Source organism: Selaginella moellendorffii, unplaced genomic scaffold (genome assembly GCF_000143415.4).
Source record: "Selaginella moellendorffii unplaced genomic scaffold, v1.0 SELMOscaffold_70, whole genome shotgun sequence".
Classification (NCBI taxonomy): domain Eukaryota; kingdom Viridiplantae; phylum Streptophyta; class Lycopodiopsida; order Selaginellales; family Selaginellaceae; genus Selaginella; species Selaginella moellendorffii.
Window position 1 is genome coordinate 12,162 of NW_003314331.1, and position 130,589 is coordinate 142,750.

At 46.3% G+C, this 130,589-nt stretch overlaps 26 protein-coding genes and 1 pseudogene across 31 annotated transcripts; 15 read left to right on the plus strand and 12 right to left on the minus strand.

Moving 5' to 3' along the window:
• Window positions 1-6,815: 6,815 nt before the first annotated feature.
• Window positions 6,816-7,857, minus strand: LOC9640129 (60S ribosomal protein L18-2). The gene is made up of 5 exons (XM_002985842.2): window positions 7,778-7,857; window positions 7,630-7,719; window positions 7,419-7,547; window positions 7,174-7,356; window positions 6,816-7,111 (listed from the first exon to the last, which is right to left on the minus strand). Exons 1-5 carry the CDS (start codon window positions 7,778-7,780, stop codon window positions 6,953-6,955), a joined length of 564 nt encoding a protein of 187 aa, XP_002985888.1. The 5' UTR covers window positions 7,781-7,857; the 3' UTR covers window positions 6,816-6,952.
• A 3,754-nt stretch (window positions 7,858-11,611) lies between these two features.
• On the plus strand, window positions 11,612-13,964 carry LOC9640544 (L-ascorbate oxidase). The gene is made up of 5 exons (XM_002985728.2): window positions 11,612-11,974; window positions 12,067-12,159; window positions 12,235-12,453; window positions 12,577-12,783; window positions 12,933-13,964. Exons 1-5 carry the CDS (start codon window positions 11,708-11,710, stop codon window positions 13,893-13,895), a joined length of 1,749 nt encoding a protein of 582 aa, XP_002985774.1. The 5' UTR covers window positions 11,612-11,707; the 3' UTR covers window positions 13,896-13,964.
• A 1,575-nt stretch (window positions 13,965-15,539) lies between these two features.
• On the plus strand, window positions 15,540-17,938 carry LOC9640130 (annotated as a pseudogene).
• A 10,545-nt stretch (window positions 17,939-28,483) lies between these two features.
• LOC9640132 (probable leucine-rich repeat receptor-like protein kinase IMK3) lies at window positions 28,484-32,560 on the plus strand. Its single transcript, XM_002985731.2, has 3 exons — window positions 28,484-28,855; window positions 28,925-30,595; window positions 31,575-32,560. Exons 2-3 carry the CDS (start codon window positions 28,930-28,932, stop codon window positions 32,270-32,272), a joined length of 2,364 nt encoding a protein of 787 aa, XP_002985777.2. The 5' UTR covers window positions 28,484-28,855; window positions 28,925-28,929; the 3' UTR covers window positions 32,273-32,560.
• A 53-nt stretch (window positions 32,561-32,613) lies between these two features.
• Window positions 32,614-36,083, plus strand: LOC9640133 (tubulin--tyrosine ligase-like protein 12). Its single transcript, XM_002985732.2, has 16 exons — window positions 32,614-32,868; window positions 32,924-33,151; window positions 33,215-33,342; window positions 33,402-33,600; window positions 33,656-33,781; window positions 33,827-34,083; window positions 34,149-34,256; window positions 34,314-34,455; window positions 34,506-34,662; window positions 34,726-34,883; window positions 34,938-35,261; window positions 35,314-35,388; window positions 35,448-35,517; window positions 35,572-35,729; window positions 35,781-35,932; window positions 35,983-36,083. The coding sequence occupies exons 1-15, from the start codon at window positions 32,614-32,616 to the stop codon at window positions 35,928-35,930; spliced, it is 2,535 nt and encodes an 844-aa protein (XP_002985778.1). The 3' UTR covers window positions 35,931-35,932; window positions 35,983-36,083.
• Window positions 35,999-37,846, plus strand: LOC112340771 (pentatricopeptide repeat-containing protein At1g11290, chloroplastic-like). Its single transcript, XM_024659747.1, has one exon. The coding sequence runs from the start codon at window positions 35,999-36,001 to the stop codon at window positions 37,844-37,846; it is 1,848 nt and encodes a 615-aa protein (XP_024515515.1).
• Window positions 37,847-37,880: 34 nt separating this feature from the next.
• Window positions 37,881-39,147, plus strand: LOC9640134 (mitochondrial carnitine/acylcarnitine carrier-like protein). The gene has a single exon (XM_002985733.2). It carries the CDS (start codon window positions 38,146-38,148, stop codon window positions 39,040-39,042), a length of 897 nt encoding a protein of 298 aa, XP_002985779.1. The 5' UTR covers window positions 37,881-38,145; the 3' UTR covers window positions 39,043-39,147.
• A 66-nt stretch (window positions 39,148-39,213) lies between these two features.
• Window positions 39,214-45,054, minus strand: LOC112340750 (eukaryotic translation initiation factor 4G-like). Its single transcript, XM_024659672.1, has 14 exons — window positions 44,568-45,054; window positions 44,420-44,496; window positions 44,274-44,366; window positions 44,128-44,207; window positions 44,014-44,070; window positions 40,854-43,948; window positions 40,595-40,789; window positions 40,184-40,535; window positions 40,043-40,120; window positions 39,882-39,983; window positions 39,726-39,816; window positions 39,570-39,658; window positions 39,440-39,508; window positions 39,214-39,384 (listed from the first exon to the last, which is right to left on the minus strand). The coding sequence occupies exons 1-14, from the start codon at window positions 44,762-44,764 to the stop codon at window positions 39,322-39,324; spliced, it is 4,638 nt and encodes a 1,545-aa protein (XP_024515440.1). The 5' UTR covers window positions 44,765-45,054; the 3' UTR covers window positions 39,214-39,321.
• A 149-nt stretch (window positions 45,055-45,203) lies between these two features.
• On the plus strand, window positions 45,204-46,633 carry LOC9640545. 2 transcript variants are annotated; one of them, XM_002985734.2, is made up of 4 exons: window positions 45,204-45,417; window positions 45,491-45,934; window positions 46,151-46,257; window positions 46,340-46,633. In XM_002985734.2, exons 1-4 carry the CDS (start codon window positions 45,220-45,222, stop codon window positions 46,377-46,379), a joined length of 789 nt encoding a protein of 262 aa, XP_002985780.2. In that variant the 5' UTR covers window positions 45,204-45,219; the 3' UTR covers window positions 46,380-46,633. The 2 variants fall into 2 exon arrangements, with proteins under 2 accessions (XP_002985780.2, XP_024515446.1); XM_024659678.1 differs by having other exon boundaries at window positions 46,151-46,252.
• An 83-nt stretch (window positions 46,634-46,716) lies between these two features.
• LOC112340772 lies at window positions 46,717-47,954 on the plus strand. Its single transcript, XM_024659748.1, has 4 exons — window positions 46,717-46,782; window positions 46,844-46,951; window positions 47,148-47,555; window positions 47,781-47,954. The coding sequence occupies exons 1-4, from the start codon at window positions 46,717-46,719 to the stop codon at window positions 47,952-47,954; spliced, it is 756 nt and encodes a 251-aa protein (XP_024515516.1).
• LOC9640136 (chlorophyll a-b binding protein 7, chloroplastic) lies at window positions 47,907-49,227 on the minus strand. The gene is made up of 5 exons (XM_002985844.2): window positions 49,078-49,227; window positions 48,849-49,015; window positions 48,646-48,792; window positions 48,353-48,578; window positions 47,907-48,288 (listed from the first exon to the last, which is right to left on the minus strand). The coding sequence occupies exons 1-5, from the start codon at window positions 49,198-49,200 to the stop codon at window positions 47,989-47,991; spliced, it is 963 nt and encodes a 320-aa protein (XP_002985890.1). The 5' UTR covers window positions 49,201-49,227; the 3' UTR covers window positions 47,907-47,988.
• A 63-nt stretch (window positions 49,228-49,290) lies between these two features.
• Window positions 49,291-49,629, plus strand: LOC112340754 (protein bcn92-like). The gene has a single exon (XM_024659679.1). It carries the CDS (start codon window positions 49,330-49,332, stop codon window positions 49,585-49,587), a length of 258 nt encoding a protein of 85 aa, XP_024515447.1. The 5' UTR covers window positions 49,291-49,329; the 3' UTR covers window positions 49,588-49,629.
• Window positions 49,630-49,700: 71 nt separating this feature from the next.
• On the minus strand, window positions 49,701-50,297 carry LOC9640546 (probable DEAD-box ATP-dependent RNA helicase 48). Its single transcript, XM_002985845.2, has one exon. The coding sequence runs from the start codon at window positions 50,295-50,297 to the stop codon at window positions 49,701-49,703; it is 597 nt and encodes a 198-aa protein (XP_002985891.2).
• Window positions 50,298-62,718: 12,421 nt separating this feature from the next.
• LOC9640547 (protein DOWNY MILDEW RESISTANCE 6) lies at window positions 62,719-64,062 on the plus strand. Its single transcript, XM_002985735.2, has 5 exons — window positions 62,719-62,925; window positions 62,977-63,119; window positions 63,173-63,295; window positions 63,346-63,664; window positions 63,719-64,062. Exons 1-5 carry the CDS (start codon window positions 62,758-62,760, stop codon window positions 63,974-63,976), a joined length of 1,011 nt encoding a protein of 336 aa, XP_002985781.1. The 5' UTR covers window positions 62,719-62,757; the 3' UTR covers window positions 63,977-64,062.
• Window positions 64,063-68,124: 4,062 nt separating this feature from the next.
• Window positions 68,125-71,810, minus strand: LOC112340773 (probable LRR receptor-like serine/threonine-protein kinase At1g67720). Its single transcript, XM_024659749.1, has 13 exons — window positions 71,783-71,810; window positions 70,733-71,282; window positions 69,981-70,673; window positions 69,850-69,921; window positions 69,730-69,798; window positions 69,616-69,672; window positions 69,379-69,566; window positions 69,130-69,326; window positions 68,954-69,080; window positions 68,826-68,888; window positions 68,591-68,780; window positions 68,410-68,542; window positions 68,125-68,355 (listed from the first exon to the last, which is right to left on the minus strand). The coding sequence occupies exons 1-13, from the start codon at window positions 71,808-71,810 to the stop codon at window positions 68,125-68,127; spliced, it is 2,598 nt and encodes an 865-aa protein (XP_024515517.1).
• A 1,638-nt stretch (window positions 71,811-73,448) lies between these two features.
• LOC9640138 (tRNA pseudouridine(38/39) synthase) lies at window positions 73,449-75,491 on the plus strand. The gene is made up of 15 exons (XM_024659676.1): window positions 73,449-73,523; window positions 73,570-73,617; window positions 73,664-73,736; window positions 73,790-73,841; window positions 73,912-73,957; window positions 74,007-74,117; window positions 74,167-74,299; window positions 74,347-74,446; window positions 74,497-74,557; window positions 74,603-74,733; window positions 74,790-74,907; window positions 74,963-75,086; window positions 75,139-75,240; window positions 75,288-75,347; window positions 75,397-75,491. Exons 1-15 carry the CDS (start codon window positions 73,461-73,463, stop codon window positions 75,447-75,449), a joined length of 1,275 nt encoding a protein of 424 aa, XP_024515444.1. The 5' UTR covers window positions 73,449-73,460; the 3' UTR covers window positions 75,450-75,491.
• LOC112340751 (probable LRR receptor-like serine/threonine-protein kinase PAM74) lies at window positions 75,378-78,924 on the minus strand. The gene is made up of 14 exons (XM_024659673.1): window positions 78,750-78,924; window positions 78,138-78,687; window positions 77,581-78,086; window positions 77,394-77,526; window positions 77,272-77,343; window positions 77,152-77,220; window positions 77,039-77,095; window positions 76,780-76,982; window positions 76,527-76,729; window positions 76,338-76,464; window positions 76,220-76,282; window positions 75,982-76,171; window positions 75,777-75,909; window positions 75,378-75,719 (listed from the first exon to the last, which is right to left on the minus strand). The coding sequence occupies exons 1-14, from the start codon at window positions 78,880-78,882 to the stop codon at window positions 75,483-75,485; spliced, it is 2,676 nt and encodes an 891-aa protein (XP_024515441.1). The 5' UTR covers window positions 78,883-78,924; the 3' UTR covers window positions 75,378-75,482.
• Window positions 78,925-85,998: 7,074 nt separating this feature from the next.
• LOC9640549 (GTPase LSG1-1) lies at window positions 85,999-88,649 on the plus strand. 2 transcript variants are annotated; one of them, XM_024659674.1, is made up of 8 exons: window positions 85,999-86,234; window positions 86,306-86,389; window positions 86,450-86,536; window positions 86,592-86,685; window positions 86,740-86,796; window positions 86,865-86,944; window positions 87,001-87,929; window positions 87,976-88,284. In XM_024659674.1, the coding sequence occupies exons 1-8, from the start codon at window positions 86,020-86,022 to the stop codon at window positions 87,987-87,989; spliced, it is 1,560 nt and encodes a 519-aa protein (XP_024515442.1). In that variant the 5' UTR covers window positions 85,999-86,019; the 3' UTR covers window positions 87,990-88,284. The 2 variants fall into 2 exon arrangements, with proteins under 2 accessions (XP_024515442.1, XP_002985785.2); XM_002985739.2 differs by having other exon boundaries at window positions 87,001-88,649.
• On the minus strand, window positions 88,321-89,703 carry LOC112340774 (pentatricopeptide repeat-containing protein At4g02750-like). The gene is made up of 2 exons (XM_024659750.1): window positions 89,050-89,703; window positions 88,321-88,920 (listed from the first exon to the last, which is right to left on the minus strand). The coding sequence occupies exons 1-2, from the start codon at window positions 89,701-89,703 to the stop codon at window positions 88,321-88,323; spliced, it is 1,254 nt and encodes a 417-aa protein (XP_024515518.1).
• A 74-nt stretch (window positions 89,704-89,777) lies between these two features.
• Window positions 89,778-91,941, plus strand: LOC112340753 (pentatricopeptide repeat-containing protein At2g13600-like). Its single transcript, XM_024659675.1, has 2 exons — window positions 89,778-91,655; window positions 91,716-91,941. The coding sequence occupies exon 1, from the start codon at window positions 89,799-89,801 to the stop codon at window positions 91,575-91,577; it is 1,779 nt and encodes a 592-aa protein (XP_024515443.1). The 5' UTR covers window positions 89,778-89,798; the 3' UTR covers window positions 91,578-91,655; window positions 91,716-91,941.
• Window positions 91,942-92,683: 742 nt separating this feature from the next.
• LOC112340775 (LRR receptor-like serine/threonine-protein kinase IOS1) lies at window positions 92,684-98,492 on the minus strand. Its single transcript, XM_024659751.1, has 10 exons — window positions 98,381-98,492; window positions 95,884-96,028; window positions 95,277-95,792; window positions 94,725-95,230; window positions 93,684-93,886; window positions 93,499-93,631; window positions 93,390-93,449; window positions 93,152-93,341; window positions 92,945-93,077; window positions 92,684-92,890 (listed from the first exon to the last, which is right to left on the minus strand). Exons 1-10 carry the CDS (start codon window positions 98,490-98,492, stop codon window positions 92,684-92,686), a joined length of 2,205 nt encoding a protein of 734 aa, XP_024515519.1.
• A 249-nt stretch (window positions 98,493-98,741) lies between these two features.
• On the minus strand, window positions 98,742-99,354 carry LOC9640142 (copper transporter 5.1). Its single transcript, XM_002985848.2, has one exon. It carries the CDS (start codon window positions 99,319-99,321, stop codon window positions 98,866-98,868), a length of 456 nt encoding a protein of 151 aa, XP_002985894.1. The 5' UTR covers window positions 99,322-99,354; the 3' UTR covers window positions 98,742-98,865.
• Window positions 99,355-100,474: 1,120 nt separating this feature from the next.
• On the minus strand, window positions 100,475-101,671 carry LOC9640143 (U-box domain-containing protein 26). The gene has a single exon (XM_002985849.2). It carries the CDS (start codon window positions 101,669-101,671, stop codon window positions 100,475-100,477), a length of 1,197 nt encoding a protein of 398 aa, XP_002985895.2.
• A 5,442-nt stretch (window positions 101,672-107,113) lies between these two features.
• On the minus strand, window positions 107,114-109,274 carry LOC9640144 (protein decapping 5). The gene is made up of 8 exons (XM_002985850.2): window positions 109,086-109,274; window positions 108,910-109,010; window positions 108,755-108,832; window positions 108,040-108,693; window positions 107,863-107,988; window positions 107,640-107,804; window positions 107,473-107,583; window positions 107,114-107,416 (listed from the first exon to the last, which is right to left on the minus strand). Exons 1-8 carry the CDS (start codon window positions 109,252-109,254, stop codon window positions 107,306-107,308), a joined length of 1,515 nt encoding a protein of 504 aa, XP_002985896.1. The 5' UTR covers window positions 109,255-109,274; the 3' UTR covers window positions 107,114-107,305.
• Window positions 109,275-109,336: 62 nt separating this feature from the next.
• Window positions 109,337-111,636, minus strand: LOC9640552 (importin subunit alpha-9). Its single transcript, XM_002985851.2, has 11 exons — window positions 111,566-111,636; window positions 111,302-111,515; window positions 111,092-111,245; window positions 110,928-111,030; window positions 110,684-110,868; window positions 110,552-110,631; window positions 110,354-110,498; window positions 110,221-110,302; window positions 110,109-110,167; window positions 109,750-110,061; window positions 109,337-109,686 (listed from the first exon to the last, which is right to left on the minus strand). Exons 1-11 carry the CDS (start codon window positions 111,609-111,611, stop codon window positions 109,516-109,518), a joined length of 1,551 nt encoding a protein of 516 aa, XP_002985897.2. The 5' UTR covers window positions 111,612-111,636; the 3' UTR covers window positions 109,337-109,515.
• A 450-nt stretch (window positions 111,637-112,086) lies between these two features.
• On the plus strand, window positions 112,087-114,253 carry LOC9640553 (protein translation factor SUI1 homolog 2). Its single transcript, XM_002985743.2, has 9 exons — window positions 112,087-112,193; window positions 112,265-112,339; window positions 112,395-112,660; window positions 112,712-112,894; window positions 113,137-113,238; window positions 113,297-113,454; window positions 113,534-113,581; window positions 113,677-113,730; window positions 113,823-114,253. Exons 5-9 carry the CDS (start codon window positions 113,202-113,204, stop codon window positions 113,865-113,867), a joined length of 342 nt encoding a protein of 113 aa, XP_002985789.1. The 5' UTR covers window positions 112,087-112,193; window positions 112,265-112,339; window positions 112,395-112,660; window positions 112,712-112,894; window positions 113,137-113,201; the 3' UTR covers window positions 113,868-114,253.
• A 610-nt stretch (window positions 114,254-114,863) lies between these two features.
• LOC9640145 (rho GTPase-activating protein 5) lies at window positions 114,864-117,767 on the plus strand. Of its 4 annotated transcripts, none has more exons than XM_024659680.1 (7): window positions 114,864-115,180; window positions 115,345-115,484; window positions 115,766-116,457; window positions 116,530-116,650; window positions 116,706-116,825; window positions 116,881-117,111; window positions 117,184-117,767. In XM_024659680.1, exons 3-7 carry the CDS (start codon window positions 115,784-115,786, stop codon window positions 117,592-117,594), a joined length of 1,557 nt encoding a protein of 518 aa, XP_024515448.1. In that variant the 5' UTR covers window positions 114,864-115,180; window positions 115,345-115,484; window positions 115,766-115,783; the 3' UTR covers window positions 117,595-117,767. The 4 variants fall into 4 exon arrangements, with proteins under 4 accessions (XP_024515448.1, XP_024515449.1, XP_002985790.2 ...); XM_024659681.1 differs by having other exon boundaries at window positions 114,864-115,121; XM_002985744.2 differs by lacking the exon at window positions 115,345-115,484 and having other exon boundaries at window positions 114,864-115,121.
• Window positions 117,768-130,589: the final 12,822 nt, after the last annotated feature.

Consider the following 130,589-nt stretch of genomic DNA (forward strand, 5'->3'; position numbering starts at 1 on the left):
ATAAACTCCTCGTCAGCATCCACACTGGCATTACACGTAACAAGTGGTAAGTGACGCGTTTGTCCGCGTAAGCTTGTTAAGAGTAACTGCTAATGGTTAAAGGTTGCTAAAAGCTACAGACTTGCAACAAAAAGACAAAGCTTCCGCATCTTCGCGGGACATGAAAGTCCCTGAACAACGCGCTGCTTTGCTACATCCAGCTCCGAATCTTATCACGACATAGCTCGGCTAGTGAGAAGTCCTCGGCAGCCGGCGGGAAAAGGCCATCCTTGCTGCGCTTCGTCTTTGTCTCCAGGCCAAGCCTGCGTGTGATTTCTTTGTGGATGTCCCACAGCACCGGTGGCTCGTACCCCTCCATCGTGGGAAGGACTACCCTGCTATGCCCGACATATTGTGTATAAGCTCGCCACATCGTTGTGTCTGGTGGCTAGCTACATCGTAATCTTCTGGCCGCATGTGCATAACCATCTCACCCTTGATTTCTTCCCTGCGTTTCAACACCAACACTTTATAAATGGAGTCTTTGAATCAGATATACTCTTTACCACATAATGTCCTGGGTTTGGGTCCTGAGCGTGTGCTCGATCACGGAAGGGGTGCGCTCCTTGCAGAAGGCATCCAGCAAAACCTTGCAAGAAAAGCATGGCAATCAGCTCACCAACAAGTTCGTAACACAATCCGATATACCTCCTCCTCCTCCTCCTCTGCAGCATCTAGCGTACCGAGCCGGCCATCTAAACAAGCTCCAATATGTCAAGAAAGAGAAAAGAAAGCTCGATCGAGGCACAGGAACTTACACGTCAAGTTGTGGTCGTAATAGATCCGGAGGTCGTGACGCGCGAGCCAGATGCGAGCGTGCTGCTTGCAGTTCCAGATGGCGTGGTGGTGTGGCAGCACGGACAGCGGTGGCCTCTCGGTGACGAGCGATCGCAGCAGCTTGTTGTTCTCGATCCCCTGGAGCAGCAGGACGAGCTCCTTGACCCGCAGAGGTGCGGAGTCCATCTCGTATGGAAACACACGCATGGGAGGTGGGTCAAGCGGATGTCGTGTAAGCTGCGAGTAAGCCCGTCTTACTCCATCTCGGTTGCTGCTATGTTTGCACGACAGCATGTTCCACCCCTTTCGAGAGCAAACTGTCGAATGAATGGTAAGCTGATCACGTATGCAAGTACCAGCCTCTCCACTGGGAGCGTTAGAAAAAAGTCGGCTTTAAGAATCTTGGATACCAAGCCAAAGAGCTTCGGGACAGCTGCCACCCCATACAAACGGGAACTCTCTTTGCTCTCCGTGTTTGTCAGCTTGTCTCCTTGGCAAAGCCATCTGAATTCCCCATTAGAAGGCTTGCGGTAGGGTGGTGAAGCCCAATAGTCCATAGCGATAGTGTTGCGTGCTGGCATCTCGGAGGTCACTGGGACAAGAGAAACGAAGAAAAAGAGTTGCTGTGACACGAACAGCACTTGAAATAAACCTCGGATGTTCCTCTCGTTGCAAAACTTGGCCCACAGAATCTCCAGGTGCTCGCTCACTTCCTCGTCTTGCTTCGATGAGTCCGACGAGCCAAGGCTTCGAAGTCCAGCGGATCCAGTTGAGAGCAGCTCCTGGCGAGAAAAGTCTACCATGCAATCCAGCTGCTCACGAGCGCCATCCCAGCCCAGCGTCGCAGCACACGCGCTCCTCTCCGCACCGGAGAGGCGAGCAATGTAGCAGACGGCCAGCACCAGGAACAACGTCTCGTCCGTCTCGGGGGAATCCCAGTATTGGAGCAAGTATTCCATGGACGCAGCTTCGTGCATGTCTAGTGCCGCTGCCTCCTCCTCGTGCGGGTGGGCAGCCATTGAGACAAACTTGGACACTGTACGGAGCTTTGCAGCGCTCTTACACTGAGTGAGAGCCCGATGCAAGAGCCCTTCTTCTTGTTCCTGGCGCTTGGGAAGATGGATGGGAGCAGCGATTGTAGCCCAAGGGATAGGGCCATTTGGCATCATAAGAGGGCATACTGGGCGGACACCTAGCTGGCTGGCCAGCCGGACGTTCCGTCTTAGAGCGCCACTCATCCTTGTTAACAAAACCGTAATTTGAAGCATATTCTTTTTGTCGCAACTTAAATTAATAATTTACTGTCTTTTTCAATATTCAAGTATGATCATCATAAGTTATTTTTTAATATTAACATAATCTAAAAGTATTTGGAGGCATCAAAATAAAAATTATAAGTGGTGAGGTCCAAATGTACATATATTAATATTAATGTAGTGGGAATTTAATAGCCATTGGATTGATTCCAATTTAGACCATTTGCTCCTATATATAAGCTAGAGTTTTTAGGGTAATTGATATACATATTTTTATATTCCTTTTCCATATTCTATACACTTACAAAGTGATTTAATGAGAGACCAATTAAAATCACTACTTAATCTCCAACTTGTTGACAATCAAAATGACAAAAGAGTAAATTATAATACTAAAGTTATTTCTTATCATGTGAAGCCTTGAGTTTTAGCTTAACCAATCTTTGTCTTATGATGTGTGGCTCCTTGATTGATATTGCCTTTTTAAATATTATAGGTAATTAGAATTTAAGAATGTTTTAAATTATATATAAAAATATAAATTAATATGTTTTAAAAAATTATTTTTAAACTCAAATATTTTAAATTACTTTAATATTATAACAATATAAACTATTTTCTATCACTAGATTAGTGTTGTGTATGTAAAATAATATTTTGAATATAAATATGGTAAATAATTCAGGAGCTTACACTTGGTCATTATAGGTTGAAAAATGTGTAATACATAAGAGAAAAAAACCTTTCATGAACACAAATATAGTTTTGTCATCATATGACTAAAATGGTTAACGAATATGAATATGAACATGATTTTGTCATCATTTGAGTAAAGTGGTTAACAAGTTTAGGCAATTGGTTGAGGGTAGTTAAGCGTACTCAAGCTTAACATGCTAAAGTAGATGGAATTTTTTACTATAATAGCCATATATATTTATCATAGGTGGATGTATTGCTTTATCAAAATTTATTTCACTATTATGATCATCCTAAGCTTAATCATTTAAGCTGGAAGAAAACATATAAACTGATTAAGTACAATTTTTATTAAAGGAATATAAAGGATAGTATCCTCAAGTATTGTAAATCATATGAGCTCTGTCAATAGGTAAAGGTCCCATGGGAAAAGCTAAGGGGACTTTTGTAACTAATGTAATATCTTTATAAACTTCATCATTTATTTGCTATGAACGTTGAGGCAAAAGGAATAAGTATTAGTTATAGTAAATCAATTGACAAAGTATATGTGTTGTTGGCTCTTTGGAAAACTGTCACTACCTTAAACTTAGATGCAGTATATAAAAAGTCTTTCCCTATTTTGGTTTGCCAAAAGACATTGTCAATGATCAAAACTTAAAGTTCATTAATGGATTTTAGAAAAACTTTGTGAAAGTTATATAAATAACTTTGAAACTCTCAAATGGAGATCATCCTCAAATGAATGGGCAGACCAAAAGAAAACTCTCACTTAATAAGAGAAAAAAAAACTCTCACTTAGATATCACATATCCTAATCACAAGAGAAAGAAAACTCTCACTTAAAAATGTGCACAAGAGAAAGAAAACTCTTACTTACATCATGTGTCCTAGTGTGAGAAAAAAAAACTCACTTAGATATCATATATTTTAGTGTATGACGTTAAGGCTTGAGTGTTGTGCTAAGTCATTATATATTGAATCCTAAATACAACCTTCTAGATTGAGATTTGCTAGGAGGGTGTTGGATGTAGAGAGAGAAAGATTGCTTTTAATTTTTATTCCATATTTTTTCCATGCTTACTAAAACCTTTTTATGTAGGTGAATATAGATAATATAGAACATTGTTATGCAATTCAGAAGCTAAATAGGCCTTTCTATTGACTAAAGATTTAATATAATATTATTCAGTATGCATTTGATGCTAAAACCTGTACTCACCCTTAGGTTAGAGTTAATTATAATTTCCCGTTTGTTTGAGTTTATAGTGTGATTTAATGGGGTTTTTTCCACAATTAACTAATGGAAATGAATATTATATTCAACTATTTAACTTGTTGGTTAGAAATTGGTGCTTTTGTTAGGGCATCTACAATTATTTTTACATATTTACTCCTTAATTGAGTGGTATTTCAATATTCTTGTCTGAAATAAATTCTCTTAAATGATTATTATAGTTGAGGTATTATTTTGATGTAGCCATTGGATTGGTTTCAATACAAACTATTTGCTGTTGTATATATTCCTATTATATATATTAAATAATAAATAAATATATTTTTATTTAAAATTTCTAGAAAAACATAGTTTATGGATCTTCTTAAATATGTAATATTGTTCATAATTTTATCCAATTTTCTTACAAAAACACCTTATTTACTTTGAATATAAGAAAATTTTTCACATGAATATTGGCAATACTATGACAAATTTACTTAGCATGTTTATAATTTAAATGAATATATCGGTAAAATATATTAAAATATCCAAAAAATTACCATAGACCAAACTATAATAAGATCCCTATATTCTGTTTAATCAGAAAACCAAATAAAAGAACATCTTTGAACCACTCTAAATCTTATTCCTCAATTCATCCCAGGATTTAATACAGTGCATAAAAGAAAAGGAAAACTCTAGCTTTATACATATGCTACTCAGCCACGTGTCCCAGTGTATGTCTGTGGAGCTGCAAAGCTGCTATGTGCCAGATTTTCAGTTCAGAGGGCAGATTAAAAGCCGAGAAACCGAGGAGAGAAATCTACGCCCAGGTTCATGTCTGGCGCCTTCAGTGAGTGAGCCTCCACAATTTACTAACTATTCATTCCATGCAGCTGAAGCAAATGTTGATGACCAAGGTGCGGGGTCCATGTTCGCATGCAGCAGAGGAATGGACGCAAGAGCTTGACCAGGGCCTGAAGAAAGAATTTTCTTTTCCTCTTTCCTTTTTGAGTCCTCACTTTGTTTTACTCTTTCAACTTGTGGACGATAGCCTGTTTTTTGCTTGTGTGTGCACTGAGAAGAAGTCGTACGATTGATCTCCTGACCAGCGAAAAATGTCTCCCGCTTCCTGGTACAGGTCTGTCTAGCATAGCTGCCTTTTGCTGAAAGTAATAAACTTTGTGCTGCAGAGAGTTGCCTAAATCAAGATACATGGTGGACGTACGATTATTTTTGCCTGAAGAAAGAGTTCAACAATAAGAGACTCAAAGACGTCAAGCGAGTGAGCCCTTCTTTGCCTCTTTCGTTTTCGAGTCATCTACTTAAGAGCCTTCAAGTGAACTGGTTCTACTGTTTCAGGAATCTTGCTGTAACGGGACAGTTGTGGACGACCCAGAGCTAGGACAAGTTTGTTTTTTTGCTTGTGTGTGGTTGCTGTTGCACGGATCTGGCGCTGAGAAGAAGTCGTTCGTACAATTGTTTTTTCTTTCTGCTTGTTTTGCAGGTGATTCAGCTCCACGGCGACCAGCGAAAAAATGTCTCCAGTTCCTGGTACAGGTCTGTCTAGTTTCCTGTTGTGAAAGTGCCCCGTCGCCCACGACTTGTTGGAGCCGGGTGATCAGCGTGCTAGTAACTACATCATCCCAAGAAGAAGAAAGGCGCCACGCCTCGCTTCATCGGCAACCTGGTGAAGCGGTCCAAGAGGCATACATGGACGAGCAAGAGGAGGCTGGCGATGGAAGTGGATGCCGTTCCTGAGACAAGTTTTAAAGTTACATTTCTTTCAAAAACCCGAACGTTTACTTGCCTGCATGAGATCATTTGCCATCCAAGCGATTTCAAAGGCCCAATCACACTTTCGTCTTGGAGGACCCGACAAAGGTTTCTTAGCAGCAGACTCCGCGACGGCCTAGGAAGGAGTAAATGGAGTTAATCCGAATTATCTTCTACTCGTACATTACTCGGTAGAGTCCCTCTCTGTAACACCTGCTTGATCGGCTCGTTAAATTCGCTGTTTCGTTCGAGTCTTGACACCAGCAACTCTGTCAAGATCCCGTGCTTTTGAGATGAATATTATGAAAAGTTTTCTCTCCTTGGGAGTCACGTGGTAAACCCTTGGAGAGGTGGTAATAAAACTACCGATAAAGTAGATGGCAAAGAACTTAAGTCACCGTATTCAAAGTCAAGCCAAGTGGATTACCTCCCTGTTACACTCTAATGTATAAAGAGAGAACCAAAAAAAACCGAGAAACTGCAGCTCTTTATCAACCTGACAGTCAAACATGTGAAAAGGAAAACAACATAGTAACGAAAAAACGAAGAAAAACAAAGAAAACGAAAGGAGCAAAATTCCTGAGTTCTCCTACAAGCCTTTCAAGTTTCCGCAGCAGCACACGTATGCTCTCGTTCAATCCTTCCGCTGCATTGGCTCCAGTACCCATGGAAAAATCGCTAACTCGACTTCTCGCCCTCGCCCAATCAATCCAGCCCCGCGCCTCTTCTCGCAATCCTGAAAATGTGACGAAGCGACAGAGAAGCTAATCCGCCCCGCCGAGCAATAGTGCCAGTGATAGAAGTAAGTTCCTTGCTGGCAAGCGATCAGGAAAACTCAATCACTTTGCCTGCATGTAGATGACACTTATTTCTCGCTTCCTATCCATCTAGACGTGGACAAGAGCTATGGAGGAAGATCGGCTGTGCCCCTTTTCTAGAAGGAAGCTGATTATTGACAACGATGAGCTTTTGGTTGAGTGGGCGAAAGGTGGCGAGGAGACATCTTCAAGGAACAAGACAACGGAGTCGAATATCTATTGCGAATGGTGTTCTTCACATGAAAAGGAGATCAAATTTAACGAAAACTACAATGTTTGAACCAAGAGCACTGAGGTTGGAAGACTCATATAGTTTTCTGAAGCTCAACATCACAAAAAAGACGGCTTTAGAGAAATACAGGAGCAGTAGCCTAGACTCTGAATCCTCGGCTGTTACGTCGCCCGCGAGCCTTCTCAAACTTGCGCCCCTTGGAGCGCACGTACGGCTTGGTGTGGCTGTGTGGCACACCAGGAGCCGGCCCAAAGTGCTTCACGGCCTCCCGAGCGGACTTGCGACCCCTCAAAAGTACCTTGGCAAAGCAACAAGAAAACTAAGAAACAGGGAGGGACTTTACGACTGATCGCTGCTTACCGTGTTGCATCCAGTGGGTGCCAGGAGCGCGAGCTCGTCAAAGGTGAGGCATTTCCCTCCGGCGTTGGTGATCCTGGCGCGGGCAGTCCGGGTGAAGCGCAGAGCCACCACTGTCATTGCGGGAACCGCCGCGAGTCTAGGATCGTCGGTGACCGTTCCAACGAGGACAGCGATCTTTCCCGACTGTGTCAGAAGGAAAAAAGAAAAACCAATCAAGAAGTGATGCGAGCAATCGGAAACCTCACCTTCTTTTCCATGCTAGCGGAGAGGCGGGAGAGGGACACTGGCGGCTGGTTGGTTTTGCTCATGAAGAGCCGCTTGAGGATCACAGCGTTGAATTTGCTGTTGGTCCTTCTGACCAAGAACCGGTAGAGCTGCGAGAGAGGAAATGGAAAAGAAAATGCGTGAGAAATCGCGCAACCGCTCTAGATCCAATGCCAAATCCCACGCACTCACCTTGACGAGCAGCTTGAGGTAGACATTGTCACTCTTGGGGGCTGTCCGCTTGGTCTTCTTGTTGCGCCCGCCGGCTTCGATGTCGATACCCTGCAGCAAAGCGAGCGCCGTGAGACGAGGCCATCCATCGCAGCAGGGATCCACCTACCATGGCGCTGCTCCTCCTCCTCCCTGGCGGCTGAAAAGCCCTAGTCCCCACAAAACCCTAAATCTAGCCCCAGTCCGGTGTTCGATTCCATTGGACAACGTTAAAAGGAATATTCTTTTTCTGCCAAGGTTTCAAATCCAGCCAGGAACCTTGTGGTCATGGGTTCGAACCCTTTCCATCGACATTTTATTATTTAGGGTAGTAAGTCTTGGAATATGCTTTCAAACTAAAAGAAAAGCTATCGTTGCTTGCCAAGAAGGAGACTTGCATCAAGCACAATGCAGAGAGAGCGCTGCAAAGCTCCTCACGGTGTCCGAGTTTGTTGCAAAGTCTAGGCCCCGGCACTGGAGCTCGGTGCATGGAATACATGGGACTCCGCCGAGGTGGACGAGACGCTGTTCCTGGAGCTCGCAGTTTGCTACATTGCTTGCCTCTGCGCCTCAAGTGCCGAGAGGAGTGCAACGCAGCTGGATTGTATGGTTGATTTCGCCTGCCAGAAGCTGCTCTCGTCGGTTGGAATCCATAGACTTTCGTCGCTGGACGCAGCTAAGCAAGATGAGAGCGAGCACTTGGAGCTACTTTGGGCAAAGTTTTGCGAAAACAAGGTTTGTGTTTGTCTCATGTTCTTTCCTTTCTTTTTCACGTTTCCTTGGTTCGAATGGCCGAAAAACCAGCACGCAACGAAACCGATATGGATCTCCCGTACCAAAGATCCGCTCCACTCCCGTACCGGATGCCTTCGAACCGGAAATTCAGATGAAATAAACCATCTGTTGCTTCAGTTCTCTCATCAAATAATGTTTGCAGGGTGCTGCCAAGGCAAAAAGATGACGAGTAAACCAGGCACAAGGAATACACAAATACCATCTGGTTATGGTGCACTCGAGCCACCGTGAAATGCCCTCTATGTCTCTGCTGGTCAAGGAACTCGTCCTGCTGCTCCAAGGGATCGAGAACAACAAGTTGCTGCGATCACTCGTCATGGAGACGCCACCCCTGTCCGTGCTGCCGCACCACCAACGCCTTGCATCTGGCTTGGACGCTACGACCTCCGAATCTATCACAACCACAACTTAACGTGTAAGTTGTTGCCTCTCAAGAGTTTATCTTTTTAAAAGCTTGTGTTCGGTACACAGGATGCTCCAAAGCAGGAGGAGAAAAAGGATAGTTTTTTTCTTTTATATGATCAGAAGTGTGAGCTTATATCTTCGTGTTTGCACCACACAGGTGTTGCGGGATGGCTTTCACAAGGAGCGCACCCCCATCTCTGATCGAACAGACCTGCGACGTGACACTCATGACAGCTTCTGGTACATGATCCGATTCTAAAGCTACTTGACTTACTTCGTGCGTCGTTTTCATCTCCTTTTCGTAAGCGTCCACGATTGCGATCCCAAAGGCCGCCTTGGCGTGCCTCTAGGAAGTATGTTGGGCATTGCAGGGAAGTTCCAACACCCCGTGAGTCTGTGCTCAACGATGTCCATAGAACATTCACAAAGACTCTCGGGTTGGAGAAGAAGTCGAGACCCACCAGGGATGGCAGTTCTGTAGGTAGAAGCTCGAGAGTTGGATGTAGAAAAGAAAGATTGGTCCAAAATTGAGCTTAATTTACGGGACATTTATGGACTGTTATTGACTATGTTCATTTGGCATTGACTCTGCCAGACTAGCTTTCGACGACGTTCTTTTGAGGCGAGCTCGTCTGCTCGTACGGCCGTGGTACAGGATAATCAGATCTTGGAGAAAGACTAGGGCATTCGCGAAGCCTCGGACTTCTTGGAGAGAGGAAGGAGATTCTTGTAAGCTCTTAGATAGAACTCATTCTTATTTCCATCTCTTGGATTCCCACGTCTCGGCCAATGCCACTGCTTGCTCGAGCGTCTGGGGATTGTGATCATCCACGCCCATCCGGACGCTACACTTGAGGCCGTGCACGTAGTACGCCACCTTGTCCTCATCGCTCAATCCGGGCAGCCGCGACACGAGCTTGCAAAACCGTGAGCTATACTCCCTCACCGACTTGAGCTGCCGGAGATCCATGAGCGCGAACTTGGCCTCGCGCTGGTAATTCGCGGGCATGAAGAACTTGAGGAACGCGTCCCGGAAATCCTCCCAGCTGCCCACCATGGCGGAGCTGGAGCTGGAGTTCTTCCACCAGAAGTAGGCCGCGTCCTTGAGATGGTAAGTCGCGATCAGCACTTTCTCGTCCGGGGTAGCCTGGCCGATTCGAAAGTAGCTCTCCACCTTGTGGAGCCACTCCCAGATCGTCTCGGCGTCGCGCTCGCCGCGGTAGATCGGGATCCTTGGCGGCTGGTGGTGCTCCTGATGGATGCGCGAATCGAAGGAGCCATTGGAGCTTTGATCCGAGGGGCTGCTGCCGCCCTTCTCCTGGTCGTGGAAGCTGTAGCTCTCGATGGTCTCCTCTTGCAAATCTGGGTATGGAGGAGGAGGAGGTGGAGAAGGAGCCACATTGGATTCTCTGTGCTTGGCCATGGTGTCGAGATTGGAGACGAACACCTTGGTGGTGTGCTCAAAGAGATTGGAGCTAGAAGTACCTCGCGGGATTGGAGAGAGCGACGAGGATGGCTGCTTGCTCCTCGCGGTGGCACCGGCGGCGACCTTGAGGCTCAGCACCTCCGCCGAGAGCCGCGCCAGGAACACATTGAGCTCCGCCATGACGCCCTCGAGCGATTCCAGCCGCCGCTCCAGCTCCTCCTGCCGATCCTCGCTGGTGGGTTTCATCACGGGATCCACCCAAGCTGCGCGGATCGAGACGATTCGGAGATGAGCGATGATGATCCACGCACAAAAGCCCCAAATGTGCTATTTGAAAATGGATAGTACTGTCGGTGCGGTGATGGCGATGAATCGCCAGCCCGCCAGCGCGATCTGATTCAAATACTTTCCCCATAATCACCGCGCTATGTATTCCAACGCGCGGTACAGCGCGGTAACTGCAGCCGTACCGCACGGTACCGCGCGGTACAGTGCGGTAGCACGCGCTAACTTAACTTCCAGGTTTGGTCGGCCAATCCACATCAGTCGCCAGATCTCTGCACGTTGCTGGTTTGATTTTTGTTTCCTCGATCAGTACACACGTGATTGCTGCTGCTAGATCACTCGATCACCACTGCATCACTGGAAAAAAAAAACAAAGAAAGAAACGATAAAACAGAGTAAAGCCACATTTGTTTTGCTTGTGTTCTTGTCTGGATCACAGAGCACAAACAAAAAGCTCTCAGACGCAAGCAAAGCGCGAGACTTCTCTCTCTTTCGCGATCGATCTCGCTTTCCAAAACTCTCCTTTCCCAAACTCTAGCCAAAAATTCCGCGGGAGAGACAGGCATTGAAGACACGACATGAACAGTCATGGGATCCATCAACCGTAGCGTCATACGTATGCTCTACCCAGGAGAGTCTTGATCCATCCAATTCTATAATAGAAGTTCCAAGCTAAGAGTCCGAGAATGAGAGGGAAAAGATAAAAGCGCTGGTGTAGATAGATGTGATTGAAGCGTTTTGGAAAGGAATCCTCATTGTTTGTGAGTGCGCTCGCATGAGAGTTACTCGTCTTGTTGCTTTGTGTGGAATAGTATGTATGGTCGCAATACAAAGCTTCTTCCACGGGCTCTCAAAGTCAAGCCTCCAGACTCGATCAAGATCGCTCTAAACGCGGAGTTGATCGAATCGTTTTACAGTTCCTCTTCTTCTTTTTAAGGTCCTTGATTCCCATCCCAATCGTTGTCACTCCTTCCTCCTGCACGATCCGATCGATCCTTAGCTGGAGAGCATTCTCCAGAGGAAGTCTCTTTTCTCCTTCCAAACTCCCCAATATCTGCAGGAAAAACCGTCCTTTTGATCGACGAGATCCTCCCTCTTCGTCTCTAGCTCGCGGTGATTCGAACGAGCGAGAGAAAGGAGCAAGAGGAAATGGAGAAGATCGCGGCCCTGGTGCTAGCGACTGCGGTGGTGATAGCCTGGATCGCCCCGGCCGCGCGAGGCGAGGTGAGGAGCTTCCAGTGGAAGGTGGAGTACATCTACTGGGCTCCGGATTGCGTGGAGACGGTGGTGATCGGGATCAATGGGCAGTACCCGGGGCCGACGATCCGCGCCACCGCGGGCGACACCATCCGCGTGGAGCTGGAGAATGGAATGAGCACCGAGGGCCTCGCCATCCACTGGCATGGAATTCGCCAGGTTAGAGCAAAGAGTTTCCTCTCGATTGGATCATCGATTTCCAGAGAGAAGAGAGCGGTCCTCTAAAGATGATGATGATGATGATCTCGCAGATTGGAACTCCCTTCTACGATGGCGTCCCATTCGCATCCCAATGCCCGATCAATCCCGGCGAGACATTCACATACGAGTTCGTGGTGGACAGAGTGAGTGAGTGATTGATTGAGCTCGAAGATCAAGCACTGATTTTTCTATCCATTTTTTCCTCTGATCGCTGGCAGCCAGGAACTTACTTCTATCACGGGCACTATGGCTTGCAGCGCTCGGCCGGGCTGTACGGATCGCTCATCGTCGACCCCGTGCCGAGCGACGCCGTACCATTCACTTACGATGGCGAGCTCAGCATCGTCCTCAACGACTGGTGGCACCGATCGATCTACAGCCAGGAGACGGGCCTGTCGCAGCTGGGCAGCGCGTTTCGATTCGTGGGCGAGCCCCAGGTAAGAAGAAAACGCAAACGTCGCGATCGCGACAGGGGGATGGATCGTTTATCAGTCGATTGATCTCTCGATCGATGCGAAAAGTTTCGAGCTAAAACGAATCACACTGTTTTGCTGGCGCAGTCGCTGCTGATCGAGGGTCGCGGTCGCTACAACTGCTCATTGATTCCCGCGGCGCCGTCGTCTCCACCCCTGTCGGGCGATGTAATGTCGTGTAACAGCTCCCGGCCGCAGTGCGCGATGCATGCCCTCGCCGTACGGCCGGGTCTGACGTACCGACTGCGCATCGCCAGCGTCGCCTCATTGTCATCGCTCAACTTTCTCCTCGAGGTACGGTACCCCATCTTCCATAGCCCCGTACTCTCATCCGTACACACCTTTCGCCATTTCGTCTCAACTCCCTTTTCGTACACTTTGCCGTACTCTCTCTCTCTGTGGATTGAGCTTGACATGGATGAATTTTTGTGCTGCGCGATCAGGGTCACAACATGACGCTGGTGGAAGCCGACGGCCACTACGTTACACCCGTGGAGATCTCCAACCTCGACATCTACTCGGGCGAGACATACTCGGTGCTCGTCACCGCCAACCAAGATCCATCGCGCAGCTACTGGGCGGCGGTGAATGTGCGCGGGAGGAGGCCGGCCACTCCTACAGGCCTCGCAATCCTGAGCTATGGCGATGGAAGCTCGAGCTCGGCGCCACCGAGCACTCCCGCGCCGCAGAGCCCCGCCTGGGACGACTTCGCCTACAGCGTTGCCCAGGCCAGGCGGGTGGTCTCGCGGCCGGGCTTCCAGATCCCTCTCCCGGAGCGAGCAAACGTTAGACTGATGCTCCTCTCGACCCAGAACCGGATCGATGGCAAGATCAAGTGGGCGATCAACAACGTCTCCTACGTCCCGCGCGCCACGCCCGTGATCGCGGCCTTCCAGTTCAACCTCACCACCGCCTACGATCTCGCCGCCTCCCCGCCCCGCGATTTCTCCAGGGGCTACAAGATCCGGAACGCGCCCCCGAATCCCAGCGCCATCCAGGGCAGCGGCGTCTACACCTTCCGCCACAACGACGTGGTGGACGTGGTGCTCCAAAACTCCAACACGCTCGTCCCAAACAACAGCGAGATCCATCCCTGGCACTTGCACGGCCACGATTTCTGGGTTCTTGGGTATGGCAGCGGGATCTACCGTTCGCACCGCCACGGCAGCACGCTCAACTTCGTCAACCCGCCAATGCGCAACACGGTCGCGGTGTTCCCGTACGGGTGGACGTACCTCCGTTTCCGCGCGGACAACCCCGGGGTGTGGGCGTTCCATTGCCACATTGAATCACATTTCCATATGGGAATGGGGGTCATGTTTGCCGAGGGCGTTGACCGCCTCCCTCGAATCCCGGCACAAGCTCTGGGCTGTGGCTACACCAAGGCGCTCTTCACAGCGCCCTAATTCGAAGTTTAGATTCTGCCAACTTGGTTTCTATGCCAAAATGAAGTGCTTAGTAAATTGATTGAACTGGTCCAGGGAGGAGGAGTCTGTGGTGCTGCTAGATGAGGACCTTTCATCTCTGCTGTAACTACTTGCTTCAATGTGGATATACTACCAACCTAATTCACTTCTAATATGATTTCTTTAATGCATCCCAAGATACATGCTTCCTGAAATCTATTTTACTAGTGAGACTTCCAGTTATGAGATATTCCAAAATAGACGCTCAACTGGAGGCATGAGCCCACGTTTCAGTTGAACTTTTGCAGTTAGCCTTCAATATGCAATATATTGTAAGTAAATTTTAGATTTATTGTAATTAATATATAATATAAAGTCTTAGGAATTTATTTTATTTAAAAAAAATTATAATTTTTATAAAACATTTCTAAACTCAAAATTTTTATAATATATTTTTTTAAAATAATATTAATTTTTTATTGAAAAACTAATAATTTGCTGCATGAATTATATTGAGATTTATTTAGGATAATATGTCTCATTATAAGAACAAAGAGTTGTAAGGATTTAAAATATAATAAACACTAGGATCAATGTGTGTAAGATTATTAATAGCCACTTTTCCACATCTTGATACAACTTTTAAGCACTGAGCAATTCTAGGTCACTATATATATCTGGCAATAACAGCATATTCCATATCAATTTCTCTGCTTTGAGCAACTATATTTAACAAAACTATCAATTATGTTCTCTTAACATGTTTTAAATCACTGTCATAGATCTCCCAAACTTGATGAATCTAGCTGATGTTACTATAGGTGATATAACGAGCAAGAACAATCGCAAGCTCAATCGCTCCTATCCAAAAACAAAGTTTTTAGCAGCTACAAAGCAAGAAAATAAACAGCAAGAACAATTGTGAGCTCAATCACTCCTATCCAAGAACAAAGTTTTAGCAACTACAAAGGAAATAAAAGAACGACCAAGAACAATCGCGAGCTCAATCGCTCCTATCTGAGACATCATATGTGCTGCTCGCAAACATATTTGAGTCGTCTTTAAAACAGATGATCACTAGAGCTCGGCTATTTTTTATAAGCATTGGAGTTAACTACGTTCGACGGATGTATAGCATTTGACCCGTGGTCTATGTGACGTCTGATTTTACTGATATCATTTCTTCCAGGTAAGAACTGGGAGGATTTCACGATGCAACTGATCTACTATATCGGACCTTTGATGGTTGCATTTCTAGTACGTGAATTTTCTCTTCGAAAACGTTTTTCTTTATCTTTTTCTTCAGGTTTATGTAATCGATGGCGAGCATGGAAGAACATGGTTCCATTTTTCCTGAGAGATTCTACTAAAATATCCACACTTCGAGAATGTCGATCAAAGAGTTGTGACTGACACACTTCTTTTCAGCTCCATTATCACTGATCTTTTCCCTTTCAGCTGTATTTGTAGAAGATCAATCCACCAGTCTTGTTGCTTGGACGCACTGGAATTAATTTCGTTCGTAATGAAAGTTTTGGTTAATCTCGTGAGTTGGAATTTTAATGGAGGGATCCACAGGACCATCCTTTTAAAAAGAGATCAAGCTAGGAGTTGAATGGAGAAAACTTCTATGCCGTGGAAGCCATGGCGTTTGCAGCGTCGGCTTCAGCAGCGTCATCGAGAGGGCAATACAACCAAGGCCTTGATTCTGCTTGCTGCAAAGTTCAATCCAGGATATCATTTCTCAAGCTTCGCCGGGTGAATGCTATAGCTCTGGAAGCAGCAGTGAAAGAAGATCCGGAGCAGTTGTCCCCATTGATAACACCAGTAAGTCTCTTGGATTCACATTGAGCTCTCATTGTCTTTGTCTTTGCAGAAACGAACTACAGACTTTCAAACACTCTTTCGGAGACTTTGCAAAGTTGCTCAACCTTACTGGCTCGACTCCAAGGAGGGTAACCAGGCAATTATCCGATTAGTGTTTTTGCTCTTACGCTTGCTTCCACGGGGACGAGCGTGGCATTTAGCTACCTTGGAAGGAGTTTTGACAACGCCTTGACAAGTAAGTGTTTCCAGATGTGTCAGATTTCCTTAAATTTTTCTCCAGGTAAGAATCGAGAGGAGTTTGTCAAGCAACTGATCTATTATTTGGGGCTCCTGGTCGCAGCACTTCCAGTAAGTCGTTTGTATGTTTGTGTCTTTTTCAGCGTGTAATTAACTCGACTATCTTCGAGGTTTATGTTATCCGCGGATACGCACAAGATACTGTTGCTCTTCGATGGCGAGCTTGGATGACGAAACGCTACATGGCTCAGTATTTTTCTCAGAGATCCTATTACAACATCCAATCTCTAGCACTCATCGACAATCCGGATCAGAGAGTTGTGGATGATATTGACTCGTTCACTGGCACGGCGCTTAGATTTAGCATGACGCTGTTCCATTCCATCACCGATCTGGCGTCCTTTAGCGGAATTCTATACCGAATTTATCCACCACTGTTTGGTGTCTTGCTGGTTTACTCCATTGGTGGCTCTTGCATTACTTTCCTACTTGGAAAGGTATGGTTTTATCTTGTTGCTTTCAGCGAGTTTGTGATGTTTTTCTTGCAGGATCTCATGAACTTGAATTTCATCCAAGAAAAGAGCGAAGCAGATTTTCGATATGGATTGGTGCGAATTCGAGAAAATGCAGAGTCCATCGCGTTTTATGGGGGAGAAAAGGATGAACTTCAGTTGCTGCTGGAACGTTTTAAGCAAGCTTTATCCAACTACAGTGTAAGTTTTGCTGGTTTTTCCATTGTGATTCTTTCGACAATGTAAGTTACTGCATTGTCTTTGCAGAAACTACTCATAGCTTCGCGAAACTTAAGATTTTTCCAAATTTTCTACAACAACTTGATCCAAATCCTGCCCGCCGCCGTGGTGGCTCCGTTCTACTTTGCTGGAAAAGTCGACTTTGGGATCGCCAGTCAGTCTTTCCATGCTTTCAGCTCCGTTCTCGACGACCTCTCCTTGGTCGTGGATGAGTTTCAATCGCTTAGTTCCTTCTCCGCGGTCGTCGATCGCCTTGGTACACTTTCCTTCGTTTCCTTGGTTCTCTTCGAGCTACCTTTACATTCACAGGTGAATTCAGTGACATATTGGATCAACAAGGCGTAGTGAATGCTTCGGAGCCAAGCACCATCAAATCGATCGAGACCACGGAAAGCGAGGTTCTTATAGAAGTTTCGACCTTGACACTGTTGTCTCCTCAACAGACACTGACTCTTGTCGAGGGGCTCTCTTTCAGGATGGTCGCTGGACAAAATCTTCTGGTCTGTGAATTTCTCAAAGTTTCTTCGTTGCTATCAGATGAATAACTCGGGTTTAAGACCAGATAACTGGCCCCAGTGGAAGTGGCAAGACATCGTTCTTGCAGGACTATGGAAATCCGGGCAAGGAACCATAGCAAGAAACGCTGCCATGGATGTATTCTTCGTGCCGCAAAAGCCATACATGACTCTTGGAACACTCCGGCAACAATTGCTATATCCAACTTGGAGCACAGACGGGGAGAAAAAACACGATCATGGTAGCGAGAATTTTGGTCTTTTACTGCACGTGAATCTATCGGAAGTGTGCTCTCATGATCCAGAATCCAAGCACAGCGATGCCGACTTGATGGAAGTCTTGCGTAGAGTGAAGCTTGAACAGCTCCTGGAACGCTCGATTCACTTGGACGCGAATGCCGACTGGTCCAGTGTCTTGTCACTGGGAGAGCAACAGCGCCTGGCTTTTGCTCGATTGCTTCTATCAAAACCAAAGCTTGCGCTCCTGGATGAAGCAACCAGTGCCATAGACGAAGCAACTGAGGTAAAAGCTTGTCTCTTTGGTTCTCTTCTAAGATCTAGTCACTCTACGCAGGCTTACTTGTATCGACTTCTCCTAGAATCCGGAACTTGTGTGATGAGCGTTGGGCATCGCAGCACGCTTCGCGAATTCCACACGCACTTGCTCTTCTTTTCCCCGCGAATCTCCGGAACGAGCTTCGCCACACTATAGCAAGGCTGCAAAGCGCTTGCTTGCTCGCATTCCCAAAAGCCAGTCTTCCACTTATCCACTGCAATGGACGAAGAACTACTGCTACTCAAAGCTGGTTCTTTGAGGAAGGTCTTGTAATGACCACTCCGAGATACTCCAGCAGCTCCATGCAACGATCTGTCGCAAGTTTGGAGCTGTGGAGGAAGCGGCTGCGGTGTTTGATAGCATCCAGCGTCCAAACGTCTTCTCGTGGAACAACACCGTCACGGTGTATGCACAGCGACGCCATGTCCGAGAGGAACTCCGTGTCCTGGAACACAATGGTGACGGGCTATGCCCAGACTGGGTATCTCACACAGGCTGCTCGAGAGAATGCCACAGCATGGAGTGGTTTCGGTCAGTGCTTTGGTCGTGGGCTTTTCACCATACCAAGCTCGGGCATATCATCAAACAAATCTCGGAACTCTCGCATATGCCCATTCACGGCATAGGCAGCCAACATAGCCGTCCAAGACACAGCATTGAGCTCTGGAAACCGATCAAAAAGCGTCCTTGCGTTCTCGAGCTGACCCATCTGACCCAGCGAGTCGATCATAGCAGTCCATGAGACAACGTTCCACGCTGGCATTCTCTCAATCCAAGTTATGAGGTTGGACGATTCTCTCAAAAGTAGCCTCTCAAAAAATAGTCGAGTATTTTCCTCTGCTTGCTCGGTTTGGCCGGGATTTGGGATGAGTTTGCAAGCATACGTAAATCGTGGAACCTTGTAGTCCATTGTCATGCCACAAATGGAGATTTGGTAGTTCCTCGCAGGGATTCCATGGAAGATATCCAATCCTTCCAGGCTTCCATGGTTCCTAGCAAAGTCCTAGAACATTTTGTAACCATTTTTCAGCTCATTATATTCCTTCCTCCTTATAAGAAGTCTTTGCCCTCAAAGATAGCATCACAACCAAACTTGCCAAGTTTGATTCACAAACTTGTAGGGATTTGTTGGAGCAAATACTTACATCCTTTTACTTCTTTTATGAACTATTTTTGTTTCAAACTTCTAAAGAAGAATTCCCTACCTATCAGCCTTAGCACCTTGTAAGGCTTTTTATTTTTCTACTCATACAATCTTTGAGGAGCCTCCCATATAATAATCTTTTAAGAGAGATTCCAACAAGTAGCATGCCTTTTAGAGCTGAGAAGGCATGCTACTCTATATATTGCAGGTAAATTGGAGTCAATTCTTATGGAATGATTGTTTCTTTATGGATCAAGTTACACTAGTTATAGTAGCAAGGTAGTTCAAAGGAAGCTGGGGTTGAGTATCTTGGCCTTGTACTTGGGTGTCACACCAGTCTCACTAAGAGTTGATAAGAAATTTGTGAGAGATTTCAAAGCACTATTATTTTTCTTCTCTTATGTTCTTGTTTTTTTCTTTTCCCTTTAAATAGCCATACCTAGCCATGTAAGTTGAGTCCAAAATAAAGTTCGAAATGAAGTTTAAGATGGAATGCATAAAGGAGTCTAACATGGAATTTGAAATGGAGTCCAAAAAAGAGTCCAATATGGAATTCAAAATGAAGTTTAAAATGGAGCTTAAAGTCGAGTCTAAAATGGAGATTGAGACCAGGTCCAAAATTGAGAACAAAACCAAGATTGAAACTAAGACTGAAACCAAATTTAAATCCAAGTTTGAGTCTAAGGGTGAAAGCCTAAAGCTATTGTCTCCCAAACCCTAAGGGGTTTGGGGAGCTCCAAAAGGATAATAAAGAGAGGACTTTAATAAAATTAGTTTTGCGAGGAAAAGTTAGTGTGACCAAGGATATTTATATAGTGGATGATGATATAACTATTGAGGAGTCTAAAGTTAAAGTGAACATAGATGAATAAATAGAGCAACTTAATGAAGTGTTCAAGAATTAACTCTAGCTTCCTTGGGAGATCAATGCTCGATACTCCCAATTTAAATATGGGGTAGCACTACCTACTTGGATAGCTAGTGTGGTTTAATGGAACCTTACTCCAACCACATGGCTAGAGCACCAAGAGGTGGAAGGTGGGAAGAGTACTCACAAATTTCATGTTTGGCTATGGTAATTTGAAATGTTGTCCTAAAGTTTTAAATTGTAGAAATGAAGAAGAGCAATCCTCTTGTGTAGTAACCAAGAATACAGTCACGTGGCAAGGAAGTCCCAAGACTTAGTGGTCAAACCTTTGAGCTTTGACCCAATGGCAATGTTAACGAGCACGACTGTATACAAAAAGAGATTTAATGGGGACCAAAAAAAAGATATTGGGGAAGGATGTTCCTTATGTCTTTGATAGAGAAGGGTGTTCCCCATGTCTTTAAGCATCCTAAGGATGATATATTATGGTATAAGATAACCACTCATGGACGAAGATGAGACTTTGGGAGATGAAATTATGGTATGGGTGGTCTTGAACTACTCACGAGACAAAGGTGAATGGATATAGCATTAGTGTAATTGACTAATATATTAGTGGTACCTTTGGGTGTTTGTCATGAGATTGGACACATGGAGCATTTAGACCAAATGCAAAGGCTAAATAGTATAGATGTCATTCATAAAACTAATATATCCCCTAATAGAATGGAAAATTTAATTGCTTACAGAGTGTTATACTAAACAACTAGGGACTAGCTTATTTGCCACTTATAGCAAACTTAAAGGAGGTTTATTTTTACCTATAGTAATATAGAACAACTCATAGTAACCATTGATAGACTAACATTAATCTTGTTAACTTGAAGTGTAACTTTGAGTTGTTAATGTGCCTCACTCACGAGCCCAAGCACAAACTCATACAAATGATACATCTCAATCCATCTTATATGCCCAAGCGCAAGCTCATATAATATGGTATGGTGATCAAAGTGGGTCATGGTGTTCACACTTTGTGAGAAATTATTATAAATGTGACTATAAATATTAAAAGTTTCTGATCAGCAAGTCTTTTTGGATATTCTTCTTTTACTGCCATGATGGCAGGAGGTCAGTATTGCTCCCCATTTTACATTCCATAGATATGCCTAACTCACCAATCTAGACACTTTCTATAAATAGTCATTGGGACCGAACATATGAAGCATGATAGCAAAGGTGTTTGGCAAATACGGTAAGCTATCTTATAACAATATTAATGGACTAGACTCAATATACAAGGGTTCTTGTCAAGTTAGTGCAAGATAGAGCAAAAGAAAACTAAGAGTCGAGCCAAGTATACTCAGCAAGAAACATATAAAAGTTCTTACCTTGGCTAAGTACAGATGTTAAGCTCAATTTACTAAAAGGAACCAACAATACTGACCTCCTGCCATTATAGCAGTAAGGAAAGAATATCCAAAAGGACTTACTGACAAGTAATTTCTAATACCTGCAGTCACATTTGCAACATGCTTGATGAACAAGCATGGAGCAATCTAAAAGGCAATCTAAAAAAAGACACAAAAAGAATTGATATATGGTAAGTGTTATGATACATAGAAGTGTTGAGACCGAGTCCGAAATCAAGTCTGAGATGGAGGCTAAAGCCAAGCCCAAGATGGAGGTTGAGACAAAGATTGAAATGGAGTTCAAATTTGAGTTTGAGATTGAGTTCAAGTTCGAGTTCGAGATTGAGACTGAGTCTAAGTCCAAGTCCAAGTCTGAGGGTGAAAGCCCAAAACAATTGTCTCCCAAACTTTAGGGGGTTTAATAAATCCCTACAGGATAAAAGGGGTGGAAGACTTCAGTGGAACTAGTAAGGCTAGTGTGACTATCAAAACTAAAGTGAATATAAATGGATAAGTAGGGTGATTTAGTGAAGTGTTCAAGAGTTAACTTGAGCTCCCCCGAGAGATCAAATAGTAAATATTCCCAATCCAAATATAAATGGCACTATTTATTTGGATACCTTGTGTGGTTTATCAAAACTTCACTCTAACCATATGGGTGGGGCACTCTAGTGGTAGAACTTTCACACATTATTTAAAAATTCCCTTTGATGGCAATACATATTAGCAATACATGCCAGCAATACAAGTGGACCACCTAGTCATGGCAAGCCATCAGGGACAGCACTAGGCCCTAGAGGTCCCAATCACAAAGAAGCTCAGTGTCAAGTGAGACCATTCATCATTGATGTAAGGTTTCATATTCTCTCTCTTTTTCCCAACAGCACTACATATGATTGATGCCTAGTGAGTAAGAAGCTCCTTGTCTTGATGCTTGATCGATAAGAGGAAGTGCTGTAATAGCCATTGCAAATAGGAATTCATGACTGATACATATCCTGTAGGCTATGTGCCTCTCCTTCAACACAAGCTCTAGCTTCCAAATGGCTAAGAGAAGCAAAAAGAGTTAGTTGAATTCAACATTATGCATCCTGCCACCTTTTTGCCACTCTATCAACACAAGCTCTAACTTCCCGGATTCCAGCCAAGAGAGATCATAATCTTGAAGAAAGAGTTGGGCAAATTTGACATCATGCAAGATGAGTGCTTATATAATCCTTCCTTCTTGTTTGTTCTTTCTTTGTCTACCTGGACTATGCAACAAATGATGCTGGAATGTACTTGTCTTGGTAATCTAGAGACAAGATCTCAACACTATAATGGGTTCTCACACACTTTTTTTATACATTTTGATTTGTTCCAGTGGACTAACATATCCAATGGGAGTGTGTACCATCCAAACTCTAGAAACAGTTTAATCTATGTAAGGAGAGGAGATCCACTAAGATATTCCTCTCAATTTAGTGGTTTGAAGCTCTATATAAAGATTAAATATATAATATTTTTATAATGAGAAATTAACTCTTGCATACCTCTGAATTCCAGGATAAAGTCTGTGCTGCCTTCTACATTGTGCTCCTTAGACTCATTATGTTCTGGAATGGAATCTATAATATAAAGAAAGAGAAAAGTGGTACACCACCTATCATGGTTAGAGATGTTGTTTTGTTTTACAAGTCATTGAGGCTGTTATGTCCATATATATATATATATCTATATGATTATATATCTATATAATCATCTGTAGTCAAATATAAAATTAAAACCTTTAGGAGCAATCATTAAAATTCAAACATATGAATGAACTGCTTGGTAGCTCACACTATCATCCTCAGTCTCTTCTCTTTTGCATGCTCTTCAAAGTCAACTCAAAATCAGTCAATTTCACTAGGAATGTGGATTTGTCATCAAAAAAGACTCACTGGATAAGTGAGTATGGTTGGGTGACTAGCTGGTTATAAAGCTGAGACATGCATGCAAAAGCAAAAGAAGAGTTCCACTTGTTAGGCCTTGTGCCTTGTACTGTTGCAATGAAAGCATTCATGTTGCTTTGAACCTAGATCGCTCCCATGCCTCTTGACAGGAGTGGTGCAAACAAACACCATTAACCCAAACAGTGTTCACCAAACATATGGTATGATAACTATGGCTGTAGCTACTGAAACCAGCTCGTGGCTCCTGAAGACCTCATGTATAAAGGACATGCAACCATGGTGAGCAATGGGAGACTTGCTTGAAGAAAACGTGGTGGCTTGAGTAACGGTCTTGGCTCTTTCCAGCTATCGATCTCAAGGTTTTTAGCACCTCTATCCTACACTTGAAACTGTCAACAAAAAGCCTCACCTTATAGCAATGGTTGCTATTTTCGGCCACCACATCCAAAACATCTTTATTGTCTTCCATTAGTGTATCCTCCAGCTGCATTTCCAGATACTGGACACAGACTGGCAATCCTTTCAAGGGTCTAGTAGCTCTCCATGTCATTCACAATCTGGAGCTCTTCTTTCGCTATTTAGATCTTTCTTTATCTTCACGCATCGCACTGGTTCACAGCATTGTTCTTTAGTTGACGAACAAACGCCATGAAGCAACCCATACCTCAACCTTAGTCAAATAGTTTTCTGTGGGTACCATGCAGTCTTCACATTGAACATGTCCTCCCTTCTCCACCAACGGCCGCTAATTCTCAATCATCTTTGAAACCATTTCTTGGTGCTTCAAAGCACGAACATAGAGCAACTCTGGCCTGGATGGAGAGCCATTTATCACATACGTTGCAAACGAAACCCAATCTATCTTTGCCTTCCTCTTGCTCTAACACCAAACCTAAAAAGAATGGCCAGCTACACTCTCTATATGTGATTGGGAATCTCGTCTCTAGCTTCAACTAAACATGGCCTCTTGAAAGAAATATTTCCCCAGCTAAAACTAACCAAACCCCAAAGCTTCTTAAAACTAGGATAGTCTGTTTTTAGTGTGACATTTCAATCCTTCAGAATCCACTGGAAAAATGTGACATCATCACTTGCCAAGTGGGGTTGATCCATTTTAATTCCTTTCAGCTACACTTCTGTGCTATAACAGAGATCCTCTTATAGATCTGGAAATGCTAAGTGGGAAAAGAATAAAGCATGAGGGTTTGGGTGTTTGGGAGTGTTTTTTGTTTGCAATGGCATCTAGCAAGAAGAAAACTAGGAATTCGTGGAATGGAATGGGCTGTCACACAAGGATCTTGCGAGAACCCTAATACATCACAAACAGAACATATGTTTTTCTTATTCAAGCTTTCCGAGCGACATAGCTTCGCGGTTGAAGCAATCAGCAGCTAGGTATGTCAGCAGGATGGAGCCGAGCCTTCTCCAGAGGTAAACAGACTGTTTCGAAAGTTAGATGAGAAGATGAGGACCCGACTGAGTGAACATCTCCATCTTAAATGCAGATGAACTTACTGGTGCAAGTTGTCACAAAGTTCTTCAGCTTGGAATCCAACTAGACGAACTTTGTGGCAACTTGCAAGGCGGAAGACGAGAAAGGGCCTGATAGGCAAGTTTCAATCCAGTGAGAGGTACACCGTCCAAATGCCGCCTGCAACCAAGCCTTAAGGGATCCAAGATCACTGTTGGTTCGCATTCTTTGGATGTCAAACATGATCTACAGAGCAGTGCTTGTGAGATCTGGTAGGCTTCTACAGCAGTTTATGATCTCGAGAAGAATTGTTTGTGTTTGCTCTTTGTAGGACCTGGATGAGATTCAAGGCTATATTCTTCTCGTGAGTCTTATGGAAAATAGCCGTCACTGCGACGATCCATTACTGCCTGGTCACTGCGTAAGTTTTCTCCCTTTTTATTTCTTCCGGTCCATTCAAGTATTAATGCGGAAGTTTTCCAGGTTGCCATAACTTACTTTGTGGATAGACAACGGCCTCCTTCGACAATGCAATGCATGTCTCGAAAGGTCCAGGGTCTGGGAAAACAGGTGCTTGCAAACTTGAACCACGTAGTCACTTCTACTCTCTCAGCGTTGGAACATTTATTATAGAAATCATATCCAATTATAATTATAAACTATTTTATTGATAGCTGGTAAGCTTTAGAATTGTATGAAATAGCATCTTGGGTGCAATTCCTATGCAAATGTGGCATGCTTCATAGTAATATTATAATTGACACAATCATGTTATCATGTGCAATTGAAAACAAAAGAATATGTCCAAATAAATAGATTCGGATATTATATTTAGAAATTATAAACATGTTCCCACAATTGTGTTTTGAACTAGAATGGAAAATATATAGTGATCATAACAATAGTCGATTGCACTAGAAAAATGTCTGGGTTTCATCTCTTTACTCCTTAGCAACACCTCCAAGTTTGATAACCTTCTCTCAGTTGTGATCCTTGCTTGGACCCGGTGGTGTTGTTAGAGTATTCTTGGGAAGCTTTTGGAAAACTTGGCCTTCCAGCAACATCTTCCTGTTGCCCGTCGAATTGATCGCCACTTCACTGTTATTCATTCCAATCCTGAATAAAGATCCACTCACTCCACCATGGCACTCGCAAAGACACGGAGAGAACATCACCATCATCACGAGGAAGACAGCCAGCGCCTGAGTAAATCTCGCCATTCCCAAAGAGCCTAGAACGGATCCGGTCCCTCTAGACGATGATTCTTAGCACTGTGATCGCGTTGTCAAAATCTCCAAAACCGGTGATATGAATCGTCGAGAACGTACCTTGAAAACTCTACTATGATCGCCCGAGTGGAAAAATTCGATGCGTATGCTTGGACATGCCCTACCTATTATTTGTTTTTTTCACGCGAGTCCAGGAACTGCCGCGCTACCGCGTAATGAAATCTCTGAGTGTGAAGATTTGCCGTACTCGTGAGTTGCTTCGAGTGCTCTTGCTTCGTCTGAAACTAAGGCACGAGCTCTTGGCAGAGGTTTGCGGACTGGGAACTTGTCTCCCGATAATTTGTAAGTTTCCTGGAACACCTTTTCTATCTCAGAAACTCGTTTGTCGCCGTTTCTTTTCCTTGATTGTTTACAACATCACAGGTCCCATTCCTGAAAACATTGGAAACTGCACAAGCTACGAGATCCTGTGAGTATTTCTTTGTCGTGTGTTCACTTATTGATTTCTTTCCGTACTTGATTGCAGTAGAGATCTCTCGTATAACCAGCTGGGGGAGATTCCTTTGAACATCGGCTTTCTTCAAACTAGCTTTGTTGATCTCTTGACTTAGAAACTCATGGAGCAGTATTGCTTTGTCTCTTCCAGGGAACAAACTTGTTGACAACATTCCAGACGTGATCGGCCTTATGCAGGCTCTGGCAGTTTTGTAAGTAATTTTATCTTTGATGTGTTTTAGTTCTCACTTGGTTTTTACAGGGATTTAATAACAATGACCTTGAAGGACCGATTCCTGCTAGCGGCTTTGGCACCGCACCCTGGTAAAGTCAACGATTGTCTTCGTTCTGACCTGGTGCTGAGCGTACGTGGACCGGTTGCATTCTACGCAAGAAAGAAACTGGGGAATAAGCCACAGTTTTGCTGTGAAACGGGTACTCATTTTCAAGTTTGTGTTCTCTAGGTGATGTGGTTGCCTGCGAAACTATCAGAAAACATTCCTGTTCTCTGCAGAATCGAATGCGAACCTGGCTTCCTCCATCCGGATGAACCTTAGGCAAAATAAACTATATTGAGATGTAGAGAGTATAAAAAACAATCGTCTATGCATGCATACAATCAAGCCTATATCCCCTACAGGCCGCGTTCTTCACGAGTTAAATCTGCAAGGAAATTTACTGCATACGAGCAACCGTCACGGCCGTCAGAATTCTTCTTTGCAACCGAATGTCAAGTATTCTGGAACCTGCGATCGCTCTCTTCGCTGTTGTTGTAAATTTCTTTGCCCATACGTCAAACTCCTTTCTCAGAGTCTTACCAGATGAAAAAAAGCGCCAGATTCTTTCTCGTATATATAAATTTTCCCTTGTATATATACATGTGTATGCTTTCAATACATGTTGATGGTGGCTTTAGTAAGCATGGATCTTCTTCCCAAAAGGCCTATATATCTATCTATCTATATGCTGTTTTGATAGTCTCGTGGTGCCCAACTTGCAGCATGAGGATGGATCAAAATGCAAGGATTTGGTATATGATCTAGTTGCCAAGACCGAAGTCGACCACCAATCCTACCTCTAAAATGTAGTCGTGCAGCAAGAATCCGTCCAGATGTCTTTTCTTTCTTCTTGGTGGCAATGCTGACTCTCCTATTAAATTGTCATGTGTGGGTTTCATGTAGCTTTCCTCTTGACCAGTCTGATCTATCCAGTTCTTAAGCGGCGAGAATTGCATGCTCCAATGATCGTTTCAAAGCTCTCATGGTTTGGGGGTTCACGGTTTGGAGGTTCACGGTTTGGTTTCTAAAACTTTTCTTAAGATCAGTGAGTTCCGGCCATGGCCCATGCCCTCCAGGCCCTCGCCTGTCCAAATGGCAAACACATTTGCATCTGAGGCGCAGACTGAAAAGTACGTATCATCAAACATCATCGTCAACAAAAGATATATGTAGGTGGAGGGCATTCAAGGCCCCCAAAAAGGACCCCTCTCCTTTGTGATTCCCAACGTTCGCTTGGGGAGCAATCGTTGGATCAGCAAAAGTGGCTCCAAAAAGGACTGGATGGATGGATCCATAAAACCAAAAGTTTCGATCAAGGAAAAGGAGCACTATGCCACTACATGCGTGAGATTATATCACAAAAGCAATTTTCGCTATTAATCTGGATTATATACTTTGATTCATGCAACTATTATCGCTATTAATCTGGATTCCAAGCTCTGTTGTACTTTGATTCGTTCTTTCTGGCAGTATATAGTTTATGAGGACGAGAAAATTTGTTGCGAGGAAAGCAACAGTTTGTAGGGCAGTGCAGGCTGACCAGCACATCCGCCCAGGACCAGCGCGATCTTAATACACATAAATGGAACAGTTAAGCTCCACACAAAGTGGGGATTTTATGGTAACACATCTCGAGCAAAACAAAGCAACCAAGCAAAGAAATGCCAAAAGAGTTTTACCAGAGGAGTGGACCAGTAAATGACAGTGAAAGGGGATGAAAGGGATCGGGAGAGATGCCAGGGGATATTCGCCGCCTCCGGCATGGATAGCCGTTGGAAAGCCAAGGATGGCGATTTAGCCGTTGGTCTCGTGGCGATAAAAGAAAAGAGATTAGCAAGTTAATCGATGCTAATCGCTCGAAATGCTGGGGCAACTCCACAAACGCGAAGTTGATGGAGGGATGGATGGTAGATATGGCATGGTAAAAACTTTTGCCCGGGGGGTTTTTACTTCTAGGGCTCTTGTTTTAGGTGGCTCTTTAGCTTAGGACGGAGGTGGAGAAATGGTGGTTTGTGTGGAAGCAAAGCCGCCAAGGATTCTCGCAAAGCAAAGCAAGCAAAGACTGGTACACAGTTAAGTAGGAGCTTTCTCTCTCGCGTGTGTGAGAGGATTTCGTGAGGAGCGGGCATAGATTCCACCAAGCGAGCAAAGGGTTTTAGCCAATCTCCCCAGCTTTGGAGGAGATCGAGAGCTTCCAATCCATCCGGCGAGCCAGCGGGCGAGCGCGGCGCGAGGAATCGAGCGGGTTTGTATTGGTTTGATTGATCTCCTCCTTCTCGATTGTCTGGAATGATCGTCGATCGTTGTGGTGTAGGAGCGATGACGAGGAGGAGAGGTTTTAGATTCTTCCTCCTGGCGGCAATGTGGGTCTTCTTCTTCTTCTCGCCGGCGCCCAATATCGCCCAGGACGATGGCGATGGCGGAGGAGGAGGATTGGGAGCCGAGGATGGGATGATTGTCACGGAGGAGAACCTGGCGGCGCTGCTGGCGATCAAGCACGCCTTCATGGACGCGCAGGGCGCATTGATCAGCTGGAACGAGACGGGCGTTGGGGCGTGCTCGGGGAGCTGGGCGGGGATCAAATGCGCGAGGGGCCAAGTGATCGCGGTCCAGCTCCCGGGCAAGGGCCTGGGCGGTAGCCTCTCCCCGCGATTCGGCGAGCTCACGGAGCTCCGCAAGCTCAATCTCCACAGCAACAGGCTCGAGGGCTCCATCCCATCATCGATCACGGGCCTGGCAAATCTTCGCAGCGTCTATCTCTTCCAGAACAGGCTCACGGGGACGATCCCGGCTGGCCTGGGCCGGTCCCCGCTAATGCAGGCCGTCGATCTCAGCGGTAATAGGCTCCAAGGGGACATTCCGGCATCGCTTGGCTCTTCCGGCAGAATGTTCCTGCTCAACCTGGCGGGGAATAATCTAAGCGGTGGGATCCCACCCGAGATCGCGGCGTCGGCGTCGTTGATCACGCTGATTCTGGCGCGGAATGGCCTGGATGGGGAGATTCCCACCACCTGGCCCGATTCCGGAAAGCTGCGGACTTTGGATCTCTCGCGGAATAATCTCAGCGGCGAGATCCCGCCGTCCATCGCGAGGCTCCGGAATCTCACCATCCTCGACGTGGCCTCCAATGAGCTCTCGGGCGGGATCCCTGGCGAGCTGGGCGGGATCGCGGCGCTCCAGCTGCTCGATCTCTCGGGCAACCGCTTGAATGGCAGCATCCCGGCGAGCATCGGGCAGCTGGGCAATCTCACCAGCGCGAATTTCTCCGACAACAATCTCTCCGGGCGAGTGCCGCGCTTCGTCCATGGATTCAACAGCTCGGCGTTTGCGGGGAATGCCGGGCTGTGCGGGCTGGCGGGGCTGGTGGCGTGCCAATCTCCCGTGCCATCGCGATCGCCCCAGCAATCCACCCCCGCCGAGAGGCGGCGATCCAGGAGCCGGCTGAGCAAGCTGAGCTTGATCTGCATCATCGTGGGCGGAGTGCTCGCGCTGGGCGCCGCGATTTGCATGCTCATGCTCATCGCGTGGAGGTTCCGCGAGCAGCGGGCGGCGGGCGCGCACGAGAGGGCGAGCAAGGGCAAGGCGGAGTCGAGCGTGGATCCCAGCGGCGGGAGTAGCGGTGGTGGCGGCGGCGGTGTTGGCGGAGGGAATGGAAATGGCGGGAATGGGAAGCTCGTCCACTTTGATGGGCCGTTCTCTTTCACCGCGGACGATCTTCTGTGCGCGACCGCGGAGGTGATGGGCAAGAGCACGTATGGGACGGTGTACAAGGCGACGCTGGAGAATGGGAACACGGTGGTGGTGAAGAGGCTGCGCGAGGGGATCGTGAGGAGCCAGCGCGAGTTTGAGGCGGAGGTGAGCGCGCTGGGGAGGATCCGGCACACGAATCTGGTGGCGCTGCGGGCTTACTACTGGGGGCCCAAGGATGAGAAGCTGCTCGTGTTTGATTTCATGCATGGTGGGAGTTTGGCCGCGTTTCTACACGGTGAGTTCTTCTTCCTTGTTCTCTTTCTTTTGTTCTTCCTCTCTTCTTTTCTTCTTGGTTTCGTGGATGGTGTTTGCGAAGCTTTGCTCGAGCTCGTTTGGTTTGATTCTTTCGTCTAGATTGGTTTTTCGACGTTCTTGCTTGATCGATTTGGCGAGTTTTTCATGAACGGTGTCCTCCTCCTTCGTTCTCTTGCTTCGCTCGTTCTCTCTTTCTTTGTTCTTCTGTCTCGTTTTTCTTCTTTGTTCTTCCTCGTTCTCATTGTTCTCTTCTTTTCTTCTTGGTTTCGTGGATGGTGTTTGCGAAGCTTTCTCTTTTGATCGTGAGCTCGTTTGCTCCCTTTTCTCCGTGATGCGTCTAGATTGTCTTTGCTTTGTTTTTTCATGTTCTTGCTTGGTCGAGTTTTTCCCTCCCTTTTCTAGATCTTTGATTTGGTTGGCGATCGACATTTTCGATTGTTCGCGTGGGGTCTTTGATGGTGGACGTTTGGCTGGTTTGATTGTGTGCGTGATCCGATTGTCCTTGAATTCTTCCGACCTACACGCGTGTTGCGAGATTTTCTTTGTTCTCTTCGTTTCTTCTTGCTTTCGTAGATGGTGCTTGCGAAAATTTCTTCTTTGATTGCGAGAATAAGCTCGTTTCTCCGTGGTCCTTTCGTCTAGATTGTCTTTGCTTTGGTTTTTCCATTCTGCATTGAATGGTAGCGAGCGTCGACTGTTTGCGTGTGGTCTTTGATAGTGGTCGTTTGGCTGGTTTGATTGAAGTGTGCTCGATCCGATCATCCTCGAATTCCTCCCACGTACACTCGTGTGTGCTTCACTTGAGAGATTTCTGTTCTTCATTCGTGCATGGAATCTTAGGATCCATTTGACGCAAAGTTCTTTTTCTCTTGTGGCATTTAAGTTCTTCATTCGATCGTGCATGGAAGTCTTACGTTCCATTGACTCAAAGTTGGTCTTTTTTCTGTGTGTTCTTGCAGCTCGGGGACCCGAGACGCCGCTGGGATGGTCGACGCGCATGAAGATCGCGCTGGGCACGGCCAAAGGCCTCGCCTACCTCCACGACGCGGAGAAGATGGTCCACGGCAACCTCACCTCGAGCAACATCCTCCTCGACTCCCACCTCAACGCGGTCATCTCGGACTATGGCCTCTCGCGGCTCATGACCTCCTCGGCGGGCTCCAACGTTCTGGCCACCGCCGGCTCGCAGGGATACCGGGCACCCGAGGTGAGCAAGCTCAAGAAGGCCACCACCAAGTCGGACGTCTACAGCTTCGGCATCGTGCTGCTGGAGCTGCTCACCGGCAAGGCCCCCGGTGACGCGGTGAGCACCGCCGACGGTGGCGCGCTGGATCTGCCCGAGTGGGTGTCGAGCGTTGTCAAGGAGGAGTGGACGTCCGAGGTGTTCGATGTGGAGCTGCTCAAGGGGACCGCTCCATCTGAGGATGATATGCTCAACACGCTCCAGCTCGCGATGAACTGCGTCTCGGCGTCGCCCAGCTCCAGGCCGGATATGAACGAGGTGCTGAGACAGGTGGAGAGCGTGGCTGGTGGCGGCGGTGGTAGCGCTGGCGGCGGTGGTGATCCTACCAGGTATTCTCCGGGGTCTGGAGCGGCTTCTTCGACGCAAGGAGCTGTGACACCACCACCTCCGCCAGCGCCATCGTCGTCGTCGTGAAAGTTTGTGTAAGTTAGATTGGTTTCGATCGATCGATGGTCATTGTTTGACAGGAGAATTGATATGGAAAAGCATCGAAAGAGTTCCAAGGATCTTGGAGGGAAGCTCCAATGATCTTGGAGGGGAGAAGAAGCCAGAGAGGAAGAAGAAGCTGCATTTTGCGGGGGGGAGAAGTTCGTTTGTGCTGTTTCTGTTTTGGGGAGGATTTTTTTTCCATCATACAAGCCCAAAGCTTGCAAAGTTTTAACAGGCCTTTTAAAATTTAATTTACATTTTAACTTACTTTAACATTAATTAAACTAGATTTAAAACTTCGCGATAAACCCTAAAGGTTTTTGGCGATGGAGTACCGAGAATTCGTGGAGACGCACGGCATTCTCCTGGCGGCGGCTGGATTGCCGGGCGATCTGTATGGTAAGCTCCACCACAAGCTCGTCAACGATGTCCTGGATGGCGGGAGTGTGTTTGAGATCGAGGAGTGCGAGAATGGGAGGCAGCGGCGGCTCCTTCTCGCCGGCGATGGGATCGGCAAGGAATCGGATGTGTTCCTTGTTGATCATGCCTGGTCATTCCGGCTCCCCGATGCTCGCAAGCAGGTAATCCATCCCATCCAGGATTTTTCTTCACAATATTTTGCTTCTTCTTCCACAGCTTGAAACGATTCCAGGGCTAGCGGAGAGAATGGCGGAGCTTATGTGCGTCGCTGGCGATCAGGACGATCAAGAGAATGAGATTGATGCAGATGAATCTCACGAAGACAAGGAAGAAGAGCTTGCAAAGAAATTAGGTGGCGATGAAGAGCCTTTGTGGCTGGAGCTCGATGAACTGGGAATCGACGATGAGAAGCTGGAGTCTCTAGATCTTGCGACTGCATGTCCGGTGAGAAACTGTTGTTTCCTCCCTTTTGCTTTCTTTCGACTTTTAACGTTTCTCGTTTTCTAGAATTTAATCGCTCTCAGTCTTTGGGGGAACGGACTCGAATGCGCGGACGTGCTACTTAATGTGCTCTCTGGTTTACGCTCTTTGCGAGGGCTCTGGTTGAATGAAAATCCCGTAGCTTCAAGCGAAGTGTAAGTTTCGGTTTCAAAGATTTCTTCGATAGATCTGATTGACAGTGGTGCTGACACAGGATACTGAAAGATTTACCGGACGCTTGTCCAAGCTTGGAGATTTACAACTCCAAGCTTCTTGGAGATTTTGGCTGGTGGTCGATTGGGTTTTGCTGCGGATTGATTGATTCAGAGAATCCACTTGGAAGCGAAGGTTTGCTGGAAGATGTGGAGAATATTGACCTTTCTAATCGTGGTATCAGAAAGCTTCCAACGAAGGTAAGATTTTATCGCTTTTTTGTTTGCGTGATTTGTAAACTTTCGACTGCTTCAGGGATTTAATCACGTAGTATTGCCAAAGCTTACGAGTCTTAATTTGCGGGGTAATTCTTTTGAGGACGTATCAAGCGGTGACCTCTTGCAAGCTCTGAAGTCGTTTCCTTTGTTGAAATCTTTAGAGGTAAACTTGTCTTTGGTTGGAATCTCTTCTTTATCTTTTTTGTAGATTGATATTCCCGGTGCACTTGGTAATAGTGCATTGAAACTCAGTAATGATCTGCCTAAGCTGCTAGAGATAAATGGCGTGGCTGTAGTGAAAATTCTGGAAGAAGAGAAGGATTTTGTGGATACTCGCCTCAAACAACATTTTCCTCTCTGGAGTCCAGAGGAGCCACTTTCAGAACGTGTTCTTCGAGCGATGTGGAGATATATAATGACATACAGATTAGCTGACGAAGTGAAGCTGGATGAGATGCCAGTGTGGTAAGATGTGAAGTCTTTGTCTTTTTTTTTTCTACTCTTGATTTTTTTCGAACTTGTATTGATAGGTATGTTATGGATGAACTTGGGTCTGCTGTGAGACATAGTGATGAGCCAAACGTGAAATTTGCTCCATTCATGTTCCTTCCTGATGGGTCAATGAACTCAGCTGTGAGGTAGAACTTATTCTCTATTCCTTTTTTCGTTTTTTAATTTCTCTTGTGTTCAAGCAGCTATACTTTAATGTGGCCTACCAAAAACATTACAAAAGGTGAAGAATGCACCAGAGACTATCTTTTAGGATTTGATGAGAAAAAACAGCGATCGGCACGTCTAACTGCATGGTTTCATACTCCAGAAGCATACTTTGAACAGGTAGTTCTCGCTTATATTACTTCTATATTCAAAACCTCATATTTGCGCAGGCATACAAAGACCATCACCAAAAAATTCATCCTTCAAAGAAGCCGACTGATATTATTTCTACATCACAGCATTCAAATGGAAACAAGAGGCATTTCACTGTTTATAGTGATATACCTCAAGTCATGGACTTTCTGAATCGTCCTGAATTTACTCTAAGTAAGATCATCTATACTCATTTCTGGATCTGACTGTAATTGATTGGGAATTTTGTTTCTGCAGTTGACGATCCAAGCAAGGCCGATATCATCTGGGCAAGCTGGCAACTTGACGAAGATGCTTGTAAAGCGTTTGGTCTGAACCAAGACCAGTTTACTAATCAGTTTCCTTTCGAAGCCTGCATTGTTATGAAGCACAACCTTGCAGAAACCATGCGATTGGTAAATTTTAGTCCTCCCTTTACAGGATTTTTTCTGACTTTGAAGAGCTTGCAGGCGTATGGAAACCCGGAATGGCTTCCCACTACTTACAACTTGGAATCCCATTTAGCCGCTCTCATTGGGGACTATAATGCCAGAGAGAAGCGTGGCGACGATAATCTGTGGATTCTCAAACCATGGAATATGGCTCGTACAATTGACACGACGGTGACAAGGTCCCTGCCAGCGATAATACGACACATGGAAACCGGGCCAAAGATTTGTCAAAAGTACATCGAAACTCCTGCTCTTTTTCGTGGCAAGAAGTTTGATCTACGCTACGTTGTCTTGTTGCGTTGTTTGCAACCCCTGCAGCTGTTCTTGTGCAATGTCTTCTGGGTAAGTTTCTTGCAAGCACTTTCTGTGAGTTAATCAAATCTTTTCTTTGCAGATTCGACTGGCTTTGAATGACTACACTTTGGACGAGAGCAGTTTGTCCGATTACGAAACTCATTTTACTGTCATGGTAAAGGCCGAACTTTTTTCTTTTCTGCCAACAGCATGGTTCATTGTTCTCGCTTGCAGAATTATAGAAACAAGCTGAATCACGTCAACACCCACGATTTTGTTCCGGAGTTTGAAAAGGAGCACAACGGTACTCAAACCTTTACTCGTTGGTTTCTCTTCAAACTAAGTTCTTGACGTGCAGTGAACTGGCGTGACATACACGAGCGTGTCAGGGAGATGTTGCGAGCTGTTTTCGAAGCAGCATCGACTATCCACCCGGAAATGCACAGCCCCAAGTCCAGAGCAATTTATGGTGTGGATGTTATGCTGGATACTAACTTTCATCCCAAACTGCTGGAGGTAAACGAGCTCAAAGTTAACAATCTCAACAATTTCGGCTTCTAAATGCAGGTTACTTACTGCCCAGATTGCACGAGAGCGTGCAAATACGACGTGAAGAAAGTTGTGGGCGATAACACCGTGATGAAGGGTGCTGATTTCTTTAACAACGTTTTTGGTTGCCTCTTCCTCAACGAAGCTCAAGACATGACTCCACTTTAAACGTAAGTCATACATACAGAGCCAGGGACCTAACTTTTTCTTTTCTTTGTAGGGCGGCATGAGCAGGAATGAAGTGTCGAGCTATTCTATCGACTTGTTTCCAACGATGGGTGATCTCGATTTACAGACAAAGCTCAAGGTACAATGAGAAAACGGAGTCCAGCGCGTCTGCGTCTATAGGTGTTCTTCTCGCTGCATCGAAGGCCTGTCTTGTTACAAGGGACTTGCAAGCTGGGAAGAAAGTCCACTCCGATGCCTCTTACGCCGGGCATGCGTCGGACGTCTTCATCGCGACCACTTTGATCAACATGTACGCGAAGTGTGGCAGCACGGTTGATGCTCGGGCAGTTTTCGACAGCATGCCTCAAGACGTGGTCTCGACAACTGCTATGATCCTGGGACACGTAGAAAACGGGGAGAACGTCCGGGCTTTGGAGCTCTTTTCCGGGATAGTTTTTCGGCCGGACGCTCGAGCTTTTGTTGCTGCTCTTCGGGCTTGTGCTGGATTAGCAGCCGGCGAGGACGGGCAAACCATTGGAGGGAAGATGGTTAAGCGGGATTCACTAGAGAAAGGAATGGCAGTACACCATCAAGCTACGGAGGCCGGGGACGACACCCATATCTTCGTAGCAACGACGCTCATCGACATGTACTCCAAGTGTGGGAGCCTGCTGGATGCACGAAGAGTTTTCGACAAGATGGCTACGTACGACGTGGTCGCCTGGAACAGTCTGCTGATGGGATGCGTAGAGAACAGGGAAAGCGAGCTAGCTCTGGTGTTACTCTCGAGCATGGAGGATCTTTCTCTAGCTCCCGACGCTCGGACCTTCGTCGCATCACTCGGGGCCTGCGCGATCTTGGCCGAGTGCGAAGCAGCGAGTGAAGTTCATGGCCAGCTCCTCAAGGTGGCGAGCCTGGAAAGGGGCGATGCTCTACACTCCCGAGCAGTGGACTGTGGCCTAGACTTGGACATCTTCGTCGCCAACACGCTCGTTGACATGTACGCCAAGTGCGGGAGCATGGCGAGAGCTCGCAGCGTCTTTGACAAACTTTGGCACCGAGACGTCGTCTCGTGGACCGCTCTCATCCTGGGCTACGCCGAGAACGGCGATGCGGAGGTGGCTCTCGAGTTGTATTCGCGGATGAGACGCGATGGCTGCGAGCCCGACTCGAAAACACTGGTGGCGGCTCTGGTGGCGTGTGGGAACTTGGTGGCGCTGGATGCTGGGAGAAGGATCCACGACGACGCAAGGAGGCTCGAGCTACACAGCAACGTACTCGTTGGCAACGCTCTGGTGGATTTCTACGCGAAGTGTGGAAGCATGGAAGCGGCCGAGGAAGCTTTCAGCTCGATCACCAGGAAGGATACTATATCCTGGAACTCGCTCGTCACAGGTTACAGCAAGCAGGGTGACGCCGAGAAGGTCTTGAGTTTGTTCCAGCGGATGCAAGAAGGTGGCGGCGAGAGGATCAAGCCAAACTCCATTACTTTTCTCTCGGTTCTCTCGGCGTGTGGCCACTGCGGACTCGTCGACAAAGGAAGAGAGATCTTCCAGGCCATGGCGAAGCAGCACGGTGTAGAGCCCGGGATGGAGCACTTCCACTGCGTGATCGACATGCTGGGACGCGGTGGTCACCTGGAACAAGCGTTGGAGACGATCGAGGCCATGCCTTGGGCAGCCGACGCCACGACTTGGACGATCGTTCTATCCTCGTGCCGAAAGTGGAAGAACGCGAGGATTGGAAGGGTGGCGTTTGATCGATTGATGGAGCTGGATGGAGGCAAGGAGTCGTCGACTTACTTGCTCATGGCGGGGATTTACGCGAGCGCTGGAATGCGGGCGGAGAAAGAAGAAGTGCTCCAGCTGGCACGCCACGTGTCTAGTGACGTGGACGTTATTACTGACACGACATAAAATATAATCACGACCAGTTACTACTTGGCTACATGGCGGACACGTTGACAGCAATGGGTGACGCACATTTCCCTGAAATTGGGAGCACACATTTTGGGTTGTCTCTTTCCCCTAGTGCGCTTGTCTCCGTACGATCATCCACGTGTCACTCATCGAGGCGATCCCGTTTGGGTTGTGTATGTTGATCCATTAGCTCGCGCGCTAGGGATTCGCATTCTCGCCTGGATCGATCGCTCGATCGGTCCGACGCGCATTGCGATCTCCCTCGCGGCGGCGAATTGGGCTGCGAATTGCGCGCAATGGATGTGGCCAAGGATCTAACGTCGGGGACGCTGGCGGGCGTGGCGCAGCTCCTCGTCGGCCACCCCTTTGACACGATCAAGGTGAAGCTCCAGAGCCAGCCCGCCCCCCGCCCAGGTGAGCCGCCAATCTACGCTGGCGCCATAGACGCCGTCAAGAAGACCCTGGCGGCGGAGGGATCCCGGGGCCTCTACAAGGGCATGGGCGCGCCGCTGGCCACCGTCGCGGTCTTCAACGCTGTGCTCTTCGCGTCGCGCGGCCAGATGGAGAGCATATTCCGCGAGCGCCCCGGGCAGATCCTGACCGTCCAGCAACAGATGCTCTGCGGCGCTGGCGCCGGCGTGGCCGTCAGCCTCGTCGCCTGCCCCACGGAGCTCGTCAAGTGCCGGCTCCAGGCCCAGTCAGCCCTAGCGGCGAGCGGCGCCGCCGGCGTCGCCACCGTGTCGTACGCCGGCCCCATGGACGTCGCCCGGCACGTCGCCCGGAACGAAGGCGGCGCCGTCGTGGGGCTCTACAAGGGGCTCTTCCCGACGCTCTTGCGCGAAGTCCCCGGCAATGCCGCCATGTTTGGGAGCTACGAGGCGATCAAGCAGGCCTTGGCGGGCGGGAAGGCGACGAGCACACTCGGGCAGGGGTCGCTGCTAGCGGCAGGCGGAGCGGCGGGAGCGATGTACTGGCTGGCGGTGTATCCCGCCGACGTCGTCAAGAGTATGATCCAAGTTGACGACCACAGCAACCCAAAGTTCCGGGGGACGCTGGACGCCTTCCAAAAGGTGTACCGCAGCGAGGGGATCAAGGGGCTGTACCGGGGATTCGGCCCGGCCATGGCTCGCAGCGTGCCTGCCAATGCCGCCTGCTTCCTCACCTATGAGCTCGTGAGATCCAGCTTGAAGTGAGATCTCGCTCAAACATACATAGAGACCGAAAAAACCAAGACGGGAAAAGGACTACCTCATCGCATTCTTTCTTCTTGCAAAGAAAAGGTTGTGTGTTTCATCATCTTTTTTCTTTGTGCTCGCTTCTTCTTCGTCTTCTCCCTCTTCAAAACAAGACAGGGCTGCCATTAGTTCTCCGGATAAATTGTACCTATTGGCCTCTTTCGAATCTGTACAAAGTCCCGCAACATGGGAAGTCCTCCTAATTAGGAAACGCCAGCGCTTGTTTGATGGTGCGAGCTAGTTGTCTTCTTCCGGGGCCTCGTGAAGCCAGCAAAGCCACTTGCCAACTTCGCGAATCGCCTATATACAAAGCTATTAGATAACGAAGGAGACGTGCTTTTATAGTCGAGAGTACCTGTTCTCTTCCAGGGGTCGGGTCTTTGACGTCGTCCTGCCACTTGAAAAAAGCATTCTCCGAGATAACCTGCACACTCACGATGTAAGTTTCTTTCGCTTGCCTTGTAAGGTAGGGAGGAAACACTCACCTCGTCCGTGTAAAAACTGTTGAACAAAGCTGTCATTAAGCCGCTAGGATGGCCATGATGATGAGCAAATTGTTGCACGGCTACTATGTCTGCAAAAGCATGAAACCAGCCCGTCAGTCGACCGACTATAGAGCACTCGAACTCAAAAGATACAACATTGTCCTTGACTTGCGCCGGCAGCTTTGGCATTTGCAGCAGTGACTCTTTTCAAAAGGTCCGAGTACTTCCGTGTGCGTTTGAGAGAAGCCTGCACAGGAAAAAAGAAAGAAGAGATTTTTTCGAAATAAATCCGCCGTAAAATCTCAAGTATACCTCGTAGTCTTCAGAGGGCACAGGATGGACCGTCTGGTTTAAAACCTCAGTCATCAACATGCGTAGAAACCCAGCATTTGTAAACAAAGAGGAAGCGTTTGTCTGTGCATTTGCATTTACCAGTTGAGTAAAGTGAGACCAACTCTGAAAGAATTACGTACCTCCAGCCATTTCAAAACTTCGGGAACGGACACATTGTTTGCGAATGCATCCTTCAAATAACCCTCGACAGGGAGAACCTGTATGGTCGTAAAATATGTCAGCAGAAAACCAATAACATACAAATGGAGCTTGACACTTACAGGGTCCAGACAGAGAAGATTCTTTTTTCTCAAAAACGCCTCGACTTGTCCAGGTCTAGGATTTAGGACAAAATCTTGAATGTTAACTCCGGCAGCCTTGTACAATCGTAGCATTTCTTCCTCGTTCTTCTCCTTGCGAATAGTGTCCAAGACAGCACCAAAAATCTCCAATGCGTCGGTACTCAGCAGTAAACTATCCTTCTCCGCCCCACCCTCTTTTACCAGTTTTTCGACTTGAATTAATGGAAACACATCCTCCGCAACAAGCTTCCCGACAACGCTTCCTAGGTAGTCAGCGGCTTTCGGAACGTCCACCACTGTGTCTTCAAACACAGAAAGAACAGACGCTATCCTGTTGATAGATAACAAACTTTAGGAAAAGGAACCTTAAATCTTAAAACATTTGCATACCCTTCTCTCATTTGATCGTAAGTAAGTAGCGCAGGGCTCTGCGATCGTAGATGCTTGATGAGCGTCGCCATTAGGTCCCGTTCAACGTCCTTTCTCTCGAAAGATTCCAATATCCACTGCGAAACCATTTTCGCGTGATAGTCAGGCCTTCCGAGTTCCTCAACGCACTGAACTGCTTCCTTCACATCCCTTATGCTGCACATACATTGGCACTGCATTAGAAACAAAAAATGCACTGGATAGAAAACCAATACTGAACCTGTAGTACTCTTCAATGGCCAGAGTACTTTTCTTTCTCAGCTGCTCTTCTGTCAGTGCTGGGGGCTGAGAGACTTGTGGTGCAGGTGTAGGCGGAGTCGATGGCCTTTCTATCGTGGAATAAGCTGCCAGCCGATCACTCGAAGATCGTTCCAAACCACGATACTCCTTCACACCCGGGGCAGCTGACATAGGCCTCTCCAATATAGGCCTTTCGCCAGCCCCAAAACCAGTACCACCCCTCGAGAACTCATCCCTGCTTATGTAAGGTTCCCTGTTCATACTTGGTGCAGTACCAGGACGTCGAAAATCCACTTGCATCTTAGGTGGCACGTCGCCTAAAGCACTCCGTGCAGAGGGCCCGGGAGCACCACGCATTGGACCCCTTCCAAGTCCTCCTTGAGGAACAAACGTAAACTCCTCTGACCTCTGCGGCATCGGCATCGGCATTGGCCTGCTATCCATAAAAAACTGATCTTCTTTTCGAACATCCTGCATGTAACGACCTGGCATTCCTCCTCGACCCATCGGTGACATAGCTCCGGGAGATGGTGGTACACGCCTGTTCATACTCATACCGCGAGAAAATCTGTCTCGGCTAGTGTGGGCAAGCCGCTCCTGTTGAGCGTCCCTGTGCACCTCCTCAATCTTCTTGGGACCCTCAACCTTTCTTCGCTGCTGCCAGTCATTGTTTCTAAGGTCGATAACGTCCTTCAAACCAAATCTCAGTCTAGACGGAAGCTTCGGGTTGTTGGAGAGGTCCAAAATCCTCTCGAAGTAAGCATCTATATGAGCCTTTGCCTTGCTGTGATCGATAAGCGAACCGATGGTTGTCATGAGCTTGCAGAGTGCTTCTATATTCTCCTCGTCAGGACTCTGGTATTCTCCCAAGAGCGACGTGATGCACTGATGCATGATCCGCTCCGTTAGCATGCTCTCCTTGTACAGCTCGCCGATAAAACGGATGTTTCCCAGCATTCGTCTGCGGGCCTTCACGCGCTTGATCTCACGTTCTTCCGGGGTGATGGCGATACCATCTTCCTCAGTCTTGCCAGCTTCTTCCTCTTCTCTCTTACCACGCTCAAACTCTTCCTGGCACTTGTTCAGAAGAACCCGCTTGAAAGTAACTTTCTCCCCATCCTCAGTAAACTCGGGCAAGGCAACCGACAACTGGACACAAAAACGTGCGTACGTCTCACAAAACGTTGGCTCCATGATGGCTTTGTCGAAAATCTGAGATATCACGCCATTAAGCGTAGCTGCGGTCTCAATCCCCAGGTCCTGAACTTGAGCAAACAGCTTCTCGAAGTTTTGAGGCGTGAGCTTATTGAGGATGCCCTTCACCTGCCTTTGCTTGGCGTCTTCTTCGTCAGAAACTTTACCAATCTCATAACGCTTCTCTGCCTTGTGCATTGCAGGCAAAGGCGTAGGAGATGGAATGAGACCTTTCTGAGGATGAATCCAGCTGAGAGAATCAACACCACGTCCCGGAACAATGTGAGGCGGCATGTTGGGAAGCATTGGTGGCGGAAACCTCATCCCTGCTGAAGTGTTACCCGGTCTGAATCCATCAACTCGAATGTCCTGTGCCCGTCCCGATGGAGTTATAGGCTGCTTGATCCACCTGTCCTCGTCTGCTGGTCGTCGCGGAACTCCCCGGAGTCCCATATCTACTGGCGGGACTAAAATAACCTCTATATCCGGCCTAACTTCAAAATCTGGTGGCAAGCTCACATTGTGTTCCCTTTGCGTCAGCAGAAAGTCCCTACTGTATCTCTTCTGTGTCGAAAGCTGAGTATTGTCGTCCGGCTTGGGTGCCGGAGTCGGCAAGTCGGCAGCATCTTCCCAATCATCCAACTCTTTCGGAGGCTCCACTTCTACTGAAGGCTTCTTTTCAGCTTTGACTTCCACTTCCTGTTGCTCTGCCGGTACCACGAGCTCATCCTTCTTCTCGTCGGGAGCCTTGTAAGCGTTGTACAGGTCGGCATTTGATCCCGCAGCGTCAGCTTTAGCAAGAATCTTTTTCTTGTTTTTCTTCTTACTTCCTTGTTTCACTTCGACGACCACCTCAGTAGAATGTGAAGCGGACTCCGATACCAACTTGGGAACAGCTTCCGCAGGTGGTTCCACTTCCAACGCAACCGGGGGAGTTTCAGCATGCTTCTCAACCTCCATCGGCTTTTCGTCATTATCGCCATCCTTTTGAGAACCAGCTGCAGCTGCATCGACACTTCCAACCGACTGCTCTATCTCCTGCACTGTGCTATTTTCCGGCGTTGGAGGTGCACCAACCTCTACGCTACCTTCAGAAACTGTTGCCCCGGACTCAACGATTTGGTCGGCACTTTCCTGTGGAACATCCACTGCTACGGTTGTGGTGGCAGTAGTCTCTTCTATGAGCGTCTCTGTAACCGCAGTACTGTCGACAACAGCCTCCGTACCAGCCTCCGCCCGTGCACTATCTAAAAGCTCAGATGGTGTAACTGTAGTGTCGACATGAGAATCTGTGGGTGGCATTGCCGGAGTCGCAACTTGCGTGCCACGGGGGATAAAAGATGCTCCAGGAGGACCATAACTCCTCTGAGAATCCCCCATATTCTGAGGGAAAAACGGCGGGCCTGTCGTTGATAGTGGCGTCGAGTAGTGATTCATACCCACCGACGGCGACGGCCCGGTAAAGTTCATTGGTCTGATTGGCGGCCCCCTTGGTAAAACTGACGCAGGCAACACCTCTTCTTGCGTTTCCGGATTGACAATCTTCAACGCCCTGCTAGCCCGCTGCACAAACGGAAATGACTGACCATGATGTCCCATCATTTGCTGAGGCACGATTGAGGTTCCAACTTGAGAGCCCATCACTGGAGATGGTTGAAACTTAGCTCCGGGTGTGAAGGCCGGAGGCTGAACTAAATTGTGGTTGTGTTGGAGAACCGGCTGCTGTAAAGGCTGCTGAATCGTGTTCTGAGGTTGAGAGCTGACAACTTGCATCGGAATTGGCATGTGTGCAGGCCGAACAGGTTGTGTAGGGGGAAGCGGTGCATGATCCAAAACAACGGGTGGCAAAAGCTTGCCAGCGCGAGAAGCTTCGTACTGCGCCTAATAGCGCAAAACTTGTAAGCAAAGCACACAAGCAACAGAAAAAAGACTAAGTAAAAACGTACTTGCTCTCGCTTCTGCTCGTCAAGGTTCGGAGGAGCCGATGTTGTACGAGCTGGAATCTAGACATCCAAGAACAATGAAAACATTGTACAAGAACCAGTCAAAGCTATAGATACCTGCACGCCGCCATTAGGCCCCAACCCTCCGGGACTGAAGCTGCCAAATTGAAATGTCATTGCCGGTTGCCGGGCAATATCTTCAGTAAAACAAAAACTCTATGAATCAGAACGCCGAGGAACAAGATTAAAGACGACAAACTCACCAGCCTGGGATTTTTCCGGAGTACTCGGAGATAGGGGCTGCTTGCCATTGTTGTGTACTGGCCGCCTAGGAGCTGGCACAGACACATTACCACCTAGAACATCCCCCATTAAAGAGCAAGTTAACACTAACCAATAAAATACTCACCAGTAGGCCGATGAGTCGGCTGCAAAATTGCCTCTCCACCATTCGCATTGTTTGTATACTGCTGCCAGTTATTCTTCCTGCGAGCTAGGCATTAAACCCTTCCACTCAAAGAGAAAGAAAAGAAAAGAGCAAAGAAGGCTTGGCTTACCTCCGACCCGCGCTTCCATGAGCATTGGGACGAGGAGTGGGATGATTAGAATGAGGGGGAGCGCCCGCTGAAGGGCCAGGCCCCCCACCCTTTGCTGATCCCTGCGTCGCTCGATACACAGCAGCTCCTCCGCGGCCGCTTCCTCCTCTCTTGAGCTGCGATTCAACTGGATCCGCCTTCGCCTGATTAGTGGTCATAAATCCAGAGGCCAGGACACGCTTCCCCGCAATTCGTCCGCGAATTCGCGTCGCCTGGAAAACCCTAAGAACAAGAACCCTGCTCCGGCGCTGGGAATCGCTGCGCCAGACCCTAAAATCACCTCTAGAATCCCGAGATTTCGATCACCGGCGGGGCGCCGGCGTGGAGATCGCGCCGATCCAGTGGCTGCACGAGATCGCGCTCATGCATCACATCCTCATGGCGACTGCCGCCACAACACGGAGTCTGAGAGAGAGAAATGGAAGAAGAGAAAGCAAAAACACAGGAAGTAATGCTACCCTATCCGAGCCTCTAGGCTCGGGCACATCCGTACTCCGAGCCTAGCCATCCGCGGTTCGAATCGCCTTCCCGACGCGCTTTAACGGCAAAAAGATCGACCACTGGACCGTTGCGCGGCATTTTAGGGTTTAGAAAGAAGAGAGCTTCTTTCGTCATGGCAGTGACATTGTCGTCGGAGATGGAGAGCTACATGGAGGGATCGATCGCGCATATGGTAGGGCTTTCTTGCGCGGATCAGCAGCTGCGCGAGAAGCTCCAGCTCGCGGAGCGCTCGCAGCTCGATTTGCAGAGCCAGGTCCACTGCTTGCAAGAGAGATTGCGGGAGATCCAGCAGAAATACAACACGGCCAAGGTAAAATCCGCGAGAAAGATCGCTGCTGGAGCCGTAATCTCGCGATTTCTTCTCTTTCTTTCTTGCTTTCCAGGTGGAGGCGAGCTTGAGCGCGCAGGCGCTGAAGAGGCAGATCGCCGAGACGCAGAAGGTCGCGGAGTATTGCAAGCATCTCAGCGAGGAGTGCTCGCGGCTGGAGAACGAGTGCCTGCTCTACCACAACGATAGGCAGATTTTCATGGAGGCGGCGGATGATGCCGAGGAGAGGGCCGCGGCGGCGGAGCATCGCGCGGCGGATGAGCTCCGGGAGGAATTCGAGCAGCGGCGGAATCGGATGGAGGAGGAGCGGCTGGTTCACGACTTGGTGGCTTCGGCAGTGGACGCTGGCGCTCTTAGAGCTGTGGAGCGCGAGAGGGACGCGGCCGTGCACAAGATGAGAGCTTCCGAGAGGTGCGTCCAGGGATTGTTTGGGGAGATCCAAGACTTGAGGAAAGACGCGAAGCAGTACGAAACCAATCTCAAGAAGGCGGAAGTCGAGGTAAGAATCGTCCACTTCTTTCTCTTTTCTCTCTTTCGTGGTAGCCTTGTTCTTCGTTTTGTTCTTGTTCTTCCTCCCTTCCTTTTCACTGCTCTCTCGCTTTTCTCTTCCTTGTTTTTGTTCTTGTTCTTCCTCTCTTCTTTTTCATTGTTCTCTCGTTTTTCCTTCCTTGTTCTTGCTAGTGTTTGCTGACAAGCAATTGTTTTCTATCCGCAGGTGGAATTTCTCTACCAGGAGAACAACGAGCTCAAGCTTTTGCTGGGAGGGAAGTATCCAGGCTCGACGGGGCAAGCAATCTCACCGCTACACATCCAAGGAGTAAGGTTCACGCCTAGATCAAACTCTTTCATTCAAAGCAAGCTCTCGTTTGATTCCTCGAGTTCTACCTCTCTGTGCTTCTTGCAGATCAAGTGTCATGCTGCCAAGCCGGGCTGTACGCTGCTAGGCTTGTCTTCCAGACAACCTCTTACACCACTCCGGTCCAATCTCGCCGAGTGGAGACGACAATACAGATGAGAAAAACTTTGCGAGGAGCTCGAGCATCGCCATCGCTGGGAAGCACTGCGAGCAAAGCGAACGACGACTTGTAAATTCATCTGGCCGGAGGTTTTTGTAGCTCCGGAAGTTTGCAAGGCAAACTTTTTTTGTTGTTACTTTTTTAAAATGACGAATATACTTGAGATGCCTGTGTTGCCCTAATTCGGACGGTGTGGATTTGCGCTGGCCGAGCGATGCGTCTCCCGCCAACATCAAGATGAGGGCGAGAGGAATGGCGCCGAGCTATGGCGCCCAAGGGCAAGAAGGGAAAGAAAGGCGGGGCGCCGAAGCCAGATTCTGGATGGCAGAAGGTATGGCGATCGCGATCTAGGTCTGTGATCGGTGTGATGATTTCTTGAGATGGATTTGTAGGCGCTTGGGAATTTCAAGTGGGAGCGGCCGCTGGAAGCTTTGCCAGATCCAGCTGCTGCGCCGAATTTTGGGGAAATTCGTGCTACAATCTTGCACGTTTGCCAATTGGTAAGCGAATTTTCTTTCACTACCTCCGTTTCTTTTGCTTAACCTTGGTAGACTGTTTGCTAGATTTCCATTCTTTGGAGTAGCAAAGTGAATGAGGCATTTATCGATGAGCTCTTCAGGGCCTCTCGGCCTTCCTTGGTAAGATCACACAAAGCCAAAACATTCCATTCACATTTTCGATGGTTTTAAACTCTAGGAGAAGCTAGAGCTCCGTGGAGCGACGTCCTTGGCAAGGTTTGTCATGCCTGACAACATAGCAAACGCTCTCAAGGAGTTGGATCTGTCATGCTGCACAGCTCTCGAGTATGTTTTCCTTGAGGTACTTCTACGATTTTTCAAGTTTCTTACAGGATTTTTCTTATACTCTCTTTTGGAGCAGTCGAGTTCTCTGGAGAAGCTATCGCTCGCGAGGTGTGGGAAGCTAAGAACAGGGCACATTGTCGCGCGGGGGCTCAAGGAGCTCAACCTCCACGAGTGTAACGAGCTCGTAGACCTCATGTTTTGGAGCGACAACGTGTTAATCTTAAATCCTCCTTACAAGGAGAAAGATCGACTGGAACTCTACTGTCTAGAGCTCAAAGGATTCCACTGTCCTCCCATGAAGGTAAGTTTCTCTTCCTCCATTCCATCACATCGTTTTAATGTGTGTTCTTCCAAGCTGGGATCATACGTCCTCCAAGTTTTTTGCTTGCAAATCGTCCTCGAGTGGAACAAGTCCAAGTTCCGCTTGCCAATCGTCCTCGTTTTGCTGCGTTCCATGCCAATGGAAGAACAATCCAGTGACAAGCCAAACGCTTTTTTTCTTGTTCTTCGTTGCTCTCTTCCGCAGATTGTGAGACCAGTCGTGGAGACTCCACCTCCATTGAAGGAACTCCTCGAGCACGACAAGGTGGTCGAAAGATATGAGATTGAGCGGAACCGTGTTCTCGAGCCAGGCTTCACGGGATTAGCAGACTTTCCGAAGACACCATACCTGGGATTTAATTCTTATCGGCTAGCATAGGAATCAATCTAGAACTTATCTTTCTCTTGCGAAACTAGAGGAGGATTGACGTAACGGCATTGTTGTGAAGAGGATCTTGTAAATGATCGAGCAAGTTCTCCAAAGGGCCCTTCTTTGTCACGAGAGCTTGGACGTAAAATCCCAGCCACGCCACCATCGCTAGACGGCCATTCTTTATCTCCTTGACTTTGAGCTCCTCGAAAGTAGCCGGATCTTTGGAGAGTCCCAGCGGATCAAACAGGACTCCTCCCGGATAGTTGATGTCTCCGGGAAGATAGATTCCTAGCGGTTCTAGTGCTTCGATGCCGCAGTACCTGGCATACTCTGGACCAACCTGTTTGGATCATAGATTAGTTTATATCGATTAGAAGAACTTGACTAGAAAAAGGACGATTTACCATGAGGAGGAACTGGCAGATCGCAATGACGAGGATGCCTTGAGCCCCAACAATGTGGAGGCCTGGAATCCCGAGATAATCTAGCGTATCGCCCTCGAGCTTGGCATACCCGACTCGCCACCACACGCTCTCTGCGAATTTAACTCCAAAGAACTTTTCCAAGACCTCCGGGATCACCACTCCCAGCGCTGCTAGCATCGCCCATCGAGCATGCAAAATCTCGAAACTGGAAGAAGAATAAGAAAAGAGCTATGTGATAGTAAGTTCCATAGACTTCACGGGAAGGAACTTACTTGAAGAACTTATCGAATTTTGCCGGATCTTTTCCAAGTCCCGCTATGTCGAAGCCATAATCTCCAGGAAAGCTTCCTTGGAGATGATCGGGATAGTCGTATGGAATCGGCCCCAGCCATTTGGGACGATCTTGGCCAAACCACACACTAGAGCCAAGCGATCAGCAAATTAATCTCCATCTAAAAGGATTTCTTTACCTCACCTCGCGTCCCTAGCCCTCATTCTCGCGGCATCCACAGCCGATCGGGAGTTCTCCGCCGCGGCCTTGGTCTCTTGCATCCTCTCCTGGAGCTGCTTGCCGAGCGAGCTATTCGCGATTGCCTTGACTGCCGTGAAGGGAAATGCCGAGAACACAAGAACACCGGCGAGCTGGGAGCTCATCAAAATCACTGGAAATCATCTCGCAGCCGCATTAATCCATCTCTGCTCACCTCTTGCCAGGACGCCCTGCAGGAACAAGCATTGCGGCAGCGCCTGGGAGCTCTCCTCCTCCTTGCCCCATGGAATTTGCCCCAAGAACACGCCTCGCTGGTGGCGAGAATGGAAGAAGCCATGAGCTAATGGAGAATCATTTATGGAGAATCTTTTCGCATATGCTTCAGACTGACCGTTGATAGTTGACCAACTGACCAGCTTGACGGTGATCTATCCAATTATTTATTTTCTTCTTTTCGAGCGTGGCTATGGCGTCGGCAATGGAGGCGCGATCTCTCTATCGATCACTGCTTCGCGAAGCACGGAGATTTCCCGATTATAACATTAGGGAGTACATCGCGAGGCGCTGCCGTCAAGGATTTGAGGCTAGCAAGGCAGGAGGAGGCCGTGATTTGTTAGCGTTTGGGGAAGAACAGCTCGAGCTTGTGAGGAGGCAGAGCCAAGTCTATGGTATGTATGCCCCCAAAATCAAGAATGTGATGGAGATCAAAGTCTCCAAAGCTTGATAGAGAAGATCCCAAGATTATCACACGTCGATCTTGCAAGAACTCCGGTGTGCGCGTGTGTGTGTGTGAGAGAGAGAGAGTTTATTCTTATAAACATGCCTACCAATCGATTCTCATAGTTCTTGCTTGCTCCTAGATCTCTCCCATTTCTCGGGAAGAACAGGACGAATCGACTTACCCAGTGCTGGCCGCCGAGGCTTGTCCCTTCCAGAATCCCAGAGGTTTTGATCTTCCTTGGTCGGTGGTGAGCCAATCTCGGTGATACTCACCGGCAGGAATGGCCGATCGTCTCGATCGTCGACCGAGAAGAATCCTTCCTCTTGCTCGCCTAGATCGCCATCCCCAGCAGCAGCTTTCCTGGATGGGCCATCGCGCCAGTTCCACAAATCCAGCGCGCCTGGCTTGCGGAACCTATCGGCTAGGGCGGAGAGCTGCTCGTCGGCCATGGGCGTCCTGGCCGGGAAGCTCTGCTGCTCCCACGGCTTCTCCAGCACCGTCACCGCGGCCATCATCTCCTGCCGCTTGCGCTTCTCGTAGATCCGGCGCTCGCGCAGCAGCCACGCCTTCTCGCGCATCCGCTGCTTGTGCATCTGGAGCCGCTTCCACTGCCACTTGGTGACGCCGCCGGGGAATGTGCGCTTGCCGCCGCCCATTCGCACCACCAGCAGCTCCCATCGATTGCCACACCCGGCGCTCAAGCTCATCGCCATGGCGGGAAAACCTCAAGAACCCTAAAATATCGCCATAAACCCTAAAATGTGCTCTTCCAGATTTTTGGGGCGATGGAAGAAAGGCGCATCCACGAGCTGGAGAACGATGTTGCCGCGTTGTCTGCGAGGATCAAGGCAAGCTTTCATCCTCTCTTCAGTGAGTGAAAATCTTGGCGCAGGCACTGGAAGTAGAGAATGCAAATTTAACTGCTCGATTCGTTCTTCTTGTCTCCCATTCGATTTACTCTCTGTTCTTTCAGCATGGTGAGAACCAGTCGCTAAAATCGAAGCGGACTCACAAGAATCACAAGAAAGAAAATCAAGGTACTCTACTATCCTTTTAAAGGAATTCCGCTCTTTCTCTCTTGCTAGGAAACTCTAAGCGATGATTTGTAGCTTCGACAATCATGTACATTGGCAGCTGGTACGTTCCTATCTTTCGTTTGGAAGAAAGCTGATTTTTTTTTCTTTTTTTTCTTTTTTTTTGCTGCTTGCAGGTTATTGCTGGCCGCCGTTATTGCTTGCTTGCTCTTTTTTTCGCTGGGAAGGAAGAAGTCTGTGGGTTATGCACAACGCATTCTTATGGCATCAAGTTCGTTGCATGGCCGCCGTGCTTTTCATGATTGCCTGTGGTCGTGAAGTACCAATATTTGTCTCCAGAGTAAGCTGGAGACAAATAAGATCACTGATTTTGTGGATCATCGACAACCTTTTAGACGTGGACAAGACCACGAGAAAATCACAGTATTTGTGCCTTCCAAGGCCTACACTTCTACTGCCGACCTGGTAAGTGACTGTGACGGCTAGATTCAGGCTTAGATTTTGATTGAAATATCTGTGTAGAATCCAAAGTACAGATACATAAGCATTTGTTAAAACATCTCGACCAAACATTACTGACGGCTTCACTGATTTCCGAAGGCATGCTGGAGCTTGGTCAGCATGCTTCTCTTGTATTTCTGCATGGTTAAATCCATGATGATGCAGACCCAATTGTTTATTTTAGCAAAACAAATTATCTGAACGTAAGCAGATTTTGATTTAGCTACTTATGAACGCAACCAACGCTTAAAATACTTTGGTATACTTACTTATCTTGCTCTAGTGAATTCCATAGATTTTGTGAGAGGGCTCCCTTCCTCCTCGAGCTGGATCTTGCAAATTATAGTAGATCCCAAGTTTTGGACTATAAAGTCTATAACTTTGGCAGTAAAGAACAAGCAGCGTGGAAAGTTTTGGAACTTGCAATGAATTGTGTGGAACATCACTCTGATAGGAGGCCGAACATGAGCACTGTGGTAAATGAGCTGAAAGGCCTTGCCTCTCTCAATTTCCTTGCATGCCTGGAGCTGCTGTCACAAAAGACTTGAAAGAGTGTTTTTACCCATTTTGAAAGAGCAACTTCTTCCTCTGGAAGCAATAGATTGATGGGTTCACGGCGGCAAGCAATCTCGAACAGTACCACTCCAAAGCTGTACACATCTGATTTCCCGTGAGCCTGGCGTTAGAAAAAAAAGAAGTTAGTCATTTTGAATAATAAGAAAGTTTATGCTCACTCTGAGTGAGTGATGGTTGAGATATGTTGTTCCTGTTGTAAAGCTTGGAAAGCCCAAAGTCACTAACTTTGGCAAGAGCTTAAAAGTATATTAGTTGTCTTCACATCCCAATGGATTATATGTAAATTGCAGGAGGTGTGCAAATATTCCAATCCTGTGAAACTTGTTGTCGAGGGTCATCACACTGTTTACCTTGAACAGCATCTAAAGCAATTTGCAGCTGAGATTTCTAGCTCAAAGCTGGACATTGTGCCTATACATAACCACATCAAAGAGAAGACAAATGGAAACGGAAGAAATCACTTTGCTCTCTCAAAGTTCTATTTGCTTTGACTCCTGATCACAATAGCCAAGGAACGACACCAAGTTCCTGTGGTGTACCACCAATAAAATATCAATATGCCACTGGTTTGAGATCAGTTTGCTATCCATGCTTGATGATCAAACTCACCTCCATGTTAAATTCTTGATATCCGTGCTTTGAGGCGTAGACAAAACCTTAACAGCAATTTTGACATTATTGGAAAGGCAGCCATAGTACACTGGTCCAAAACTTCCTTCGCCAAGAACTTGCTTAAAGTTGTTTGTGGCCTCGATCACGGAGTTTGGAGACTTTGGACCAGGGAGATGAGAAAGCTATAAGCACAAGCCAGCATTTTGCAACTTACCTGACTCTTGTGGTCTGATGGTTCTTTGTCCGTCTTTCTACGGGACATGAAACACACAACAAGTCCAGCTGCGAGTAGTAACATGGCTACGCATGGAACCGCGATTCCAATTAAAAGTGTTGTATTTTTCGTCTTCTTTGCGTCGAGTTTCTCGCATAACTTAACACTAGTGCTGCAGAAGGAAGGAAACAAAAGATAAATTTCAAGAGAGAATCTCGAGAAACGAACTTGAAAGAGAGCTGCAGTTCTGGTTGTACGCAATCCAAGCTGTCGTTTTGTAATGACCTGTGAAATAGTGACTGTAAGAAAAACTCTAATTTTCGAGCATACACTGTACTCACAAAACCGTGAGTTTTTTCAAGGAGCTAAAGTTTGGAACTGGCCCTGTCAATGCATTGTTATCCAGATATACGAAAAAAACTAAAGATGAGAAGAAAACTAAGAATTGCTAGAGAACCTTTCGTAAATTTTTGTTAGATGCAACAGCTTCGTGCTTGACTGGGATATATTACCACTCAGACGTTGGTTGGATAAGTTCCTGCAATGCCAATTTCTTCAGTTTCATATGATAGATATGAGTCCTCTTACAGCTCTGCGATTCCGGCCGGGATTTGAGCTATGTATCCCTCCCAAGTATAAGGAAGAGGCAAGCAAGGATCTCCGACCATCCAGCGCGTCCAAGAATTGCTACCACTTCCAGATAAGAAAACAAGAGAAGAATATCACAAATGAGACAATGTATAATGCTAAATACCATCCTCGGGTTCTGTCCCTGGCAAGAGACTGCCTTTGTACTCGAAGAGCTCGGGGGCATTGAGGATCGGACCCAGCGTAGAGTTTAGCATGGGAACGAGAAAGACGCGTGTTGGATCTAAAAGCTCCACCGGAGCTTTGACATACATTTGCACCGAAGCCTGGGTGTGCTTCTCGATGTTGATGATCACCGCGACCTGGAGAGTTTCAAGAGAGGTGGTGTTGAAAAGGAGCGTGAACTCTCTCGTGTCGTTCCCCAGAGCGAAGAACTCCGCAAAGTAAAAGTTGATGTAGTACTTCGTTGCCTCGAGCGTGGCTGGAAACTCGAAGACCATCACGGACGATCGGGAGCTCATCACCTCTGTGGGAGGCTTGTTAAAAGTTAGTGTTGATCCGCTGGTAGCTTCCTATGTTTTTGAAGCTCTTGTCAGCTCTCCATATTCGATCGTATTCATCCAAAGAATACCTGTTCGAAGATACGAAGAGAAAAAACTTTGAGAGTTTCTTACCTGATATCTTCATTTGAAGTTGCTCCAAGATGATCCTTCTCCACATGAGCAAGACCTCACTATAATCCGAGACGCTTCCACTCATCCCGGGCGTCAGCTTCCTAAGCTCAATCGTGGAGATGAATGGGATATTTGCTGGTGAGTTCGAGCGGGTTCCTTAGCTTCGAGTTTGTGGCTTTCACCACAAACTCGTAGTACCACGACGACTGGCTTCCCAGGCTCGCGTTCATCACAGTGTTCGCACCAATAGCAATGTCAAACTCGACTAGAGTTGATTCCAGCCCATCGTAGTTCCCGTAGTAGAAGCGCGGCCTCACAATGTAGCTCTTGTCCACCACAACTGGCTGAGCTGAAACGTAACTCTGTGCTGTAAATGATCGGCTTCCCACATTTTCCGCTCGAGCCGAAAGTCGGGCCTATTCCCCCAAAGAGTTGTGCTCATGGTCTCGAGCGAAGAAAACGAGAATATTCCAGCCTGTGCAAAGACCAAGCAAAAGAAAACGCATATAAGGATTAGCAGGATGTTTCATGATCTAAATCAGACAGGCAAGAGATGAAACTTTGGATATGTCAATGGCAATCCATTTGCATCACCTTTGTTCTCGCAGATGCCATAAGAAACGGCATTGTTTGTGACGTGGAAGGGTATTTTACTATCCATAAAATCAGTCACCATTTTGCACCAGTCTACTACCTGTTCATGAATAAACCCACCATTCTTTCTTGGGTTTTCTTAGCTGGGAGAGAATGTGTGTGTGTCTCAATCCATTCCATCTGAAAAGTTCTTTCGCCCATCTCGGTGCCTTCAACCACATTTCTACTTATGAACCTAGCAGCCTCAAGGATGTTTTCTTCTATCTTCCTTTCACACATCATATGTGACGACTTGCTGAAAGTTTCCAGATCTTGGATGGACATAACGTTGCAAAAGGAATATACCATATCTGGAGGATCACCAAACCCTGGTTTCATCACATTGCTTTCAAGCTCTAGTATGTTGCACATGTGGATAATGGCCCAATGTGTGAAGGTCAAAAGCTCTAGGGTCTGTAGCTCTAGTCACTACCAATGAGTAAGTGATAATAACTTTGAAATTATACATTTAAAACTTCAAAGCCCTACAATTAACAAAGTTCTTTCACTTTAATAATGAAATAACTATACCTTTTAATAATGTTTGAGAACTATACAAATATGTATAAAACTTCTCAAAACCCTAAATTATTGTTAAATGTTCTTCTATTATTAAGTAGGTTGCAATATACATGATATATGTAATAAGATGATGTTAACCTGGTACACTTGTGCTTTATTGTATCAATACATCCCCAAGATCAATATCAAAATTATCCATGTGAAAAATGAAAGGTTGAGTATAGTCAAGATATATTAAAATTAGAGGAGTCATTAAAGCTCTTTAACATCCATAAATATGCACTCACAATCCTCAGACTGAATGAAAGATGATGTTAATGACATCAACAATGCTCTCAATGATTTAGTATAATTATAAATATGATCAACAAAACATTTGAGATATTGCACCTTACCCAGAAAACATTATATAAAAAACTAAATCACTTAAGTGTTGTAAGCTAAAGGATCCTTTAAAATGATGACCGGAACAATAAATAGTTCATTGGATGAGACCAAGTTTAAGATCAAATCTAATATAAGTTATAGAGTGAAATCCAAAGTGTTCCAAAATTCAAAGAATCCATAGTAATAATATATTCAAATTTCATCATATGATCACATATGCTACACTTATCTTCACCCCCCTTTTAAAGAGGTTAATGTTCATAGTGATAGTATATCTAAATTTCATCCCATGATCACATATGTTACACTCATCTTCACCTACTTTTAGAGGTGTGAATGTCCTCATTGGCTATTAACTAACAACCCCTACTGAGCCAATATAATACGCCCTATCTTTTCCCCCTTAAACCAATTGGAAAAAGGGCAATTGCTTGATAAGAGAGCCTTTAGTGGCTATTTTATCCCTATTTATCCTCTAAAGTTCCAAAGATATACGATAATAATATATCTAAATCTCATCCCATGATTACATGTGCTCCCCCCCCCCCCTCCCCCCCCCTAGAGATGTCAATATCCTTATTGATTATTAATTAACAACCCCTATTGAGCCAAAGAGAACCAACATTTTGCACTAAATCTACCAATCCTTCAATTATATAGATTAGGTATGTCATACGAGGCAACTAGTCATCCACTCGTACCATAGTTCCATGATGGATATCTTCGTCTGTGGATACTTCACAAAAGGAAAGACGTATGCATGGATGCCTAATACATATAATTTCAAATTTAGGGGTAGAAATATACCTTGCTCAAGTAGCCACTAATTAATGAGAATTGAACCTGTGCCATTTGCTTTGATACCATATGTTGCACACCCTATCTCTCTCCTCTTAAACTAACTGAAAAATGGGTAATTACTTCCTTAATGGCTATTTTATCCTCATTTATCCCTCAAAATTCTAAAAACCCACGGTGACAGTATATCCAAATCTCATCCCATGATCATATGCGTTATAGCCAAGGGAAACCAACACCTCTATTTCCGCACAAAATTTACCAATCATTCCATTGTATAGATTAATTAGTCCCTATGAGGTAACTAGTCATCTACATGTACCACAGTCCCATAGTGGATACCTTCATCTAGTAAATACCCTATAATATGAAGGACATACTCATGAATGCTCAATATGTACGATTTTAATTTTAAGGGTAGGAATATACCTTGCTCAAGGGTATAGTATATTTTAAGTAGCTACTAATCAATAAGAATCAATTTTAAGGGTAAGAATATACCTTGCTCAAGGATATTTTAAGCAGCCACTAATCAATAGGAATCAAACTTGTGTTATTTTCTTTAATATATAATGCACTCTATCTTTCTCCCCTTAAGCCAACTAGAAAAAGGGCAATTGCTTGATGAGAAAGCTTTTAGTGGCTATTTTATCCCTATTTATCCTTTAAGATTCACAATGATAATATATTAAAATTTCATCTCATAATCACATATGCTACAGAGACCTTAAATCCTAAACTCTTTAGTAATATTTCCAAACCGAGTTAGGGTTGGGATTGGGGGTTAGTAACCTTGGGTGGCATGGATTTAAGGAGTGCTAAAAAGAATCTTCAAGAAAGTGCTAAAAAACAACTCTCACTCCCAGAAGGAAAATCAATTGTTTACTCATGACTTAAAGAGAATGGTGCCCCATATAAGGCTGGAATTTGTCTAGGTCAATCTGGTAGTGTCCTAGGCCCTAATTCCGAGCCTGGGATCATTCGAGTCAACTATGGTAGTACATATGAAAAAAAAAAAAAACTTAAAGATAAGATAAATAAATAGTTAAGGTGAATTAGGCAAATTAGAGGCCATTAAAAATTACCATAAATAACAACTTTGGAGTATTAATTGGTGCAGTTGCTTGATGTTATGCTATTGCAATTGAATAATTAAACTTAGTTGATAGTGGCATTTATGATGCATGGTGCAGCTCCTCCTACTCTTGCCGCCAGTTCTTGTGTCCACATTCTTCTATGGGAATCCTTACCATTAACTCATTGATCCTTATAGTGATTATCATCTATCATTCTTGGGATAATGCCTAACATTTTGTTTAACTTTCCCACTTGTCTTTATGGGACAATATTATAGTGGTACAATAGTTTAAGCATAACCACTTGTGTGGATTAAAACCTTCTCTTAGATATCTTCAAATGTATATTTAGTATATTAATGATTGTGATGATGTTTTTCAGCAATTGTATCATCTTCATCAGAGGCTATTTGAATCAATGATACAATTTAGTGTTCACTTTTAGATTTTCTTGCTTCATGTGGAACCAAATATGTCAAAGAAAATCAAGTTGGGAATGTTGTAGTTAACGCTTTATTAATATTTTATAGGATTTGTGCATGAACTTGTTTGAGATGTATTCAATAACACTCTTCAACTAACACAACATTATAAGACATCACTTCTCCCATTTACCATTGCACGTACTTCCCATGGGAGATAATTTTGTTTTGATAAAAGTTAACTTTGTTATTGCCCAAGTTTAAGGACAAAGCTGAGGACGTGGTTGTGACCATGATGTTCACTATTGGGTGTGTAATGAGGTTGGCCATATATATTGGCATTGTCAGCATTTTCTGAATTGACGTCCTCTATTTTCGAGATGGAGGCTTTGGTGTCAATAATATCATATTGGTGTTATTAAAATGGAAGGTCTTAATGCAGAGATTCTTTTGGGAAATAAAAAGTCATATAATTAGTGGAAAGTCTTTGCATAAATAAGTTAGTGACCCCTTTATCCTTTTTTTGGGGAGTACCATCAAAGAATTCACTTAGCACTAATTTATTAATATTTACTTTCGAAGCTCGGTTTTATAACAAGAGGTCTTATGTTGATATAAGCTCAAATTTATCTTCTATTGCATAGCCTATGCCATATGTTGGCATCTACAATTGTATCATACAATACAGCCAATATTCATTCTCTATAGCAATGACTATACTCATGTATAAGTATAGGATAACAAGGATTTAATTGTGTATATGGGTGATTTTGAGCTTGAGTTTAGTCATTGTGGGTAGTGTTGAGTTAAGCTTTTGACCTCATCCTTGGTATGGATTGGTTATAGTACAATCATATTAATTATGATTATAAGGCTTTTCCCCTTTGTCTCATATTTCTTTATTTTTCTTTCATTTATCTAATTTTTATTCCATTTTGTTTCTTTGCTTTTACCTCTACTTTTATCATTTTTTTTTCCTATTACTTTTTATTGTGTTTCTATTTTGCTTCTTTATTTCCTTTTCAGATCCCTCCGACGGTCTTTATATTGCAATGGTTGATCAACTCAAGAATGAGTGCAATGATTGGATATATGGAGCACTTAGACTAAATGCAAGGGTAAAGTGGTATAAACACCGTTCACAGGACTAATAAATCCCCAAGTCTAGAATAGGATTTATAAAGGTTGTGAGTTAGACTTCTCTAAGTGGTCAAAAAGGTGGTTAAGTAATTAAAGTTGAATGGAAAATTTAGTCACTTACATATAAAACTCCCCCAAGTGAGGGGTTTGATGTGATATTCGTGGTGATGGACCAATTTTCCAAAATATCACATTTCATACCCATTTTAATGAAAGTGGATATGAAAGGTCCAAAGGAAATTATTTCAGACCGAGATAAAATTTTTATTAGCAAGTTCTAGAGAACTCTCCTAAAGCAATATTCTACCAAGCTAAAATTTAGTGTAGCCTATCATTCACAAATAGGTAATAAATTTTAGATTAAGTATGATGGCAATAACACTTTTTGACAAATGGGTAATGGAAAGGGTGAATAGGTAGCTAAAGAAATATTTACGATACTATATCTCTAAAAACTAAACTGATTAGATAAATTATTTAGGACTTGTGAAAATGTGCTATAACAATTCATTACATTCGAGTATCAAGTCAGCTATTGAAGGTCCTATAGCACTCGATATGGCCGAGTATCATGGAGCCACAGTAGAGGCATTCATGGCGGAAAAACTCAAGCTTAACAAAGGCAAATTGAACAAAGTCAAACCAAAAGTATCAAAATATAGAGTTCTAATTTTGGGAAAAGGTGTGGCTAAACACAAAGAATGTAAAGTTACTAAGTGGGATTAGCTGGAAATTGACCTAAAGGTAAAAATGCATATCTTCCTATAAATGAATTAATCTTTTGTGGGGCCCTATGAGATTGAGACTTGAATTGATAAGATGGTTTATTGCCTTTAACTTCTCCAAGAAATGGAGAAGATGCACTTTATATTCTACGTAAACTTATTGAAGCCGTACTTTAACCCGCTTTGCAAAGACCAAGTGAAACCTTTATCGGAGGTTATCCAAGGGGAAAAGAAATACAAAGTTGAGGTCATCCTTAATGCACACAAGAGTAAGTGACAAAAATGCGAAGTGAAGGAATTTTATGTGAAGTGGAAAGAATTTCCACTCTATGAATTAACATAAAAATCAAAAGAGAACTTAGCGAATGTTTGAGATTTAGTAGAGGAATTTTTATAGGGTAGAATTTTATGTACTTATGTAAAGTCTAATTAAAGTATCCAATTATGAAATTAAGAAATGTCATGTGTTGGGACCTAAAAATATGGGTTTAGCTAGGTTGACTAGGTATAAAGAGCTTGGGTTCAAGTCACAACCCTCTATTAGGGTAAGGTGAGGTGAAGGGTATAAGAACACCTATATCTCATTGTTATTGGCGTTTAGTTAAGAAGGGTATAAAAACACCTATATCTCATTGTTATTAGTGTTTAGTTGGGCAAATCACTAAGTAGAGGGTTGCCCTTGACACCATGGGAATCATCTTCCAAGGGGGGGGGGGGGAGGGAATTGTGCTAAGAATAGTAAGAATAGTGAGGTTAAGGACTTAGTCTTAAAAGAACTCTTCAATAGTGTTTCCAAAATGAATTGAAGTTGGGATTAAAGGTGAATAGCTTTGTGTGGGAGTGAATATGGGCTTAAGAAGTGCCAAAGAAGCTCCTCAAAAAAGTACTTAAAAGAAGCATTTTTGAAATGGAAATTAATTACAATGTTCTTAACTCAAGTGGAGTGGTGTTTCATATAAGTACCATATGGCTCATTAGTCCCCACCCCTTCTTAGGGGCTTGGGGCCTTCCCTTCATGATAGAGGTGGGGAGTTGAGGTATTTATACTACACCATTAGGCCATAGTATTTCCCCTTGGTGTCCTAGATTAATAGATACACCAAAGGTTTGGGATTTAATGGGTCTTATAATCAAGCTTTATGTACTATGGGATGTTAGGAACCTAAAAACTTAGTGTGTTTGACTACTTGTGTTTACAGGAAGTGTAACCAAACTTTAAGTTTAGTTTAACTTTGGGAAGGGGATTGGGAATTTATAAAGAGTTGGTTGACACTTTGTTGCTTATGCAGTAAATAGCTAAATTTAAGTAGGATCAAGTTAAAGTTGGTATGAGAGGTAAAACTCTTAATAAAAGAACTTAGTGAAACCAAAGGCAAAGTTAGTCAAATAGATAAAGTAAGTTAGTAAATTAGAAAATGAAAACTTATGACTTACAAAAGTTTTGGAGTCTTTGAGCATGTGAACTTCATCTTATAATAAAGTTTAATATGAGGAGAAGTAATTTTTTCATTAAGTTAGATATTGTTTTTAGGTATTGGCAAGTATCAATAGCAGATGAAGATATTTTCAATATTATATTTCATATACCATTTAATTTATATAAATTCTTGGTAATGCTATTTATTTTGAACAATGCTCCACTAACTTTATAATGTATGTTGGATGAGGTTTGATTGTTAACTTCATCAATAATGTCTTGATCCACTTGAAAGGGATGTGGGAATAATATGTTTGCAATATTCACAAAGTGTTATATTGGTTGTAGAAAGTTAATTTAAAGTTGAAGCAATTGAAGTGGGTTTAAGGATATAATTTATTTTGGGTATTGTATTTTTTGCGAGTTTACAAGTTGGTCCTTATAAATTTATAGTTGTTTTGAAGTCTCCTATTTTAAAGTGTGTGAATAATATGTAATGTGTAAGTCATGAATTTTCCTTTTCAATTTATAAACTTATTTTGTTTATTCAACCATTTTTGCCTTAATTTCAATTAAGTTCTTTTGCTAAAATTCACATCTATTATACCAATTCTAACTTAGTCCTACTTAAGTTTAGCTATTTATTGCATGAGAAACATGGCAACTCTTTATGAATTCTCAAACTTTCTCCCAATCCCCCTTCCTACGTTAGATTGAATTTAATATTCAACTACTCTCCTTGTAGTATAAGCAACTAAACACACTAAGCCTTTAGATTCTTAACATCCTATAGTATAACAAAACTTGTTTATAAAACTTTTTAAATCGTAAGCTTTGGGTGCATCTCTTGGTTCAAGACCCCAAGGCAAACACCATGGTTGAGCAACTCAATATTACCTTAACTCCCCACCTCCATCCCACAGGGAAGGTCTAAACCCTTAGGAAAGGGCAAACCCTAATTACCTAAAAGAGGCATATATAATATAGGAGGATTTGAAATTTTTGTAAATACCCCCATATGTAACATTGCTCTTAACAAGCAAATATCCCAAAACCCTTAAAAGGGGGTGTATTCTTGTTTATGGGTCATTTTCCCTTTATATTTAAATCTTTGAATTGTCTATTTAGTTGCTTATAAAGGTTAAATTTAAACCAAAAGCACAAATCCAAGCACTCTTAAGGGACAATTAAATTTATTCCTCACCTCCACTAATGTGAGTGTATAGAATATTAAAAAATATACATATTCAATTAGCTCAAAACTTTAATTTATATGAGCAAATAGTATATGGCATTGTTGCTATACACTTAGGCCTCACACATTTTAAAAAATAATTATCAACCATTTATAGTAGCTTAGGGGCTTAGTTATTATATTTTTTAATAAAGAAAAAATAATATACTATAATTAAAATATTTCAAAAAAACATAATAAAATATAATACTTTACAATATTTATTAATATATATATATATATATATATATATATATATATATATCCATTGATAATTTCTCTTCATATTGTTTTAGATTCTAGCATGTATATTTTCAACAGCTTTCAATTTAGAAAAATCAAAAGCCATGAGTGCATGAAATATAGAAATATGCATCTTTGTGGTATATTAATTTGCATTCATAAAATAATATATTATAGTTGAATTTTGTAGTTATTGAATTAGATTCAATTTTTATCATATTTAATATTTGATTATAACTGAACTCAATTTCATAATTGCATACTTTTATCTTATACATAAACTTAAATAACTTAATTCCTAATTTTGTAACAATTGATTGCCTGTCACACTCCGTAGCTGTTATCCACACTCGCACACAGATTATTTCACTTTGGATATGGCTAGAGTTGCACCAGAAGAGAATTATCTCCAAGATCTGAAAGATAGGTTTCAAGAGGCAGAAGTTCTTGATGATTCTCAAGTTCCAATAATTGATTTCTCTGGTGATCCCAAGTATATAGTAGATGCTATAGCTTGGGCTTGCCAAGAATGGGGTTTTTTCCAGGTAGGGAAAAGGTTCTTCATTTTATCTCTTGCAATTGTCCCTCCTGTCTAGGCAATAAATCACGGTGTTCCAATTGCTAGTATGAAAAATGTCCTCAAACTAGCCAAGGAAATTTTCAATCAGACATCAGAGGAGAATGAAGCCTATAATTCATTGGGGAATAAACTCAGTGATGATCCATCTGAAGCATACAGGTAGAGAAAGATAAAAGATAAAAACTAACAAGAATCTCATGGCATTTCAATAGATATGGCTCTGGATTTAACGACAGGAAAGACGCGAAAGCAATCGACTTAAAGTATTTCCTCAGGCTGGACTATAGTCTTGCTCGAGAGGAGGACATTTGGCCAGAGTCACCGAGTTGCTTCAGGTAAAGTTTTTTCTTGCCTAAAAGTCCTTGAATCAAAATTGATGCAACAGGGAAGTAATGAAAGAGTACCATGACCAGGTCTCAACCTTTGGACACTGCTTGCTCGATAATATTTCCAAGGGCCTTGGCTTGGAGAAAAGTTACGATCTTAAGGTAATGGGCGAGAAGATCATATGCATCATGAACTACTACCTTCCATACCACACACCGGAGCTCGTCAAGGGCGTGTCGGCTCACTCGGACCCCCGTGCTATCAGCATCCTCATCCAAGACGACGTTGGGGGACTGGAAGTTTGCAAACATGGTCGATGGTTTGCGGTAAAGCCAGTGAAAGATGCCTTCGTCGTCAACATTGCTGATCAGTTACAGGTAAATTTCCTTCTTTTTTTTCCCAATACCATTGCTAAGGATCTAAGTTTCCAGATAATGACGAATGCAAAATACAAGAGCGCCGAGCACCGAGTTCGAGCACACCCTGAGAAGTCGCGATTGTCCGTGGTTGCGTTTTTTGGGCCTGGAATGGACACAGTGGTCGGCCCCCTGCCAGAGATAGTAAGCGAAGAAAATCCTCCTCTCTACAGGGAATGCGTCACCAAAGACTATTTGACCCAGTTCTACGCCAACGGGCTTGATGGCAAAAGGAGCTTGGACTATGTTAAGCTCGACCGTGCTAAAGTTTGAGAAGAACAATGCCATGAACATATAATAATCTGTCTTCTAAGAAGTTGGAAGTTTGCGTAGGAAGACTAAAGACTTTGTTTGCTCTACACGGCATTGTTTGAGGCTACAGTTTTCTGGGCGTTTTGAGTTGTGGACAGACTTCTATATAAGACATTGTTTCTCCTCTCAAACATCTACAACGTCGCAGGCGTGAATTACTACGAGTTATGGCAGCGTCGCAAGCCAAACTTGACCCGGCAATTCCAGTAATTGATTTTAGTGGCGAACGCTGTGAGACAATCAAGGCGGTGGCCGATAGTACTTACATTCTATCGACAGGATTTTTACACATTTTCAGGCTACAAACCATGGAGTTCCAGCGTCCAGCGTCCAAAGCATCGACCTGGCGCGCGAGTTTTTTTATCTCCCTCTCGACGAGAAGAGATCTTCCAACGCTGCAAACGAGAAACTCATAGGCATCTGGAAGGACCAATCGGGAGTTAATTCCTACCATGAGGACTTTGCGAGGAGCAAAGGCCAAGACCGGGACTGGCGAGACGCCCTCGTCGTCAACTAGCTCAGAAACACGAGGCCTGGCCAAAAGCTCCACCTTCCTTCCGGTAAGACCGCTGGATGAGACAACCATTTAGTTGGAATTTTGCTTGCATTTGTTTCTCATTAAAAGCAAATGCAAGCACAAAGATTTCAAAGTAGAATCAGAAAGTTTTAAAAGGACTAGCTTATGGCTACGAGAATAAATCTCTACAATGTTGCGTTGGATGTTTGCAATTGCAAGTAACTTCTTGGCAAAGTCCTCTGTTTCTTTAATCTTCTGTGAAGGTACATTTTTGTTTCTACATTGGATTCCTTTGCATGTCTATCTGTGAGAACTCTAATGCGTGCATTCAAAGAGACCTCAAGGCTGGACAGCTCTCTCTTCCAGAGTGAAGCCAAAGATATGATACTCTGCTTTGTTGGTTCTTATTGTTTGCCTCTTCCTAGTCTTAATGCCAAGGGATGTACCAAGGTGAGAAGCGCAAGAGAACCAAGCGTGTGCTGCTAGAAGCTATGCAATCACCAGGAGGTTCGTATCTCTTTAATCGATCTCTGAAGAGGACAAATACCTCCAGAGAAGAAATGGCAGTAGCAGCTCCACCGGGGAGGAAATCCAGGCAACCAGGTGCAGCACAGACAAAGATGCTAGTAGCGTTTCTTCACATGACTTCATTCTGGTCCAGCAAATATCGGCTCTCCTGTGGCTGGACTCGTTGGAAGTTTCGGCTCTAATCGACATCCGGAGCAGCTCGACTTCCTGGCGAGCTGGGATTTCTCGCACGACCCCTGCAGCAGCTTAAACGGGGTGGTGTGAGGCGTCAACCACGTAACCATGCTCAGCCTTGGCGGCGGGATCCCGGACTAGCAGGAACTCGGAGCCCATCGCTGGGGAAGCTCACGTGTGAGGAGCTTGGCTCTCGTCTCGGGCCACTTTTGCATCCCAGACAGGCGGCCTCAAGGACCTCCCGTTCATCGGCCTCACCAGCAATTGCCTCTCCTTCTCCGGGTTGTGCAGCATCCAAAGCATGAACTTGAGCTTTGACGGGGAGTCCACCGGAGGAGGTGGCGAAGCTCCCGAATCTCAACACGCTGACGCTCTCGCACAACTCCATGTCAGGTGCGCTGCCACTCTTCTCGGCCATGCTCATCCACCTCGACCATCTAACGCTGGCCACGAGGACGATGCAGGCGTTTCTCGACCTGAGCTTCAACCAGTTCATCGGAGGCATCCCGCCAGAGATCTTCGGCTTCCGGATCAGCAACCTCCTCTTCCAGGGGCCAGTCCAGGTTCTAACCACGTCCTTCACAGGCATCCCATCGGTGGTGGATCTCAGCTAAAACTGTCTCACAGGCCGCAGGGCTGGCGTTCGCTCTTTCTCAACAACAATCGCTTCTCCAGGGCGGTGCCGCAGGAGTTTGTGGACGCCATGTTCGGGGACCTCCAGGTCTTGTACCTCCAGCACAACTACATCGCCAACATCAACCTGGCGTCCACCATCCCGCTGCCTACGATATACACATTTTTGCATCCATTACAATTGCCTCAACTCGTCGTCGTCGGATCCAAGAGTTTTAAGTTAGAAACTGGCTATTTTTACAAAGGTGGTGGCAATAAATACCTGCAATCCGGAAGCCCTATTCTTGTTCAAGTTTTTTTTCGAGGATGCCTGCTTGTATTTGTTCGCCCACAACCCAAGCTACATCGCCAATACGACACTACATGGATGAGGGACACCAAGGTGGACAATAAGAATGGAGCTGCCAATCTCAATCTTTCGAAAGAGTCAACCAAGGAATTTGTGAATAATTAGCTACTAGTTTCCTGCTGTTAAAATAAGAGGATGGAGCTCGTGCTACATTGAAATACAGCAGGTTTTGTGTTATGGACTCAGTCCTTGATGGGGGGAGGGTTTTCCTTCCTTGTCTGGGAGGAGGCATCCGATCCCGTTCGATCGCTGATTCGCCAGTCAGAATCGGTTTGCGTTACTTATAGAAAATAAGAATACTAATCATCTACGCTCTGGGCGCACAGGAAGAGATCGAGGGAAGAAATCTCTAGAAATAATCCATGCTCAAGCTTTAATCAACATGGGTGCTGGAATGACTTTGGGCTGTTCAACAGTCCAAAGCAGAAGTTCGTAACTTGAGGCTGGCAGCATCCATCGCAGCCACAACGTTCTTCAAGTTGTTTTTGCATAACACATACATCCTGTCTAGCTGCTATTTTGATCTGCGCATTGATCCATCCTTGTAGTTTTGTTATTTTGAGGTGGAAAGAAAGAATGATGCACTTCTAGGCGTGTATTTAAATTTGAAGCTCCTCTCCAATCTTGCAAATTTTTGCCATGATTTCGTCCTCGGCCATGAGTAGCTCTAGGTGTGTTTTGTCAATGCAGGGAGTGCAAAAAGCTTTAGGTTTTGAGCATCTCAGCAAATCTTGGATGCCATCTACTGCCTCTTTGGAAAAAATTGTCCAGCGCTGGGAAATTCTATTTGACAAGAAAGAGCATCCACTTTCTATCAAGCAGAGGTGATTAGAGTTGAAACAATGATGCACTACTTTCTCTTTATTAGTTCTTGCTCAAGAGGAGCGCATAAACTGGACACATGAAAAACCACAAAGTTTAAGGATTCTCAAATATCCCACTAAAAAAGTGAGATTTTTCTGACAAAGTGTATATTAGATACTTAAATTATTTGATGCTCCTATGACCGGAGAAAGAGACCAAATGCCATTGTATAACTTCATATTTGCAAATTATCTCTGGTTAGAACATTTTAACTTTGTGGTGGTTAAAACCATTTTACCAGGAAAATGCTCCGGACAAAACTATCCCAATCTTCCAAGTCCTAAGATAACTGGGAGAGTCTTACACCCATGTCTCACGTGCCAAGATCGAGAAGAAAAGGTAGCATCGCCTATAAAAGATATTATCCACCAACTTTTGAGAAATAAGCACAAAGTCTCTGACCGTTTCAAAACCTTTTAAGCATTTAGCCCTTTCAAATGTGTCTTTGAATCCCTATGCCTGGTGACGAGGAAACTTCCGATGGTCGATCCAAGAGTGCTACTGATACCAGCTTGCGAAGCCATGATTGCAGCAAAGAAACATTTCGTCAATTTATCTTATCACTCGGAGAAACTTTTCAGAAAGTAGAAATTTTGTTGCTATAAAAGATTCTAGAGAGACTATTCTTGGGATGGAAGACTCAGCAATAAACACTCAGCAATAATTGCTGTTGGTTCTTAATTTAACCACTGAAAAAAGTACTTAATTAACTTTTTAATGCTGCTTAAGCAAACCTGTGGATATACCTCAAACATAGGATATTCTACTATCTAACGGTTGTTATTCATTTAGATTAATTTTGTATTTATAATTTATAAACATATTTATAATTTAAAATTTTTCTTAAACCCTTTCTTATATATTATTTTTTATTCTATTATCTAATGGTTCATATGCAATAATATTAATCTTGTGTTTATAAATTACAAAAATTCTTATAATTATAAACTTTATTTGATCAATTGAATTAATAAATAAGAATAATACTACTATTAAGCAAACTAAATGTTAATACATGCAACACGTAACAATTTATTATAAATACTATATTCCATTGTTGAAATTTTGCCTCGAGCTAAAGCTCCCATCCTCCTCAAGCTGGATAGCCTCTCTCAACTCAGTTACCACCATACTCATGTTAGGCCTTCTCTTGGAGGAGTGCTCCACACATCTCATTGCAACCTCTAAAAGTTTCCATGCTGATTGCTCTCTATAGTTTGATAACTTAGGATCTATTACCGCTTTCAAGTTGCCTTTCTCAAGTTCCTTGCATGCCTGAAAGTGAAGGCTGCTGTCAAACAAAACAAAAGTGAAAAAAAGTGTTCTTACCCATGTAGAGAGAACAATTTGCTCCTCTGGAAGAGATAGGTTGATTGGTTCACGACCAGAAGCAATCTCAAACAATACCACTCCAAAGCTGTATACATCTGATTTCTCCGTGAGCCTGTTGTATGAATGGTACCTGTCAAACCAGCTTGATTAAAATGAAAACGACATTTTCTAAGCTTACTCTGGATCAAGATATCCCGGAGTTCCTTTTACTGCAGTTGAGACATGTGATGCTTCATTTTTGTTATAAAGCTTGGAAATTCCAAAGTCACTGACTTTGGCAACCATAGCAAAATTTAAAAGTATATTGGTTGTTTTGATATCTCGATGAATTATGTGTACATTGCATGAGGTGTGAAGATACTCCAATGCTGAGAGAAGTATTGCTCAATTCAAATTTACACAAACTTGTTTACCTTGAGCAGCCTCTAAAGCAATTTGCAACCGTGTTTTCCAACTTAATGTTGGGCGGTTTGTGCCTGAAACCATCAAAGAGGCACAAACCATCATGAAAGAAAGATATTACTATATAACAAAAACTCACCATATAAGTGCTCCCTCAATGTTCCATTTGCCAAAAGCTCATACACTAATATAAGCTCAGACCCTTGATTACAATAGCCAAGAAAAGTTACCAGGTTTCTGTGGTGCACAATTGATAGAATATCGATCTGTCAAGAAAACACAAATTTAACAATGTTTTTAGATATTTGAAGTCACCTCCGTGTAAAATTCCTGATGCCCTTGGCTTGAGCTGCTTGATAAAACCTTCACTGCAACTTCAGTACCATCTGGAAGTCGGCCATAATACACTGGTCCGAAACTTCCTTCTCCAAGAACCTTCTTAAAGTTGTTTGTGGTATTAATGATATCTTTGTAAGTGAAGCTTTTAGCACTGAAATTTGGAGACTTTGGCTCTAACCCAGAGAACCGGATCAGTGTGTAAGTTAAAAACTAGGATGAACTTACTTGAATTCTCTGTAGTCTCTTCATCTTGTGCTCTAACAGTTCTTGGACTGTCCCTCTTTTTACTAGAGAAGAAAAATACGACAAGTCCAGCTCCAAGTAATAGTATGGCTACAGATGGTACTGCTACCGCAATGATAAGCGTTGTATTTTTTTTCTTGTTGTGCTTTTCACATAAGTTAGCAGTTATGCTGCAAAAAGAAATGATAAGAAAAAAAAACAATAAAAAAGAAAACTGACTTGAAAGAGAACTGAAGTTCTGGTGGTATGCATTCCAAACTGTTGTTCTGTAATGACCTGTAAAAGAAACCAGTGAGCAAGGAGCTCAAGCAATGTGGCATGGCATGTACTCACAAGACTGTAAGATTTTTCAAGGAGCTAAAAGTTGGAACTCGTCCTGTCAATACGTTGTTATCCAAATAGCTGAAACGAGAAACCGTGAAGGAGACAAAAAAGTTTCAATACGATACATACATTTTTGTAAGATGTGATAGCTTCCTGATAGACTCTGGTATGGTAGCATTGAGTCGCTGGTTCGACAGCTTCCTGTAACGTACAAAGGCATAAAGATTAGAAATTAGAAACATTAGAAACCTTCTTCTTACAGCTCTGTAATTATCGCTGGGCTTTGAGCGAAGTCGCAGGTGATCCAGCTCCAAGTGTAACGATGAGGCAAGCAAGGATCCCCTGACCATCCAGTGAGGTTAAAGTGGTTCATCACCTCGCGTATTGCTAGCACTGTAAAAGAAAGAAACAAAAATGTGTTCAAGTATGAGAAAATATGTTTCTTTTCGGCTGCGGATCTTTTACCGTCATCCGATTCTGTCCCTGGGAGGAGATTTTTGAACTCGAGTAGCTCGGCAGCATTGATAATTGGACCAAGTGTTGAGTTTCGCGTCGGAGTGAAAAGAAACTGCGTCGGATGTGAAAGTTCCACCGGATACTTGAGGTATATTTGCATCGATGTCAAAGTGTCGGGCTTTCCGGTGTCAATGATCAGTGGTGAATCTTGAAACATGCTGGTGTTGAAGAAGATCGTGAATTGTCTCGTGTTGTTGCCTAAATTAGCGAATTCAGCAAAGTAAAAGTTGACTTTGTACAGTGATGTTCTAAGTTTCGCTGGGAATGTAAAGACTATGGCCGAGTCTGAGGTGATTGCCGTTCTCATCACCGCCGAGGGAGGCCTGTCAAACGTGCTTGCCGAGACCGTCGAGTTCGTGCTGATTCGCTGGTACTTTTCCAAGCTCGTAATTTTTGTGTCGGCTTGCCACATTCGATCGTAAGGATCCTCGGGAAACCTGTTTCCACTCCAGTTTTTATTTGCAAGGAGATGTGAAACACACTAGCAAGTGCTTACCTGATATCGGCATCCGATGTTGCTCCCAGATTTATCCTTCTCCAGACTACTATAGCTTCATTGGAATCTGAAAGGTTTCCGCTCATGCTAAGTTCCAGTCTTCGCAGCTCGATTGCCGAGATGAATGGAACATTTGCCGGTGATGTCGAGTTGCTCGCAAGGCAAAAATCCAGCGTCGAATTAGCAGCCTTCACGACAAACTCGTGGTACCACGTTTCTCCTTTTGTAATATGTGTATCAGTCACCTTGTTCGCACCGATCAGGATCTCAAACTCTCTGAGAGATGATTCGAGGCCATCGTAGTTGCCATAGTAAAATCTTGGTCTTACAAGGTAAACCTCGTCCACCAGAACTGGCAGTCCATAGCAGTGCTTTCGAGATGTATCCGGAAAGTAGCGAAGGCGCTGATAGATTGGACTCAATCCCCTCCCCAGCGTACTTGAAACAGAGGCTTCAACTCCTGTCTTGATGTACTTGCCATCTGGTGTCCACTGGATACCAATCTCATCCGTGTGGCTTTCGGAAGCTCCGCAATCAAGGCTCAGAAATCCTGCAAACAAAATGCTCAGACTTTTAACAAAAGATTCAAGTCAACCAACTAACTTGGTTGAGCTGAAACATAAATCTGTGTTGCGAAGAATGGAGTCGTAAAAAGAAGGATGAGAGGAGTTGACCACATTGTTGCTACCCTCTTTTTCAGATAGCTGAAACTTGCTTAAGACCTGGAAAGACATGATAACAACGACGCTGCAACCAGGGACTTTGTCACGCAAACAAACATGCACGCGCAAAGAGCAAGTCAATAAGATCCATTTGAAAAGTATCTCTGAAAGTTTCTCGCCAAATCCATAGAACGTTCTGGACTTGGAAAAAATCTCTTGAAACTATTCCAGTTTTACATCGAAGTAACAGTCCATGCTGAGGAATTGGCACTCCCTTAAAAGTGAGAGACAAAAGTCGCCATTTTTCACCAAACTTGGGAAGAGAAAATGGAGACTTCAAGCTGCCACACGTTAACTTAAACAAGGAAAGCGATAAGAGGCAGCATACCATGAACATTATCGCCATCACCAGCCATCGTGTCCACGCTACTGTGCATTTGATGAAACTAGCTGTGTAAGTTTGTAAGCTAACAGAGTATACCAACTTACCTGAGTCATCTCTAACGAAGACGCCCATTGATGATCTTGTGCTCGATGTCTCTTTGCTCGCAGTGTCCGGCTTTTGCATCTGGAAGCTCTCTTGGACCAGCCACGAACGAAAGCCAGGAGTAAATGCGTAACATGTCTCGTTTTCAATCGGCTTCCCAAACTGCAAAAACTTTGTGTGTCACTTATGCCCCAGACGAGATCACCAGTCGCAAAGCTTTTCCGAAGCTTTGATCTTGTTCCACAATCACCCTGCTGCTTGATTCATGGCCGAGCAAGCTTGTCGAGCGCTAGCCAAGACCTGGAAATGCTTGCAAGGCGTCATGGATCGAATCAAGCAGGAAAAGCCAACCTTGCATCGACTCATCCTTGTCTGTGCTGGAGGAATGTTGCCGCACTGGTAACCATCTTTGTGCTGCTCATCGGTACACCAATCTTCCTGCTCTTCCTTCCACTTCTCGTCCCTCTCGGCATCCTGGCGGTTCTTTTCATCGGTGGGATCCTTCGTCACCACTAGCTTGGCTCTTGGAAGTCGCAAAGTTTGGAGCCGAAGCCATGATCCATACCGTGACCGGCAACTTCGTCGAGATCTTCACTGGAAACGTTGGATCCCATTTCGCCAGCATCGTCGCAAATACCGCTGGCGGTGTCAAGAACGTTGCTGTGGCTCGCAAGCTGTGGGCACGGCGATGGCGAAGAATCGAGCGTAGTCGCCAGTGGTCTAGTGGAGACTGCCAAGAACACGGGAAGGCTCTTGAGATTGGAACCACTGCGGTGACAGGGGGAGTTCTCGAGCTTGGATCAAGTGTAACTGGCGGAGTTCTCGAGCTTGGATCGAGCGTAACCGGCACTGTGACTGAACGTGGATGCTACCAGTTCTTGCGGCAAGAAGGGGAGCCAGGTGCTTGGGAAGGCGCTGATGAAGCGGCGGAACGCGGACATCACCATTTCCTGGAGCGTCTGCACGACTCGTGAATGATAGCGTTTGGGGAAGATCGTGGAGACGATCGGCCATTCCTGCCGGTGAGTATCACCGAGATTGGCTCGCCAAGAATCCCAGAGGGACAAGCCTCGGCGGCCAAGTCGATTCGTCCTGTTCTTCCCGAGAAATGGGAAAGGTCTATAAGGAGCTATGAGAATCGATTGGTAGGCATCTCTCTCCCTCTCTCTCTCGCTTCGTCGACCGAGAAGAATCCTTCCTCTTGCTGGACCATCCAGGAACGCGGGTGGCGATCTAGGCGATCGCGCCGCTTCCACAAATCCTATCGGCTAGGGCGGAGAGCTGCTGGGCGTCCTGGCCGGGAAGCTCTGCTCCCATGGCTTCTCCAGCACCGTCACCGCGGCCATCATCTCCTGCCGCTTGCGCTTCTCGTAGATCCGGCGCTCGCGCAGCAGCCACGCCTTCTCGCGCATCGCTGCTTGTGCATCTGGAGCCTCTTTCACTGCCCCTTGGTGACGCCGCGGGGGAATGTGCGCTTGCCGCCGCCCATTCGCGCTCCCGGCGCTCAAGCTCATCGCCATGGCGGGAAAACCTCAAGAACCCTAAAATCTCGCCATAAGCCCTAAAATTCGCTCTTTCGATGGAAGAGGGGCGCATCCGCGAGCTGGAGAACGATGTTGCCGCATTGTCTGCGAGGATCAAGGCAAGTTCTTTCATCCTCTCTTCAGTGAGTGAAAATCTTGGCGCAGGCACTGGAAGTGGAGAATGCAAATTTAACTGCTCGATTGTCACAGCAGGTTCGTTCTTCTTGTCTCCCATTCGATTTACTCTCTGTTCTTTCAGCATGGTGAGAACCAGTCGCTAAAATCGAAGCGGACTCACAAGAATCACAAGAATCACAAGAAAGAAAATCAAGGTACTCTACGATCCGTTTAAAGGAATTCCTAGTAACTCTTTCTCTCTTGCTAGGAAACTTTAAGCGACGATTTGTGGCTTTGAAAATCATGTACATTGGCAGCTGGTACGTTCCTATCTTTCGTTTGGAAGAAAGCTGATTTTTTTCTTTCTTTCTTTTTTTTGTTACTATCTAGTTACCATGGATTTGCGTCGCAAGGCTGTGCTTTTAACACTGTCGAGGTATGCAGTGTTTGCTCTAGAACATTAGAGCAACTCTGGCATTTTCCAGTCCGAGATCTTTGCCGCTCTACAGAGAACAAATCTTGTAGTCGGTTCTATAGCCGATGCAAATTACTCGAGGTGTGGTCGAACTGATAGAGGTGTTTCGGCGACTGCTCAGGTTCTCTTTGCGGTGTAACTCTTCCTTTTTCGAGCTTGGCTGCTTGCAGGTTATTGCATTGTATTTGCGCTCGAAAAAAAAAGCGTTGGATGACACCGAAGAGTCTGGTTATGGCTCAAAAGATAGAGTCATTGTCGCAAGATCTAGCCGCGAAGAGGAGGAGATGTTTGCAGCCGAAACAGGTACCTTCACTCGTGATTTCGTGATCTAATCGTTTGAATCGCGCCAGATGACGATGAAATAGACTACGTAAGCTCACTTAATCGGGCTCTTCCAGCAGATATACGAGTTCTTGGATGGTGTCCTGTTCCTCCTGGATTTCATGCAAGGTATCACTCTCAATTTTAAGCATTGACTTTGCGAGTGCTCTGGTGCGCAGGTTCAGCTGTTTGTATCGGGAGTACAAGTACTTCTTCATCGACGATGGCTTAAACATAGACGTAAGAAATTGAAAATTTGGCTGCAGAAGTTTCATTTTTGTTTAGGCCATGAAGCAAGCATCTCAGCGACTGCTTGGTGAGCACGATTTTCGCAACTTCTGTAAAATGGATGCTGACAACATTCACAACTACACCCGACAGATTCTGGCTTTCGACATTCTTCCAATTGAAGAGTGGTAGAGTATTTGAATCTTTGGATTGTTGGTTTCTTCATCACTGTCTCGCCTTTCAGCTGGGAAGGAAGAAGTCTGTGGGTTATGCACGTCCGAGGAAACGCATTCTTATGGCATCAAGTTCGTTGCATGGCTGCTGTGCTTTTCATGATTGGCCGTGGCCATGAAACACTGACAGTAAGCTGCAACTCGATTTTTTCCATGGAGATAAATAAGTTTGTTGATTTTGTAGATCATTGATGACCTTTTAGATGTGGACAAGACAATGAGAAAACCACAGTATGTGATGGCGCCCGAGCTTCCGCTTGTTCTTCAGAGTTGTGCTTTTCAAGGCCTTCGATTCTACTGCCGGCCCGGTAAGAGTCAAGTTAGATCCAGGCTCACATTTTGGTTTACATATGTTTGTAGAATCAAAAGCACAGATACATAGGCATTTGTTGAAACATCTCGACCAAACGCTATTAACAGCCGCACTAATTTCTGAAGGCATGCTGGAGCTTGATTGTCCTGGTAAGCATGCTTATCTTCATGCTTCGATTAAATCCATGATGTTGCAGACTCAATTGTTTCTTTTAGCAAAACAAATTATGTGCCTCTCCTCTCTCGGCCCACTGAACGTAAGCACACTTCTACCAGAGTTTCACAGCTGACGATTGTGTGCTTTAGCTACTTATGAAGAACGGCGAAAGAAATTGATCAACACCACCAACACTTCTTAAAACACTGTCTCAATTTTGGTAAACTTGCACTACTTATCTTCCTCTTCTGAAAGTTTCCATAGATCGTGTGATAGAGTTCCCTTCCTCCTCAAGTTGGATGGCCTCTTTCAGCTCGTTTACCACAGTGCTCATGTTTGGCCTCCTATCGGATCGATGCTCCACGCAGTTCATTGCAAGTTCCAAAACTTTCCATACTGCTTGCTCTTTATAGCTTGATAGCTTGGGATCTATTAGAGTTTTCAGGTTGCCTCTCTCGAGTTCCCTGCATGCCTGGAGGAAGTAAAGCTGCTGTCAAGCAAGCGAAAGACTTGGAAAGAGTGTTCTTACCCATTTTGAAAGAACAACTTGTTCCTCTGGAAGTGTCAGATTGATAGGTTCACGGCTGCAAACAATTTCAAACAGTACCACTCCAAAGCTGTACACATCTGATTTCTCTGTGAGTCTACTGTAGGAATGGTACCTGAGACCATTGGAGAAAAATTTGTGACAATGGTTCAAACCAGAAGATAATAAAAATGAAGTTTTTGCTTACTCTGGATCGAGATATCCTGGAGTTCCTTTGACAATTGTTGAGACGTGAGATGCATTGTTTTTGTCGTAAAGCTTAGAGAGCCCGAAATCGCTAACTTTGGCAACCATAGCAGAGCTTAAAAGTATGTTGGTTGTCTTTACGTCTCGATGGATTATATGAAGATTACAAGACGTGTGCAAATACTCCAATCCTATGAAAATCATTGCTTAGAGTCTTCATACAAACTCGTCTTGTTTACCTTGAGCAGCGTCTAAAGCAATTTGCAATCGAGATTTCCAACTTAAAGTTGGACAGCTTGTGCCTTACATACAAGCACATTAAAGAGAGACAAACGGAAACCAAAGAAGATTACTTACCATACAAGTGCTCTCTCAAAGTTCCATTCGACAAAAACTCATAGAGCAGTATAAGCTTCGATCCATGGTCACAGTAGCCAAGAAAAGAGACCAAGTTCCTATGATGTACTACTGATAGAATATCAATCTGCCAAGAAAATGCAATGGTTTTGAATCAGTTTGGTATCCATGCTTCACGATCAAACTCACCTCTGTATTAAACTCTTGATATCCTTGCTTTGAGGAGCTTGACAAAACCTTAACAGCAACTTCAACACCATTGGAAAGGCGGCCATAGTACACTGGTCCAAAGCTTCCTTCGCCTAGAACTTGCTTGAAGTTGTTTGTGGCCTCGATCACATCTTTGTAACTAAAGTTTTTGGTGCTGGAGTTTGGAGACTTTGGAGCCAGGCCTGGAGATTAGAATTGAGCTGTAAACACAAGCCAGCATTTTGCAACTTACTTGGACTCTCAGTATCTTTGTTATCTGACTCCTGTGGTCTGATGGTTCCTGGGCTCTTGTCCGTCTTTCTACGGGACATGAAACACACAACAAGTCCAGCTGCGAGTAGTAACATGGCTACGCATGGAACCGCGATTCCAATTAAAAGTGTTGTATTTTTCGTCTTCTTTGCGTCGAGTTTCTCGCATAACTTAACACTAGTGCTGCAGAAGGAAGGAAACAAAAGATAAAATTCAAGAGAGAATCTCGATAAACGAACTTGAAAGAGAGCTGCAGTTCTGGTGGTACACAATCCAAGCTGTTGTTTTGTAAGGACCTGTGAAATAGTGAGTGTAAGAAACACTCTAATTTTCGAGCATACGCTGTACTCACAAAACCGTGAGGTTCTTCAAGGAGCTAAAGTTTGGAACTGGCCCTGTCAATGCGTTGTTATCCAGATATCTGAAGAACAAGATGAGAAGAAACCAAGAATTGCTAAAGAACCTTTCATACATTTTTGTTAGATGTAACAGCTTCGTGATGGACTGTGATATATTACCACTCAAACGTTGGTTGGATAAGTTCCTGCAATGCAAAGCTCTTCAGTTTCGTATGATACATATGAATCCTCTTACAACTCTGTGATTCTTGCTGGGATTTGAGCTATGTCGCAAGTGATCCACTGCCAAGTGTAGGGAAGAGGCAAGCAAGGATCTCCCGACCATCCAGTGATGTTAAAGTCATTCATCACATCACGAATCGCTACCACTGTCCAGAGAAGAAAACTGTCACAAACAAGATAATGTATATGATGCTACATACCATCATTGGGTTCTGTCCCTGGAAGGAGACCACCTTTATACTCGAAGAGCTCGGCAGCATTGAGGACCGCACCCAGCGTAGAGTTTGGCGTGGGGACGAGAAAGAAACGTGTTGGATCAGAAAGCTCCACGGGAGCTTTGAGATACACTTGCACTGAAGTAAGCGGAGCCTGAGTGTGCTTTTCGATGTTGACGGTCACCGCGATCTGGGGAGTTTCAAGAGAGCTGGTGTTGAAAAGGAGCGTGAACTCTCTCGTGTCGTTCCCCAGAGCGAAGAACTCCGCAAAGTAAAAGTTGACGTAGTACTTCGTTGCCTCGAGCGTGGCTGGAAACTCGAAGACCATCACGGAGTTGGAGACGATCGCGGAGCTCATCACCGCGGTGGGAGGCTTGTTAAAAGTTTTCCCTACGGAAATAGTCGAGTTAGTGTTGATCCGCTGGTAGCTTCCCATGTTTTTGAAGCCCTTGTCAGCTCTCCATATTCGATCGTATTCATCCAAAGGATACCTGTTCGAAGAATTGAACGCTCGAAGAGAAAAAAGTTTGGGAGTTTCTTACCTGATATCTTCGTTTGAAGTTGCTCCAAGATTGATCCTTCTCCACATGAGTAAGACCTCACTATAATCCGAGACACTTCCACTCATCCCAGGAGCCAGCCTTCTAAGCTCGATTGTGGAGATGAATGGGATATTTGCCGGTGAATTCGAGCTGGTTCCAAGGCATAGATCTAGTGTCGAGTTTGTGGCTTTCACCACAAACTCGTAGTACCACGACGACTGGCTTCCCAGGCTCGCATTCATCACAGTATTCGCACCAATCGCGATGTCAAACTCGACTCGAGTTGATTCCAGCCCATCGTAGTTTCCGTAGTAGAACCGCGGCCTCACGATGTAGCTCTCGTCCACTACAACTGGCAAAGCGTAGCAGTGCTTCCGGGAGGTGTCATTAAAGTAGCGAAGACGCTGCACTATTAGATCCGCATCTTTCTTCAACAAGCTTGAAATGGAAGCTGTCTCTCCGGTGGTGATGTACTTGTCGTCGGGTATCCATTCGATACCATTTACATCAGTGTGGCTGTCGAAAGCTCCACAGTCGAGGCTCAAAAATCCTGCACAAGATCGATAGAGTTCTTCCAAAAACCATCTTTCAAATCGATGAAATGCTACTCACCTGGTTGCGCTGAAACGTAAGTCTGTGCTGCGAGGATAAAGCCAAGCGTGAAAGGGAGGAGGAGATGATCAGCCGACCACATTTTCCGCTCGAGCGAGCCGAAACTGGGCCCTATTCTCTCAAAGACTTGCATGCTCTCGAGAAAAGCAAACGAGAGAGCGATCCAGCCTGTGCATAGACGACCAAGCAAAAGAAAGACATAAGAATCAGCAGGATGTTTCACGATCTAAATCAGACAGGCAAGAGAGGAGACTTTGGATATGTCAATGGCAATTCATTTGCATCAAAGCACCTTTGAGAATGCCGTAACAAACGCCGTGTTCGTGGCCTGAACGTGGAAGCGTATTAAAATCTATAAAATCAGTGTACGAATCTCACCATTTATCTTATGCTTTGTGTTATCACGACTTGCAAGCAGAAACTCCTTTCTTGTTCTATCTACATACGCTATGTCAAGCATGAACTTACATCCTTCAAGCTCAAGGTACAAAGAGTGAGAAAATGGAATTTATTTTGAAACTCTTCGGTCTAAACTGGACATAGAAAGCGAGACAAAGTGATTGAAGAGCTGAAACAGGAGTACAAACAAGAGTAAGCTGACGTTCATGACATGTTAATTTTGTTGGAGGACTTTGCTTTTCATCAAGGAATCTAACATCCCAAGTCTTGAAACTCTCGAGGTTCAACTTGCATGCAAAAATGAATGATTGAAACAAGAGCACAAAGAAAAAGAGGCTACACTTCCAAATTGATGCTGGCCTCGAGCAATTTGAAGGCCACATACATCAAAACTAGAAAAAACATCAAATCATATATGACGACTTGCTGAAAGTTTCCATAGATCTTAGATGGGATTCATTTGTACACTGCTTGCAGGAATGGTACCATTCACCTAGATACATACTGAGTACTGATTCGATCTAGAACTTCAGCTTCATCAGAAGCGCCGTATATGGGATTGGCAGGCAAGGATGGAGAGAACCTCACCAGTATGTTGTGGGGCCTGCGCGATCTTGGCCCAGATCGTGAAGTTAATGGTCCAGCTCATGGATGCTCTACACTCCCGAGCAGTGGACTGTGGCGGATATCTTCGTCTTCAACAATATGATGCCGCTCGAGGTTGCGAGATGGCTGCGAGCCAACTTGAAAACACTCATCAATCGATCAAACTCCACCCCTCCAATCCTCGCGTTCTTCCACCGATGATAAAACGACTGTCCAATCCGTAGCTGGGCTATCCAAGGCATGGCCTCAATCGTCTCCATAGCATGTTCACTGGCGACCACGGCTTCCCAGCAGACACTACGCAGTGGAAGCCATCCCATGCTCTAGACCGTAGTGCTCTTCTCCAGCGAGTTTGCCTTTGATCCTCTCCACCTCGCTGCAACAACTCAAGGACCCTGTCGAATACAAAAGCTCGAGCGTCGGAAGCCTAAGGCCCACGGAGCTGAACCAACTTGGCCATAGGTCATTCCTCTCTTCCTCAGTGAAGCTTTCTCGGGAGGTAAGTCTTCCTGCAGATGAAGAGGGTGTGCGGTGCACCGCGATGATACTCAACGATGCTAATGATCCATTCTTTTCTACACTGTCCGACGTCGGTGTTTTGGATGCAAGGATCGAGGCAGAAAAATTTCCCCTTCTTTTGACTACTTTGTTCCAAGAAAGCTTAAAAAGGCATGAAAGCTCTGAAGAAGAAAAAAACAGTGACGACCTGCTATGGAAAAGTTGTACGTCCGAAGCGCTTGACAAATCCCTTCCCAAGGAAGATCTGAGAACTCTGGCCTCCTTGAGCTCCTCCACGGCTAGCGATTAGCGCACACACAGAGCAATGCCGGTTGCAAACACTCGAAGAAATTGTTCGCCTTCTTCTCCTCTTCACAGCCATTCTTCCCGGCCACTTTGTTCTCCAGCTGCTGGATCTCAGCCTCGATCTGGCTGAGTATAACATACGGCCCCGACTTCTCTGGATACGTGAGCCACTCGCGCCAAACGAGAGCCTCTCTTCACGTCCTTCGCGTTCTTGCAAGCCCGAGAACCGCCGTCCAGGCCACGAGATCCGGATAGAACGGCATGTTCTCAACGAGCTCGATCCTCAACCTGGAAGGCGTCCTGGAAGAGCCGGAACACCTCCCGGCCAGCGCCCACCTTGGCAACCAGTACCATGTAAGTTATCTCGTAGGACACCACGAGGAAGAGCTCGAGCGTCTCACTGATAGCCGTGGGCATCGAGTTCCAGCACGAGAGGTACTTCCAGCACTCGTCGAAGATCCACCTTCCCACACCTGCCGTAGAGATTGATCTCATGAGAAGCGCGCTCACGATCACTTGGTCTTTTGGAGGACCTGATCGTGGACGGCGGCCGCTGCCATATCCGCGCAAGCCTCGAGGACGCTCGCAAAGGTGATGTGATCGGGCACCACGCCTTCGTGGCCCAGAAGATCCTCCACGACCTCCTCGGGGGAGTGGGACTAAGCCGAGAGCATCGACGTCCACAGCACCATATCCTTGAAGTCCACACGGTCGAAAACTTCTCCCCGCGAGATCGAGCCTGCCACACCTCCGGTACGTTGATGAGCCCGGTCATCACCACCACGGAGGCAGACTTACGGCTTGCTACTCCCGAAGCAAAGCTGTACGATGAAACAGGCCTCCTACAGCTGCGGAGCTTCTCAAGTCCTACGCTCAGCCGCACGGCAGAGGGCCGTTCTGTTTGGTTAACCGTACCGAGTCGAGCAACACTTCGCACGAGGTAGATCCAGACGAAGCAGAGGAAAGATGTAGCGTCGAGAGGTTTTCCAGACGAGATACGGTCTGCTCGTCAGATGCTCAAGGACTACATACTGCCATCCTCTGCCGGACTCTGATAGCACAAGCGACGCTGCAACCAACGACGATCAGTCTATCGATGGTGGTGGTGTTCACAGTGACGATAGCGACGATCTCTCAGGAGAAGAGGACGAAGAAGAAGAAGAGGAAGAAGAAGAACAATAAACTCCTGACCGAGAGTGACGATCGCTACGAAAAAGGCCTTGACTACTACCAAACGGATGCTGCTCGAGGCCAGACGCTCACATCCTCAACTCCGTGCTGCGTGGAAGGCCCGGAAGATCCAGGACCAGGTGTTCTCGTCGGCCTTCTACGTGGACGTGGGACTTGATTCGCGATAACCTGAATCGGAGTGTCATCTTATCAAGCAACCATGTCGGCCTTAACGAAGGAGTATGACGTCGTCGTTGATAATCAAAGTCTGGAAATGCTTCGTCTTTCCAGGCCACCTGTGCGCTTCTCTCCCACCAAAACGTTTGGATACCCCACAAACCCGACTGCGACTCGCTTCTCCATATCCATAGACGTGTCAAAGCTCGAGTCGGCTTTTTCCTCCTGTGCAAAATCAATGGATGGCTGGGATTTGCATCGGAGAAAATGCGCTTGGCCTCTTCCGCCTGCTCGAGCACCACTTGCAAATCCGTGAATTGTGTCATCGCGATGATGATGGCCTTCCCAAGCACCTGGCTCCTCTTCTTGCCGGAAGTAGTAGAGTATAGCCAGGGATCTTTATTATCACATTTTCACTAAAAGAAATATCACATTGACCGGTGGTAGATCACGAGTGCCTCTCTGATCCCGTATTCTTCTTCTTGCGCGACGAGCTCTTGTCACCGGATGGATGGAACAATCCTGCCAAGCCGCCGGGTACATTGGATCCAAGTTCAGTCACAGTGCCGGTTACGCTCAATCCAAGCCCGATAGCTCCGCCGGCTACGCTTGATGCAAGCTCGAGAGCTCCGCCAGTTACACTTGATCCAAGCTCGAGAACTCCCCCAGTCACGGCAGTGGTTCCAATCTCGAGAGCCTTCCCAGTGTTCTTGGCGGTCTCCACTACACAAGTGGCGATTACGCTCGATGCTTTGCTAGTGATCGCCATCGCCGTGCCCGCGACACCACCCACAGCTTGCGAGGTTTTTTCACTCACCGCCACAGCAACGTTCTTGACACCGCCAGCGGCATTTGTGACGATGCTGGCGACGTGGGATCCAACGTTTCCAGTGAAGATCTCGAAGAAGTTGCTCAAGTTGATCTTGACGAAGTTGCCGGTCACGATATGGATCATGGCTTCGGCTCCAAATGTTGCGACTTCCAAGAGCCAAGCTAGTGGTGACGACCTTGCAAGCACGAAGACCAGGATCCCATCGATAAAAAGAACCGCCAGGATGCCGAGAGGGACGAGAAGTGGAAGGAAGAGCAGGAAGATTGGTGTACCGATGAGCAGCACAAAGATGGTTACCAGTGCGGCAGTGCCGGCCAGCATTCCTCCAGCACAGACAAAGATGAGTCGATGCAAGGTTGGCTTTTCCTGCTTGATTCGATCCATGGCGCCGTGCAAGTATTTCCAGGTCTTGGCTAGCGCTCGACAAGCTTGCTCGGCCATGAATCACGCAGCAGGGTGATTGTGAAACCAGATCAAAGCTCCGGAAAAGCTTTGGGACTGGTGATCTAGTCTCGGGCATAAGCGACACACTCGGTTTTTGCAGTTTCGGAAGCCGATTGAAAACGTGAAATCGGAACCAAGACAGGAGTTGTTGTTACGCATTTACTCCGTAACGGGTTGCATGGCTTTCGTTTGTGGATGATGCAAGAGATCTTCCAGATGCAAAAGCCAGCGACTGCGAGCAAAGAGACATCAAGCAAAAGATGTCTTCGAGGTGGCGTGTTCCATGTCTTCGTTTTTAAGGTGACTCAGGTAACTTGGTTTAGTCCATGCCCTCTTGTTGGCTTTAACTGATCACTTTTTAAGTTTGTTCAGTTACAAAGACTTACTGTTCTCCCACAGGTGGTGACCTTTGTTTGTCACTTCGAAGAGAGTGCCAATTCCTCCTTTCACGAGATTTTTATTACGTCCAGAAAGTGATTTATTTGGCGATGACTTCTTTGCCGCGTGCATGTTTATTTACATGACAAGTCAGTTTCGGTTTTATCTCAGCTCAACCAGGTTAGTTGACATAAATCTCCGGTCAAAGGTCTCAAACAGGATTTTTGAGCCTTTGGTATCCAATGGACGACAAGTACATTATAACAGGAGTTGAAGCCTCCATAAGGTTTTTCAATCAGTTATAAGTCTCTTTTTTGACGTTGCCAGTGCATGGAACTTGGATAGGAACAAGCTTAATTTTGGGACTCCAAGAGATGGAAATATATATCTAAGAGCTTACAACAATCTTTCAAGAAATCTAGTTTTTCTCCAAGTTTCAGAAAGCTTGCTTTCCCAAGGCTTGTAAAAGTCGAGCGTGTCCTCTCTACATCCAGCTCTCGAGCTTCTCTCTGTGCAGCTCCTCGAAGGAGAAATCCTCGGCGACCGGTGGAAACAGGCCATCCCTGCTGGGTCTCGATTTGGTCTCCCAGCCGAGAATCCCTGTGAATGCCTCATGAACATCGTAAAGCACGGACTGACGGGTTGTTGGAACTTCCCTGCAATGCCCAATATACTTCTTGTAAGCACACCACATAGGTGTGTCTGGAGGCTTTGAAATGTCATAGTCTTCCGGCCGCATGTGAATAAGCTTGCACTTCCGCTCCCTGAGTTCCACAAGACAAAAAACAGTCGAGATCATCTGCAGCTTTGGAATCCGATCACGTACCACAAGCTGTCATGAGTGTAGCATCTCAAGGTCTGTTCGATCAGAGATGGGATTCGCTCCTTTGAGAAGCCACCACCCAACACCTGCGTGATGCAGACACGAAGATGATGTAAGCGCACACTCACAGTAAAGCATGAAGAATTCACTACCTCCTCCTCCTCCTGCTCTGCAACATCGTGCGTACCGAGCCGGCCATCTAAACAAGCTCTCAGAGTTTGAGAAAGATAAAAAAGGAGGCAACAACTTACACGTCAAGTCGTGGTCGTAATAGATTCGGAGGTCATAGCGTCCAAGCCAGATGCGAGCGTGCTGCATACAGGTCCCAATGGCGTGGTGGTGCGGCAGCACAGACAAGGGTGGCCTCTCTGCAACAAGCGATCTCAGAAGTTTGCTGTTCTCGATACCTTGGAGCAGCAGGACAAGTTCCTTGACCAGCAGGGGCATAGAGGGCATTTCATCGGGAAACCTACGCCGCAGAGGTGGCTTGAGCGGATGTCGAGCAAGCTGCGCATAAGCCCGTCGAACTCCGTCGTGTGCATGTGGAGTCGACAGCATGTTCCACCCCTGTTGTCGCAAGTCAAAAGAATGAGAACCGGGAAAGTTGGAAACCAGTGTTGTTACCAGCCTGTCCACCGGGAGTGTGAGAAAGAAGTCGGCCTTGAGAATCTTGGAAACCAAGCCAAAGAGCTTTGGGACAGCTGCAACGCCATAACGGGAGGGCTTTTGTGTGTTCCCTGACTCTGGTTTACTCGTCACCTTTTCGCGCCCTGCAAGTAGAACCGGTGAGACACCAGAGCAACAGATGGTTTCTTACATCTGAATTCCCCATTGGAAGGCATCCGATAGGGGGGTGGAGCAGAGAAATTCATACCGATAGTGTTGCGTGCCGGTATCTCGGAACTCACTGCCATTCAAACCAAGAAACACATGAAAAAGAAAAGAAAGAGCATGAACTTTGTAGGACAAAAACAAACCTTGGATGTTTCTGTTTTCGCAAAACTTTGTCCAAAGTAGCTCCAAGTGCTCGCTCACCTCCTCATCTTGCTTAGCTGCGTCCAGGGACGAAAGCCTCTGGATTCCAGCTGACGAGAGCAGCTCCTGGCGGGCGAAATCAACCATGCAATCCAGCTGCGCTGCGCCACCCTCCCATCCCAGCGTCGCAGCGCACGCACTCCTCTCGGCACTAGAGGCGCAGAGGCGAGCAATGTAGCAAACTGCAAGCACCAGGGACAGCGTCTCGTCCACCTCGGCGGAGTCCCAGCTTTGCAGCATGTATTCCATGCACCGAGCTTCATGCACGTCCAGCGCCGCGGCCTCCTCCTGGTTGGGGCGGGCAGACTTTGCGACAAACTCGGACACCGTGAGGAGCTTTGCAGCGCTCTCTCTGCATCGTGTGAGAGCTTGATGCAAGTCTCCTTGTTCGTGGCGGCGACCTAGCTGGGTGGCAAGCGATGATAGATTCCTACGAAGAACTCGACTGCCCAACCTGGAAAGCATCTCGTGACCTCACAAAGGGCTCCCCAAGATGTGATCTTCCTTTCAATGAAAGTCTTGCAGAGACCACGCCAAAATATTTTGCTTTGAGTGGTAAAACCCTAGCTATAGCTATACCAGAGATTAGGGTTCTTGCGGCAATGGGGGGGAAGAAGGGGAGCCAGGTGCTTGGCAAGGCGCTGATCAAGCGGCGGAACGCGGACAAGCAGCACCATCATCATCGCGATGACAAGGCTGGAGCGTCGGCGCTGCAATCTGTGATGGAATTCACGGATTTGCAAGTGGTGCTCGAGCAGGCGGAAGAGGCCGAGCGCATTTTCTCCGATGCAAATCCGCCGCCCCAGCTTGTGTCAAGGTGAGTGCCATACATTTTTTTTTTCCTTTCTAAGCTCGAAGTAACTTGTGGCTCTCGCTCGAATTTCCCAGAGAAGAGAGCTCCAGCGCGAGCTACGATGAGGATAAGCGGAGAGAGGAGGTCGAGAACGAGTCCAGTCTCACTGTTCCTCGCAGGTTTGTACGCAGGTTTTTTTCCCTAGAGTTTGGAAGATTGGTCTTTCTCGTCTTGTGTAGGCCGAAATGGCACAAGAAGATGACCGTGGAGGAGCTTGACACCCAGGAAAGGCAAGCGTTTCTAGAATGGCGTCGGAACCTTGCAAGGTATGCTCACTGCAGCACAAAAACGATTTCTTTTTCTAAGATGATGGTGATCTAGGCTGGAGGAGAACGAGAAGCTGGTTATCACTCCGTTTGAGAAAAATCTCGAGGTGTGGAGACAATTATGGCGTGTGATCGAACGATGCGACCTGGTAACTTGTGGTGATATGGGTAAGCTTCAAGCATAAATCTCGGTCCTTTTGTAGGTCGTAATGGTGGTGGATGCTAGAAACCCACTATTTTATCGTTGTCCAGACCTGGAGGTAACTTGGAATGCAAGAAAAACTTCGAGTGCTTCTTTGCAAGGAAAACTTATGTTCGTGATTTACAGGCTTACGTCAAGGAGATTGATGAAAACAAGACAACGCTGTTGCTCTTGAATAAATCTGATCTACTGCCCGTCGCAATAAGGTGTGCATTCAGTTCTGTTTCAAAACAAACTCTTAGGCTTGCTTATTTTCTTCCAGAAAAAAATGGGCAAGCTACTTTGACGAGCTGGGACTGGATTATATCTTCTGGTCTGCGAAAAGCGCTACAGCAAAACTTGAAGGCAAGGACGATGACCAGGACCTCGATGAAGCAGACGATGGTGATGTTCCGGTTCTAGGCAGGGAAGAACTTCTAGCCTCATTACAAGTTCGAGCCGAGGGTATCCGCCAGAGACGAAGCGCGGGACAGGAGGAGAAAGCCGACTCGAGCTTTGACACGTCTTCGTCGGTGATGGATACGGAGAAGCGAGTTGCAGTCGGGTTTGTGGGGTATCCAAACGTTGGAAAGAGCTCTACGATCAACGTTTTGGTAGGAGAGAAGCGCACAGGTGTGACTTCAACGCCTGGAAAGACGAAGCATTTCCAAACTTTGATTATCAACGACAGGCTGATGCTCTGCGACTGTCCGGGATTGGTTTTTCCTTCCTTTACGAGCTCCAAGGCCGACATGGTTGCTGCTGGCGTCCTACCAGTTGATAAGATGACAGACTACAGGGGTCCGATTCAGGTTATCGCGAATCAAATCCCACGGAGGCAGCTGGAAGAGACTTACGGCTTGCTACTGCCGAAGCCAAAGCCGTACGAGGATCAAAACAGGCCTCCTACCGCTGCCGAGCTTCTCAAGTCCTACGCTCAGTCGCGCGGCTATGTAGCTTCGAGAGGTCTTCCAGACGAGACACGATCTGCTCGGCAGATGCTCAAGGACTACCTCAATGGTAAGCTTTTATACTGCCATACTCCGCCGGACGACGACACCACAAGCGACGATGAAAGCAACGACGATGATGAAGAAGCTGTTGATGAGGGTGGTGTTCACAGTGACGATGTTGACGATCTCTCAGGAGAAGAGGACGAAGAATACGAAGAAAGAGAAGAGGAAGAGGAAGAAGGATCGAAAACAACTACAGGTACTGGTGAATCCAATCTCAAAGCTCGACTGGATGGAATTTTCAGGGACGTCGACTTGAACGCTAGCAAGAGCCAGGGAGCCAAGGCTGTGAAGCCGAAGAAGGCCCTTCACAAGATGCAGAAGAAAGCTCCCAGGAAGAAAGACCGCTCGTGGAGAGTGAAAGACGACGAGAGCGACGGCATGGCTCGCGTAAAAGGGATATCAGTCTCCGTGAGCTATGGAGCAGCTCGCTAGCTTGCTACATCCAGTCGCAGCAAGTCCATCAAGATGGTGCTGGCCAGATACGAAGCAAATGATCCAAAGTTTCGCTTCGCTGTGTCTCGCGCCATGGAATGAAACACAAGCTTTGTGTAGCCTTCGTGAGATCTTGGAGAGAGCTGGATGTAGAGCTACACAGCATCCTCGTCCGTGGCCGAGAGTCCCAGCAAGTTCATCAAGTGAAAACTCCGTCCATGGTGCTGGCCGAAGATCGAAGAAAAGGATCCAAAGTTTTGTTCGGGCATTCTCTCCAGAAGCTTTTCGGCCTCCTCGAGCTCCCCGTTCGTGACAAACGCTCCAAGCAAGGCGTTCCAGGCAACAACAGTGCGTTCTTCCATGGTGTCAAACAGCCTCTTTGCGTGGTGCGTCTGGCCGTTTCGTCCAAACGCAGCCACCATAGCCGTGCTCGAGATGGTGTTAAACTCCGGCATGGAATCAAACAGAATCTTTGCTGCTTCAATGTACCCCTTGCCGCTGTAAGCTTGCAGCATGAGAGTATATGCCGCTAAGTTCCTCTGTGGCATGGAATCAAATAGTTCTTTTACTCCGTACATATGCCCATTCCGGGCATATGCTCCTAAAAGCACGTTCCACGACACCACGTCCGTTTGAGGCATCAAATCGAATGTCCGTTTTGCCCCGTACATGTGACCGGACATGGAATATGCCGTCAGCATGGTGCTCCACGACACAACGGTACGCTCGCACATTCCGTCAAACACGATCTTCGCCTCTTCCAGATGCCCACTTCGGGCATATGCTGCCAGCATGGCATTCCACGTGAGCACATTATGCTCCACGGCGCTTTCAAAGCACCGACGTGCATCTTCTACGCGGCCGCGCTCCCCAAAAGCGCTTACCATGGTCGTCCACGTCACCACGTTCCACGAGGGCATCCTGGTGAATAGAGTCTTAATGTCTTCCAGATGCCCGACTTGGGAATATCCTGACAAGAGAGCATTCCAAGATACTAAGTCTCTATTGGGCATATAATCGAATATTTGCTTGGCTTGGCATATACGAAGCTCTTGAGAGTAGGATGTGAGGAGTGTGTTCCACGAGAAGAGATCTGGGTCGGGAATTAGGTCAAAAATCTCTTGTGCGTCTTGCAAATGCCCGCGCGTGGCATAGGCGCGGAGCATCGTCGTCCAGGAGACCTTGTCCTTGCAGGGATTGCGATCGAAGACCTCCTTGGCGCCGGCGAGATCGTCGTTGCGCGCGTGGGCGCCCAGCAAAATATTCCACGAGAAATCGTTTGGATCCGGCATGGCATCGAAGACGCCGCGTGCGTCGTGGAGCGCGCCGCAGCTGCCATACATTTGGATGAGGAGATTGGCCAGGAATTTGTCCCCGGCGTGATCGCTCTCCAGGATCCGAGCGTGGAGTGATCTCCCCAGTGCTAGACTCCTGCAAGATCTCACCGCCGCTATGAGGAGTTCGCGGCTCTCGATCCAGGAGGGATCGCCATCGCGTCGATTGGCGATCTTGAGAGGCTGGCAAGTGCTCGCGCTCATCTCTCTCGCTGGATTTCTCTCACATTTCCTTGGAATTTTTCTAGGGTTCTAAGGCCTGGGGGTTTAGGGTTTTACGCGAGGTCTCGCGCCGCCCAATGTGGAACGCGATCCTACGTCTCCACTCCCGGACCAGACCGAGAAGAAGCTCGCGCCTCGCCAGGTACATTTCCTACACACCGATCCTCCGCAAGGAAGAGAACCTCCAGCAGGCCTATGCGGATCTCATCCGCTACTTCACCTTCACGCGCGATCTCGAGTACGCGCGCAAGCTCCACGGCAAGATCGTCGACCGGGGGCTGGGAAAGGATCGCTACTTGCTCAATCTCATCACCGAGATGTATGGCAAATGCGGGAGCTTCGACGAGGCAAAGCAGGTGTTTGACAGGATGGCGATCCGGGACCAGATGTCCTGGGCAGCGATGATCACTGCCGGGGCCGAGAGTGATGATCGCTACGAAGAAGGCCTCGACTACTACCGCCGGATGCTGCTCGAGGGTGGCATGCTTCCCGACGCTCACATCCTCAGCTCCGTGCTGTGCTGCGTGGAGACGCTCCCGGAGGCCAGGAAGATCCACGACCAGGTGGTCTCCTCCGGCTTGTACGTGGACGTGGTGGTGATGACCGGGCTCATCAACGCGTACCGGCGGTGTGGCAGGCTCGATCTCGCGGGAGAAGTTTTCGACCGGGTAGAGTTCAAGGATATGGTCCTGTGGACGTCGATGCTCTCAGCTTACTCCCACTCCACCGACGAGGCCGTGGAGGGCTTGAGGATCTTCTGGAAGATGGAGCTCGAGGGGATCCGGCCGGACAAAGTTACGTTCACCAGTCTCATCACTGCCACCGGGAATGCTCTGTGCGGCTGCTACGCCAAGCTCGTCGACGAGAGGGTCTGCGCGCACGGGCTCGAGAAGGACGTGACGATAGCCTCCGCGATGCTCTACATGCACGGGAAGAGTGGCAACTTGGAGGAAGCGAGGAAAGTTTTCGAGTCCATGGCGGAGAAGAACCTCGTAACTTGGAACTCGATGATCGCCGCGTGCTCCTTCTACGGACAAAGCCGCGACGCTCTCCAGCTCTTCCGGACGATGGACCATGAAGGCGTGGTGCCCGATCACATCACCTTTGCGAGCGTCCTCGACGCTTGCGCGGATATGGCAGCGGCCTCGGCCGGGAGGGCCGTCCACGATCGCGTCCTCGCGGCCGGACTCCAGGCGGACCAAGTGATCGTAAGCGCGCTTCTCAATCTCTACGGGAAGTGTGGCAAGGTGGGCGATGCGAGGAAGATCTTCGACGAGTGCTGGAAGAACCTCTCGTGCTGGAACTCGATGCTGACGGCGTATGCTCAGAACGGGCATATCAGGGAGACGCTGGCGCTCTTCCTGGATATGTGCCATCAAGGGGTGGTGCCGGACGAGATAACTTTCACGGTGCTGGTCGCCGGTTGTGGGCATGCTGGCAAGGTGGACGCTGGCCGGGACGTGTTCCGGCTGTTCCAGGACGACTACCAGGTTGAGGCATTGGTGGATCACTACGGTTGCATGGTAGACGTGTTGGGACGCAATGGGAAGCTACAGGAAGCCGAGGAGCTCATCGAGAGCATGCCGTTCTATCCGGATCTCGTGGCCTGGACGGCAGTTCTTCGGGCTTGCAAGAACGCGAAGGACGTGAAGAGAGGGTCCCGCTTGGCGCGAGCGGCTCTAGAGACGTATCCAGAGAAGTCGGGGCCGTATGTTATGCTGAGCCAGATCGAGGCTGAGATCCAGGAGCTGGAGAACAAAGTGGCCAAGAAGAATGGCTGTGAAGAGGAGAAGAAGGCGAACAGTTTCTTCGATTGTTTGCAACCGGCAGTTCTGTGTGCTTGCGCTAATCGTTAGCCGTGGAAGAGCTTGGAGATTTGGAAGGAGATCCAGAGTCCCCATATCTTCCTTGTGATGGACTTTGCCAAGCTCTTGGTACGTACAACTTTTCCACAGATCGTGTAGCTTTTCCTCACTGTTTTTTCTTCTTCTTAGGCTATCTTGTGAGCTAAAAGTCTTTTGAGCGGTACAAGCTTCATGTCTTTTTAAGCTTTCTAGGCATAAAAAGGACTCTCAAACAATGAAAGAGCTAAGATTGTGACTGTGAAATATGCAACAAGCGAAGACAATGAAGCAAAGTAGCCAAAAGACAGGAAACTTCCTTTTACTTCATTCTCAATACACTCGTGCAATGGCCTCATAGATTCTTGCATCTATTGCATCTTGAGTCTCCGCCGGGATAGACGCCAATTGTGTCCGAAAAGCAAATTGATAGACTTGTGATAACGTTCCCGGACACCTAGAACAGACAAAAAATGAGAGAGTGTAGAAAGAATGAATCATAACTTCTCCACATTGGCAAACATATGCTGGTTCCTCTTGATATCACAGAGAGGGTTACTTCACGCTGATCATGAGTCCCAAGGATCTTGGCGATGTTTTCTCATGATTTCTACGCACGTACTGTTCCTATGTCCACCGTCCGAATGCAGCAGAGTTTTCACGCATTTCTTCACGCGATACCATCCATGACAATGAGGCACTAGCTATTAGCCTTAAAATAACAATTTGTATTTAAAATTAAGCCTTGAATTAGAGAAAAGTTTAACAGTAAAAATCACGATGGATAAATATAGAATATACTTAGATATTCTAGGTATATTTTTACATTAAAGCAAGCTAAATAATTTTCTTTTGCTTAATAGTAATTTTATTCATGTTTAGAATTATTTATTAATTGATCATAATTATAAATATATTTATAGTTTATAAACACTAGATTAATCTCATTTCACGTTAGATGGTAAAATATCACAGAATATCCATTCTAGGTATACTTAAGCAAACCAAAACTATTTTCTGAAATAATATTTAATAAAAATTTACTAATTAAATAAAAATTATTTGATTTCAGCATTTGATAAACTTTCCAGGTATCTTCCTCTGCTGAAAGTTTCCATGGATCATGTGAGAAAGATCCCTTCCTCCTCAAGTTGGATGGTCTCTTTCAGCTCATTTACCACAGTGTTCATGTTAGGCCTCCTCTCAGATCGATGCTCCACACAGTTCATTGCAAGCTCCAAAACTTTCCATGCTACTTGCTCTTTATAGCCTAATAACTTGGGATCTATTATATTTTGTAGGTTGCCTTTCTCAAGTTCTTTGCATGCCTGGAGGAAGCAAAACTACTATTAGAAGCTAAAGATTTGAAAGAGTGTTTTTACCCATTTTGAAAGAACAACTTGTTCCTCTGGAAGTGTTAGATTGATAGGTTCACGGCCACAAATAATTTCAAACAGTACCACTCCAAAGCTGTACACATCTGATTTCTCTGTGAGTCTGCTGTAGGAATGGTACCTGAGAAACCATTCATAAATCGATCATAACGATGGTTTGAACCTGAATAGATAAAAAAGATTTTTTTTTCTCACTCTGGATCGAGATATCCTGGAGTCCCTTTGACAATAGTTGAGACATGAGATGTGTTGTTCTTGTCATAAAGCTTGGAAAGCCCAAAGTCAGTGACTTTGGCAACCATAGCAGAACTTAAGAGTATGTTGGTTGTTTTGATGTCACGATGGATTATATGAAGATTGCAAGACGTATGCAAATACTCCAGTCCTACAAAATTCACTGCTGAGAGTCACTATACAAACTCATCTCATTTACCTTGAGCAGCGTCTAAAGCAATTTGCAGCCGAGATTTCCAGCTTAAAGTTGGACAGCTTGTACCTATATGACACATCAAAGAGAAACAAATGGATCAAAAGAAGATATCGCTTACCATACAAGTGCTTTTTTAAAGTTCCATTTGACAAAAACTCATAGAGCAGTATAAGCTTCGATCCATGGTCACAGTAGCCAAGAAAAGAGACCAAGTTCCTATGATGTACTACTGATAGAATATCAATCTGCCGGGAAGATACAATCAGTTTGGTATTCATGCTTGACGATCAAACGCACCTCCGTGTTAAACTCTTGATATCCTTGCTTTGAGGTGCTTGACAAGACCTTAACAGCAACTTCCACACCATTGGAAAGGCAGCCATAGTACACTGGTCCAAAGCTTCCTTCGCCTAGAACTCGCTTGAAGTTGTTTGTGGCCTCGACAACAGCTTTATAACTAAAGATTTTGGTGTTGGAGTTTGGAGACTTTGGAGCCAGGCCTGGGAGATGAAATTCAAGCTATAAACACAAGGCTTAGACCTTTCAACTTACCTGGACTCTTGGTATCTTTGTTATCTTTCTCCTGTGTTCCGATGGTTGGGCTGTTATCTGCTGTTTTTCTACGGGACATAAAATACACGACGAGTCCAGTTGCAAGTAGTATCACGGCTATGCATGGAACCGCTACTCCAATTAGAAGTGTTGTATTTTTTTTCTTCTTTGTGTGGCATAACTTAAAAGTAGTGCTGCGGGAAGTAAAACGATAGATAAATTTCAAGAGAGAAATTCGTATACTAACTTGAAATGCATTTCTGGTGGTACGCAATCCAAACTGTTGTTTTGTAATGATCTGTAACATAGTGACTATAAGGACTATTTTATTATATGCAGTACTCACAAAACCGTGAGGTTTTTCAAAGAGCTAAAGTCTGGAACTGGCCCTGTCAATGCGTTGTTATCCAAATATCTGAAGAACTAAAGATGAGAAAAACAAAGAATTGCTAAAGAACTTTCCATACATTTTTGTTAGATGCGATAGGTTCATGATGGACCGTGATATGTTACCACTTAGCCGCTGATTGGACAAGTTCCTGCAGTGCAGAGCTCTTAAGTTTTTCGTATGATAGATCTAGATACGTATCCCCTTACAGCTCTGTAATTCTCGCTGGGATTTGAGCTACATCGCAAGTGATCCACCGCCAAGTGTAGGGAAGTGGCAAGCAAGGATCTCCCGACCATCCAGTGATGTTAAATTCGTTCATCACATTGCGAATCGCTACCACTGTCCAGAAAAAGGGGGAAAAACGAGACTTTTATAACATAAATTATGCTAAATACCATCGTCGGGTTCTGTCCCTGGAAGGAGACCACCTTTGTACTCGAAGAGCTCGGCGGCATTGAGGATTGGACCCAGCGTAGAGTTTGGCGTGGGGTTAAGAAAGAAGCGCGTTGGATCTGAAAGCTTCAGTGGAGCCTCGAGATACATTTGTATTGAAGTGAGTGGAGCCTGGGTGTGCTCCTCGATGTTGATGATCGTCTTAACCTCGGGAATTTCAAGAGAGCTGGTGTTGAAACGGAGCGTGAACTCTCTCGTGTCATTCCCCAGAGCAAAAAACTCCGCAAAGTAAAAGTTGACGTAGTACCTCGTCGCATCAAGCGTGGCTGGAAACTCGAAGACCATCTCGGAATTAGAAACGATCGCGGACCTCATCACCGCGGTGGGAGGCTTGTTCAAAGTTCTCCCCACGGAAACAGTCGAGTTAGTGCTAATCCGCCTGTAGCTTCCCATGTTTTTGAAGCCCTTGTCAGCTCTCCATATTCGATCATATTCATCCCAAGGATACCTGTTCAAAGATATGAACGCATGAGGAGTTTCTTACCATACTTTACCTGATATCTTCATCCAAAGTTGCTCCAAGATTGATCCTTCTCCACAGGACCAAGACCTCACTATAATCCGAGACACTTCCACTCATCCCAGGAGCCAGCCTTCTAAGCTCGATTGCGGAGATGAATGGGATATTTGCCGGTGAATTCGAGCGGGTTCCAAGGCATAGATCTAACGTCGAGTTTGTGGCTTTCACCACAAACTCGAAATACCACCGTGATTGGCTATCCAGGCTCGCGTTCGCCAGAGTGTTAGCACCAATTGCAATTTCAAACTCAACTATAGTTGACTCCAGCCCGTCGTAGTTTCCGTAGTCGAACCGCGGCCTCACGATGTAGCTCTCATCCACGACGACTGGCAAAGCGTAGCAGTGCTTCCGGGAGGTGTCGCTAAAGTAGCGAAGACGCTGAAAAATTAGATCCGAGCCTTGTTTCAAAGGGCTTGCAATGGAGGTTTTCACTCCGGTGGTGATGTATTTGTCGTCGGGTATCCATTTGATACCATTGTCATCCGTGTGGCTGTCGAAAGCTCCACAGTCGAGGCTCAAAAACCCTGGACAAAATCGATAGAGTACTTATATAAGCGTTTGGATCGTGAAAATGCTATTGCCTGGTTGAGCTGAAACAGAAGTCTGTCCTGCGAGGATCAAGCCACACGTGAAAAGGAGGAGATGCCACATTTTCCGCTTGAAACTCGGGCCTATTTTGCCAAAGAATTAAGTGCTGATAGTCAAACGAGAGCGTTGCGGCTTGGTCTGTATAAAGACCAAGCAAACGATAACGCATGTATAAGAATCAGCAGGATTTTTCACGATCTCAGGCAAGAGGGGAGACTTTGGATTTGTCAATGGCAAACCATGCAAATATTCAATGGAAGATATTTTCTTGCAAATGCTGTAAGAATCTCTAGACGATGCTTTACACCAAGTCTGTTAAATAACAAAAATCATTGAAGTTATTATGTTTTTACTTTCATAAAAAGACTATTCAAAATTAAATATACCTATATTTTATTTCTAATAAATAATTTTTTACACTGTGAATGGCTAGATTTTTATGAATTTATAGTATGAAAAAAGTTTAATAAAAATTTAGAAGTAATAAATATATAAACAAAGCTTACAACTTGTCCAATGACAATCTTTTTTTATTACTTTTTATTTTTTTTCTCTTTCAAAATGGAGAGAGTTTCATAATAGAAAATTCACTTTTGAGTGACTACAATCTCTTACATTATGGATTTCACAATTAATTGTGTTTCTAAGAATAAAAAACTAAAATTAAAATAATTTCTTTAATATTTTTGCAACATTAAAAGGCATTTTAACACTAGGTCAGCTATGATTAAAGTTGTTAATATCTATTTTTTTGTAGTTCCTTAATTTTTATAGAAACTATGATTAATAAAACTGATATTTATAATATTATTATAAGCTTAATTCTTATTTATTATGTTTTCTTGATAAAAATTATGTTATAAATATAAAAATTACGAAAAATAATATTTTATTTAGTTCAGAAAATCAATTTACACATAACTTTAAAATTTTAATATATAGTTCTAGAAATTATTTATATTTATAGAATTGTTGGGAATTACATTGATTTGAGAAATGATCCAAGCTAAATTTTTATCAATATCATCAACAGGAGAAAGTGGGGTATATTTTCTTCCTTTTCTTCCCTTTTCTCCTCTTTAGGTGGTTCTTTCCTTCTAGACTTTCAACTTTTGAGAGAATGGCTAAATGTTCATCTTAATAGTAGTATCAAAGCATATTAATATGGATATGGGGAAAGATAGGAATCAAGTTTATCTATACCAGATGTATTTGAGTTGTGGGAAATGAAGGCAAAAGGGAGAAGGTCCTAAACCTAAATCTTAAAAAAAGGGTGGCTACATTGGTTATGATGTATATAACGAACATGTTATGGCTTGAGATTAATGTAGATCAAGGGTTTTAGGTAGGAAAAGCTACCACCTTTATAAAAAGGCCTCCAAATGTATAATAAGGATAATGGGTTGGATACTGTATGAGACACTATTTACTAGGGTATCACTCTTTGAAGGATGACATTTAAGCTACCAATTGGCTCATATTAAGTTTTTGGGACTTGAGTCATACTTCTCCTTATGGGGGACAACACCTCAGCTACCTAAATAGATGTGGTTAATCCCATCCACAACACTTTACTTATATATAGTTCCTCCACTAACAGACTTGTCTTTTATGCCAAATTGCTCCAAAAGATATAAAAGAAGGGAAATGTTTTGATTGTCGAGGAGATTGTTTCCGGGACACAAATGAATGTATATAAAAGTTCTAAACTCAGAGTTTTTCTTATAAGTTTTCATATAAAACATATGTAGCAACTGTATTTTCTTTCTTAAAAAATTATAGTATCATACATATTTTTTAATCAGAAAACTTTTTTTGAATAAAGTTTTAGCTTATAAAATTGTGTGTTACAGTTTTATCATTTTGTATAGATCTCAATAAAGGCCCAATTTTCTTTTTATATTGTAAAGTATACAATGAGAATAGACATTAACAAGTTATAATCTCCTCAAACCCTTCTATAGCTATTACAAAATGTTCATTTTTAAAAAAATTATAAAATTTTTAAGCTTTCTGAATTATATAAAAGTAATGCTAAGAAGTGATGACTAATTAGAGCTAAATATTGTCATTCTCTCTAGACCCCTTTATAGTAGGAAAATCACAACCGTCGATTTCATATATAAAAGTGTAACACAATTTTTTAATGGTCTTTAGTTAGGTAGAACTGCGAGAGAGCATCGCGGCCTGGCCTGTACAAAGACCAAGCAAACGATAGAATCAGCAGGATTTTTCACGATCTCAGGTGTCTATGGCAATCCATCTGCAAATGTTCAATGGAAGTTTCTCGCAAATGCCGTCCTAAACGATGCTTTACACCGAGTCATGCAGATTCAACACCCGGCTATTTATAATCCAAATTTATTCTCTTATGTTGCCATTAGGATCAACCTTAGGCTTTTACGGCCCAAGGAACAGGATAATGGTACACAATTCTGGAGAAAAAATGGATGCCGTGCCATCAAATATCTACAAAATTACTAAACTTACTTGCGTCATTGGAAATAATCGAGTTGCAGCGCCACAGCCAATCATGAAAAGCACGCGAACTTGATGCCATAAGAATGCGTTTCCTCCATAGTGCATATTTCCAGGACACCATCCTAGAACTCATAAATCTGAAAGATCTCGAATAAGTGAGCTTACGGGGTTTATTTCATCGCCATCTGGAGTGATATTCAAACGGTAGATCATGAAATCACGAGTGAAGGTACCTGTTTGAATATCTCCTCATCGCGACTCTTGTGACAGCGAATCTAACCGGTGTCATCCAGAGCTCTCCTTTCGATTGCAAATACAGTGCAACAACGTTAACCTGCAAGCAAACAAGTGAGCAGCAAAGTTCTCGAACTGGAAAAATGTACTCTCATGTTGAAAACAAGAGACCAACGAACATAATTTGAACTTCCCTCTAACCCTAAATCTAAAAGTAATATTGTTATTTAGTACAAAGGATATTCGCGTACGAATAGCATTCAAGTACAACACGAAGTATCGCATGCCTCCTCCCGGATCTTGGCCTCTCGACCAGCGGCGCCACTGCCAATTCGATCCCCAGAACGGAACACAAAGTAGCCCACGCCCAATCCCACCACGATGCTCACAAACACGCCCCCATTGAAGGACATGGCGGCGAGCATGAGCAGCAACCCAAGGGCCGAATTCACCACAAACAGGATGGATTCCACCGCCCGGCCATCGATGGAGCTCGGGGGAGGCTCCGTGCAATCGCCCATCAGGGGCTTGCGCAACCCACCTGGCGATTTCGACGCCTGGATGAGCAAGATCCTGCGGGAGACGACATACTCGTTGAAGAGGGCCGCCAGGAAGAGCGCCGCGAGGGAGAGAATGTAGCCCAGCCATGTCTTTGTGATCCAGCCATCGAAGAGAATCGTGGCATTTTTGCTCCAGTAGAAGGTCATGTGCATCATCTTGTCGAGCTTGGGCTTGACCTAGAGCACTGATCGCCAGCTCGAGTCTTCTTTGCAACAACACGCAAGAGGGAACAAGGAAGAATTCTTATTCTTTAAAAAAATTCCCAAGTTCCGTGTTCTTTCATGCAAGAAGTGGGCATCTTTCATCATGGCCATTTTGCAGACTCTCGCTTTCGGGATTTTCTTGACTCCGTCAACTTTTTCCGTCGTATAAGAACCCATGCGATATGGATGATCTTCAAGTGTTTCGCAATGGGAGCAACATTCCAGCTTGGTTTTCTCGTGCTTTTTCTTGTGGCAAATGCTTGGCCTCAGGATGATGGTGATGGAGAGATCGCTCCTGATGCTGGGATTAGTTTTTGTCCCAGTGAAACCGAAGAGAATGTGATTTACTACAACACTGGAGAGAGCTCCGAAGATAGTCCATTCGAGAAGAACTTGGCATCGGCTTATGAATCCCTGCTATCTCCGTCTCAGGAATCTCCCCGGCAGGCCCAAGCTGGGGACGATCCAGACACCGTCTATGGCTACGCTGCATGTTTCGAGGGAAATTGTGAGGATTGTCTCGCCACTTGCAAGAACTACTTCACACAAGTTGCTCCTCACGCAGTTGGAGCGAGACTATGCCTGAAAAGTGGCTCTGATGCTTGCTATCTTCGCTATGAAAACTACAGTTTCTAGATGAAAACAACACATATATGAACAAAGTTGGATATCTTTAACATAACATTTGTTCTCGGAGTGTTCTGTGTGATTTTGTGGTACCAGCAAGCACGACATGTGAGATGAATCGCAATCAAAGTCCCTCTGGCCAAGACATGATCGATACATACCACCAAACTCTTTTCCAGCACTGGCAGGTTCTTGTCCCCTCACAAACACTAAACATCGATGCATCTCTATCTCAATCTCGGCCTCTCGAGATAACTTGAGATGAAGTTGACAAGATCTCGTCTAGTGGCTGACGTGATTCCTCCACTAGAAGAATGGACAAAAGCTGAGCTACAGCAGCTTTAAGGAACATGGTCCGATCGAAACAAGACAAATCGTCTCAGACCCAAAGGAAAGAACGCAAAGTTGGCAAGAACTTGCTTAAAACCATGATCTTTGAATTTACACAAAGAAGAGAAGATCTAAGATCGTTCTAAGTTTATGGAGTCTTCCAGAGCCAGGAGAAGTGCTTGAGCAGCCCCCCAGCTCTGTGCTTGGTGGACACGGAGCAATCACACTGAAGAACCATCACCATCGTGGACAGGCCACCAGCCTCGAGGAAGGAATCCTCCACTGCGTGAGAACCCACCGAGTGGTGGCACACGATTAGCGCCCAGGCGATGAAAGTGCCATGCTCGGTGGCTTGTGTGGAGATCTTGAGCACGCAGCCCAGGATTGCTGGCACCGCTCTCGCGTGATCCACCGCCAGAGCTTCTCTCCCCTCGGCGCAGCAACACAGCGTCCTGAGCAGCTCCAGAGTTTGCTGCTTGATCACCCCCGTGGGCTGCTGCTCGATGAGGAGATCGATCAGGAGCTTTGGAGATCCGCATTCGATCGCCCGGAGCTTGAGCTTGGTCGGCTGAGTGGCGAGGAGGACCAGCAGGGACTTGAGAAGCGGCGATGCTTGATCACCGGTGGTGTTCTTGGCGAGGAGCCACACCAGCCCTTGGATGAGCGCATCGAGGCCGTCGATATCTCGCATTTGGCGATGGTCGTGAGCCGAGAGTGATGATAGAAGAGTTTCCAAGAGGCTGGCGGCGTTTGTTCTCACCGTTTTGCTGCTGCTGGTGAGTAGTCTGGCAAATCTCTTTAGAGAATCGAAGCACGCAGCAAATGCCCTTCTTGTGAATTTTGCGTCGAGCTTACAGAGCGTGTGTAAAATCGAGAGGGCTGCCGCTTGATCTTCCTCCTGGATGGCCCTCTCCGCTAAGACGGTCGCGAACAGAGCTTCCAGGAACTCGTCGTGATCGCCCACTCTCTCCCAGATGGAATCACCGCTGGGGAGCTTGCTCAATGCAAGCAAGAAGCTCGAGTCCAGGAGCTCGGCTATGGCTACGCTACTCGTATCGATTTCTCTGCAAAGTACCTCTTCCAAGCTGATGATCGCCTCCTCGTTGCTGCTAGCGCTCCACGATTTGATGAGCTGCTTGAGAGTGGAGTTTGGGATGAGCTCGCATGAACCGAGAGCTTGGCGCGTGACTGGACAAGCCCTGTTGCCGTCCAGCAGCCACTTTTGGATGCTGGAGCGCTCATACGTGATCCCGGAGCTCAAGATCACGGGATCCTCCATGAGCTCGAACGAGATTGGGCAGCGAAAGTATGGGGGGATCTCCGCATTCTTCACAGGTAGTCTCATGGATGATCGATCAATCAGATATGCAAAAAGATGCAACTTTGGGAGGAGAAAAAGCCTTCATACCCTGAGGATAGCAACAACTTTTCTTCTAGATCAAAAGCAGCAAGGATTATCTGTTGATTGACAAGAGAGCATTCGGAGCTCTAGTTTAAAAGATTCCATGAGAGCAATGAAAAGAAGTGGCTATGGAGTGAAAGGAGTAGCCTTTGGTATACCTAGTATTTTCCAATATTGCTGCTTTACCAACCTGCTTTTGGGCATATGGCCCCAAACAGAATTGTCAAGGCTTGGCTTTGAAAGTTGAGCCATCTCATTTTTCAAAAAAAGAGAGTAAAAATGCTAGAATATACAAGAAAAACAGAGAAAAACAAAAAACATCCTTTTCTGATGAACCATTTTCAAATCTTTAGGAGGCACTGGAAACTCATTCCACAGCAGCCATTCCTTGTTAAAGTGCAGAAGAACTTGCTCAGTTTTCGCCTTCATTTTCTGCACTCAATCCCTGCGTGCACTTTCGTTTTCACCTCCGAAACTGGTTGTTTCTCAGATTGACCGGTCAGAGCTTGTGTATCAAGTGTGAAATGGGATTTGTATTCTGGTCAAACTGGACAGTGTAGTGCAGGAAAAAACTATAGTATAGCAAAAGTATATAGCAGTAGTATGTGAGAAGCTATATACGCTGGAAGCGACCGACCACGCGTGTTCCTGCTCCTGTAACTATGTCGCCCCCTCGCAAAACACGCACGCAGCATTTCCCCGGTTCTTCCACACACACATAGTCAGGGGTTGACTAGAGGTAGTGCCCAAAGAGAAAAAAAGAGAGAAATAATGGTATGGTCGTGCACCGCGAAATAGTCCCAGGAAGACCTCGCGTTTTTCTTGGCGTGCTCGGTGCGACTTTGGGCGATGGCTGGCTGGCTGGTAGATTTGGAGGTTTTCTTTTTCGCTCTTCTTCCTTCCGTTTTTTGTTCATTGTCAAACCAACTTTACACGGTCTTTCTTTTTATAAAGACGCGGTCGATGCAGCGTTTTCTTTCGTACCAAGTTTTTGGAGTTCTCTGTAGAGATCCCAGGGCGATCGCGGTTGTGGATCAGGAAGACTTGGATCTGGAGATATCACACAGAGTTCCTTGTAAAATTCTCCCGCGGTCGGCAGGAAAGGCGATGAGGAGCACCAGAGTCCTGGCTTTGATCCTTGTGATGGGTTTGTACTGCTCGAGCTTCATCCAAGTGGCTGTTTCGGGAAGATTGGTTGTCGCAGAGAAGCAGCAGGAGAGCAACGATCATGGAAAGCACCGGGCTGGTGATCATCCAGCAGCAGCGGTGGAATGGATTCACAAATCTCCTAGCAGCAGCCATGTCTTGCATTCGTCCAATGGAAGAGTGTTTAGCCTCTCGCTCAACAGGATGCCAAAGAAGGTGACTCCACCGTCGGGGCCGTCCAAATGCCACAACGCGATTTCCACGGCTCGGGCTTCCACCATGGCAAATTGCAGGAACTAACACCAGTGGATTCCACTCATTTTTCATTTCTTTTTCTTGGGTGGGGAGCTTAGATCAACGTTTTAAGATAGTCCATTCTTTTCGGCGATTTGGAGGCCAGTGTAGAGAAAAGGCTAGACACAGACACTCACACTTGTTTTCTTGTCTATAAGAAAGTTTTGTTCTCATGAAAACTTGTATAGAAAACGATCCAAAGCGCTTTGGAGCCAACATGTTTTGACACAAGATTTGGAATCGACAAACCAGCGGCAATTTCTGCTTAGTTGTAACCCAACATCAAATCAATCAAACATCACCAAGAAAAATCTAAACAAAAGAATGAGTGAGTGACCCTCTGATTTGTCAAAAAATGGCGGCTCTGAGAATATTGCGTCAATCATGAGACCGGATTGTCAATGGTCAAAGACCACGTGTCACCGACGTGGCCGAGTAGAAACGCTAGAGAACTCGTAAAAGTCAACCAGCCGAGAACGGAAGTGTGTGTCGATGGATTTCGAAGATCTCCACGCGACTATCAAGATCAAGCGGCCTGATCTCCAGACAGTCGAGTTTTCGATTATCCACAAAGCACTGCGCGGAGATTCCAGCCCGTGGTTCGCATCTCTATATAACACATGGGCTGCCTGTTTCCTCCCAGCGAAGTTTCTGGCTGGCTAGCGAGATATTCACCGCCATCATCAGGTTTGGAAAGTTCGGGCCGCAGCTTGAATCGTATAAATCCATGCTTCCACCCCGTGCTTTTGATTTCCAAGCCGAGGATCATGTACATGGCTTGTAGAAGAGCTGCAGGTGTTTTCGTGATCCTGGCGGCGATGGTTTTCCTGGATTGTTGCGGGGCATCGAGGCTTTTGATCGCTGGTGCTGGTGTTGGAGAGTTGTCACAAGGATCATCAAGAGTCTCAAGCCCATCTTTGCATCTGGAGCAACACACGCTCCCAAAGAGAATACCAGTTCCTCCATCGGGTCCTTCTAGATGCCACAACAGTCTCTCGGCGCGATTCAAAGTTAAGCGTCCAGGGCCATGCCAGTGACGATCTCCAGTCTCTCACAAACTCTCACAAAAGAAAGCCATTCTTTCCATATTTTTAAATGTTAATATCAATTATAATTGTACTAAAGCATATACTTATGAATTATAAACACAACAAAGCTATAGTTGTCCTTTTTACTGTGAGATATATTTGATTAAGCCCATAGTGGCGTATTAACTGTAATATGCCTGGTAGATGAGCGACAAGGCCATCTTTTCTAGCATTGTTATGCTCGCAAACCCCTTGGTTGGATGTCTCCAAAGTTTATAATTGCGTCGGGATCGCGAAACTCTCGCCCGGATAGGATCCACCCCTTCGTGCTTTTGATCTTCTCTCGACAGCCCAATGAAGTCTCGCATCGAGCACAAGCGATGCATGATCCACCGCTGTTCTTCTTTCTTTCTAACGAGAAGATTTTGTCTCGTCTCGGGGCCTGGGACATGGACGCTGCGAGCCTGGTACCATAATGATTTTAAGAAGCACATTAGTCCAAGCAAAGCTTCCCGACCTGGTCGTGACTGGCAGCAGCAATCCAGTGTGCCTGCCATTTAAGTCTGCGGTGTATAGAATAAGTGTACGTGCTGGCTGGATCTGTCCCGGCGCTGCACTCCAGAGTGAGTCATCACAATGTATGTAATCTAGCATTTTTTTCCTAGAGATAAGAACTTACATCCACTTGGAAGAGCTTCGCACGCAAAGCATATAACGCGAGGAGACACTCCAATGCCATCTGTGACCGTGTTGGAGTTGAACACTTCAAAAGGTTGTGTTGGAAAAACCATCGAAATGCTACAGCAACATGACGGAAGGCTGGCGTTAAAACACAAACGAAACGACCAACAGACCGGCAGTAAAGCAAGGCGAAAAACCATAGAAAAGAGAAAACGAAAAGGGAGGAGATCAAAAGTCTAAAAGCAAGTGAAAAAAAAAAGGAAAAAAGAAGAGGAAGCGGTACCCGTTTGGACAATGCCGGCTCCCGTACCGCACCAGTCGGTGATGTCCCACGCGCAGCGATCGATCTCAACTAAAAACAGTGAATCAACTCATTACCAGGCAATACTAAGCAGCCTAGAAACGAAAGACTTACCAGTTTCCGTGATGTGATGGAACATAAAACACCGACTGTCGTCGTCCACTGTTGAATCCTAGCAGTCATAAAAGAATAAGTAGCAAAAGTCGGCTCGGCTTGGCTCTAAGAAAATTAAATCTGAAAAAAAAAGAAAAGAAAAAAGAGATGAAGAACCAAGACGAGTGGAAGGGTCATATAACTCTGAACGAAGCTTCACAAAAATGCACTTTTTTGTGAGATTGAACGAAGCTCTACAGTAGGATCCCCTCGCTTTTGCTGGACGCACAGATACTATCCCTTGTGAAGTGGGCCGGGGAGGAGCTCCTTTCTTACAAAATCCCGTGTCCGATGATCCTGTGTCCAAACTCTCCTCGTTAGACAAATAAGCTTTCGAGTAAAAGGATAACTCACCTACTTCTCGCACCATACTTTACACTCCGTTTTCCCTCTCTTTCGGCTGAACAGCTTAATTTGGTCGCGTCTGAGTCGAGCAAGCGAAAGGGAAACCTGTGAGGCCGCGACTTGTGTTGATAGAAATCCACACATCTCCCCCCATCTCCATCACAGCTTTCTTTTCTCTTTGCTTGTTGCTTTCCTTCGCTCACTCGCAATCCCACCTCATCTTCCAGCCAGCGAGAGAGAGCCTCTGTCTGTCTCGGAAGTACTCGCAGCTAGCTACGCTTTCCTTCTTTGATTGATTGAGAGCTCTTCTCCGCGAGTGCGTGCTTGTTCACCGAAGTAAAGGTTCCCTCTTCCGTCTTGTGCAGCTTCCAAGCTTTCATGCAATTATTTGCCACCGGCGCCACCACTTCTCGCTAGTCCCTGCTTCATTCTTTCTCGTTGCGTGTCGAGGCTACTCTGAAGATATTCTTGCTGCCCGGCATATGATCGTATCACCACCATGGAAGCAGCTACCGACAGAAAGAAGATGACGATCGTCGTGTTGAATTTCATCCTGCTGGGACTTCTCGCCGAGAATGCTTTGTGTGCCAGGTATGGAGTAGCAGGAATTCCAGCGGCTTCTCCCTCTGCCTCTGCTCTTTCCCATGTTCCGTCTAAGGTCCAGTCTCAATTCTTCACAGTTCCCGCAAAGAAAGAGGCCGATCCAGCATTGCTTTCCGAGCAGAGAATGATCCACAATATGCTTCCCCGAGTTCTCACCACTCCACCTTCTGGTCCCAGCAGAGGAGGAAACGATATCGGTCTACAGTCCACCACGGCCCAGGATAGTGCACCTTAAGCAGCTAGAACCGGGATATATCTCCATGCATATAAAGGCAGCGAGTATGATATCGAGTCACGTCCTCGGTTTGTCTCTGTCTTCGTAAATGATCGTCCGATGATGGTGATCAGTAGTACCGCGGGAAGATCCAGCAAGTTTCTCGAGGGACCCTTAGAAAAAGAGGGACAGCTGCTGCACCAGGAAAAATTTTGTAAGGAGGAGATTGAAGTTTTTTTTATCATAGCGAGCTTACTGTTAGCAGAGATTGTTCATGTACATTTCCCAATGTCTTGGTTCTTTTTTTGATTCCTATCGTAAACCTGAAAAAAACACAAGTCAGACCAAAGCGTAGGTGGTAATCAGTGTAAAACACTGACCGTTCTCCATTCAAACAGCACCAACATGGGACTTTGATCACCAGTTTTTGTCTCCAATCCCGGCAGCACCCATCGCTGGCCGGATCTCTTTCGTAAAAGAAAGCCGCAGACTTTGAAAACTTAAGAACCTGTTTGAATAAAACACTGCAGAGCAGAATAAGAAGTTCAAGATCACATGCTTCACATGCATTCATAATGCACAAATCCATCACAGTCAAAGCTCAAATCCCCCGAAAAAAAGAAGAGAAACCAAAAGTTTTAGTTTGCAGTTAAGAAACTTGTAGTTAGCACCGAGCTAAAACCACAAAATTGCACGAAAACACGACCTCCTATAGCTTAGCGTTAAGAAAGCACGGGAATCTAGGTAGTTACACAACAGCATAGTGTACATTACCAGCAGATCCAAACCCGTTATCAAGCTTTTATTAGCCTTCATACAGCAGCCGGTTGATGTGGTCGACCACCTCGTCGAAACTGTCCACCTCGGTAGCCACCTCTGTAGCCTCCCCGACCACGAGACCTCAAAAAAGCGTCCCCGAAAGTCTATCAATCAAAGAAACCGAGTGAGAACCCAAACCAAGCACTGACACTCGACTAACCTCAGTGTTGATCTTACGTTGCTCTGAAAATCTGGGGCGCTCGGTACCACCCTCACGATCCAGAGTGTCACAGGAGAGAGAATCGAAAAAGTCATCCTTGACGTATACCGGCTGAATGCAAAGCTTTATCAGAAATGTGATCCATAATGTCAAAGCGTCATTCGTACCTTTTTCCCGTCCTCCGGTTTCTGCCAGTTCTCGCTCACAGGCTCGTCCTCTCCGTTCCTTGGTTCAACCTTTCCTCCAAGCTCACCCCAAACCTCGTCCTTGTTGAACTTTTCATTCATCGCCATGAAATCAAAGTCCTCCGTAAAGTTCGTACGTTGAGAAGGCTGTCCATGATATCAAAATAAATACCACAAGAAAGAAGAAAAGCTCGAGTAAACATACCCCACGACCCCTTCCGCCGCGCCTTCCATTTCCTCGCCAGTTATACCTTCCGTTGTACTCGTGCCTTGGACCATCGTGCCTCGGACCCTCGTGCCTCAAGTTCTCAGGCCTAGGTCCGTTGTTAGCCTGCCAAAACCACGTAAGTATGCCAAGACATTGACAAAACTCTACTCGCACCTGCTGCTCCTTGGAGTGAGATGATGACTCTTGCAGAGAGTTTTCGGCAGGTTGTAACTTCGATGGCTCCACCCCTTCCACTGGCGGTTGCTCGAGTGGAGTGGGAGTGTTCTTCTTCAACTCTTGAGAGGAATCCAATGGTGCCTGAGAAACAGACGGCAGCCGTGGGAGCTTGGCGATCGGTGTCAATATCGCCGTCATTCCAACCGAGGAAGTAGTCTCGCGGGGCTTCTCCGTCTCCGGCGGACCTGTTGGATGTGTCGAGCTCGGCTGACTAACTTGAGGCGGTGGCCGCTGGTCAGGAGGTAAGAGCGGCTGCGATGGCAAATACGGTGGCTGCATTGCGTTTCCGCTAGGTGGTGGATAGTATCCCGGCCAGTAGAGTGCGTTTCCGACGGGCGGAGGCGGACGAGGACCCCATGCACCCAAGCCGACTGCTGGCGGATATGACGAGCTGAGAAAACCCGGTGGCAGCAGCGCCTGTGAGTCACGCGGTGGTGGCATTCCCACTGGAGGATGGGGAATTGCTGGAGCGTGCGAGAACCCCGCTGGAACTTGAGGTGGTGGAACACCTCCGCTTGGAGGCTGTGGCATTCCTATCGGTGGAGCCATAATGGGTTGAGACATTCGTTGCGCTTTCTGGGGCTGCTGAGACTGAAAGAAAACAAAACTTGACAGCTTAGTACCTCGTATCATCACAGCATGGAAGTCTCACCTGAGCAATGATCGCCGGATCGTTGTAAGGCTGCGAATGGACCGCATGAGCTTGCGGAGAAGATTTCACCTGTAAATCCTGGAAAGGAAAGAGGCACAAAAAAAGATAGAAACTAATCAGAGAGGAAACAATGAAACCACGGAAGAAATCCATACCTTGATGTCCGACCCACGAAAAATAATGTAGTCATAGACGCTATCCCTGGGAGGAATCTGCGGCCCTTCCTTCTTCCTCCCTTCGGTTCCATACGAACGAACTGGAAACAAAGCAAGAGCGCACGGATTCGTGAGCTCCCGAGCTCCAACCCTAGAGAAATATCGCCATAGCCTACCGTTTTGGAGCGCGATGTTGCAGTTCTCGGCGTCGATGGTGTAGAGCACGCCCTCGTAGCGGATGTCGCTCTTGGATGTGAGGCTGATGAGGCTTCCAATGTAGGAATCGAAGTTGGCACTACCTTTGCTGCTGTCGCCCCCGGGCGCCACGGCGCTAGCGTCCCCCATCCCGCGCACAAAGACGAAGAACCCTAGTGTTGCTTAACAGCTTAAATGCTACCTCTCAATGCGGTAAAAATTTCAAGGCAAAAAATAAAAACTATGTATAACGTAGAACTCTTCTTCGCGCTCGATGATGATTCTCTTCTCTACTGTTTCGGCGATTACACAGAGAAAACTATCAATAGCGTTTCTACCACTTGTACAGGAACTCTACGCGAGTTCTTCCTCTTCTTGGAGCTCGCTCGAGTTCTTCTTTTTCTTCGAGCTCTAGGCGTGTTCTTCTTCTTCTTCTTCGAGCTCGCTACCGAAGTAAGTGTCGAGGAGGTGATTCGCCATGTTTCTCAGCTCATCGTTCTCGTGGAAGTGGAGCATCTCAATCGCCAGCATCCCATCGCAACCTTCCACGAGCTTTGTGCCGTTTTGGAGGCAGCGCATCACCTGTGAGGAGGAAGAACAAAGAGCTTCGTGTCAGCGAAGGAAGAAAATGGTTGATCCGCTTACCAGTTCCAGGAACTGGAGGCCGAGTTTCGATCCCTCCGGGTCGGGCGACTTCACCAGATTGACGAACTCGGCAACACAGCCGGATTGGGCGAGCGCCGAGAGATGAGCGTGGATGGGCTGTGACGCTGTCTGTGCTGCTGTTGCTTCTTTCGGCATCACGCAGAGGTTTCCCAGCGCGTAGACGGCTTCCTTCTTCACGTCGAAGCTGGCTGTCGCGAGCAGATTCACCAGTGGACCACAGGCTACAGGGAAGACGTGCTCTTTGTGCTGCATGGATCCAGCAGCTAAGTTGGAGATCACCCACGCAGCTTCCTGTTTCGAGTGTGATGAGTTTTCATGAAAGAAGACCAAAAGTCTACCTTCTGCAACGCTCTATGATTCGTCTGTAAGCAGCGGACAAGCGCTCCAACAACACCACCTGGAAGATATCTCTCGGTAAAAGCTCCTAGGATATAGAAAATATAATGTTACCAGGGACAGTGGAGCCAGCAGCAATCACGCCATCACTCATCTTGTTGTCTCCACAAACTATGTTCCCAATAACTCGTAGCACCTAAAACAAGATAGTGAGAAAACAAGCGACCAAGACCAAAAACTAACTTACAGGGGTAAGAACTGTAAGCTGGTTGGATGTTGCCAGCCACTCCACGAGAGGTCGAAGCAAAGTAGCGTTAATCAGCTGCTTAGTATCAGCGAGAGCACTGATATAGACGAGGACCCACGCCGTCTCTGCAACCAAATCTTCATCCCTGGAATATAAACAATCAAAAGTGTATCAAACCAAAAACTACGATCATCTTACTTTGAATGCAAGTGTTGAACGAGACCTGGCAGAATGCCATCGATGCTAAGCAAATCCGAAGCACCTTTCGTGCTTGGACCCTGCAAGGAGCGCATCAAAAACTCATCAGAACGAAGTCAAGCGTTACACTACCTTGATGAGATTTGACAGAGCCCAGCAAGCAGTTCGTGCGACAGACGTTTTTTGAGACAAGGCCAATCGAGCAAGCGGCCGAAGAGATCCTTGAGCAAGAAGTATTTTTCTTATCTCCTCGCTGTCACCGGCAAAGTTTCCCAGAGCCCATGCACACTGCTCCGCAACAAGAAGAGAGCTATTTTCTGGAAAGAAAAACGTCGTCATACACATAAAAAAAAAAAAAAAACAAAAACGCACATACCTCCAAGATGAGCAATGAGAAGAGGAACGGGCATTAGCAAATCTTCTTGCTGCTGGACATCCTCTACAGCGATGTTTGTCAAACACCAAGAAGCTTCAAGCAGCTTGCAGAAAGAAGAAAAAAAATCTTAACAGCAAAAAAGAAGAAAAAGGTAGAGCACTTACCTGTTCTTCGCTTGATCCAAATTTCAGGCACTCCACAAGCACTGGGATGAGACCAGCTTCCACAGCAACGCTCACTGGCGGCAAAGAGCTGCACGAAAGAAATCGCCTCACCTTCTTAAGAGCTTCTAGCTTCCGATTAGAAGCTCCCTTGGAGCTAAGCAGCTGCTAGCATTAGTCCCAAGCATTCCAAGCAAAAACTAAGAAACTTACATGTCTTGGCTAGCGCTGACTAGCTCCGCCACTGCCGATTTCACGTCATTCTCCAAGGCGATCCTCGAATCCTCGTCGCCCTCGCAGTACATTTCCATCCCATCCTCCACGTCTTGGCTCCTGCGCATTCGCTTGGCTCGCACGGCAGCATCCCGGCGCTCTTTGCTCAGCGCGACCGCCAATTTGCGCCGCCTCTGCCCAGCTCCACTCGCGACTGCTTGAACAATGAGGCGAGAGTGGAAATGGAGGAGATCGAGATCTTACCCGATGGCTTGAAGTGATCGCGACGAGCGGGGCTCACAGCATCCATCTTGCTCGCTTATTTAGGGTTTAAGAGGAATTCTAGGGTTCTTGTCATTTAGGCGCCATTTACAAGCTCTTCGATTTCTTTCTCCGTGTCGCTGCCCTGCATTTGATCATAGTCGTCCAGATCTTGGTAGCACGCCAGAAGGATCTTTGCGATCTCGGTGTCGATGCAAGCTTCTTCCAGATCGGAGTCAGCTATGGATTCCAAATCGCCTGCGCGAAGCAAGAAATTGGTAAATTTTTGCTCTAGAGGTATGTTCCAGCACCTTGAGGCATTTGTGACTGTGTGAGAATGCCGCTAGCTTCCTGCGAAGAAATCTGTAAGCTGGATTGTTCTTCAGATTTCTAGTAACGCTGTGGATTTTTTTCTTTATTTCTTGAGGAACTTATAGCTTACTGTTTGGAAATTATGCTACTTTTGTGAGAAACTTACTTGAGCTCGCTCTTCTTCATCCAATTGTGGAGGATCCGTTCGAGCTTTTCTACCAAGAACAACTCCCACAGCTGCTGCAAGCTTTTCAGCGTGAACAGCATTACCAGTGTTTTGGACGACGACTTCCAGCGCTTCCGCTGCTTTCGGAATGAGGTCAGTCGCTATACTATCACCCTCTTGCTTTTGATGATCGTTTCTCTCACTTCTGAGTTTGTTCTTCCCAGCACTGGTGCCGCTAGAATCGTCACCACTGCTGCTAAGCAAAGCACTACCATCACCATCGTCTACGTCCTCACCAGGTAACGAAACTACACTTTCTCTCGCATTCTCGTTCCCTAACGTTTGCTTGGTCAGGATCCCGGAGTTTTTCGCAATAAGTAGCTTCAACTGTGCCAGATCCAGCGCCTCCAAAGAATTACCAGCGGTCGAGAGCTTGTCCATTTCGCTCTTGGAGACGCCACAGCCCATCAGTTGCCAGCCGGGGTCATCGAGTCAGGTGTTCCAATCGATCAAATATTACGAGGCTGGCACCAAAAGCGACCTCTCCTCTCTCTTTTCCTTAAAGACGGGGAGGAGGGAGTGACCATCAAAATTCATGGCGCACTGCTGTGAGGGACGAGGTCGGTGATTCCTACTCTCTCTGGTTTAACAAACTTCTTCCACCTTCACAGGCCCAAGCGGCTCTCACGTTTCACGCATGACTTCTGCAAGCACTGATCTGTTTCAGTTTGTTGAAAGAGACGTCATCGGGGCCGTCGGATGCCCGCCAACGGACGGCTGCTGTTCACGCAAAACTTAAGAAAAACGGGAGAGCAAGGCAGTTGTCACTCTCTTGGGACTCGCGGATCATCCAGGTGAGTGCGCAAAAAAGCGGGCAAAATTGTTTTGGGAGTCGTTTGTTTCTTGAAACGCTTGGTGGTGGTGATTTTCTCGCTTGGCGATTCGCGCTTGATTGATTGCGGGTATTCATTTTTCTCTTTTCTTCTTGCTGCTAGTACTTGGCTTCCATTTGCTCTGTACTTTACTTTTTGTTGCACTGTGGTGCATTTGTTTTTTTCCTGTTGGATCTCTCGGAGTTAATGCTGCCAATTTCCAGCTCTCCTGCTCCAGAAGGCAGATTAAAAGCCGAGAAACCAAGGGGAGAAATCTACGCCCAGGTTCATGTCAGATTTTGATATCCAAATTCCTGGCGCCTTCGGTGAGTGAGCCTTTTGCAGCGCTCTCAAACGATTTACTAACTATTCTCCATGCGGCAGACCCGTTCGCAGAAGCGAATGTTGATGACCAAGGAGCGGGGTCCAAAGAATACGTTCATGTTCGCATCCAGCAGAGGAATGGGCGCAAGAGCTTGACCACCGTCCAGGGCCTCAAGAAAGAGTTCAACTACAACAGGATACTCAAAGACTTCAAGCGAGTGAGAGCCCTTCTTTTCCTCTTTCCTTTTCGAGTGATCTACTTAAGAGCCTTCAAGTGAACTGGTTTTACTGTCTCAGGAATTTTGCTGTAACGGGACAGTTGTGGACGACACAGAGCTAGGACAGGTTTGTTTTTTTGCTTGTGTGTGGTTGCTGTTGCACGGATTCTGGCACTGAGAAGAAGTCGTACGTTTTGAATTTTTTCTCTCCTTTTTTTGCAGGTGATCCAGCTCCAGGGCGACCAGCGAAAAAATGTCTCCCAGTTCCTGGTACAGGTCTGTCTAGTAGCGTAGCAGTCCTATCGCTGAAAGTAATAAATTTTGTGCTGCTGAGAGCTTATAAGTTTCTCGACGTGGTTCCTTTTCAGGCTGGCGTTGCCAAGAAGGACCAGATCAAGATACATGGTTTCTAGGAGGAGAGAGGACGTGCGATTATTTTTGCTCCCCCAAGGAAGGATAGAGAAGAGATAAGTATTTTTTCTTGGATTGGATTTAATAAGGTGAGAGCTTGAAGGAGATCTAGACAAGAGTCTTCGCAGCACGACCCAGAGAAGATCGATGCGATGTTTTCTCGTCGCAGTTAAGAAGCGCGCTCTCTATTGACGGCTACGCGGATCAATGGATTCGTCTTCGTGCTTGGATGAGAAATCGATGCAGAGACAAGGAAGATCATGGGAAGGAAGCACAAGACATGTTTAAGCGTTCTTCTCAAAGCCAGAGCGAGCAAGCAAGCGCTTTGAGGTGTGTGTAGAGTTATGAGGCTTCACTTAAGTTAAACTATGGATGTTTGTTTCTCGCTCGTATGTGTGTACACACGACTACGTATCTTTTCGGAGTTTCGAGGGAATCTCTACAATTGGAAAAAGCAGATGTGTGTTCTTTCTGTGTGAGAAGATCTCTTTAATTTGAATCAAAGCGTGGGTATAAAGGTTTGCTTTTTGCTCCCTCCATCCACCAGCTTTTGGTTTCCAAAAATTTTTGCTCGTTATCTTTTGATTCGAAAAAAAGATCATTCCAAAACCTTGTGGAGAACTTTAGGCTCAGTGGAGATGATAAAGGTGGCAAACAATGCCCCATCTAGAGAATATCATACCATAATATCTAAGAAGTTGTCAACAAAATGATTGTCCAAGAAATGCTATTACCCATATGGTAATAAGATCTATATCTACCTGGCCAGTTGGTGGCCAGGGTGGCCCACGTTGGGCCAGTTGTGGCCACCGAATTACCCGGGTTATTTTTTTGAAAAATCCGCCAAAAGGATGGGACATCCATGCGCATGGATGTTGGTGACGCGCATGCGCATCCATGCCCATCATGTGGGATTAAACATTAAACCGGTTAAACACACCACTAAAACCGCCCACGTTTAACCGAAAGGGTTAAGTTAATCTGGTAGCTTAGCTTAAGCAACCCTTTAGCTCTAGCTCGAGCTCCAATGTAGGCAGAGGGAGGACGAGAGGTCTTGCGGTGTCACTGCGCGTTTTGTTTCCAGCGCTTGTGTTCTTCCGCCGATCATTCCCTCGTCGCCGCGGCAGCGCGGGAGGATCCTGGCAGGGCTAGGGCTGCCGGGAATCCGATCGCAAGAAGCAGCGCTGCTCTCCGATTATCTCGAGCGGCGCCAAGCAGATAGGGCCAAGGATCTCCACAAAGCTGCCGCCGCTGAGGTACTGCTGCGCGATTGACTGGATTAGAGCGTGGTGTGTGTCGGCATTGGCATTTCCAGGTGTGTGTGGGGTGCGTGTGATCGATAATCTTGTGATTTGAGGCGTTTTCTTGCAACTCCCTCCCTCTCTCTCTCTCTCTCTCTCACACGCGCACACGATTCTTGGGTTTTTTTTCTCTTTTTTTTCTCTGCTCGAGCAGTGTAACATGTGACTGCTCTCACAGCTCACAAGAAAGCCAAAAAACGGTGATGGTCACAAATTTCGTCCGCGGGAGAGCACTCTCACAGGATAAAAAAGAGGGCTTCTTTTCTACTGCTGCTCGTCATGGGTCGCGGCATTTGGGTGTTGGGCAGGTGCTCCCAGGTGAGAGTCTCCTCCTCGTGAGTTTTTTTCGTTTCTTATCTATGGTTTTTATCGTTGTTTACTTGTCTTTGGATCCCGAGGCTGGGTCTTGGTCTTTTCTGTGATTTCTGCGAGAGATTGAAGGTTCTTGTGTGAGCTTGCTCGGAAGAATTCGCTTCTTTTGCTTGTAAGCTTTTGGAAAAGACTGTTTTTTGCATGCATGCTTGTTGGTTGTTTAGCTGCTTTTCTTTTCGATATATAGTTCGTTGTTCTAAATCTTGTCTCCTTGTTTTGTATCACAGAAGTAGCAGCCTCTTTCGATGCACAGTGATCGTAGACCCACCAAGAAGAACAGCAACGCGAGGCTGGTACTAGTAGCGCAGGGAAATCGCCAAAATCTCAAGAAGGAACAGGCTGACGAAGAGTCAAAAGGAGAGAAGGCTCCCAATCTTTCGTCGCCAATGACAATGGCGGATTTACTCACGCACCGGCATTTCTCTCCAGATATCTTGGAGTCCGATGCTTACAGCATTTCGGGTCTCTCGCCGCCGCTCTTTGTTTCGGATCACAACACCACCGATTCGGAAGAAGGGTCCCGGTCAGACTCGGGTGTAGTTTCTTCTTCGCCGGTCAATCTTCCCGCTACTCACGCCACAGCAAGAGCGGCCACTGACGGCATGCATTTGTCGCTGGAGTTTGAAGATCTGGTGATACGTCGGGAGAAGATGAGGCTCCGCGGCGAGCAGCTCGCAGGTGGAGAAGGCGAAGAGGAGGCTAACAGGGAAGAGCTCTCTATGTTGGCTCTGGTGCTGGACACGCTGAGAAGATCCTTGCTAACATGCAAGGCTTCCGAGGAGGAGGTTGCGTCCATGGATATTGGCTGGCCTACCAACGTCCGGCATGTAACGCACGTCACATTTGACAGGTTCAATGGCTTTCTCGGCTTGCCGGTGGAGTTTGAGATCGAGATCCCCCGAAGAGTTCCCAGTGCAAGGTTCGTTCCTGGCGTTTGTTTTAGCTGTTTACTTATGCTGTTTTGTTTTGTTTTTTTTTTCTCGTGTATCAGTGCCAGTGTTTTCGGTGTCTCTCCAGAGTCGATGCAATGCTCTTATGATTCCAAAGGCAACAGCGTTCCGACCATTTTGCTGCTCATGCAGGAAAGGCTTTACAGCCAGGGGGGCCTTAAGGTCTGTGATTCTTTGTTTTCCTCTTCTCTTGACGTGAGTCTTTGTCGGTGTCCAGGCGGAAGGAATTTTCAGAATAAACGCCGAAAACAGCCACGAAGAAATCGTACGGGAGCAGCTCAACCGTGGGATCGTCCCACACGATATTGATCTTCACTGCCTAGCTGGTCTCATCAAGGTATGAAAACAGCACGCACTTCCGTTAGTCTGAAACTATAAAGGCTCTGTCTCAGGCATGGTTCCGTGAGCTTCCTAAGGGGGTCCTCGACACTTTAACGCCCGAGCAAGTGATGCAGTGCCACAACGAGGAGCAATGTGTTGAGCTCGTGAAGTTGCTGCCTCCGACGCAAGCAGCTCTTCTAGACTGGGCGCTGAATCTCATGGCCGACGTCGCCCAGGAGGAGGCGTCAAACAAGATGAACTCCCGGAACATCGCAATGGTTTTTGCTCCCAACATGACTCAGGTACGTTCCTCTTTCATTTGGTTCTTGGTTTTTGTTTTGTTTTCTGTAATGTATTTCCTTTTGCTGTCCCAGATGGCGGATCCACTAACAGCACTCATGCACGCTGTACAAGTGATGAACATTCTAAAGACGCTGATTGTGAGGACGCTACGGGACAGGCAAGAGGCTGTGCTCGATCCAGGCCCTGCACCGTCTTTGCCGAGTAACAAGGACGAAGATGACGACCAGCAGCACTGTGGGAGTGGACTGATTGACAAGGCAACTTCGGCAGAAGAAGAGTACGATGACTACAGGCAACACCAACAACAGCAGCAGGAGCAAGAGGAGCTGGATCAAAATCACCGTCACCACCATCTTCACAATCACCATCAGCAGCAGCAACAGGTGATGATGCTCCACGCGAAGCAAAAGAAAATCCGGTCTGCCGCGCCGAGGCTGCTCAACAGAATAGACAAGCAAAGCGAGAGGGCCGAAGCCTGGTAAGAACAAACTTTTGCTCGTTCTTACCATCGCTTTGCACAGATTGTTGTACCATAGCTAGCCAGTCGATCGCCAACAGCCGTTTGTAAAATAATCTGGCTGCTCGCTCGGTTCTCTCGAGTCTAACTTTAGTACCTTTTTTTCTCCTTATAAAACTTACATTTTGGTTTTGCAAAGCCAGAGTTCTAGGAAGACGAAAGAGAGAAGAAGAAGAAGATAATGGCGGACGAGCGAGAGTGGCTGGACGCTTGCTTGTTTTTGAGCAAAGGGCCATCGTTGGCGATGGAGTTTCTGGACGAGGAAGCTCGCGTGATGCTGTGGGCTTACTGGGAGCAAGCTCTGGAGGGTCCGGCGGAGGAGCTCTCGCAGGAACAGGGGATGAGCGATGAGAGGGCGAGGAAGCGGAGGGAGGCGAGGAGGAGGCTGGGAGAGATGCCCAAGTCGGAGGCGAGGAGAAAATTGGTGGGGTTACTGTCGAGTGTGGTTCCCGAGTGGCGAGAGTGGTGTAGAGAGCATGGCGAGAGGATCCGGGAGGAGCAAAGGAGTGGCGGCGAGGCACAAAAGCTGCTGAGAGCGTTTAGCTTGAAAACCGGGATTAAATTGTCGCCTAAGTTGTGAATCAGTCTCAGCTAAAAGTGACAAAGTAAAACTTGTTAAGAACCCTAAAATCTATTTATTTATGAATGCCGAGACAAAGTTTAGAAAAAGGGTAATATGTGATTTTGCACATGCCTTCTATGCATCATTATATTGTGTGATTTGTTGTTAGTTTGAAATGATTAATTTAAAATGGATTAAAGTGTGCAAAAATGATTTTTCCTTAAATTTTTTTTTAAATTTAATCTAAGTAAACAATCTTACCAAATTGTTAAAATTTTATAAAGTGTACATCAATTTTTTTTTGGATATTAAGAAAACAAAAATAATGTACTTTATGTGTGCAATAAGATAGTGATTTATCCATTTAACAAAATTAATTAGGAATGTCTTCAAATGTTACTTACAGAACTAAAATCAGTAAATTTCTTTACTCTATGATTTTTTTGTGAAGATGGAAAAGCTTTAATTTTTAAAGTATTTCTAAAATACAAGCAATATTGTTATTTTTGTTTAAACTATAAACTAGTGTTCAAATAAATTTGTATTAGGGACAAATTAAGTTTTTTGGACATAAAGTTGTAGTTTAAACAAAAATAAAAAACTAATAGTGTTTTAATAACACTTTAAAAATCAAACCTTTTTTATCCTCACTAAAAAATCTTTAAACTTTAGTTCGTTAAACAAACTTCCAAAATATTTCTAATTAATTCTCTCACACAGATAAATTAGTGTTGTGAATGCATGGAATATGGAAAGGGAATACAGAAATGTGTATATCAATTAGCCCAAAAACCCTAGCTTATATACAGGAGTGAGTGGTTCAGATTGAAACCAATTTGACGGCTACCAAAACCCCATTACGCTAATATTAGTATACGGCATCGTAGCCGTACACTTGGCCCTCACATCATCCCCTCCTCTTGGAATAATGGAAGACCATCAGAGTTCTTTTGTAGATGGGCCAGGATATGGAGGAACATCAGAAGGAGGCATCAGTGGATCTATAGGTGGTATTAATTATTCCTGATCCCTTTGTATGAAGCGTTTCAACCGCTGCACATGCACAATCTCTGGAGGATTGGCCTGCTGGACGTCATGCCAAACCTCATAAACTTGTGGTCCAACTTGCCGCAACACCCGATACAGTCCTTTCCACTGCACAAGGAGCCCCTTAGATAAACCACATACTGTAAGATGGGGAAAATGAATTAACACTAAATCATCCACTATGTACTCCACAAGTGAATGATGATGGGAGTTGTACTGCCGTTGTTGTCCCACTTGTATGCGGCCTAAGTGTTCGGCAGACTCCACTCGGACAAGTGGAAGAATGCTCGTCAAATACTGATCCCACGACCTAGCATCCACAGTTCGTGACTATTGCGAAGGTAAACCTAGCTCCATTGGTAATATTGGATTATGACCATATAGAAGTTTATATGGTGAAGCACCAATAGAACTCTGCACTTCTGTAACATATGCATACCGAAGAGACGGCAAATAACCATCCCAATCCGAATGTTGAAAGTTCACATATTTCGCAATCATCCCCTTGAATGTCCGAACGAGCCGTTCCACCAGACCATTTGATTGTGGATGATAAGCACTCGTGAAAGTGTGGCGTATCCCCAATTGAGACGTCAAAACATGAAATGCCTCAGCCATAAATGCAGGACCATTTTTCAAAAGAATCCGCTCTGGACAAAAATGCTAGAACACCACTCGATTGAGGAGGAAGTATCCAACAGCAGTTGCAAAGGCACTAGCAAGAGCACCAACTTCCACCCAACGAGTCAAGTAGTCAGAAGCAATAATAACATACTCATTGCCAGTAGTCAACCGTGAAAAAGGTCCCATAAGATCAAACACTACCAACACAAACGGATGGGAAACTGCAATTGACTCCAACCGTCCTTCCATAGCCCAAGGGGGAGTATTACAAGCTTGGCACTAAACGCAGCTACACACATACCGGATAATATCATGTCACATCTCCGGCCAAGAGAAAGACCTGCACAACTTCTCGGTTACACGACGATGTCCCATATGCCCACCTAGAACAGGAGAATCATGGTAGGCATGGAGAAACTGCGGAATAAAGATAGAAGGCACCACCAGCCTTAAATAATCATCAGGATTCGTCCCCACAAAATAAAGAAGACGGTCTTCAAGGCGATATTGAAAATATAAATGCCGGAAAGGCAAGTCATTGTGAGACACAAATCCCTAAGCCCCAAAATGGAGCTAAAAGAGTGCCATGTGGTAGTGGCCGAAGCGAAGGCCAAACGAGCATAACACGTTTGGACTAAAATCTCTGACTTGAAAGATTGAGAGCGGGAGTGGAACTCCCAATGAAGTGCTCGAGGAACAAGCATGAAGCAAGCAATAAATGAGTCTTTAGAAAAGGGACACAAGAGGACCAAAACATGACATATGGAGAAGTCTGAGATGGACGATGGACCCGAGACAGAGTTCGAGATGGAGTCCGAGATGGACCGAGATGGAGTCTGAGATGGACCGAGATGGAGTCTGAGATGGACCCGAGACGGAGTCCGAGATGGACTGAGATGGAGTCCGAGATGGACCAGAGATGGAGCTTGAGATGGAATCCAAGATGGAGTCCGAGAAGGACCTGAGATGGAGTCCGAAGTCGAGACCGAGACCGAGACCGGGACCGAGGCCGAGACCGAGGCCGAGGCCGAGATTGAGCCCAAGCCCGAGTCCAAGTCCAAGTTTGAGTCCGAGTCCAAGTTCAAGTCTGAGAGGGTGAAAGCCCAAAGCGTTCGTCTTCCAAACCCTAGGGGGTTTGGTGAGCTCCAAAAGTATAGTAGGGGGGAGGACTCCAGTGGAGCTAGTTTGGCCAGGAAAGGCTAGTTTAGCCCAAGAAGGTTATATCCAGGTGTTGGGTGACGGGATAACCACTGGGAGGTCTAAGGCTAGAGTGAATATGGACTGTCAAGCAGGGTAACTTAGTGAAGTGTTCAAGAGCTAGCTCTAGCTCCCCCGGGAGATCGAATGGTCAATGCTCCCAGTCTAAGTGTGGGTGGCACTACCTACTTGGATACCTGATGTGGCTCAATGGAACCTCGCTCTAAGCCCATAGCTAGAGCACCTAAAGGCAGAAGGTGGGGAGAGTACCCACAGGGTTCGTGTAGGGCCACGGTGTTTCGAAATGTTGTCCCGAACTCCCAAATGGGGGAAAGGAGGAGGAGTAATCCTCTAATGTAGTGACTAAGGATACGGTCACATGGTGAGGAAGTCCCAGAGGACAATGGGACTTAGTGGCTAGGCCTGCAAGCTTTGATTTAGTGGCAGTGTTAGCAAACATAGCCATGGACGGAAAAGGGACTTGGTAGGACTGACAAAGGGATATTGGGGAAGGCTATTCCCCATGTCTGTGGGCATCCTAAGGATGCTAAGGAGTGGATCTGGGATGACCACTCGTGAACGGATGGCCTAGTCTTGGAGAGACGGGATTGTGATGCAAGTGGTATCGGACCACCAGTGCGGCAAAGGTGAATGGGCATGGCATTAGTGTAACAGGCTGATATGTCAGTGGTACCTTTGGGTGTCGGTCTTGGGACCGGACACGTGGAGCACTTGGACCAAGTGCAAGGGATGAGTGGCATGGATGCCATTCTCGGGGCTAGCAAGTCCCAAGTCCTAAATTGGACTTAAGGAGGTTGTGAATGAGACTCCTCCAAGTAGTCGGAAGTGTGGTTAAATGACTAAAGTAGAATGGAAAATTTAGTCGCTTACAATTTGGTATCGGAGCTGTTCCTTAGTCTGACTTTTATTGGTGCTCATGTATATCACCACTGGTGTTGGCATCGGAAGGTTCTAGGAGTGGGCCTATCTGTGAGGAGTAGCAGGTTGGGAAGACATGGCTATCCACTACAGTTCATGTGTGAACTTGTAGGTGAGGTGATGGATAGAAAAGGGCTAATAATGGAATGACTTCGGGATCTTGGGAACAATATATAGTTTTCCTCAAAGAGTTGAGGATGTGATCCAGATGAATGTTTGACTCAGCAAATAGGCTAATGTAGTTGTGGTAAACAACTATAGTTGGGATCATGGGAAAAATAAAGACTCCAAAACAATAAAGGAGTCACAAGATTATCCTCATATAGTTGAGGTTGGTGCTCATGAATTTGAGACCAAAACTAAGGATTGTGGAAGGTCAAATACGGAAGAGGACACAAGTCCTTGAAATGGTAGCTGAGGCTACCCTTGATAAATGCTAGAACAACGCAAGGAGTTGGGGGTGTACTTTGAGGATGAGTTGGTATTCTCATTACATGGACAAGTAGTCCTAAAGGGCAAAGGTTGTCCCCAAGGAACAACATCAAGTGTTTGAGTGACACTTGCAAAGATGGTCCTTGTGAGTAGGACATGAATATAAGAAGTTGTATTCCAATGAACTAGCACTTTAAATAAGACCTTATGGGTCATTGAATTTTAAAGTCCAAAAATGCTAAATGACTTAAGTAGAGTCAAGGAATGGCCCTAAGGGATTGCTAAAAACATTTGGACTGAGGTGTGTTGTGCCCCACAAAGGTTGGGGAGGATCATAGGATCCAAGTATGAGAACAGTGAGTATCTCATCGATGGCAGAATGTGCCATACTAAAGTTGTGGGGAAGGTGTTCCTAAAAGAAAACAACTTTGACATAAAGTTATGAGTAAACTCTATGGTGCAGTGCTAATGGATAGTTGGCATGAGAAAGAACTGTATTGGTCTTGGCAAGGACCTAAACACAAATGAGAAGTATCATAAAGGTAGGCTCGTGGAGCCGATGGTGTGGAGACACCAAATGTGCCAAGGCATAATGCCTTAAGGTGAGTTGGCGGGCTCACGAGAATGTGAGACACAAAATCCCTAGGCCCCAAAGTGGAGTCGGAAAGGGTGCCACGTGGTAGTGGCTGAAGCGAGAGCCAAACGAGCGTAACACGTTTGGACCAAAAGCTCCGACTTGAAAAGTCAAGAGCGGGAGTGGAACTCCCAACGAAGTGCTCGAGGAACGAGCACGAAGCGAGCAAAAGGCGAGGCTCCAAAAAGGGACCCAAAAGGACCAACACATGACACGTGGGAGTGTCCGAGATGGACTTGAGTTGGAGTCCGAAGTGGAGTCCGAGATGGACCCAAGTTGGAGTCCAAAGTGGAGTCCGAGATGGAGTCCGAAGTGGAGTCCGAGGTGGACCCGAGATGGACCCGAGTTGGAGTCCGAAGTGGAGTCCGAGATGGACCCGAGTTGGAGTCCGAAGTGGAGTTCGAGATGGACCCGAGATGGAGTCCGAGATGGAGTCCGAAGTGGAGTCTGAGGTGGACCCGAGATGGACCCGAGTTGGAGTCCGAAGTGGAGTCCGAGATGGACCCGAGATGGAGTCCAAGATGGAGTCCGAGATGGACCCGAGATGGAGTTCGAGATGGAGTCCGAGATGGAGTCCGAGATGGAGTCCGAAGTTGAGACCGAGACCGGGACCGAGACCGGGACCGAGACCGAGACCGAGATCGGGACCGAGACCGAGACCGAGGCCGAGGCCGAGACCGAGCCCAAGCCCGAGTCCGAGTCCGAATCCGAGTCCGAGTCCGAGTCCGAGTCCGAGTCCGAGTCCGAGTCCGGAGCTTGAGAGGGTGAAAGCCCAAAGCGTTCGTCTCCCAGACCCTGGGGGGTTTGGTGAGCTCCAAAAGTATAGTAGGGGGAGGACTGCAGTGGAGCCAGTTTGGCCAGGAAAGGCCAGTTTGGCCCAGGAAGGCCGGACCCAGTGTTGGGTGATGAGCTGCCCACTGGGAAGTCCAAGACTAGAGTGAACACGGACCGACAAGCGGGGTAGCTTGGTGAAGTGTTCAAGAGCCGGCTCTAGTTCCCCCGGGAGATCGACTGGCCGATGCTCCCAGTCCAAGTGTGGGTGGCACTACCTACTTGGATACCTGGTGTGGCTCAACGGAACCCGCTCTAAGCCCATGGCTAGAGCACCCAAGAGTAGAAGGCGAGGAGAGTACCCAGGTGGCTCGCGTAAGGCCACGGTGTTCCGAAATGTTGTCCCAAAGGCCCAGACTGTGGAAAGGAAGAGGAGCAGTCCTCTGGGGTAGTGACCAAGGACACAGTCACACAGTGAGGAAGTCCTAGAGGATAGTGGGACTTAGTGGTCGGGCCAGTGGGCCTCGATCTAGTGGCAGTGTTGGCGAACACAGCCAAGGACAGAAAGGGACTTGGTGGGAACCGGAACAGAGATATTGGGGAAGGCTATTCCCCATGTCTGTAGGCATCCTAAGGATGTTAAGGAGTGGATCTGGGATGATCACACATGGATGGATGACCCAGTCTTTGAGAGACGGGATTGGAATGTAGGTGGTGTTGGACCACCAGTGTGACCGAGGTAAATGGGCATGGCCTTAGCGTAACGGGCCGATATGTCGGTGGTACCTTGGGGTGTCGATCATGGGATCGGACACGTGGAGCACTTGGACCAAGTGCTAAGGTTGAGTGGCATGGATGCCATTCTCGGGGCTAGCAAGCCCCAAGTCCTGAGTTGGGCTTATGGAGGTTGTGAATGAGACTCCTCCAAGTGGTCGGAGGTGTGGTTAAGTGACTAAAGTAGAATGGAAAAATTAGTCGCTTACAACTTGGTATCGGAGCTATTCCTTAGTCTGACTTTTATTGGTGCTCAAGTATATCACCACTAGTGTTGGCATCGGAAGGTCCGAGGAGTGAGCCTATCCTTGAGGAGTAGCAAGTCGGGAAGACATGGCTCTCCATTACAGTTCATGTGTGAACTTGTAGACGAGGTGGTGGATAGAAAAGGGCCAATAATGGAACGACTTTGGGATCTTGGGAACAGTGTAAGGTTTTCCTCATTGAGTTGAGGATGTGATCCGGATGAGCATTTGTCTCAGCAAATTGGCTAAGGTTGTTGTGGTAAACAACTAAAGTTGGGATCACGGGAAAGATAGAGACTCCAAAACAATAAAGGAGTCACAAGATTATCCTCATATAGTTGAGGTTGGTGCTCATGAATGTGAGACCAAAGGTAATGACCGTGGAAGGTCAAATACGGAAGAGGACTCAAGTCCTTGAAATGGTAGCCGGGGCTACCTTTAATAAATGCTGGAACAACCCAAGGAGTTGGGGGGTGTACTTAAAGATGAGTGGTATTCTCATCGCATGGACAAGTAGTCCTAAGGGGCAAAAGTTGCCCCCAGAGAACAAAATCAAGTGTCGGAGTAACACTTGTGAAAATAGTCCTTTTGAGTAGGATAGGAATGCAAGAAGTGTATTCCAGTGAGCTAGTGCCTCACAAGTAGGACCTTACGGGTCTGTGGATTAACCAAGTCCAAAACTGCTGGATAACTCAAGTAGAGTCAAGGGATGGTCCTAAAAGGACTGATGGAAGCATTTGGACTGAGATGTGTTGTACCCCACAAAGGATGGGAGGGGATCATAGGATCCAAGGATGAGAACAGAGGGTATTTCATCGATGGCAAAATGTGCCATGCTAAAGTTATGGGAAAGGTGTTCCCAGAAGAAAATAACTTTGACATAGAATTGTGTGTGACCTCTATGGGGCAGTGCTAACGGATGGTTGGCATGAGAAAGAATGGTGTTGGTCTTGGCAAAGACTTAGACACGAAGGGGAAATGTCATAGAGGTAGGCTCGTGGAGCCGATGGTGTGGAGACACCAAATGTGCCAAGGTGTGATACCTTGAGGCTATGTTGGTGGGTTCATGAGAACCCCTTGCCAAAGGAATCCCAATGGAAATGGGAATGGCATAGCCTAAGCTGCAGAGCATGCAGTTGGAGTGTGGTGACCCAGATAATGATGGAGGTGTGAAAGCACCAAGCAATGAGTTGTAGGACTTGACAACTATGAGGCAACTAAGCAAGAGGTGCAAAATAACTGGTTAAACGGGTAGAAGATAGCTACCCAAGACTTCTTAATAGCATAAGGAAGTTGGATATACCCTTACAGGGGATAAGTTGCTTGTGTTGCGATATAGTAAGTCAATGTCATTAAAGGAAATACTCATTGTCAAGAAAGCCATCATTGGGACACCCGGACACTCTAGAACACAAGAAGGTGGTGGTTGATGTCGCGAGGGCAATGGATAAAGCCCAAGGGACTAAGTCCCTAGCGAATGATGGATAGAAGGTGCTATCCAAATGTCCAAGGTTGCGGAGACAGGAGAGGACTGTCTACCTGAGTTGGACAAAGCCAAAAATGGAATTTTGGCAAGGCTAGGGATGGGCATGTAAAGGCCCATAAGCAACAATGTAATCCCAGTGTGTGGGATTATAAGGTGAGCATACCCGGATTGAGGAACCACTCCCTAGGCTATTGGGTAGGTTCATCCCCAAGAATACTTGCTAAAGCGTGATAGAAAGTGCAAAGTTATCCTCTTGGTCTGGAGGAGAATGACCAAAGGAAAGATGCGAAGCCAAAAAGCAAGAAGTAAGGGGATAGAACCGAACCATAGGAATCAAAGGGCATAACCAAGGTTGGTTATGCCAGCTGGGAGTGGAGAATCAAGTGGGGGCTCGAGGGTGTTGCCGCTAGCAACCGTGATGCCATGGAGAGTCTAAAATATGGAATTGTCCATGTTAGACTATGTGGCATTTTGAAGGCTTGCAAAAAGGGAGGCCTTAGCAAGCTGAGGGACAGAGTTCCTTCAAGGTTCCCAAAGACGATTCTAGGTAGCTTAGTACCTAGAAAGGCCAAGTGTAAATGGTTCATGGAACGCGCGAAATCAGAGTGGCGCAGCAGGAGCGTGGTGTTGAAGCTTGCCATGAGGCAAGGCTATCAAGGTTAGGGAAGTAGTTCCCGAGTGTTCAAAGAGAGGGCTTTGAACGAAAGTCGATGGTCAAGGACTTTCACGCTTATGTAGGAACCATGTTACAGTGGTCGGAGGACTTGCCAAGCGAGATTGGCACGTCGGGGGAACAAATACCCTAGTTGAAGGTGATAACTTCAAAAAGGGTGGGCCATGGGGCCGAGCATGGAGGAGTCCATGCATGATCACAGACATGTCAAGTGAGAGGACTTGGCAGTGTGGAGGAACTAGGTTCCTAAGCTGTGATCTGTAGCGCGCTTTAAAAATAAGTTGGTGCACCGGCGTGGGGAGTCATGCCAGGCATCTTGTGTGATGCCGTCCGTAGATGCATATACGGAGGTTGGGTTCGAGTCCCGACCCTCTAGTGCTTGGGTTCGAGTCCCAAATCACTAGGGCGTGGTGATGGTTTGGAATATGAGGACACTCATATTTCGGTGGTCATGGACTCTCAGTGGGGAGACTGGTTTGGGCACACTGCCAAGCGAGGGATGCCTCGGAGTCGTGATGCACGGTTAGATTGCTTAGTGTGAAAGCTCAGCATATCTAACTTGAACGCTTTGGTGCAAGTGGCACCAAGGTCGTGGTGAGTGAGATGGGGACACCTAATCTCAGTTGCTATGAACCCTTGGCCGTAAGGGCTGGCTTGGGTGCACCGCCAAGTGTGGGGGATGCCCCCGGGGTTATAGTCAACAACTTGGAGGTCTAGAAGACCAAGTACCTCTTGGCAACTCTGTTAAGGTGCCAAGGTGAGATCACTAGGTGATCTTATGGCCAGATAAGGACAAGGTCCTTGGTTGGCTAAGGAATGAAGTTCCTGGTTCAAAATGTTGAAATTGAACTGTTTAAGGTGGTGTGGCTTGGTCGTGATGACCAAGTGGGAAGAGCACCTAAGGGAAATAAACTATGTCCGTGAGATGGCATAGTGAGTCCGAGGAAAGTAGTCTCTATAAAAGACCTATGGGAGGGTCACGAAGTTGGGCCGTGGATAGAGCCCATAGCAGAAGATGCTAAAGAGACGTACTAGGGGTGAACATCCTCCGGACTTGGCAAAGGAGAGTCTTTGCTATGGAACCGAAACAATACCTCAAGGAGGGAGGTAGAGATTCGATGTTGCTTGGTGCAACAATCAACGAATAGGAGCAAAAGATGAGTGGCCAAGATAGGGCCGTGGAATCCCTTGGGGGGAATCCAAGTGACAAAGTTAGGCGAGGAACACTAATGTGTTGGACGCTAATAAGTTGCGGGAAAGGAAGTGTGTTTCCAAGGAGGGATTCCGAAATGCTCCGGTTTGGCGAAAGTGGAAGCTCCAAGGGAGGGAGCGGTAAGGTAGCCAAATGATAGGGCAATGGACAACCCTAGCACAAAGTGTGATAAATGGAACTTAGTGCCCAAGGTGGCACGAAATAGAAGAGAGGATGATGGTGCCCTCAAGTAATGAACTTCCTAGGATAGGGAAGTGGAGTTGCACAATCTGTGCAATGCAAGGTGTTGGAGACACCTAGGGAATTGACTTCCAAAAGTCAAAAGAGTAAAAGTTCCAAGGTGCAAACATTCAATAGATGGAAATTGAGACTACTCAAGAAGGAGTAGTGGGATTGACTTAGAGAAGGGTCTCTAAGAGGTTTAGTGAGAACTAAACCAATAAAAGGAGAGAACCACTACATGTGGTCCAATCAGTCTCTAAGTTGGAGAGGCTACCCTCCTTAGAGGAAAGGCAAGGCATGGTGAGCCTTGGGTGTCAAACCATTGAGGCATATGCAAAAGGCATGGTGAGCCTTCAATGTCAAACCATTGACAAATATTGGCTAGGTGCCAAGGATGGAAATGGTAACACATGCGAGTGTTACTTTACAAAATGGTTTACCGTTCGATGAGGACATCGAACTTCGTCTATGGGTGGTGGAGTTGTGAGACACAAAATCCCTAGGCCCCAAAGTGGAGCCGGAAAGGGTGCCACGTGGTAGTGGCTGAAGCGAGAGCCAAACGAGCGTAACACGTTTGGACCAAAAGCTCCGACTTGAAAAGTCAAGAGCGGGAGTGGAACTCCCAACGAAGTGCTCGAGGAACGAGCACGAAGCGAGAAAAAGGCGAGGCTCCAAAAAGGGACCCAAAAGGACCAACACATGACACGTGGGAGTGTCCGAGATGGACTCGAGTTGGAGTCCGAAGTGGAGTCCGAGATGGACCCAAGTTGGAGTCCAAAGTGGAGTCCGAGATGGAGTCCGAAGTGGAGTCCGAGGTGGACCCGAGATGGACCCGAGTTGGAGTCCGAAGTGGAGTCCGAGATGGACCCGAGTTGGAGTCCGAAGTGGAGTTCGAGATGGACCCGAGATGGAGTCCGAGATGGAGTCCGAAGTGGAGTCCGAGGTGGACCCGAGATGGACCCGAGTTGGAGTCCGAAGTGGAGTCCGAGATGGACCCGAGATGGAGTCCGAGATGGAGTCCGAGATGGAGTCCGAGATGGACCCGAGATGGAGTCCGAGATGGAGTCCGAGATGGAGTCCGAGATGGAGTCCGAGATGGAGTCCGAAGTCGAGACCGAGACCGGGACCGAGACCGGGACCGAGACCGAGACCGAGACCGAGATCGGGACCGAGACCGAGACCGAGGCCGAGGCCGAGACCGAGCCCAAGCCCGAGTCCGAGTCTGAATCCGAGTCCGAGTCCGAGTCCGAGTCCGGAGCCTGAGAGGGTGAAAGCCCAAAGCGTTCGTCTCCCAGACCCTGGGGGGTTTGGTGAGCTCCAAAAGTATAGTAGGGGGAGGACTGCAGTGGAGCCAGTTTGGCCAGGAAAGGCCAGTTTGGCCCAGGAAGGCCGGACCCAGTGTTGGGTGATGAGCTGCCCACTGGGAAGTCCAAGACTAGAGTGAACACGGACCGACAAGCGGGGTAGCTTGGTGAAGTGTTCAAGAGCCGGCTCTAGTTCCCCCGGGAGATCGACTGGCCGATGCTCCCAGTCCAAGTGTGGGTGGCACTACCTACTTGGATACCTGGTGTGGCTCAACGGAACCCGCTCTAAGCCCATGGCTAGAGCACCCAAGAGTAGAAGGCGAGGAGAGTACCCAGGTGGCTCGCGTAAGGCCACGGTGTTCCGAAATGTTGTCCCAAAGGCCTAGACTGTGGAAAGGAAGAGGAGCAGTCCTCTGGGGTAGTGACCAAGGACACAGTCACACAGTGAGGAAGTCCTAGAGGATAGTGGGACTTAGTGGTCGGGCCGGTGGGCCTCGATCCAGTGGCAGTGTTGGCGAACACAGCCAAGGACAGAAAGGGACTTGGTGGGGACCAGAACAGAGATATTGGGGAAGGCTATTCCCCATGTCTGTAGGCATCCTAAGGATGTTAAGGAGTGGATCTGGGATGATCACGCATGGATGGATGACCCAGTCTTTGAGAGACGGGATTGGAATGTAGGTGGTGTTGGACCACCAGTGTGACCGAGGTAAATGGGCATGGCCTTAGCGTAACGGGCCGATATGTCGGTGGTACCTTGGGGTGTCGATCATGGGATCGGACACGTGGAGCACTTGGACCAAGTGCTAAGGTTGAGTGGCATGGATGCCATTCTCG

Coding starts and splice junctions, on each gene's coding strand:
- LOC9640129 (XM_002985842.2), bottom strand. Junction 7,548..7,629: donor ACCTCAAGCTGCTCGTCAAG/GTGAGTGCGTGG, acceptor CCTCTCTCGCAG/CTCTACCGGTTCTTGGTCAG. Junction 7,112..7,173: donor CACCCACTGGATGCAACACG/GTAAGCAGCGAT, acceptor TGCTTTGCCAAG/GTACTTTTGAGGGGTCGCAA.
- LOC9640544 (XM_002985728.2), top strand. CDS start 11,708: ATGGAGAAGATCGCGGCCCTGGTGCTAGCGACTGCGGTGGTGATAGCC. Junction 11,975..12,066: donor ACTGGCATGGAATTCGCCAG/GTTAGAGCAAAG, acceptor ATGATCTCGCAG/ATTGGAACTCCCTTCTACGA. Junction 12,454..12,576: donor GATTCGTGGGCGAGCCCCAG/GTAAGAAGAAAA, acceptor TTGCTGGCGCAG/TCGCTGCTGATCGAGGGTCG.
- LOC9640132 (XM_002985731.2), top strand. CDS start 28,930: ATGACGAGGAGGAGAGGTTTTAGATTCTTCCTCCTGGCGGCAATGTGG. Junction 30,596..31,574: donor TTTGGCCGCGTTTCTACACG/GTGAGTTCTTCT, acceptor GTGTTCTTGCAG/CTCGGGGACCCGAGACGCCG.
- LOC9640133 (XM_002985732.2), top strand. CDS start 32,614: ATGGAGTACCGAGAATTCGTGGAGACGCACGGCATTCTCCTGGCGGCG. Junction 34,084..34,148: donor CTGGATGAGATGCCAGTGTG/GTAAGATGTGAA, acceptor TTGTATTGATAG/GTATGTTATGGATGAACTTG. Junction 34,884..34,937: donor TTGCAGAAACCATGCGATTG/GTAAATTTTAGT, acceptor AAGAGCTTGCAG/GCGTATGGAAACCCGGAATG.
- LOC112340771 (XM_024659747.1), top strand. CDS start 35,999: ATGAAGTGTCGAGCTATTCTATCGACTTGTTTCCAACGATGGGTGATC.
- LOC9640134 (XM_002985733.2), top strand. CDS start 38,146: ATGGATGTGGCCAAGGATCTAACGTCGGGGACGCTGGCGGGCGTGGCG.
- LOC112340750 (XM_024659672.1), bottom strand. CDS start 44,764: ATGACCACTAATCAGGCGAAGGCGGATCCAGTTGAATCGCAGCTCAAG. Junction 43,949..44,013: donor ACGAGCAGAAGCGAGAGCAA/GTACGTTTTTAC, acceptor TTGCGCTATTAG/GCGCAGTACGAAGCTTCTCG. Junction 40,536..40,594: donor TACGATCAAATGAGAGAAGG/GTATGCAAATGT, acceptor ATCTATCAACAG/GATAGCGTCTGTTCTTTCTG.
- LOC9640545 (XM_024659678.1), top strand. CDS start 45,220: ATGGCAGTGACATTGTCGTCGGAGATGGAGAGCTACATGGAGGGATCG. Junction 45,418..45,490: donor AGAAATACAACACGGCCAAG/GTAAAATCCGCG, acceptor CTTGCTTTCCAG/GTGGAGGCGAGCTTGAGCGC. Junction 45,935..46,150: donor TCAAGAAGGCGGAAGTCGAG/GTAAGAATCGTC, acceptor TTCTATCCGCAG/GTGGAATTTCTCTACCAGGA.
- LOC112340772 (XM_024659748.1), top strand. CDS start 46,717: ATGGCGCCCAAGGGCAAGAAGGGAAAGAAAGGCGGGGCGCCGAAGCCA. Junction 46,783..46,843: donor CAGATTCTGGATGGCAGAAG/GTATGGCGATCG, acceptor ATGGATTTGTAG/GCGCTTGGGAATTTCAAGTG. Junction 46,952..47,147: donor TCTTGCACGTTTGCCAATTG/GTAAGCGAATTT, acceptor TTTAAACTCTAG/GAGAAGCTAGAGCTCCGTGG.
- LOC9640136 (XM_002985844.2), bottom strand. CDS start 49,200: ATGGCTTCTTCCATTCTCGCCACCAGCGAGGCGTGTTCTTGGGGCAAA. Junction 49,016..49,077: donor GCAGGGCGTCCTGGCAAGAG/GTGAGCAGAGAT, acceptor ATGAGCTCCCAG/CTCGCCGGTGTTCTTGTGTT. Junction 48,579..48,645: donor AAATTCGATAAGTTCTTCAA/GTAAGTTCCTTC, acceptor TTCTTCTTCCAG/TTTCGAGATTTTGCATGCTC.
- LOC112340754 (XM_024659679.1), top strand. CDS start 49,330: ATGGCGTCGGCAATGGAGGCGCGATCTCTCTATCGATCACTGCTTCGC.
- LOC9640546 (XM_002985845.2), bottom strand. CDS start 50,297: ATGGCGATGAGCTTGAGCGCCGGGTGTGGCAATCGATGGGAGCTGCTG.
- LOC9640547 (XM_002985735.2), top strand. CDS start 62,758: ATGGCTAGAGTTGCACCAGAAGAGAATTATCTCCAAGATCTGAAAGAT. Junction 62,926..62,976: donor AAGAATGGGGTTTTTTCCAG/GTAGGGAAAAGG, acceptor CCTCCTGTCTAG/GCAATAAATCACGGTGTTCC. Junction 63,296..63,345: donor GAGTCACCGAGTTGCTTCAG/GTAAAGTTTTTT, acceptor TTGATGCAACAG/GGAAGTAATGAAAGAGTACC.
- LOC112340773 (XM_024659749.1), bottom strand. CDS start 71,810: ATGGCTGGTGATGGCGATAATGTTCATG. Junction 69,673..69,729: donor TTGAAAAATCTTACAGTCTT/GTGAGTACATGC, acceptor TTTCTTTTACAG/GTCATTACAGAACAACAGTT. Junction 69,081..69,129: donor ATCAGGAATTTTACACGGAG/GTGACTTCAAAT, acceptor TTTTCTTGACAG/ATCGATATTCTATCAATTGT.
- LOC9640138 (XM_024659676.1), top strand. CDS start 73,461: ATGGAAGAGGGGCGCATCCGCGAGCTGGAGAACGATGTTGCCGCATTG. Junction 74,558..74,602: donor ACGATGGCTTAAACATAGAC/GTAAGAAATTGA, acceptor ATTTTTGTTTAG/GCCATGAAGCAAGCATCTCA. Junction 75,241..75,287: donor GCTGGAGCTTGATTGTCCTG/GTAAGCATGCTT, acceptor ATGATGTTGCAG/ACTCAATTGTTTCTTTTAGC.
- LOC112340751 (XM_024659673.1), bottom strand. CDS start 78,882: ATGCAAGTCTTTGAGAGAATAGGGCCCAGTTTCGGCTCGCTCGAGCGG. Junction 77,344..77,393: donor CCAGCAAGAATCACAGAGTT/GTAAGAGGATTC, acceptor TTTGCATTGCAG/GAACTTATCCAACCAACGTT. Junction 76,983..77,038: donor GAACTGCAGCTCTCTTTCAA/GTTCGTTTATCG, acceptor TTCCTTCTGCAG/CACTAGTGTTAAGTTATGCG.
- LOC9640549 (XM_002985739.2), top strand. CDS start 86,020: ATGGGGGGGAAGAAGGGGAGCCAGGTGCTTGGCAAGGCGCTGATCAAG. Junction 86,537..86,591: donor TGGCGTCGGAACCTTGCAAG/GTATGCTCACTG, acceptor ATGGTGATCTAG/GCTGGAGGAGAACGAGAAGC. Junction 86,945..87,000: donor CTACTGCCCGTCGCAATAAG/GTGTGCATTCAG, acceptor ATTTTCTTCCAG/AAAAAAATGGGCAAGCTACT.
- LOC112340774 (XM_024659750.1), bottom strand. CDS start 89,703: ATGAGCGCGAGCACTTGCCAGCCTCTCAAGATCGCCAATCGACGCGAT. Junction 88,921..89,049: donor TGGTGACGTGGACGACCATG/GTAAGCGCTTTT, acceptor CATCTGGAAGAG/GCGAAGATCGTGTTTGACGG.
- LOC112340753 (XM_024659675.1), top strand. CDS start 89,799: ATGTGGAACGCGATCCTACGTCTCCACTCCCGGACCAGACCGAGAAGA.
- LOC112340775 (XM_024659751.1), bottom strand. CDS start 98,492: ATGGTGTCCTGGAAATATGCACTATGGAGGAAACGCATTCTTATGGCA. Junction 93,632..93,683: donor ATCAAGAGTTTAACACGGAG/GTGCGTTTGATC, acceptor TCTTCCCGGCAG/ATTGATATTCTATCAGTAGT. Junction 93,342..93,389: donor TGCTTTAGACGCTGCTCAAG/GTAAATGAGATG, acceptor TGAATTTTGTAG/GACTGGAGTATTTGCATACG.
- LOC9640142 (XM_002985848.2), bottom strand. CDS start 99,321: ATGATGCACATGACCTTCTACTGGAGCAAAAATGCCACGATTCTCTTC.
- LOC9640143 (XM_002985849.2), bottom strand. CDS start 101,671: ATGAGACTACCTGTGAAGAATGCGGAGATCCCCCCATACTTTCGCTGC.
- LOC9640144 (XM_002985850.2), bottom strand. CDS start 109,254: ATGGGGGACGCTAGCGCCGTGGCGCCCGGGGGCGACAGCAGCAAAGGT. Junction 107,805..107,862: donor GCGGCGGAAGGGGTCGTGGG/GTATGTTTACTC, acceptor TATCATGGACAG/CCTTCTCAACGTACGAACTT. Junction 107,584..107,639: donor AACCGGAGGACGGGAAAAAG/GTACGAATGACG, acceptor CTTTGCATTCAG/CCGGTATACGTCAAGGATGA.
- LOC9640552 (XM_002985851.2), bottom strand. CDS start 111,611: ATGGATGCTGTGAGCCCCGCTCGTCGCGATCACTTCAAGCCATCGG. Junction 110,632..110,683: donor CTCTGTCAAATCTCATCAAG/GTAGTGTAACGC, acceptor CGCTCCTTGCAG/GGTCCAAGCACGAAAGGTGC. Junction 110,062..110,108: donor ATCATAGAGCGTTGCAGAAG/GTAGACTTTTGG, acceptor CACTCGAAACAG/GAAGCTGCGTGGGTGATCTC.
- LOC9640553 (XM_002985743.2), top strand. CDS start 113,202: ATGTCAGATTTTGATATCCAAATTCCTGGCGCCTTCG. Junction 113,455..113,533: donor TACTCAAAGACTTCAAGCGA/GTGAGAGCCCTT, acceptor TTACTGTCTCAG/GAATTTTGCTGTAACGGGAC. Junction 113,731..113,822: donor TCTCCCAGTTCCTGGTACAG/GTCTGTCTAGTA, acceptor GTTCCTTTTCAG/GCTGGCGTTGCCAAGAAGGA.
- LOC9640145 (XM_024659680.1), top strand. CDS start 115,784: ATGCACAGTGATCGTAGACCCACCAAGAAGAACAGCAACGCGAGGCTG. Junction 116,458..116,529: donor CGAAGAGTTCCCAGTGCAAG/GTTCGTTCCTGG, acceptor CTCGTGTATCAG/TGCCAGTGTTTTCGGTGTCT. Junction 116,826..116,880: donor GCCTAGCTGGTCTCATCAAG/GTATGAAAACAG, acceptor GCTCTGTCTCAG/GCATGGTTCCGTGAGCTTCC.